Here is a 144,179-nt window from a genome sequence, read left to right as displayed (position 1 = left end):
TACACCAGCATAACAGGAATTTTGTTTGGGCTGAAAATAAACTACATGTAAGAAAAGTAAACTTTGTGAGGATACTGCTTTAAGACCCCAAATAAACTTATGGCCTGTAGTACCCCCCTGGGTTGGCTGCAGAGCACCCCCTGCTGCCACCTCCACGGAGCATTCGTCGCTCACTCGCCTCCGTAAGAGTAACTCCACTGTCCCCCCTGTAGGACACACCCTGACACCAGCAGTCAAAACAGCTGAGCTCATCTGGTGAGCACATCCAAAGTCAAGCTTCCCAGTCCAGAATGAGGACAGCAGACTGAAGCCTTCTCCAGGTGTCCTGGCCTCCGCGGCCCGAGAGTCGCGAGATCCAAAGGTGAGGGCAGGCCGATGGGACCGATGACGTGTACAACGGCAAGTCACTCACCGACACTCAGCACCTCTGTAAATTTCCATCGGATCATCCAAGTCAATGACGGGGCCTTACTCGCCTGCGGCATCCTCAATGAGAGGGAGTTCATGGGGGGATGGATGGATGGATGGATGGATGGATGGATGGATGGATGGATGAATGAATGATTAGCACGTTTATCGGGGAAGAGGTGGATGATTCTTGTGGATACTTCCACTTGTGATAAAGGCTGAGGAATGACAGTCACACCTAAACGTCAGATGAGGCTGTGATCCAAGACGTAAAACTGAGGCCATCATTACAAGTTCTACGTTCAATCGTCAAAGTGGGATATAGGAGCCGGGATTAAGGATTCATACTAATACCACCCTGTGAGTTTACCAATTAAAGTCTCTGAAATGGGGACTAACATGTTGGACGCGAATGGCAGGGTTACTTCAATGTCATTTTCCCCAATTCCTGAGACTTTCATTCAAATCCCCATTACCTCACAGGGAGACACCAGCCACAATCCTCAATGCCGGCCATGGTGTCTAGAATTACAGACTCTTAACCACAGGGCTTCCCTGATTCTGGGAATTTAAATTTAATCCCATAAAATTAAAAGGGCGATACTGACCAGAATCATTCATTCTTGCCCTGGTTTTTTGAATAACCAAATTTACCACAGGTTTTCCTCCAATTCCGGAAATCTTTAATGCGGAGATTTGCCTCCTGTTCTGAGCATGAGGGGCAGTTCTGGTCAGGGAGGGTTGTGCGGGTTTTGGGAAAGGGCCGTTGCAGGGTGCAAAGTCTTCAGAAACCCTGAGGAAGCATTGGATGCCCCAGTGACATAACACGGTGCGGTGGGTCCCGAGCTCCAGGGGCCCCCTCCGGCACCTTGGACGAGCAGCAGGTCCCTGGCCTGAGAGTTCTTGACTGGGTCCGGAGCATGGGGGATTACTATGTACTTTGCATGGGGGCCCTTATAATTCGTTACGCCACTAGGCTGCCCCCTGTGGCGATAGAGTGAGTGTGGAACCGCGTTGACCCGCGATCCAGGGGCCCTGTCCTTCTGCATCTGTGGCTTTACAGGTGTGAATCTGAAACCTGTAACCCAGATCTGGTGTTTCCATACCTGATAACTTTGGTCTGGAATGAGCGGTCAATTGCTGTCTCTCCCTCTGCTCCTCTACATATGCATGTATGTATAAATAACTATATCTCCCCCTCTCTGTCTCTCTCTTTCTCTCTCTCCCTCTCCCTCCCTCACCTCTCCCACTGTTGTTCCCCTCTACTGTCTCTGACCCCTGGTGCTGCTGCTCTTTGACCCTTTGCTGACCCTACCTCTCTAATACATGAACCTGCGCACATATTACTTCAAGAGATGAGGTGAAGCTATTGGTGCAGCAGGTACAGTTACACCAGGTCCCAGTAGCAACCGGTGCCTCAATAGAGCAGTAGGCAGGGGGTGAAGGGGTGGAGGGGGGGGTGGGGGGGGGACGGACGGATGGCGAAACAAACAAAACAAAAAAAACGTACCTGCCGCATCTCCGCATTGCATCCTCTCCACTGCAGGCACAGGCTCCAAGAGTCCACTGCAGCCAATCTTGACGCTGGTTTCATGCTACTGGCAGCATTCGAGCTGCACCAGGATTGACCCGAGTTCCCTCGATTTGCACCCTGCAAGGCAGCTGCGATTGGAGACCGCGTCAGTGCGCATGACGGTTTGGCCGCCCTGAGACGGACGGTCAAACGATCCTGCACACTGATAAGTGCAAAACACTCCCCCTAGTGCCTGTCACCCCCCTAGCCCTACTCCCTAGCCTTGGCTCCGAGAGCAAAAATAAAACTATAAAAACCGAGGGGCCCATTAGGATGTAGGGCGGATCGCCACTGCCCGAATGGCGGTGGGGATCCGCCCTACATCTTAGCCCGCCCGCCACCCATGTCCCCCCGCCACATTAGTATGGCGGGGGGACCGCGGCGGAGAGGAAGACCGTACGCTGCTTTTCCGCCCAGTCAATGAGTTGACTGGGCGGAAAAGGGTTTCATATGGTGGCGGTGTCTGCTAGACACCGCCATCCATATCCGGATGCAGGCGGGAGGGAGCCTGCCACGGAAAGGCATGCAGTATTTGGGGGCCCGTTGCGGGCCCCCAGGATGTTGGGCGGTGACACAACCACAAACAAACAGCTACTCATGTTCTGTTGTTCCCGTGCATTTGTGGTAAATTTGTAGAGCAAATTATGCATTTATGGTAAATTTTTTCTATGACTGGCACGTACAAACAAGGGCAATTGTGTAGTTACAGGAATTTTGCGTAACAAAAATAACGCGAAACCCCTGAAATTATGTGAATCATGCCTGCGTAATTAAAACTTTGCACATGTTTAGTATCTATGTGGCGTAATAGCATAATTTGGGGATTTTCTTGTGACAACTGTAATGCAAAATTACGCAAGATTATACCAGCGTAACATAAATTTCTCCTGGGCTTAGCACAGCGGAAAAGAATTGAAAGAGGTGAGAGAATTGCTTTCCGAAGCTTTCAGACTTCGCCAGACCATGGCGCAGAATTAGCGAATGCGCGTGTGGTCCCCGCTCCTGACTGGCGGGATGATGACATCTGGCACCACTGCACACCCTCATAAATCCGCCATCTTTTTTTAACTAGATATTGTGGTTTAGCTTCATCCAGCTTATTCTGTCCACTTACTGTCTTCTGGTGTATAAAACCGTCTCTGCGGCTCAAGAACAAAAACACCGCCAGAAATAATGGCTGAGTCTTGAGGTTACAACCACATGTTCCAAACATCTGCAAAAGTAGTAGACAGCTGAGATGGAGCGTGTAATTTCCCCTTTTCATATAATTTTCAGTGATTTACATGCCTCGAGCTTCCATTTTCACAATACACTAGGCTGTGTTTCCCATTCGCCCACCTCGAACATTCCGTTCTCTTTCATCGCTTTCTTCCTTTCATCCATTTTTAGGTCTAGCTTCGCAGCACATCTGCTTGAGACGTAATGTTACCAATTCTTTACACTATACATTGAGCTGTATTTGGCTCTCTACAGAAAAATATAACTCTCTCACCTCAAACAATTGGCTATTTGTTGTATCATTCCATCTACCAGGAAGTGCTTCCATTTGAATGCATGGGGGACTATTTTACATCTGAAAAACACAAACAGTATGCTGTTTGTTACATTCAAATAACTGTTTCATATGTAAATTCTATTTTAAAAAAACAATCCTTTTTGTTGCTTCTTTTTATTCAAGTTTTGTAGCAACTAAAACAGGCTTTAATGTAGTAAACCACATTTGTACGGACAGGGCTTGCAAATGACACTGGTTTTGGTGAGTTGGCATATTAAAGACAGACCTATTTTTTTTCCAGTTCTTTTCTGGCTGTTGGGTGCGGATGTGTCCACCAGCTCACCTACTGACTGGTTTGCCGGGAAAATTGAGGAAAGATCATTGACTATGAAAGAATGGTTAGCAACTCAAATTAGTTGCAATGTCATGATGAAGTTTGTGGCTTTATTTTTGCCTATGCTGAGATTTTTGTTTTTTATATACTTTTCTTTGATATCTTACTTCTTCTGTTCACATTCATTTTAATATCCCAGACAAGGTAAATTAACATTACTCTTTAAAGAAACAAGGTATAGAAAAGACCAGAAATTACACACATTCAAAACATAAGCACAATTATACCCGAAACTCCAAAACATATTCTCACCTTAAATAAAAATATAGCCTCAAGCCAAACAAAATTGAAATCGTGACATATAAAATCCCAAAACCAAAGGTAGAAACATAGAAAACCACACATCATTGGCGAGAGATCCAAACCCCGATCTAAATGAATGCAAACAAAAGACATGCCCTTAAGGTAAAGAATAGCAAATTCTAGATGTAAAGGAAATCGTAGTTTGACCAAAAGCAGTCATAAAAAACATGCCCTAAGTTAACCAAACTATAAACAAAGTATTCAAACTTTACCTGTCACTTAAAGAAATTATTCAACCTAAAGGTACATTTATACCATAAGTATATCTTGAACATAAAAAAGTAAGATTGCAACATTGATTTACCTATAACGTAGAGAAAATAGGCAAAACCAAACCAGAACATATATAAAAACAAGCTCTATTAATACAACTAAACTGCAAACGAGACATATCCATAGCAAACATACTTAGTACAAACCAAAACAAGCCGCTGCTCATAAATGCAACTAATGAGGAGGGAGCAATAGACAGGAGCCCATCAAGAGCCCATGGGATGAGACAAGGGCAATTCCTGGGGGAAATGAGGGCAGGCCCACTGAGGCCTGGCACTAAATAGCTCCTTGGGGAGGAGCTTAGGGTTTCTAACCCCCCCCCCCCCCCCCTCCCCAAGGGAAGGAGAGTGGGCAATCTGAGTATAAAAACTAAGAGTCCTCTAAAGGCCCCCAAAAATCTGTTCAGGATGGTGGGCCGAAAACAATACACAAACCAAAGGTGGGTATGACTGGAGACCCTATGTGTCCCAAAAAGGCTACTTCTAGTGCCCCGAACGGTTAACACTGGAGTGGTGAGTCTCCAGATGGGAGCCTTGGGGTGCCCTGAGCAGGTCCACAAGCGCGCTGAAGCCACTTTAGTCTCAGAGGGTGGGGTGGATGTAGCTGCCCTGACTGCTTGGCCCAGTCTTATGGAGACGCACAAACATCAGCCTCATATTAATGGGATCACAGAGGAAGCGCCGAGAGATACAGGTGCAAGTGTCACCATGGTGACTGAAAAACTGGTATCTCCAGAACAGTATCTGACAGGACAAATGTATCCAGTCCCTAATGCTGATAATGTGGCCAAGGTTCATTCCATGGCTATGGTGTCCTTGGAGTGGGGAGGGGTTACTGGCCAAAAGACAGGCTGCACATCGCCACTACACGGAGTACAGTACTCCTTGCAGCAAACAGATTGTCGAGACTGGTGCAGGCAGGGTTTGGTGCCAAAAGTCCACAGCAGGGCTTGAATTCTTACTTTTCTTTTTGCTCTTCTTTGTCCTCTTCTCCTGGGTCCATTGAATCGGATTTTCTGGCTTCAGTGGTGCCCATAAATACTAAATTTAGGGACATTAAGGGGAGTGACAGATAGTAGCCAATATGCTGCTTCCCTTTAGGGTGTCTACACCCTCGATAACACCACTTCCTGTGGGGAGTGGGCATAAGCCTGACCCAGTGAGCCTAATTGTGCCAAAAACAAGATGGCAGAATTCTCCGTTTTGTGTTCACCTCGGGTACCCCACCTTAGGGGTCCAACCAGCCTGTGGAGTGAACACACGCCCTGACCAGCTAATTTGTCCGCCTGTCCTGGTACCAAATTGGCCTAGGCCAGGGGGTGGCATTTCCTCTGTCTGGAGAAACCTTTGGTCACTTATCAAAGGTGGCAGAGGCCTTAGAAACCTTTTGCCTTGATATGCAGATTACTTAGCCTTCCTGTATGGAGGAGATTACAATACCTCCTGGCTGGAGCAGGCAGAGAGTACAGGCTTTCACCTGCAGGGAGTCAGAAACCTGCCTGCAGTGGCAGGCAGTCTGCACAAGCCAGCCAGTACACAGGTAGTCAGTAGGTTTTCAGGGGCACCTCTAAAATGCCCTTTGGGTGCATGCATTAATAAACCCATCACTGAAATCAGTGAGGGTTTATTAATACAAGATGTTTGATACAAACATCTATAGTTTCAGTGAAGCTATCATATAGCTGGGGAATTCGTAAATATCAGTTTCCAACACATGTTCTCAAAATGGCTTCCTGTTCACTTCTAATATCTAAGAATCAACTTCGGTATCACAGGGGCATATCTGCTTGTGCCGATATGTCCATACATGTAGTATTGTGCACCCTGCCTCAGGGCTATAAGGGCTGCTGTAGGGGTGACTTACCTATACAGCATGCAGTGTCTGCACACATGGAACACAGGGGGTGTGTCTTGTCATGTCTCCACTTTTCTCTGCACCATGGCACGCAGTCTGCAGTGGCAGTTTGCATGATTTTCCTGAGGGGTCTCTTAGGTTAGAAAATGCATGCTCATGCCCATAGGGACCCTCTTTAGCCTCCCTGTCCTAGGTACCAGGGCTAAAGGTATTGCCAATTGGTGGAAGAGTTTCACAGTTTCAGGGAGAGAGATCTGGCACTGGGGACCTGGATAGCAGGAACCCACTATACTTCTGTCAATATTGCATCCAATACCAGGGAAAAAGTGGGGGTGACCATGTCCGAAAGGGGCTCTTTCCTACACTCCTTCGGGAGGAGCTTAGGCAAGTGGAAATGTCTTGGAGGGAGGGCCCAGGCAGGCAAAAGTGTCTCTGGAAGCGGCCCATCTGATGGGCTTGGTGAGCTGGGGAGGCAGAGAAGGAGGCCATTGGGAGCTTGTGGGTGCTTATGGGGGGGGGGGAGTGCTGTACTTCCTGTTGGTAGAAGAACCACTGGTAGAGCTGGCAGTTTTCCCTCCAACAGAGTGAGTCCTCTTTTTCTTTCTATTCCTCTTTTTGGAAAGGCCAGCGGGGGGACTCCTTTTTGCCTTTTGCTCTTCTGGTTGAAGGTTTCTCTCACCGTCGTAGCAATACAATACACTGAGCCTTGTTTTGAATTTGGCGGATGGGGTACCACATTACAAATGCGACGGATGTCCTGTCTGCCATGTTAGAAGTGGATAATATTAGACGTGTGCGAAATGTGCGCAATTTGTTTTTGCATATTTGGGAAAATTGCATAAAACTAAACGTAATTACACAAAATGCAAAGCCATCATTCCGCACTATATTTTAGTTTGGAATGCATCTTTAGGCCAATATTTAAAACAACAACATATTTTGCGCTAAAATTAAATAGTGCAAAATACACACTTGAAGTGTACAATAGCGACCTGTGTTCTGCTGGTTCGCATTGTTACCGCGCTCTGGGTTACATGCTGCAAAGTATGTGATGGGATTTAATGGTGTCATTCTGGGAATTTCACGTAGCAAACTGAACTCAAAATTCCTGAAACTATGCAAAATACAAGGGTGTAATCCATTTTTTGCACAAGACTTACATTATAGGGTATGGCACTGGCAATACAGCAGATGGGATATTCCCATGTTCCGACAGAGTATCCCGTCCGACAAACTCTAAGTGAGGCTCTTTGGATTCCATGGTGACGTGTCACAGGTTGTTACTTTCTGCAACAATAGCATGGTACTTTGCCTCAGGAATCTGGGGGTTCTGAAAAGGAAAGCATGCACTTGATATATAACCATATTTAAAAATATCCCCGTGTAAAATAACCCAGGATAAAGGTTTAACGGTGCATAGTTCAGGATTAACCTTGCTCGGTAGGGATTTAATTTAAGAATTAAATCCTTGTATTTAGTTTCTACCATAAATATAGCTCCATCGTTAACATTTCGATTGAGGATTGGAGGCACAAAAGTGGGAACTGAGAAAGCGGCACAACACACATGGTCTTAGTTGGATTTGGGACAGGGATTTAAATGTGGTTAAGAATCTGGCCTTGGATTTGTTTAAGAGAAGGTGTCTTCAATTTCAGGTCAAGGGTAGCCATGTCTGCAAGAACAATATTTTCTGCATCCCCTGCACTTGAAAATCTGCCAGGAAAGATGAATTTCATCCTTAAATTGGACAGTAATTCGCCTCATATTTAAAATGGTTTAAATGCGCTCTAAATGATCCAGAATGGATTTAAATCTTGGCTCCCACCCTTAGCGTTTCCGGCTTATTGAAGGTTCTGCTGTTTATGTACAGTCTTTGAGAAGTCAGTGACAAAAAGTGGAAAAGCTTCTCCTGGAGAGAAAACTAAAACAAAAATATAAGCCAGTTATTTAAAATGTTAAAGGGAAACACGCTTCTTTAGGAAATAAATTAATTTTAATCTCTTGCCTTTAAACAAATTGGCTTTCTAACCTTGAGACTAAGTTCTTAATTTACTCCAGACCCTAGCTGGAGTCTAATATGAGCCAGTTGTACAGTGCACGGCAAATAATGGATTTATTCCATCTGCGTAACAGGATCCTTCGTTATTGGGGGGTGAAGGCTTCTGGATTCATTGAAATTTATGGTGGGCAAAGGGACATTCACCCTCCAGAGCCACAGCAAGGCGTCCATGGGAAAGTATCTGGGATCCCCAGAGATTTTAACTTTTGTCGGGTGAGGATTGAGCAGCTCATAAATTCCTGTTTTTAAATAGGTCTGGCCTTGAGAAAGGTTTATGTGTCTCGGCTGCCTCATGTTACGCCGGGTCTGGTGGCTCAGAGGACTAATGCGTCCATTGCAGGGGCCTGTGTTCGACCTCATGGTCACAGGCTCAAACCCCGGCGGGTCCACTCAGCCTTTCATCCATCTGAGGCCGATAAAATGAGAACCATTGAGTTGGTTAACAATGAACATCTGTTATTCAGCGCCAAGAGACCTCTGGGTGAACGTGCGATTTACAAATACACATGTTATGTTTTATATATATAATATATATATATATATACTTAGATATATACATATGTAAATATGCAGGAGATTCATCCATGTCTGTTCTGGGTCATCCACTGGCTGTCTTCACTGTGAGTGATGGCATTTTTCTTGTGCACAGGTACACGTCCCCCTAAAATGTAGTCCACACTTCACTGCAAAGGCTGATGCAGAAATCTCTGCTTTCTTGCGTACTTTGATTTGATGTATTTTTTTATTCAATTTAGCGATGGGTCATATGTTACTTCGTTCTTAACTACCATATGCAAGCCATCTTTAGAAGGTGGCATTTTGACTTTTAATACATTGTGTAATGCATATTGCATGTTTGCAATAAAAAAATATTTGTAGGCTTGTGAAGACCAGACCAATTGCCTTTGCCAATGCTTGCCATTACATGCTGAGACTTTAAGGTCTGGCTGTACGGCGCATTTGTGTGCCCGACTTATTGTTATCATTGTTTTAAAAAGTGTAAGCTTTGGATGGCTCCCAGAGGAATGTTTCCCTTTCACTGCATGCTATTGGCTGCTTGGTGTATCATTCTGCCTTCTTTAGAACACTTGCATTGCGATGCACGAGGAACTATTTTACATTACAAAAGTACAAGAAATCGTTTTTATCCTGATGACGCATTGTACGCAGAAAGTCATCGTTTTTTGTTTTATTTTTCATTGCAGCAGACTTTTTAATGGTTTGGTCAGCAATCAAAACCCAGGCCAGGCCTATTGGCTTGAAAAGAAGTTGCTTATGTTGAAAGCAGATGCACAAGGACCAGAATGCAGAACTCAAAGTTACATCTGGTTGAGCTCTTTCCACCTCATGTGTAGGACCAGATCTATCGCGTGGCGCTTCCAGATGTTAGCCCGAGTCTGATAAGTGAGGCGAGGGCTAGGCCTGGCTTTTAGCCCCCACTGGAGGGCACCTCCTTGACACCTGGGGCTTCTTCTCTTCCTACAAGTCGAAGCACAAGGGAAACACGTGCCCCCCAACTCTCCATCTTCAACAGTGCAATCACAGGCAACTTTCACGGAGCAGCTCTCTTAAGGCTCTACAATAAACATTGCAAAAAGGCTGAAACATGTAGACGCCATTATTTGGCAACACCTAAAAGTTTGGTTTAACTTCATTTCCCTATGTACTTGCATTGGAGTGGGGGAAGTTTTAAGTGGGCAAAGCTGTAACAACATTATTTTTAACTCAGAAAATCAGGAGTTTCCCACCTACATCGGAAGTGCTGGCCTGACTGAAGACAGTCTCCTGCCCACCAGGGCCCTCTCTGGTCCACCTTTGGGGCTGTAGAGTAGTGTAACATGATTTCTGACTCTAGTCAGTGCCTGACTCCTCTCACCTTTCACCCTTGAATGTTTAGTGTTTCCTTCTGCCCTCTTCTGATCTCCGCTGCTCCCTCCCTCTCACCTGGCCGACCAGATGTAGGGGCTGATTAGAGTTTCAAGGATGGATTGACCTGTCCCCCATACCCGTCTCCCTTCTATCGGGGTGGGAGGCGGCCAGCTGTCCCCTGCTGGAGTCCCTATTGCCTTTGTCAACGGAAATCATCCTCAGACAGCCTAATGGAGTAGGGGCAATCGGAGGAAGGGCATTACGCTGCCTTTTCACGCATTTTTAAAAAAATCAATAACAAACGTCCACTTTGGGAGTCTCTTCTTGGAAAAAAAACGTTTGGGAACGTTTGGTGGATGGCCATGCCCAGTGGTTAATTTGTGAAAAAATAGGTGCCGGGACTCTCGTTAGGAGTCAGCTTGCAACAGCCAATTGTTCCTATTAGCACCGCCTATAACAGAACTAACCACAAACCCTACAAGTGGGCAGAAGATGTGGCATAATGGCCAGAGCTGCCGACTTTGGCGCTGGGGAACCAGATTCGAGTCTCAGCATAGGCTCAATATCCTGTAATTCTGGGCTAATCAGTTACTATTCCCGTGCCTACAAAAATAAATGTGTAATTAACCGGTGCTCATGAAAAGCGCTCCAATACCTTTGGATCGTGTCTGCGCTATAAGCACCGGTGTTGACGATTAAGAGAGGGTCTCTGGCTCAAATTAATCACTGGGCATGATGGAGGCTCCTGTCAAGATACAGAGATCATTGGTGGCCCAGTGGTGACCTCTGAATTTGGGGAACGGTAGGTGGTAGTCCACATAATGTACTCCAACACTGATGGACGGAGTACCGTCTGCCAAGCTCTAGATCAAAAGACACACAAATCATGAACGGAATGCGGAATAAATTAACCATTCACCATGCCACCCCATTTCAGACCCAGTCATATGCAAATCAGTCTTGACCATGCTACTCATGGGAACAGTCCAGCCCGAACTGCCAGGCCAGGTCCTCCCTGTACCAGAAACAAGCATCCTGGACCGGTTTCGGGGCATCATCCCTCATCAGCCAGGCTAGCTTGAATCCAGTGGCACAGTGAGCACGGGAGCCACGTCTGGGCATACCCTGCGCACTTACGGCGAACAAGCAAATGACACAAATTATGGAAGGAATGCAAAAGAACTCAAACATTCACCCCCAGTCAAGAGATCTAGGTTAAATCTAATGATGGATTACACCCAGATCTGTAACTGGGGCGAATGTTTGATTCGTGCAGCATTCCATCCATCAGCTGTTCTTTTTGCTTTTCTTTTTGCTTTAAGCTCTATATCAGGGCCATAATATCTTGGTTACACTCATCATGCTGTCTCTCTGGAGAGAGGCCCCAGCTCCATCCTCCCCTCCAGGCTCCCTCAGCAGTCTCTCTTCCATCCCTCCCCTTACCTGTCTCTTGGCGCTTGCATTCCATCTCACCTGCCACATCAGCGCTTTGAAACGACCATAAGGTGATCTAATAAACCAACATATTTTATTCCATACATCAAACCCCCTGACCTGCTCAGTAGCCTCAGAAACAGTGGCTCACCGATGACCTGCTTGGAACGCACTTATCCATGCCCGCGGCGCGGCCCCCGCCTCTGGTGGGCGCCCTGAGACAGTGCGCAGGCGCGGCAGCGACCCAGATGTAATGGTAGACAGGACCCCTGCTGTTATTATTCTAAGCCTGCTTGGTAAAGCCATCAGCAGCGTAAACCCCGCTGTGCCTGACGTAAGGGTCTCGGATTACGACAAAGGGTGGCTATTCGAGCGCGGGAGGAAACCACGACCGGGCACTGGCGCAGGCCGCATGCCTGGACCCTGTGATCATGGTGACTTACACCGCAAGGTATGGGCAGCTTATGGGGCCTAGAGGTCCCCCAGGCAATGCCAGGGCATGAGGAGGTCTGTGGTGAGGTACAGAGATGTTTTAAGGCATGGACAATATGAGCAGTTTCCCAGGGCCCCCACCTTCAGGAGACCTACCCCTCCCTCTCTGTCTCTCCCCTCTTTTTCCACCTCTGTCTGACAATCCCTAACTCACCACTCAATATCTTTTACCTGCCTCTCTCTCTGTACCTCATTCACCTCTTTCATCTATCCTTTCCCCCCTGTCATCTCTCTTACTCTCTTAACGCCTACTTCTCTCCTTCTCAGTAAATGAATCCTACCTCCTACTGTTTTCCTTGCTTCTCTCTCTTTCTTTTTATACCTCTCCTTTTCTACTTCAGCTTCCTCTACATTGTTTGATCTCATCGCACTCTACCTCCTGAATCAATCAACCACCACCTCTCTCTCGGTTTTACTTCAACTTTCTCAAGATCACCTCTCAAGAGTGCTCGATTTAGCTGAAAACAAGTCATACTTTTGAGGTCGTTCTGAACCAGGGCTGGATTGGCCGTAGTGGGCACCAAGCGTTTCCCGGGTGGGCTGCTAGGGTGGGGGCCGGTTTTGAGCCCCTGGGGGCTGTTTTTGTTACTGGCGGTCGGAAATATCGGCCCCCTGTAACAAAATCGGCCAAAAAAGACCCTCGTAAACTGCTCGGCTGCACCCCCTCACCCAGGGGGTGCAAGACGAGCAGTTTGCCAGAGCCGGTTTCGGTTCCCAGTCCGGCCCTGTGCTGAACAGTAATCTCCAGAATACTTCCAGGCGGGGCCTCCAAGCCACCATCATACCTGGTGCCAGTGCTTAATTTGAGTTGGTGGTTTCCAGTGCTCGGCACTAGGCAATTAATTATCAACACCAACACTTGAGACAGTCTGCCACATGGTGGCGCTGTTTGTGCAATTTGAGAAATTGGCACGACAACAGTTGTTTATGAATTCAATGTACATTAAAAAAATGACTAATAAATGCAGCGCAAGCCCTTCTTATAGCTGAACGGGCCTTGAATAGTCCGAATTGTAGGAGTGCAATGGTTAGTGGTTGTGCTGGTCCTGTCATGGGCAGCATGTCAGGGGCACTGCCTGGTGTAGAGGCCAGAGATGAGCCAGCATTTGGGAGAGCGCTACAGCCAAGATACAAACACAACACAAAACACTGAAAAACATTTTAACTTGTTTTCTTTTTGTCATTGCTTATGCCCGCAAGCTCCTCCCGCCACTGACTCCGAGGAGCCTTGGCGCAGAACAACCAACGTAAAGCCCGAAGCCATGTAGCGAATGAGAAATATAATAATGAGCCTGCACTCATTTGATGCCCTTAGCTGTAATTACATTTTGTTATATGTGCTTCTATACAGGGCTTTAGGTGGGGTGAAAAAAGCTGAGCGGTCTCTCAAAGGGGCGTGGCCAATGTAATTAAGCGTGTGGCTTAAAACATGTAAGCTGAAAATCTGTGCTTGGCATAGTGTGCCGCCCGGCTTGTATTTTGCTGTTTCTGTCATTGCGTCTAGATATATGATACAACAAGTAACATCATACCTACAACAAGTCAGGACTATTGGCTTTGTCAATGGTTGTTAGTTGCATAAGATACATAAGCAGCAACCATGGCTTGTATATAATATTGAAAAAGCTTCCACCTAAAGCCCTGGTGACACCACCACAATGTTGCTGCTTCTGAGTTTCAAAAAGAGAAGGGAAATCCAGAGAGGAAAGGACTTTCTTTGAAGGATTTCCCTCCCCTACAACGCTCACCTGGCATGACGTCATGGCGTAACTTCTCCACTAGTGAGAAGTGAGCAGCGTGGGCAGCGCACATCCATGTGCCTGTGTCACTGCAGGTCCTTTGCCAGGGCACAAAACAGGGTTCGATAGAGGCCCGTTTTGAGCCCCCCCTTTAAAAAACTGCCGGTGCTCAGACCCGGTGAGACCCGGCCCACTTAAAGCTCTGCTTCCAAATAGCGCTGCAAACCCTGCCCAGCTGCGGTGGGAGCACGTTACTTGATGGTACCGTAGAGCTCAGGATGGAAGAGATTGCTGGTGGGCGCTTTGACGTCGTGCGCGAGAGTTGTGCTCTTCCCGTGTTTTTGTTGCACTGCCTTGGACTATAGATAAGTGAGGTAGCAGGGCGCTTTAGTTTTCAAAGCGCTAGTGTATGGACTAATCGGGGACTATTTTGTGTCGCGTAGGTCGCGTTTGGTTGGAGTGGAGCAAGGTTGAATGATAGCTGCACTTGTGCCCCCCCCCCCCCCCCCCACCACCCTTGGGGTTGAACTTCCACTCCCAGGCTGCTGATAAATATATACATTATTCAGTAGCATGTCTACTGCAGTCCTCCTGTGACCCTTGGGCCTGCAAAGGGCTCTGACAGCCCTCCGGCTGATGCAAGCATGTGACCGACCCTGCCCCAGCCCTGCTGCCTTGCACCAGTCCTGGTCTCTGGCATCTCTCATCTCCCTTGAAGGAAGCCTCCCTTTTGATTCTCCCCGGGGGGAGCCGCGGAGACCACTGAACACCCTGAAACATGCATTCTTTTTGTTTACCAAAGTTGTGATAAAAGATGCTATTGGTTCAGAATGTGAGCGGGGAGGAGGGGTGATTTGGGGGTGGATTTCGAAATGTCCTCGGCCCCTCTCGGTTCACTCCAGCATTCCTCCGTGCTCCCTCGCGCCCCGAAAGACACCAAGGGGAACAGACACTGAAACACAAAACACAGGTTGAGTAACGGGAGCGCGCGCCCCGCTCGGCTGAATGTGGGTTGAATTTATTGGGACAACAAAGGCTTATTGTTGAAACGCATTCCTTGGGCATTACAGGCCCCGATCATGGGGGAAAGCTCTAAATCCTAAGAAAACAAAGGAGCGGCTTTTGGGTTTTTCTTACAAAAATAAGGCTGCGGTAGCAGATATTTTATGGTGTTCGGTGAGATCCGCGCGCCTGCTTTAGTCATCAGGGCACCGCTCCTTACAGGCCTCGGAGAGACGTCTGGAGCCGGGCCCTGCGGCAGCTCACTGCACCCTCCCGAAGGGGCTCACTGCACCTCACAGCCCTGCATGCACGAGCTCACTGCCCCTCACAGCCCTGCATACAGGAGCTCACTGCACCTCACAGCCCTCCCTGTAGAGGTCACTGCACCTCACATCCCTGCATGCAGGACCTCCCTGCACATCTAGCCCTCCCTACAGAAGCTCACTGCACCTCACAGCCCTCACTGCACCTCACAGACCTCCCTACAGGAGCTCACTGCACCTCACAACCCTCACTGCACCCACAGCCCTCACTGCACATCACAGACCTCCCTGCACCTCAGAGCCCTCACTGCACCCCACAGCCCTCACTGCACACCACAGCCCTCACTGCACCTCACAGACCTCCCTGCACCTCACAGCCCTCACTGCACCCCACAGCCCTCACTGCACCCCACAGTCCTCACTACACCCCACAGCCCTCACTGCACCTCACAGACCTCCCTGCACCTCACAGCCCTCACTGCACCTCACAGACCTCCCTACAGGAGCTCACTGCACCTCACAAACCTCACTGCACCCACAGTCCTCACTGCACCTCACAGCCCTCCCTTCACCTCACATCCCTCCCTGCATGCCACAGCCATCACTGCACCTCACAGCCATCACTGCACCTCACAGCCCTCACTGCACCCCACAGCCCTCACTGCACCTCACAGCCCTCACTGCACCTCACAGCCCTCCCTAAAGGAGCTCACTGTACCTCACAACCCTCACTGCACCTCACAGCCCTCACTGCACCCCACAGGCCTCACTGCACACCACAGCCCTCACTGCACGTCACAGCCATCACTGCACTTCACATCCCTCCCTGCACGCCACAGCCATCACTGCACCTCACAGCCCTCACTGCACCCCACAGGCCTCACTGCACCCCACAGCCCTCACTGCACACCACAGCCCTCACTGCACCTCACAGCCCTCCCTAAAGGAGCTCACTGCACCTCACAACCCTCACTGCACCTCACAGCCCTCACTGCACCCCACAGCCCTCACTGCACCCCACAGCCCTCACTGCACCTCACAGACCTCCCTGCACCTCAGAGCCCTCACTGCACCCCACAGCCCTCACTGCACCCCACAGCCCTCACTGCACCCCACAGCCCTCACTGCACCCCACAGACCTCCCTGCACATCACAGACCTCCCTGCACCTCACAGACCTCCCTGCACCCCACAGCCCTCACTGCACCCCACAGCCCTCACTGCACCTCACAGACCTCCCTGCACCTCAGAGCCCTCACTGCACCCCACAGCCCTCACTGCACACCACAGCCCTCACTGCACCTCACAGACCCCCCTGCACCTCACAGCCCTCACTGCACCCCACAGCCCTCACTGCACCCCACAGCCCTCACTGCACCTCACAGACCTCCCTGCACCTCACAGCCCTCACGGCACCTCACAGACCTCCCTACAGGAGCTCACTGCACCTCACAACCCTCACTGCACCCACAGTCCTCACTGCACCTCACAGCCCTCCCTTCACCTCACATCCCTCCCTGCACGCCACAGCCATCACTGCACCTCACAGCCATCACTGCACCTCACAGCCCTCACTGCACCCCACAGCCCTCACTGCACCTCACAGCCCTCACTGCACCTCACAGCCCTCCCTAAAGGAGCTCACTGTACCTCACAACCCTCACTGCACCTCACAGCCCTCACTGCACCCCTCAGGCCTCACTGCACCCCACAGCCCTCACTGCACACCACAGCCCTCACTGCACGTCACAGCCATCACTGCACCTCACATCCCTCCCTGCATGCCACAGCCATCACTGCACCTCACAGCCCTCACTGCACCCCACAGGCCTCACTGCACCCCACAGCCCTCACTGCACACCACAGCCCTCACTGCACCTCACAGCCCTCCCTAAAAGAGCTCACTGCACCTCACAACCCTCACTGCACCTCACAGCCCTCACTGCACCCCACAGGCCTCACTGCACCCCACAGCCCTCACTGCACCTCACATCCCTCCCTGCACGCCACAGCCATCACTGCACCTCACATCCCTCCCTGCACGCCACAGCCATCACTGCACCTCACAGCCCTCACTGCACCCCACAGGCCTCACTGCACCCCACAGCCCTCACTGCACACCACAGCCCTCACTGCACCTCACAGCCCTCACTGCACCCCACAGCCCTCACTGCACCTCACAGCCTCCCTTCACCTCACTGCCCTCCCTACAGGAGATCACTGCACCTCTCAGCCCTCCCTGCACGCTCACCACACTTCATCCCATCCCCCTGCACGAGCTCACTGCACCTCACAGTCCTAATTGCAGGAGCACACTGCACCTCACAGCCCTAATTGCAGGAGCACACTGCACCTCACAGCTCCTCCCTACAGGAGCTCACTGCACCTCACAGCCCTCCCTGCACCTCACAGCCCTCCCTGCACCTCTCAGCCCTCCCTACAAGAGCTCACTGCACCTCACAGCCCTCCCTGCACCTCACAGCCCTCACTGCACCTCTCAGCCCTCCCTGCACGCCCACCACACTTCACCCCCCCCCCCCCCCTGCTCGAGCTCCCTGCACCCTCAGAGCCCTCGTGCACAAGGCATGGATATGTGTGGGTGGTGTGAACCCCAGGGCATTCTATTCAGAGATCATGGGGGTGAGGGGCGGAGGCCAGCAGGGGGCAGTAGACTCGGGTATGTGGGACCGGTGTACACAATACAATGATAGGGGCGGGGCTTGTATTTATTGGTGCAGTGCACTGATAACGAGCACCGTCATTGCTGTAACTGATCACACGTGTGTCTGGGGTCCGAAGCCTGACAGGGGCCGTGTAGAGGGCTCTTACATATCATTACCTCCTCGTCCTGTCTTCCTCGCCACAGTAATCACATATGAGCCTCCGGCTCCACACAGAACTCCAAGTACAAAATCAGCGCTCTAGTCTCCCTCTCCCTCCTCCAAGATGGCCCCCAGTGGCTCCAGCCAATCCCATAAAGGGACACAGAAGCACCAACACGACCTGTTCTTTTTTTCTGCACTACTCGGAGTGCTATGTTCCCTGCTGGTCAGGTGAGTGGGGCTGGGGTCCTGCTTGAGCAGTCCCCTTGTGTCCTTGGTATCTAGTTTGGGGAAGTAGACTTTAATGTTTTTGTTCATGTTTTTTACATGGTTGTTGGTTGTGGTTTTTCATAGGTTGTTTTCCCCTTTCTTCTGCCTTTCGCGCTTTTTTGACCAGCCTTAGCGGACTTTGCTGGCGTTTCTTTCCGGCTGTGCTTGTTTACTGTGTGCGTTGGGTGGAGCGCCTGGAGCCCTGCTCTGCCGGTTGTTTTATTTCCCTTTCCCGGCCGCGCGTCCTGCTGAGCGGGCGCATCGCAGCCGGGTACACTTGCACTGGGAGCCGGAGGCTTCCGTTTTGCATTTCTTCCCCCTTTGTTACCGGGTGCTCTTGATGTGGGGGCCGGAGGCTCCCGATAGCGTTATTACCTGGTGATGGTTCTGGGCTTGCGAGGGGGGCGCCTTCGGGTCTCCATTCTCCTGCCTTCGGCATCGGTGTGGGGCTGTCTTTTGCGCATGCGAACGGCACTTCCCGGTCCATGTCTATGTTATTGACCAAGTGGGGATTGGTTTATGTGGTTGCCTAGCAACCTCGGGTCCTTTTACTCCCGGGCATGTTGTCTTGTTCATTGCCTGTGTTTTTCCACTCGTTTCCTCGTGTGTGGCTATGATGGAAATTGGTTCTCCGGATCTCCCTGCTCCTGGTTCCTTGGATGGGGCTTGCAGTTCAGGGGTGACAGTTCCTTCTATGGAATTGTTGCAGCAGATGATAAATTCTGCTGTGGCTGCTGCATTACATGGGCAGGTACCTGTCCCTCCTGATAAGAAGGCGAGGGTTGATAATACTGCCGCTACTGGTTCTGATAATGAGGAGGACATTGATGTCAGGGGTCTCTTTGTGCAAGGTGCCGACCTGAAGGAGGTGCTGGGTCACATTCGCGAGAACTTGGTGTTTCCTGCATCAGTTGTGCCTCTGGAGGACGATCTGTTTTCTCAATATCAGCGACCTGAGCCTGATTCGTTGCCTCTCCAGTCTTCGGTTTTGAAGGTCATGGACAATGAATGGAAGGATGTGGACAAGGGTTCTTTTCTGCGTTTTTTGAGTAAGAGATACCCACTGCAGGATTTTGTGGTGAAATACCCTGCCTCTGTGAAGGTTGACTCCTTGTTGGCCAGCATGTCTTCGCATGGGACTGTTGTCTCGGAGGATTCTTCTCCTGCTGACCCGGTTGACCGTAAGGTGGATGGTGCCGTGAAACGCACTTTTGCGGCTGCTAATTTTTCTATCAGGGCTGCGTCCTATTCGTCTTACGCTATCCAGTCCTTGCTCAAGGATTTTCAGTCTCTGGCGGAGTTGTTGGACCAGGGGGAGGATGTTTCTTCTACCCTGGCGATGATGGAGCAGCAGGTTCGTCTGCTGTCTGATATATCCTTTGATTTATTGGGGGCTGCGGCTTCGGCGGCTGGGTCTTCTGTGGCTGCTAGGCGACAGTTGTGGCTCAGTTCGTGGAAGGCTGATGCTGCGCAGAAAAACTTGCTTATGAAGATACCCCTTTTCTGGGGTTAAGCTTTTTGGTTCGCCTCTGGACGAGATGGTGAAGAAGACGGCGGAGGACCGTAAACTACTGGCTCCTGAACGTCCAGGCCGTTTCCGTGCCATTGGTTCACAGAGGTCTTTTGGTCCTTCTAGGAGGGGTCGGGCTGGTCAGCCCTTTCGTGGTAGGGGGCGTGGCCGGGGTGCTCCTTCCTTTGATAAGTCCCGGTTCTCCAGTGCATCTACCTCCTCCACTCCTGCTTCCAAATCCTGACTGGATCGCTCCTGGTGTGGGTCCGGTTGGGGGTCGCCTCGCTTGCTTCATGGACTCTGGGCGAGAGACTGTATCGGACCGATGGGTGCTTCAAGTAATTTGGAGGGTTTGCGCATTGGATTTGCCCAGACGCCCCCAGACTGTTTCAGGGCCACTCCTTGTCCCAGAGATCCTGTGAAAAAGTTGGCGCTTTTGGAGGCATAGATTCCCTGGTGGTCAAAAAGGCGGTTATTCCTGTACCCGGCGATCAGTTGGGAAAGGGGGTGTATTCCATACTGTTGGACAGGCCGCGTGGAAGGCCCGCTCCCTCCCCACATGGCGGGGCCCCTGCAATGGCTGATGCAGATGCGGGGAGAGAACCCAAAACTGTTGCGCTGGTCCATCTCCCTGCAGGGGATGGACTTCACAAAGTCAAAGTCAAAAGAATTTTTATTTGTTTTGGTACTCAATTGAGGACCACAATTTTTTTTAAAAATTGCACACAGTTTTTTATACAATTCAATACATTTTCAATAAACTTTTAAAAATTTATAAATTTGATAGCAAACAAATTCATTCGGCGGCCTTTTGCATATTAATAGCAGATCTTTAGCAGTGACAATCCTACATGTCCGATAGATGGGATCGAGACATGTTAACCGTGCCTTTACAACTTTGGCATTTGGGCATATAAATAAGAGATGCTCAAGATTCTGGTTACCCCCCTGGCAGAGAGAACATAGCGGAGAACTGTCTGGTCTCCAAGTTGAGGTAAAGGTTAACACGGGTAGTATACCCAAACGCAACATCGTAATTGACCGCCTTGCACCGTGTGTGAGAGAAGTAAGTAAGGCTGTTCGTGCTTATATTCCAGAGACTTAGCATAAGATTTATACACAGATAAATTAGTACAGTGTAAGTGGTCAAGCTCAAAACTCAATTTGGGGGTAAAGTTTTTTAGAAAAAGTTTGAGTTGTGCAGGTGTCCAGGATAACAAAATTTCTGAGCTGATTTTTGCTAATTGAAATGCCGCTGTCATATTTCTGAAAAAGATAAGATGATGAGAGGTATCTTTATCAAATGTCTCGATCTTTAACAGGCATCGTAAAGTACCTTCTTTAGAGTGGAGAAGGTTGTAGGCCCACCTGATGATATTTGCTACGGCTGTAGCGTATGCACTGGTGATTGAAGATTCGAGTCTTAGTGCCTGCACTGGTGTACATGTGGAGACTTTCAGTATTTTCTTTAGTGTTTTACCTTCTTTTAAATCCATGTAGGACCATTGTTTTAAGGGAATGTGTTCAGAGGCATACGACAGAACCGGAGGAATCTTTGTTCTGTAGACTTTTATAAGTGCAGAAAAATGCCTGTTTCCAGTAGCCGAGTACAGTCGCGACATGGCCCCAGCGTGTAAGTCACATTTCCTTTTTAGATGATTAATTTGTTTGATGTTGTTCATGTTGTGTGAAAAAATCCTGCCTAGGTAGGTATATTCCTCTACCTGCTCTAACCTCTCTCCACCCAGCTTCCAGCAGTACTTAACGCCTTTTTTCTTTCTTGAGAATGCGACCACTTTAGTTTTATTTATATTGGGGGTTAGAAAATTTTCTTTAGAGTAGTTATGTAAAATATCTAAAAGGCGTTGAAGTCCAAAAGGCGTTAAATCAAACATGACAATGTCGTCCGCATATAACAGAGCGTGTATGCGTTGAGTGGCGATCTTCGGAGGCGTACATAAGCCTTGTTGCCGTTGAGATGGTAGGTCGCTTAGGTACAAAGAAAATAAAATCGGAGCTAAAAGACACCCTTGTTTAAGGCCATTAGACGTACGTATTATCTTAGACAAGCCCTTGTCGCTCCCCATTTGCACACGGCACCATGTGTTACTGTGGAGATTCACAATTACTTGTAGTAGTGGTTCAGGGATTCCCATCCTCCTTAGTTTATTCCACAGGGTCGGTCTATCCACTCGATCGAAGGCGTGCCACAGGGTCGGTCTATCCACTCGATCGAAGGCGTATGGACTTCACTGTGGAGCATCGTCCAGGCCAGGACCACGCCCACGCAGACGGCCTGTCACGCTTCTTCCGCCTCGGCGAGGAGAGTACCCAAGAGGATGGGTGACTCTCCCTGCCTTCAGCTGGGGGGGACGTATGTTGGACAGGCCGCGTGGAAGGCCGTCACCCTCCCCGCATGGCGGGGCCCGGACCCCTGCTCTCCCTGTATCCAAGACAAGAACCATCCCGGCAACCCACCGGGGCAACCCACGGCCCATCCACAACGGAACTACAGCTCCTGAACACCCCAGTATCGGCTGGCCCGGGCCCCCGTCAGTACCACTGCCCCAGCCCAGCCGCCATCTTTGGATACTACCCGACAAGTCCGCGTGGCCTCGGCTCGACCCCAACCCTGGGCCTGGCCAGGCCCCGACATCGAGGTACCACCCTACACCCAGGAGGTGAAGAGACCACTTGGCAGGTCAATGGGAGAAGGAGTGTCAATGGCTCCCCTCCGCCAGGTGTCGATCACCCCCGGCCTCCCCGAGCGCTGGCTCCACCCCCCTGCTGGGTGTCTGGACTGCCTCATCCTGGACCTCCCGACCTCCAAGTGCGAGGGTCCGGACATCAAAGGAGGCCAGACCTATAACTGGGGCAGCTCCAGAGCAGGAAGGCAGTTGTATCCTGCAGTCGAGAGACACCGAGACGAATGCATCCTTGGAGGCCTGCTGGTGCTGCCGCGGCCCTTTCTTGTGAACCATCTTCGAAGCCTGCTGGCGCTGCCGCGGCCCTCTTCAACGTGAACCATCGTCGTGGCCTGCTGGCGCTGCCGCAGCCTTCCTTGTCGTGAACCATCTTCCTAGCCTGCTGGCGCTGCCGCGGCCCTCATCACCTCGAACCATCTTCGTAGCCTGCTGGCGCTGCCGCGGCCCTCATCACCTCGAACCATCTTCGTAGCCTGCTGGCGCTGCCGCGGCCCATCTTTGCGGATCCCCCAAGCTCGAGGATTGTGAGCTTCACCTCTTGCTGCTCCCGTACCGGACCGGTACTAAGACTGTCCCGCTACCCCTTTTCCCTACAGAGACTAGAATTGGCAGGATCCTCGTGTCCTGGTCCCCCTGTATCGTTTATCACCTTGCCTCAAGATTCTTATATAAAGTGTGCAGAACTTATCCTTGTGTGGTGTCCATCTGTGAGGGGGGGGGGGGAATTACTTGTCTGTACGATCACCGGAGACGGCCCTCACCGGAGGCCTCTCCCCCTGTACTCGGCCGACCCTCCGGGTCTCCGTCTAACACATACTTTTTCTGGTGTCCAAGCGCACCGGGGATCTTCGGCCTGTAATGGACCTGAAGTGGGTCAACACTTTCATCCCTCACTAGAAGTTCAAAATGGTTTCACTTCAATTGCTCCTTCCTCTGGTGTTTCAGGACGATTTCCTTGCATCAATAGACTTGAGGGGTGCTTACCTGCATATTCCTATTCATCCGGACTTTCAGAAGTTTCTCCGGTTTTGCATAATGGGGCATCATTACCAGTTCCAGGTATTACCTTTTGGGCTCTGCTCTGCTCCCAGGATCTTTACTAAGATTCTGGCTCCTCTTATTGGACATTTACATGGGGGGGGGGCATTTGTGTTTTTCCGTATCTGGACGACATTTTAATTTCTGCTTCTTCTCTTCCAAAGGCGGAGTTACATGTCCAGAGGGTGTGCCACGTCCTGGAGCATCATGGGTTCCTCGTGAATGTACCAAAGTCCTCCCTGGTTCCTGCGCAGGAATTGACTTTCATTGGAGCTCTGTTCAAGACTCAGTTGGGGTTGGTGTTCCTGCCCCCTCCCAGAATTCTGTCCCTGATGTCTGCGGTCCGTGCCCTGTTGGTGGGGCATTTTCATCCAGTGAGCCTGTGGTTGAGGGTTCAGGGTCTGATGTCGGCGTCATTATTGACGGCGCCGTGGGCTCGCCTCCACATGTACCCGGTGGTGTCCCACATTTTGTCGCTTTGGGACCCAAGTTCCCTCTATATGGGTGTTCTGGTTCCTATGTCGGAGGCTGTTCGGGTGGTCCTTAGTTGGTGGTTGGTCAACGGGAATCTATCCAGGGGCCGCCCCTTTCTGATTATTCCCACCCGGGTGGTCACTACCGATGCCAGCCTGCTGGGGTGGGGTGCTACTCTGGGGGGTTCGACGACTCAGGGGATATGGCCTCAGTCGATGTTGTCATGTTCCTCCAACTACAAGGAGTTGAAGGCTGTCCTTCTGGGTCTGTTGGATTTCTCGGATCTTGTTCGGGGTCACCACGTGCAGATCCGAACGGATAATCAGGTTGTCATGTCTTATGTGAACCATCAAGGGGGGTGCAAGGTTCGCTCCCTCAGTTGCCTCAGCCGTCAAATTTGTTGTTGGGCGGAGTTGTATCTGGAGTCCCTGTCTGCCATTTACTTGCCTGGCACGGAGAATACTGTGGCGGATTGTCTGAGCCGGGTTTTTCCTTCCATGGGGTCCTTGTCCCTCACACGATGGATGTTCAGGAGGTTGCAGGTGATGTTTGGCTGTCCGATTGTGGTCCTGTTTGCCTCCCAGGACAATGCCCAGATCCGATGCTTTTGCACGATTATGCCTTGCCGGGATGCCTGGAGAGTGGACGTGCTTTCGTTCCTCTGGCCGAAGGGTCTGTTGTATGCGTTTCCCCCTGTTCCCCTGATTCCTGCTGTGTTACGGAAGATCAAGAGGGAGGGGTCCTTTGTGCTTCTGGTTGCTCCTTGTTGGAGGTGTCGCCCTTGGTTTCCCCTTCTGTTGGAATTGGCTGTGTCTCCGGGGTGGGCCTTGCCTTTCGTTCCTTATCCTCTGCTGGGTCCTCTTCTTCCTCTACCTGTGTTCCGTTCCCTGGGTCTGCGGGCCTGGCTCTTGAGAGGGATTCTCTGATTCGTGAGGGTTGTTCTGTGACTGTGGCTGGGGTCATTCAACAGTCCCGGCGGCCTTCTACGCTTAAGTCCTACGCAAAGCACTGGGATAATTTTGCTTCTTGGTGTGTTGATCGTGGGCTGTCCTTGGATTCTTTTTTTTTTGTTTTTTTTGTTGAAAACCTTTATTTAACATTTGTAATCAAATACAGACACAAGCCTACAACCCCCAGGGCTGGCCGCTAAGCATTTCAGTACGTTATTACAATCCAACTTCAGACCCAGCCTCCCTGGGGAGCATAGGAACTCCATCCACAAAGCACATCGGCAGTTCAATTCGGAAACAGGATAAGAGGTTTTCATTTTACATATAACTAGCAGCCCGTCCCGACCTTGTCCGGGAGCAATCAGGCTTCAGGGCCCCCGCCCGCCCCGTGAGCGCACCCGTGGCTGCTTCACTTACCTCCGCCTGTCCGCCGGTCCTCACCGCCTGTACTCCGCTGCTCCTCACCGCTCCTCCCCGCCTGTCCGCCGCTCCTCACCGCCTGCCCGCTGCTCCTCACCGCCTGTCCGCTGCTCCTCACCGCCTGTCCTCCGCTGCTCCTCACCACTCCTGTCCGCCGCTCCTCACCGCCTGTCCGCTGCTCCTCACCACCTGTCCGCCACTCCTCACCGCCTGTCTGCTGCTCCTCACCGCCTGTCCTCTGCTGCTCCTCACCACTCCTGTCCGCCGCTCCTCACTGCCTGTCCGCTGCTCCTCACCACCTGTCCACCGCTCCTCACCGCCTGTCCACCGCTCCTCACCGCCTGTCCGCTGCTCTTCAACGCCTGTCCGCTGCTCTTCACCGCCTGTCCGCTGCTCCTCACCGCCTATCCTCCGCTGCTCCTCCCCGCCTATACGCCGCTCCTCCTGTCGCTCCTCCTCCTGGTTGTCTGCAGAGTGTACCTCTGGTTGTGTGTGCCTGCCTGGTTCTCTGCAGTGAGTACCTCTAGCTGTGTGTGCCTGCCTGCCTGCCTGCCTGGTTGTCTGCAGTGTGTACCTCTGGCTGTGTGTGCCTGCCTGTCTAGTTGTCTGCAGTGTGTACCTCTGGCTGTGTGTGCCTGCCTGGTTGTCTGCAGTGTGTACCTCTGGCTGTGTGTGCCTGCCTGCCTGGTTGTCTGCAGTGTGTACCTTTGGCTGTGTGTGTCTGCCTGGTTGTCTGCAGTGTGTACCTCTGGCTGTGTTTGCCTGCCTGCCTGTCTGCAGTGTTTACCTCTGGCTGTGTGTGCCTGCCTGGTTCTCTGCAGTGTGTACCTCTGGCTGTGTGTGCCTGCCTGGTTGTCTGCTGTGTGTACCTCTGGTTGTGTGTGCCTGCCTGGTCGTCTGCAGTGTGTACCTCTGGCTGTGTGTGCCTGCCTGTCTGGTTGTCTGCAGTGTGTACCTCTGGCTGTGTGTGCCTGCCTGGTTCTCTGCAGTGTGTACCTCTGGCTGTGTGTGCCTGCCTGCCTGGTTGTCTGCAGTGTGTACCTCTGGCTGTGTGTGTCTGCCTGGTTGTCTGCAGTGTGTACCTCTGGCTGTGTGTGCCTGCCTGCAGTGTGTACCTCTGGCTGTGTGTGCCTGCCTGCCTGTCTGCAGTGTGTACCTCTGGCTGTGTGTGCCTGCCTGGTTCTCTGCAGTGAGTACCTCTGGCTGTGTGTGTCTGCCTGGTTGTCTGCAGTGTGTACCTTTGGCTGTGTGTGCCTGCCTGTCTGGTTGTCTGCAGTGTGTACCTCTGGCTGTGTGTGTCTGCCTGGTTGTCTGCAGTGTGTACCCCTGGCTGTGTGTGCCTGCCTGTCTGCAGTGTGTACATCTGGCTGTGTGTGCCTGCCTGCCTGTCTGCAGTGTGTACCTCTGGCTGTGTGTGCCTGCCTGGTTCTCTGCAGTGAGTACCTCTGGCTGCGTGTGCCTGCCTGGTTGTCTGCAGTGTGTACCTCTGGCTGTGTGTGCATGCCTGTCTGGTTGTCTGCAGTGTGTACCTCTGGCTGTATGTGCCTGGCTGTGTGTGCCTGCCTGTCCGGTTGTCTGCAGTTTGTACCTCTGGCTGTGTGTGCCTGCCTGGTTGTCTGCAGTGTGTACCTCTGGTTGTGTGTGCCTGCCTGGTTGTCTGCAGTGTGTACCTCTGGCTGTGTGTGCCTGCATGTCTGGTTGTCTGCAGTGTGTACCTCTGGCTGTGTGTGCCTGCCTGGTTCTCTGCAGTGTGTACCTCTGGCTGTGTGTGCCTGCTGTCTGGTTGTCTGCAGTGTGTACCTCTGGCTGTGTGTGCCTACCTGTCTGGTTGTCTGCAGTGTGTACCTCTGGTTGTGTGTGCCTGCCTGTCTGGTTGCCGGCAGTGTGTACCTCTTCTCTGGCTGTGTGCGTCTGCCTGGCTGGCCTGTAGCATGTACCTCTGGTTGTGTGTACTTTCTTAGGGCCGCCCTGGCACTCGCCCCACGGGGAGCTCTCCGGGTATTGGTCATGAGTTTCCCTCCCTCGGTTGTCACCCGAGCCAGTCTGACTGACTGGGCATTCATCCTGCCAGCAGGCTGTGTATCCAGCCCCGAACCACCGAGCTCCAGCAGGTGCATGAGAGGAGGGGGTGCCGGGCGTGGGGAGGGAAGGGGGGCCACGGGGGGAGCCCCTCGCCTCCATTTATTTATTTACGAGGTGCCTGCCATCTGAGCCACATGCCCCCTGGCCTTGCTACTGGCGAGGGGGGCATGAATCAGGTTTAAATCAGGTACTTTATATGTTTGTTGCAGCTTTACATAGCGCTAACCCCACCCGAAGGGATTGCAGCGCTTTACGTGAGCACCAGTCACATTACAGAAGGTCACCCCACGTCCTCCACTTCCGTCCTCCTCAGCGAGCCTTCATCCTCAAGGTCATGACCTCGGAGACGGGCCACCCCTCGGCTTCAGGTGGGTGGGCATCTCTTGCACTATGGTTGTGCAATGAAACCCCTTAAGAATGCTGGAACCCCTCGTTAGCGTGGTGCACACACTGGTTCATTTACATGTTCATGTGTGTCCATTAACACATTCATTCACGCAGGCAATTATTTCAATCATTAGCGCACAGACTGATACATGCAGTTACTCGCATGTTGCTTCATTCATTCATATGTATTCATTCAGATGTTCATTAAAAAATTCCTTCACACACTCGTTGCTCCATCCGTTCACTTCTCCACGGGCTCCTTCATCCACCCACCCTGGGTGTTTCTAGTAATAGTTATGTTCTGCAATAGCGCTACAATTGGTGCCGATAGCTGCACTGACTCGTCATCCACACATCGAGAGAAATGATAAGTGCAGCTATCGCCCGGCCCTTTCCCCGCCTGCCCCGACCCCTGCCCTCTGCCCCCTGCTGCCTTACCTTTGCCTCCGCTCCTCAGTCCAACGCTCCTAGCCGCTCCTCCCCTGGCTCCTGACGTGACCACGCACGTCGTGGTCGGCGCTACTTTGGGGGACTACTTTTTTAAAAAATATATCTTTTTAAATAACGTTTATTTTGAAAATGTTTATAGCCTATAACCATCTACACACCCTGACGTTTTCTACGATGTATCGGGTGTGTAGATTGGCGCTGTGGTTCCCGAGTTTACCTGGCCAAAAGGTGCAAGTTCTCTCTTTATAATAGTAGTATAGATAAGTTGAAAGGATCAGGTGTCGTACAGTGTCTCGGATCACAAAAGGGGGCGAGCAAAAAAACAACGTGTCCAAAATAAGTCCGCTATCATGTAGGTCAGCGGCGTTAAGACATACGAAATCAGGATAAGTAGCACATTATTATTTGTCTACGCCATCATTATTGTCCGCCCCACAGCACCAAAACCTCAGAAAAGTCAAGGTACAGATGTGGAAATAAGGATGTAAGGTGAGCCGAACCCACTACACTAACCCGGAAAAGGAAAAGGAAGAAAAGGCGAGGAAGGAGAAGGAAGAAAAGAGGCCATAGAACAAAAATAAAAACGAAACACCCACCCCCACACCCCCCCCACCCTGCACCCCTGCTGATGACTACGGCCACCCCCCTCGCAGCGTGCTTGTCGCCCAGTAACCAGAACCCGAAATATAGTAGAAAGGGAAAGAAAGGAAAAGGCAAAGAACCCCACACAATGAGGGAAATCGGAGGAGGGCATAGTTCTACGGGCTCCCGGTCTCATTCCCCCGTCGTAGCCAGCCCCGCCCCGGACTCCGTTAGATCAATAAAAACAGTCCCGTTAAACATAGTGCCACAATGAGAGACTGGGAGAAGAATCTCAACCCTGGCACCGTCGATCAAATGCACTGAAGTCATCAATTAAGGAAAGCACTTCCCACAAAGTACTGCCAAAGTCTAACGAACAGGAGTACACAGATGAGAAAAAAACGGCAGGTCCCGATGCAGATGGCTGGTACCAATGTTGATCCTCCCTGCCTCCGAAGCCAAGCTTTACCCCATCTGCCATCTTGAAAGACCGACAGGGGAGGGGAGTCGACACGGTCTGAAACAACAAAGGATAGAAAGTAGAAGGCTCCAAAATGGGGATGACATGTAAATGTTCCGGGGGATACACAATCGGGGGTTCCAACGGTTCCGTGGGGTGACCAGGCACAGTACAGTCAGGTAGATCCACTACAATAGGGGCAAACACTACTTCCAGCGCCGGGTCAAAATACACCTCCGAGACATCTATTGAAAAGCGGGCTGGCTGCCGGGTCGCGGGCGTCGAGTCAGGATCCGGTCTTATGCCTATGAGTCCATCCGTCGCAGACAACAAACTGCAAGTCTGGACTTCAATAGTTCCCTTAAGTGCCATGAGTGCCTCCAGCACTGTACTCAGTGACGGGTCATTTCGAGCCTGCACCGCTAGATTCCTTCCGTCCTCCAACATGGTGGTCCCCACGGAGAGGCGCCTTCTCCGGGGCAAAATTAGGCTGAGCAGGAGTAAGCCATGAGGGACTGACGGTTAGCAAGTAGTAGTACGCAGCGAGGCACCGACCCGGGGGAACGATGATGTGAATACCGGACCCCCGGTCAGGGACCCCCGCGACACAGCACCGTGCGTCACCCGTCACCTCACCTTCTGTAGGGCACCAGGCAGCTGATGGCAACAAAACAATCAAAAAAGTCCGAGTGTTCCAGAGACCGGACCCAAACACCTTCAGCAGTCTGTTGATATTCAACTCGGACCCGGCAGAGCCAGCACTCGAGTCCCCGGCTTCTCTGCTGGGTTAGGCCTCAATGCGACCATCGACATAGCTCCGCTTCACAACAGCGGAGAAACTCCGGGATTGCACCACTGGAGTGCGGGTCGGATCACACACACAGATCCGGTGCAGGTAATCAGGATGAGCAACAGGATGATAGAGCGAAGGACGGAGGTCAGCGGAGCCGGGAGACTATGCGGCCATCTTGGTTGGTGTCGTAGCTCCTCCCTGTCCTTGGATTCTTTGGATCCGGCACGCATTCTCGATTTTCTGAATGATGGGTTTGTGTTGGGTTTGGCCATTTCGACTCTTCGAGCTAAATGGGCCACCATTCGGGCTTTTCATGTCCTCCCTTTGGTTTCTGTTTCTCCATTGGTTGCTAGACTGTTTAAGTCTCTTTCATTCCAACGCCCCGTCCTATCATGTGTCCTCCTCCTTGGGACCTTCCTTTGGTTTTGCGTTCCTTGCAGTTGGCTCCTTTCGAACCTTTGGAGTCGGTGGACTTGAAATTTTTGACACTCAAGGCGGTGTTTCTTGTGGCAATTGCTTCTGCCAGGCGTATGGGTGAGTTGAGTGCTTTCCTTCGTTCTGCCCCATTTTTGTTGGTTTTGTCGGACCGTGTGGTCTTGCGCCCTCATCCTACCTTTGTTCCAAAAGTGGATTCTTATTTTCACCGATCTGCTGAGGTGGTTCTTCCGGTTCTTTGTCCTGATCCGTCCTCGGCTGAGGAATCCTTTTTGCACCTCTTGGATGTTCGTCGTGCCTTATTGATTTATTTGTCGCGCACGTCTTCCTTTTGTAAAGTGGACAACTTGTTTGTCAATTTTGGTTAGTTGCGTCAAGGCCTGAAACCCTCCCTCTCCACGATCAGTCGTTGGATTAAGGAGGCCATTATGTTGGCATATGCTTCAGTTTCTGAGGTCCCCTCCCTTCCTGTTCAGGGTCGTTCCACCAGGTCGGTTGCTGTGTCCTGGGCCTCTTTCAAAGGGGTGTCCATGGAAGATGTTTGCAGGGCTGCTACGTGGTCTTCCCCACATACCTTCATGTCCCATTACCGCCTCCAGGTTGGGGGTGGGGGTTCTGTTTCTTTTGACTCTTCTGTTTTGTCAGCGGGGGTTCCTTGAGAGGTTTTCCTTTTTGTTGCTATGCCTCTGTATATTAAAATCTGTTTTCACTACACTACTGGTGTGGTCTGTTTCCTTACATGAAGCTGATTGCTTTGGTATCGGCTCATATGTGATTACTGTGGCGAGGAAGACAGGACGAGGAGGTAATGCCCTGGTTACTTACCGGTTATCTTCATTACTCCGAGTCCATGTCTTCCTCGCCACAGTATAGTTTCCCTTCCCTCCCGGCCCTGGTGGTGGCTTCATGTCTGTGGCTTGGTTCTTCAGGTCGTGTTGGTGCTTCTGTGTCCCTTTATGGGATTGGCTGGAGCCACTGGGGGCCATCTTGGAGGAGGGAGAGGGAGACTAGAGCGCTATTTTTGTACTTGGAGTTCTGTGTGGAGCCGGAGGCTCATATGTGATTACTGTGGCGAGGAAGACAGGACGGGGCAATAGACCTGTCCTCAAAACTCCTCGTTGCCAGATTGAACGGTAGCGTCTGCTTCTGGGTTCAAAGCAGCCTAGCTAGCATTGGTGCAGCAGGTGCAGTGGTACCGGTGTCCGTGGCACCCAACTGTGAGTTTTACTCTCCGACATCGGGAGAGGGACCCTTTCATCATTCTCGCATTAGGGCCCCTGGCAGCCCTGCTACGTCACTCCTCTGCACATTAACATGCAGACACACTGAGGCATGGCTTAGGGAAGGGACAAGGCATTGGGTGGAAGTTACCTCAACTTTAGAGTTTGGCTTGGAAAGGGCTAAATCAGGCATATTGTACATGGACGGCATAAGGGTGGGTGCATGGTTAGGACTACAGTGAGAAATTGGAATCCGGTTAGGGATTGGGTTAGGTTAAATGTAGGGTTGGGGTTGTAATAAAGATGATGCAAGGGAAGGTGTAAGGGAAGGTGTTGTGGCAGGGTTAGGATTGGAGTGAGAGATAGGATTAAAGTAGGGCATTTGGTTTGAATTAGGTTAACTTTAGGGTTCTGGGTTTGAACTAGGTTTATAATAAGGATGGTTTAATGGAAGGTGTAAGGGAAGCTGTGTATTTGTTTCCTACTGGTTGCTGATGGCAGCCATGGTTCGGAGCTGGCTCGTAGAATCAGGTTCTTTAAGCATTGCCAGTGAAATGTAACAATGTGACTCCTTTTTCCTCTGTTCCCCTGTTGTCTGGAATTAATACCTCATTCCTCAACCCCTTAGCTCGAGCATGCCGTAATAGGGCGCTTCATGCGCCACTACTCGTAAAACATCAAAGAAGTCAGATTTAAAAAAATGTTTTTCCCTTTGTCATCATGTTTTTTCAGCCATGTCTATGGAAGGTGTTCCTGGCCTTATACTGAGTGATCCAAGCAGCTGCGCTAATGAAGGGCCAACATGTGCTGTGACATACCAAAACCTCCGAAGAGAAGTTCCTTCTTATTACTTTTATGGAAAAGATATTTGAAGGTTGCACCATAACACTTAATAAAAAATTGGCAGAGAGTTAAAAAAAAACAGGTGATTAAATCAAAGGTTGTTTCTGGGGTTGGGCCTTTTATGTCTTCTTTTCTACTGCAATAAGTTTTACACAAGTCTGTGCCCTCGCACAGATATTTTCGTTGTCGGCTGCGAATTTCTCAAAGTTAAAACTATGTATTTTTTGTTTTAGTTTAGAAAACACGCTTAACGCTACACCGTAAAAATATTGGTATGTTGTAAGTGCAGGTGTTTCTCATGTGTTTTAGGACGCCAGGCTGCCTTGCCTGGCTTCAAGATGGCCACCCCAATGTCCCCTTCCTTCCTGTCTGGGTGATGGCAGCAGAAGCATCTTTAAAAATAAAACCTAATATTTATGTAGCGTTTTCCTTAGCTACTCAGGTGTCAAAATTAGGAGTGGGCGGAATTTGCGTAGTTGCGCTACGCAAAGCTCTGGGAAACAGTAACAAATCTCCATGAGCACGCAGAGTTCCACGAACCTGCGGATTGCTTGTTCCGCCCGTTCGCGATGCTTTTTTCCTATTCGCGTGCTCGGGGGGAAATATCTTCGAACACGCATTTTGAAAGCACGAACAAGCAAAATATTCTGCGAAGCCGTAGATCACGGAATTTTTGGCAATTCCCCGTTCTCTGCGGAACGCGAAATTATCCAAATTCTGCAAATTCCTCGAGCGGAACAGAATTTACCGCCCAGGCCTAGTCAAGATATGCGTGATACTCTGTATGTTCTTTCTTCCAAATGTAGTACTAAAAAGTTGTGATTGCCTTATCTCCGTCTTCCGTTGTAGTAAACTGTAAAAGGCTTCATGTTGCAATTAACCTGCAGAAGCATCCGGGTTATTGTCATGTCTTTCATTTTCGTTTTTTAATCTGTTATCTTTTCCTTTTTCTGTGATATTGTGGTCTTCCACCCCTTCTAAAAATCCGTAACCAGGGTGATTATGGGTCCGACTTATAACTTAGCCTGTACGGATACTACTACGTTGCAATGTCGACAAAGTTATCCGTACAGCCAAAACTGTGGTTCACCTACTAAATGTAGATGCAAGCAGAGTTTACGTTTAGTAATTGAGGAAAGGGCTACATCTCCACCATGATTCAACCCCTCCGATGGCCCTGCGGAATAAGGGCCACCTACCTAATTTAGATGGGCAGAATTAGAGGTCAGTTTTCACTGCCGGTCACCACCAGTAAAACAGCATTCACAGGAAGTGCCATGGTGGCGGTTCCTGCCAATGCTTAAGAAATGACCGTTCATTTCTAAATTTGGTGGGTTGAGTAGTTTCGGCCAGTCGAACGTAAAGTTCTCTACCAGGCCAGCAGAAATGACTCCACCCGCCAAATTATAAATCAACCCTACGTGTTTTTTTAAATAAATGTGTAGACACAGATTGCTTTATGCCTGTTCCTTTTCTGCATCATTCACGCTAAGACTTTTGAACATAAATCCATGTGTAAATATTTACAAGTCAGCATCGTGTGACTAATACTGAGGCTTGTTTATCCTGATTCATCCTTCTCTGTCTGATGATTTATGCAGCATCATGTCCTCAGGAGCCTTGCAAAGGCAGAGCAGCTCTTCTTCCTCACAGCTCAGAGAGAAAACAGATTACTGGGTCAGCCTATGGGTTACACGCTTCCAGAAATTGAGAAGGGTGGGGTGTTGGAATCTCATTGACATGCATGGTGTAATACTCCCAGCATGCCCTGCTGCATTCTACAGATTTGCAAATTCATAGTCTTCCAGAGTGCTTCCCAGGAGTGCACATTTCTAGGAAGGCGATTCAGAAAAGGGGGTGGTGATGGACAGAGTATCTGAATTAAACAGAACACTCATACCCAGTCAACAGATCAGGGCTTGATCCATCACCGTTTTTTAGCTCACTGCACCATCCCAGCTCAGAGCCTGGCTACATGCAAATTAGTCTGTCCCTGGCCCAGTGCATCATGGGGCCAGGGACAGACTGATTTGCATATAGCCAGGTTCTGAGCTGGCATGGTACAGTGAGATAAATAACGGTGATGGATCAAGCCCTGATCTTTGGACTGGGTAAGAGTGGTCTGCTTAATTCAGACACTCTGTTCATCACCACCCCCTTTTCTGAATCGTTTTTGGCCACTATAGGTGTGGCAGGGTATACTCAGACATGAGTCCCTTTCTCACTGCACCATCAGGATTCAAGCAAGCCGGGCCGAAGACGGCTGAAATGCCAGAAACCGGTCCCCGGTAGCTTGTCTCCTTTCTGGTGAAGAATTGGCTTGTTAGTTTAGTCTGCCCTGTTCCCATGATGCACTGGGCCAGGGACAGACTGATTTGCATATAGCCAGGTTCTGAGCTGGGATGGTGCAGTGAGATAAATAACGGTGATGGATCAAGCCCTGATCTTTGGACTGGGTAAGAGTGGTCTGCTTAATTCAGACACTCTGTTCATCACCACCCCCTTTTCTGAATCGTTTTTGGCCACTATAGGTGTGGCAGGGTATACTCAGACATGAGTCCCTTTCTCACTGCACCATCAGGATTCAAGCAAGCCGGGCCGAAGACGGCTGAAATGCCAGAAACCGGTCCCCGGTAGCTTGTCTCCTTTCTGGTGAAGAATTGGCTTGGTAGTTTAGTCTGCCCTGTTCCCATGATGCACTGGGCCCGGGACAGACTGATTTGCATATAGCCAGGTTCTGAGCTGGGATGGTGCAGTGAGATAAATAACGGTGATGGATCAAGCCCTGATCTTTGAACTTGGTAAGAGTGGTCTGCTTAATTCAGACACTCTGTTCATCACCACCCCCTTTTCTGAATCGTTTTTGGCCACTATAGGTGTGACAGGGTATACTCAGACATGAGTCCCTTTCTCACTGCACCATCAGGATTCAAGCAAGCCGGGCCGAAGACGGCTGAAATGCCAGAAACCGGTCCCCGGTAGCTTGTCTCCTTTCTGGTGAAGAATTGGCTTGGTAGTTTAGTCTGCCCTGTTCCCATGGTGCACTGGGCCAGGGACAGACTGATTTGCATATAGCCAGGTTCTGAGCTGGGATGGTGCAGTGAGATAAATAACGGTGATGGATCAAGCCCTGATCTTTGGACTGGGTAAGAGTGGTCTGCTTAATTCAGACACTCTGTTCATCACCACCCCCTTTTCTGAATCGTTTTTGGCCACTATAGGTGTGGCAGGGTATACTCAGACATGAGTCCCTTTCTCACTGCACCATCGGGATTCAAGCAAGCCGGGCCGAAGACGGCTGAAATGCCAGAAACCGGTCCCCGGTAGCTTGTCTCCTTTCTGGTGAAGAATTGGCTTGGTAGTTTAGTCTGCCCTGTTCCCATGATGCACTGGGCCACGGACAGACTGATTTGCATATAGCCAGGTTCTGAGCTGGGATGGTGCAGTGAGATAAATAACGGTGATGGATCAAGCCCTGATCTTTGGACTGGGTAAGAGTGGTCTGCTTAATTCAGACACTCCGTTCATCACCACCCCCTTTTCTGAATCGTTTTTGGCCACTATAGGTGTGGCAGGGTATACTCAGACATGAGTCCCTTTCTCACTGCACCATCAGGATTCAAGCAAGCCGGGCCGAAGACGGCTGAAATGCCAGAAACCGGTCCCCGGTAGCTTGTCTCCTTTCTGGTGAAGAATTGGCTTGTTAGTTTAGTCTGCCCTGTTCCCATGATGCACTGGGCCAGGGACAGACTGATTTGCATATAGCCAGGTTCTGAGCTGGGATGGTGCAGTGAGATAAATAACGGTGATGGATCAAGCCCTGATCTTTGGACTGGGTAAGAGTGGTCTGCTTAATTCAGACACTCTGTTCATCACCACCCCCTTTTCTGAATCGTTTTTGGCCACTATAGGTGTGGCAGGGTATACTCAGACATGAGTCCCTTTCTCACTGCACCATCAGGATTCAAGCAAGCCGGGCCGAAGACGGCTGAAATGCCAGAAACCGGTCCCCGGTAGCTTGTCTCCTTTCTGGTGAAGAATTGGCTTGGTAGTTTAGTCTGCCCTGTTCCCATGATGCACTGGGTCAGGGACAGACTGATTTGCATATAGCCAGGTTCTGAGCTGGGATGGTGCAGTGAGATAAATAACGGTGATGGATCAAGCCCTGATCTTTGGACTGGGTAAGAGTGGTCTGCTTAATTCAGACACTCTGTTCATCACCACCCCCTTTTCTGAATAATTTCTAGGAAGGCGGCCGCTGGCAGATCAACGAGGAGCTTGTTACTCCTCACAGCCTCACCCTGAGTTTGAGAAGGGTGCAACTCCTGATTGAAGCCTGTAGAAGTCTCCAGCGAGCTCGCGGATTGGTTAAGTTCAGACAGATAGCTTGTAGAAAGCCAGGAGATATGTGGGCTGTGAGAAAGACTGGGTTAGAAGTGCCTTTGCTGGGTGTGTGAGAAGATTCTCAAGGTATGGTGGCTGATGCATCTGTCAGAGATGGCTTGAAGTGCAGTGGAGAGAGAGGCACGTGCAGGGTTAGAAGTGCCTGTGCTGGGTGTGTGAGAAGATTCTCAAGGTATGGTGGCTGATGCATCTGTCAGAGGTGGCTTGAAGTGTTGTGGAGAGAGAGGCAAGTGCAGGGTTAGAAGTGCCTGTGCTGGGTGTGTGAGAAGATTCTCAATGTATGGTGGCTGATGCATCTGTCAGAGGTGGCTTGAAGTGCAGTGGAGAGAGAGGCAAGTGCAGGGTTAGAAGTGCCAGTGCTGGGTGTGTGAGAAGAACCTCAAGGTATGGTGGGTGATGCATCTGTCAGGGGTGGCTTGAAGTGCTGTGGAGAGAGAGGCAAGTGCAGGGTTAGAAGGGCCTGTGCTGGGTGTGTGAGAAGATTCTCAAGGTATGGTGGCTGATGCATCTGTCAGAGGTGGCTTGAAGTGCTGTGGAGAGAGAGGCAAGTGCAGGGTTAGAAGTGCCTGTGGTGGGTGTGTGAGAAGATTCTCAAGGTATGGTGGCTGATGCATCTGTCAGAGGTGGCTTGAAGTGCTGTGGAGAGAGAGGCAAGTGCAGGGTTAGAAGTGCCTGTGCTGGGTGTGTGAGAAGATTATCAAGGTATGGTGGGTGATGCATCTGTCAGGGGTGGCTTGAAGTGCAGTGGAGAGAGAGGCAAGTGCAGGGTTAGAAGTGCCTGTGCTGGGCGTGTGAGAAGATTATCAATGTATGGTGGGTGATGCATCTGTCAGAGTTGGCTTGAAGTGCTGTGGAGAGAGAGAGGCAAGTGCAGGGTTAGAAGTGCCTGTGCTGGGTGTGTGAGAAGATTATCAAGGTATGGTGGGTGATGCATCTGTCAGGGGTGGCTTGAAGTGCAGTGGAGAGAGAGGCACGTGCAGGGTTAGAAGTGCCTGTGGTGGGTGTGTGAGAAGAACCTCAAGGTATGGTGGGTGATGCATCTGTCAGAGGTGGCTTGAAGTGCAGTGGAGAGAGAGGCAAGTGCAGGGTTAGAAGTGCCTGTGCTGGGTGTGTGAGAAGATTCTCAAGGTATGGTGGGTGATGCATCTGTCAGAGGTGGCTTGAAGTGCTGTGGAGAGAGAGGCAAGTGCAGGGTTAGAAGTGCCTGTGCTGGGTGTGTGAGAAGATTCTCAATGTATGGTGGCTGATGCATCTGTCAGAGGTGGCTTGAAGTGCTGTGGAGAGAGAGGCAAGTGCAGGGTTAGAAGTGCCTGTGCTGGGTGTGTGAGAAGAACCTCAAGGTATGGTGGGTGATGCATCTGTCAGGGGTGGCTTGAAGTGCAGTGGAGAGAGAGGCAAGTGCAGGGTTAGAAGTGCCTGTGCTGGGTGTGTGAGAAGAACCTCAAGGTATGGTGGGTGATGCATCTGTCAGGGGTGGCTTGAAGTGCTGTGGAGAGAGAGAGGCAAGTGCAGGATTAGAAGTGCCTGTGCTGGGTGTGTGAGAAGAACCTCAAGGTATGGTGGGTGATGCATCTGTCAGGGGTGGCTTGAAGGGCAGTGGAGAGAGAGGCAAGTGCAGGGTTAGAAGTGCCTGTGCTGGGCGTGTGAGAAGATTATCAATGTATGGTGGGTGATGCATCTGTCAGAGGTGGCTTGAAGTGCTGTGGAGAGAGAGGCAAGTGCAGGGTTAGAAGGGCCTGTGCTCGGTGTGTGAGAAGAGTCTCAAGGTATGGTGGCTGATGCATCTGTCAGAGTTGGCTTGAAAAGCAGTGGAGAGAGAGGCAAGTGCAGGGATAGAAGTGCCTGTGCTGGGTGTGTGAGAAGATTCTCAATGTATGGTGGCTGATGCATCTGTCAGGGGTGGCTTGAAGTGCAGTGGAGAGAGAGGCAAGTGCAGGGTTAGAAGTGCCTGTGCTGGGTGTGTGAGAAGATTCTCAATGTATGGTGGCTGATGCATCTGTCAGGGGTGGCTTGAAGTGCAGTGGAGAGAGAGGCACGTGCAGGGTTAGAAGTGCCTGTGCTGGGTGTGTGAGAAGATTCTCAATGTATGGTGGGTGATGCATCTGTCAGAGGTGGCTTGAAGTGCTGTGGAGAGAGAGGCAAGTGCATGGTTAGAAGGGCCTGTGCTGGGTGTGTGAGAAGATTCTCAAGGTATGGTGGGTGATGCATCTGTCAGAGGTGGCTTGAAGTGCTGTGGAGAGAGAGGCAAGTGCAGGGGTAGAAGTGCCTGTGCTGGGCGTGTGAGAAGATTCTCAATGTATGGTGGGTGATGCATCTGTCAGAGGTGGCTTGAAGTGCTGTGGAGAGAGAGGCAAGTGCAGGGTTAGAAGTGCCTGTGCTGGGTGTGTGAGAAGATTTTTAAGGTATGGTGGTGGATACATCTGTCAGGGGTGGCTTGAAGTGCTGTGGAGAGAGAGGCAAGTGCAGGGTTAGAAGTTCCTGTGGTGGGTGTGTGAGAAGATTCTCATGGTATGGTGGCTGATGCATCTGTCAGAGGTGGCTTGAAGTGCAGTGGAGAGAGAGGCAAGTGCAGGGTTAGAAGTGCCTGTGCTGGGTGTGTGAGAAGATTCTCATGGTATGGTGGCTGATGCATCTGTCAGAGGTGGCTTGAAGTGCAGTGGAGAGAGAGGCAAGTGCAGGGTTAGAAGTGCCTGTGGGTGGGTGTGTGAGAAGATTCTCATGGTATGGTGGCTGATGCATCTGTCAGAGGTGGCTTGAAGTGCAGTGGAGAGAGAGGCAAGTGCAGGGTTAGAAGTGCCTGTGCTCGGTGTGTGAGAAGATTCTCATGGGATGGTGGGTGATGCATCTGTCAGGGGTGGCTTGAAGTGCAGTTGAGAGACAGGCAAGTGCAGGGATAGAAGTGCCTGTGCTGGGTGTGTGAGAAGATTATCAAGGTATGGTGGGTGATGCATCTGTCAGGGGTGGCTTGAAGTGCTGTGGAGAGAGAGGCAAGTGCAGGGTTAGAAGTGCCTGTGCTGTGTGTGTTTGAAGATTCTCAAGGTATGGTGGGTGATGCATCTGTCAGGGGTGTCTTGAAGTGCAGTGGAGAGAGAGGCAATAGATGTATCCGGGATAGATCTTGAAGCTTGAAAATAATCTGAAATGAATTCAGTACTCTCAATTGATTGATTAATGTTGCATTTGTTTGGCTTTATATCTCTTATTTCTAAGCCACTTTTCTTTCGTGTTTTTAGTTAACTGTCTACTTATTTGTTTGAAGTGCTTCCCTTCTTGTCATATTGCTTGCTTTTGTGTACAGGGCTCTGATACGCAGATGGGTCATGTTACCCCTTTATAAAACCTTTCAAATAAATATGGAGAAGAAAATATTTTTACCACCGGAGGTGAATTCGTTTACTAGGAGAGCGGGTGTGAGGTATCAGCCAAAGGGCAAAAAGTGTACCGGAAAAGAGCCTCATAAATGTACTGGAGAGTCCAGGACACTGGAAGAGGGTGCTATGTGGACTGGGAGAAGGAACCAATGTTTGTATCTGGGGAGATGTGTGTACTGTTTCTAAAGATTATCCGTATCAGGGAGTACAATCCGTTTACTTGAAAAGAGAAAGACCAGACCTGGGAATATTTAACTGGGAGAAGTAGATCATGGTATCAGGTAAGGGTGGTGAGTGTACTGGGGTGTCAGTGAGTGTATTTGGAGAGGTCCAAGGTGCACTGGGAGATGGCTACAGAGCTGTGGGCAATAAGCAGAATTGTAAATATTTAATCACAAGGCAATAATTACACTGTGCAGAGAAATAGGTTAACTGGGAGAGGGCTCCAAAAAGAAGGCAATATGTTTACTGGAAGTTGGACATTTATTTACTCGAAGCTAGTAATTAGAGCATTGTGAGAGAGCAATGGAAGCTAAGAAGCAATTGGTGTACTGGGAGAGGACGCCAAGGAGAGGGCAATACGTTTACTGGGAGATGGAGTAATTAGTGCATTGTGAGAGAGCCATAGAAGGAATGAGGCAATCGGTTTACTAGAAGAGAATGTCTAGGAGAGGGCAATATGTTTACTGGGAGATGGAGTCAATAGTGCATTGTGAGAGAGCCATAGAAGGAATGAGGCAATCGGTTTACTAGAAGAGAATGTCTAGGAGAGGGCAATATGTTTACTGGGAGATGGAGTCAATAGTGCATTGTGAGAGAGCCATAGAAGGAATGAGGCAATCGGTTTACTAGAAGAGAATGTCTAGGAGAGGGCAATATGTTTACTGGGAGATGGAGTCAATAGTGCCTTGTGAGAGAGCCATAGAAGTAATGAGGCAATAGGTTTACTAGAAGAGAATGTCTAGGAGAGGGCAATACGTTTACTGGGAGATGGAGTCAATAGTGCATTGTGAGAGAGCCATAGAAGTAATGAGGCAATAGGTTTGCTAGAAGAGAATGTCTAGGAGAGGGCAATACGTTTACTGGGAGCTGGCCAGACATGCACTGGGAAGGGGTGATTAGCAAACCAGAGAATGCGATAGCAGTGTCATGGAGATGGCAACGCCTCTATCTAGGGGCATTAAGAAGACCGTATACTGGTGCAGTGTCCTAGGAGGAGCAGGGACGCGGTAAAAAGCTGTGAAGGTGTTCATGGGAAAGGACTATAGGTGTATCACTCAATCGGATGCAAAACAAAAAGATCTACCCTCAGATAGATGTAAAATCCATGTCCTCCCACATTAGCTGTGTTTCCTACAGTGGTAGAGAAACACATAGTTTGTTTAAATACCCCTCACACACCAAAAGTGCCCTTGGTGTCATGCTTCATCATCGGTGTCTTCCTGCCCCGCTATAGGACGGAGCGTGCTGCGACCAACGACTATGCGGGAGCAATGTTGTTGTAAGACAACTATGTGTCGTGTAGGAGTGTGAGTGGAAGGGTCGGGAGTGAATGAGAAAGTGAAGTTAAAAAATACCTGGCTCGTTGGACTAACACACTTTAATATTCCTTTGAGCTGGTATTGTTAAAAAATGGGGCAGGAGGTTTGTTGCCTCAATGAGCAGTGCCTCCTATGTCTGTCAACATGTTTCGAAGCCCTCCCCTGGCTTCTTCTTAAGGCCCAAAAGGATCCCTTCTACACTCACTTCCTAATGTGGTGCGCAGTTGCTTGATTTATCTAAGACATGTGTATGTACAAATAATAACTATGTGAAGCGCATACACAGTATACAATACCTAAATAGGTATCTGACTTTGTGATTTGCTTGTCAATGAGGTAATGCCCCGTGAGCCTTTTAGCGGGTGGGAGGGGTGCCTGTAGTTGCAACTACTCCTGGAGCACTGCCCGCCGTGTCCAGCCTCCCAGCGGCTCCGCTGAACACTGGAGCTGAATGCACGTGACCACCTCGTGTCGAGCAGTCCCTCTTCACTCTCCCTTTTTGTTTTTTTGGTATCAATCAACCAGGACTTATAAAGCGCTGCTAATCCCCTGTCTGGGTATCCAGGCACTGCATTTGGAAGATGGGCACTGGCCTCTGTGAGGGAGCCTGGACTAGTTGATCTTTTCACGTGGAAGGCGGTCACAGTACAGAGAGAGCCATACGCGTGCTGGGAGAGCCACGTAAGCCTCCTGGTAGACGACCATAGGTGTCCTGGGATGGGGCACTAGGGGTATTGGAAGAGGGCTACTGGGCACAGGATATGGGAAACAGGCCTGCATGGAAAAGTAACCCAGCACACCCTCTGGTGCTGGGATATGGAAATTACAAGTGTCGGCCACAGGCAGAGATGGAAGATGAGGGTAGGTAGTAGAAGGCACTTAGCAGAGGATGGCAGAACCACGGACATCTTGTTGAGGGCCACCATTTCGCAAAGCCGCAGGCCCTCTTATCCAGGACCAGTATTGCAGCCGAGGAGCTAGGGACAAAGGGTGTGGGATGCAGTCAGTCAGTGAGCACCCCCAGGCAGAACCCAAACACCCCGTGCGCAGTCCGCTCCCTGCAAATGTTCATGAGGGTGATTGGAACACCATGTACAGAAACCACAAAACCACTGCAGAGGCGTCTCAGCCACCGTTGAGGTACCAGAGAACTCCAGACGACTCATCACCGTGGCCAAGGATAATATGTTTACCAGACAACCAGCTGACAGGCCAGACACCAGCTGGGACCTCTGTACACATGCATGTCTTCCTCATTAAAAGTCAGTCCTTGAAAACACCAGCAGAAGCCAGGAGTGTCACATGAGGCGTCTGGGCCTGACCAAGAATGTGCAGGTGGGCGGCCATTTTGGAAAACTCTGAGATTTCCCAACAGGCCTTTGCTGCTGAAAGCCCTGCCTCAGCAGCGAGCCTGGTCTTTGACAGAACTGCCCAAGCCCTACATACCTTCCAGAGGCAAAACCTTAACCGTGAGTCTCCTAAACTCTGGTAGCTGAAGCAGGAGAGAGGTCGCAACTTCTAAAATATGAGGTGCTTTTCTGCAGGTGGCAACGGCAGCACCTGCATCCGGTACCCCAGCATCGAAAGGCATTGCCTACCGAACAAGCAACGTTTGATTGCAATGTCAGTCAGTTGCCACCTTAGAAGGATGAACTGAAGTTCAGATGTTAATGTACACTTGGCCCAAATTGTGTCCTGAGCAACCATTCAGACCCATTTGACACTAGACCCTCACCTTCTCTGCTCACCTCCCCTTTTATTGGAAATACTGGCGCTCTCGTGGCGGCCATATTGAATTTTCAGATAGTACATGCTGATGCTGAAAGCTTTCCATGAATATTAATTAGTGTTCTGCTACACAGTGCAGGTGGTAAACCGGGACGTCTCTTAGGGTGACAGACTGTTGTGCTATGGTCTAGATCCACAACACTCGGCTGCCTGGCTTTAGAAGGGTGGAACGTGGACCTTCAGAAGACACGCGGGTGTCTGCAACAGGTGAGCAGACACACTGAGCTGTCTTTGTTGATTAAACTTGGGCAAAAGCTAGGTTGTTGCAAGAAACTTTGCTGCCTGAGGCTACTGAAATTCCACCGCCCAGACCAGTTGCATATGCTGCTTGCAGGAGTGATGTACCAGTCCCCCTCCCCACAGGAAGGTGTGGTGTAGAAACTGTTTTTTACAAAAAATTAAATCTGAATCAATGAGTCTTTACTGTGGCCATGCAAACACCACCCAGAGTGAAGTTGGTGATGACAAGGACTCTTTAACCTGCACAATGTCTCAGGACTAACATCCACTCTTTAGAAGCAGGACCACCTGGTGTCATGGTGACATCATGTAACGCTACTGTTCCTATTGTGAAGCCCTCTGACACCTTCGGGTACATTCCGTGCTATATAAAAACGCATAAAATAAAATAAATAAATAAATAATGAAATTTCTAATCAAAAATGGGGGGATGTAGAGGTAACAGTTAGGTTCACCCTGCAAGGTACATATAGTTCACAAGGAATCTGTGAATGTCAGATCCAAAAACCTAACCAAGGAAGTGGGGATTCTGCCACATGTGCAAAAAAAGACCCCTGTCATAAGAAAATAAAAATTCTTCTCTTGAGAAACCCTCACTCACCCGGGGTTGCCCCTAGGTGACATGCTTCATCATTGGGGCCATCCCAAACAGCTGCTGTTTGGGGCGTGCTGCGACTTGCAGAACTACGTAGGAGCACTTTTTTGTGAAAAAAACTGTACTGCAGTGTTAGGGGATTGGTGCAAGTGATGTTAAAAATACCTAGCTAGTGAGCTAATATTTTATTCGAGCTCCTAGTTGGTATGGATAAAAAGTGTGTGTACACTCTGTAATATTCGGTCGACATGTTTCGAGGTATCCTCTAAACCTCTTCTTCAGGACCACATGGGGACCAGCTCCATGCATGCCACTCTTTGTGAAAACCTATGATAAAGAAAGCACACCTAATGTGTGAACACCAAAGTTAAAAATGCATACGGTTTAATATCGGACTCGTAGTATTTATGTTTAGGCAATACTGTCCCTCTTGGTCCGCCCGGGTACCAGTAGGTGTGATTGGACGGATGTATGCTTTGACTAAGGTGTGACGACAAGCCCCTCCAGCGGGCAGATCATGAGGCGTTTTTAACATCACTTGCACCAGGGGCAAACCTGGGTGAGTGAGGGGGTGTTCACGAAAATATTTTTTCTTTTCTTATGACAGGGGTCTTTTTTTGGACATGCAGCAGAATCCCCACTCCCTTGGTTAGGTTTTTGGATCTGACATTCACAGATTCCTTGTGAACGACATGACATTTCCATCATGGATTATACCAACACAACTCCCAATGTGTTGTGACAATGTTTACATCAGCTCCAGGTTGACAGAGTAAAGATGCTGACATGTCTAATCCAGTCTTTACAAGACATTCCCCTGGTGTCAGCAATGCAGTTACCGCTGCTCTCGGAGACGCCGTATTTACCGTCCAGTTGAAGATTGTTCATTTTGTTGTTCGGAAAAAGTCACATGGTGACAAATATGTGCACCACACACCCTACTGTGTGAGCCTCTGTGAAGAGTGGAGGACCTAACCAGAGAAACAGAGAGAATGCTGCACCTGGCTCAGGGGCCAAGTGCATTGTAGACCCTTATCCTCTTTGTAAGGCGCACACAATAGACTTCATCGACTGAAGGCACAATTTGTTGCATCAACCCCTACCAGAGAAGCGCCGAAACGTTAATCAAAGTAACAAGAGAGGAACTCAAGAAGGTCTCAAGTATTGAAGACAAACACTTTTTTAAAGTCCTTTATTGCTGTCAATAATCAGTTATATTTACATTGACAAAAACTGTAAAAAAAAACTGTGTATCTCATCAAGAAATAATCCTATGGACATTCCAGGTATCCCTCAGGCCACTGTTGTCTGTATCTTGGGACCTGTAAGGAATTTACATGGAAATCAAACTGATAGGAATGGGTGAAGACTGACGCCTCAAGGATAACCTCAGGGGATGTAGCACCAATATCACATACATGGGTAGACGGCAACATTCTAATGGCGGGCATTACAAGCGAAGACAGACTGCTCCTTTAGATGACTACTCGATAGGTTTCTGGTTCTTAGAGGCACGCCATCTGGGTTCGATGTGGATCCCGGGTAACAAACTCAGAATATCGTGGGACGCTAATATCGAGAACAAAACATCAATGGACAAAGTATTGAAAGGTAAGTATAGGTTTTCTATATCTAACTCCACATATGGATGTACCTTGACAATATATATATCTTCAAGGGTGTGCTCCCTTAACATCGAAAGCAGAATATCGACAGCACCGAGTATCGAAGACAAAATATTGAATCTGAAATATCGACAAGTGTGTATACCTAAATCTATATATCTACCTAAATGGTACATATAGCTTTAAGATCAGTAGATGTGGAGTTGACAATAGTAAATCTATACTTCTCTCTGTGCACTTATCTTTCGTTATTTTCTGCCACCATATTGTGGCTTCGATATTAGTGTGCCACGATATTCTTGTACTTATGTTCCAGAGTACAATCCTGGGTCAGAGTTGGTCACATGCCCGGCTCTTCCTCACTGACGCTGCCCAGGAGTTGTAGAGGGGATCAGTTGCGTTGAGGGTACCTATGTAGATTAGTGTGAGGTGCCACCTTGCTAGAGGCAGCAGACAGTCAAGATTTCTCACTTCTCAGGCACACCTGACATCAGTACGTTTCAGAAGCGTGGCACGCACCCGGTACTCTTATTTTAATCAACCCTAACCTCACCTTAAATCCAGGGGCCACAATGAAGTCTGAGGCGAAAGCACTAAGGAAATTTTGTTAGAATGTCGTATTACCACAAATCACTATAGACGAAAACTATGGGAGTTGGTGCCTCAGGGAAAGATTCTGACTATGACAAGAATCAAAAGCACCACACGATAGTTGTTTTCATTTTAGAATCACACATCTTATATCAAGACGGAACCTGGCCATGGGCATGTGTTGCAGTGAGTGTGTTAGTTGTGGCACTCCTGAAGGGGAGGTTAGTAGTCATATGGGATCTATGGTGGTCATTGGTTGCATTTTTGTCTTTTGCCCAGAATCGTTCGTGAGGCTCCAAACAGCGGTGGCCGCTTGGCTAATTGTTAGCCCACTGACCTGGGTGAGGAGTGTTTCTGTTGGGAGGAATTTTTGCTTTATTTACTGGACTACACTCCGAACCAAACTGCCCAAAATCTCCCCCATTCCCAGTGGGAATGTACAGTCGGTTACTGTGAGGGGTGAAGGTGAGGCCGGGCTAGGAGGTGTCTGCAGGAAGGATTTGGGATCTCACTGCGCCGAGCGGGCAGACTTTAAGAATCCCAGAAGTCCTCCTTGTGGTCCCCTCCTAATCTAGCAGCACTTTCACCCCTCACAGTGACCACAGATACATCCTGTAACACATCACGTGTATATATATATATATATATATATATATATATATATATATATATATATATATATATATATATATACACACACATATATATATATATATATATATATATATATATATATATATATATATATACACACACAACAACCACATGTAATAATGTGAATAAATCATCACTCTGCAAGTGACTTTGCTGCTCACCTTCCATCTGGTCGCCACTTAAAAATAATAATGTGATTCTGAGCAAATCTCTCTTTCTCTATAGCCTCAAATTACCAATGGCTACTGCTCATTTCGTCCCCAAAGTGGCAAATCTATATTTAGGCGAATTACCAAATTGTGAAAATTATTTTTGCTTTATTATCTGAAAATGTTCAGAAAAAGATGTGCTGGATATGAATTAAATCCTGTGCTAAGTCATCAAAAGTGTTTTACAACATTTAAATAGCTGGAAATTGGAAGTATATTATGTTTTCGGAGGAAAGGGTCGCAGACAGAAGGTTCTGGGTGTGAGTTTTCCCCCCAAAAATGAGAAACTACAGTCTGTTTTCTATGTCTTTCACAGCCACACAGGAACAGGAAGCAAGGAAGGCAACAATCAAAGGAGCTCGAAGACCGTATAGAGGAGAAATAAACAGGTGAGGGGTATTGGGAGCCGAGGCTTATAGGAAGTGGTGTGGCAGAGATTAAAAATGAAATAAACGAAGGTGTGGGAAGAAAGGTGAAAAAGGCAGGCAAACAAATTACTTGTACCTTATTTTTTAAAAAAATGGGAGTGCAGACTTTTTTAATGCTATTCACTAATATGCAATCGCCAAATTGATAATTGAATATGAATATGAAAGGTTTAATATAAAGTAAATTGTTTACACACCACCATTTGTCTTTTTGTAAAATCCCACTCTGATAATGTTTCAATTTCCCACCTTGGTTGAAATGCAGAGCACTTCTGTTGCAAATGCTTCCTTTATATATTAAAAACAAAATAATGACAACACTTGTGAATCCATGGTGACTTGGTGAATGCGCCATGCAGTGCTTTTCTTCTACAAACCATTTTAATCTAATGTTTCAGGGTAGTTGTTTATTCTGAAGTGAACCAAAACTACAACTCCCAGAATGCACTCTTTGTTAAATGAAAGACCAGGCGTGGAATCATGGCCTCAGCAATAAATGGAACAAACTGGAAAGCCTAGGCGCACCCCCTGCGAAATAAACTCTCCTATTATTCTTATTCTATTTGTATGAATGTCTAAGATAAACGCAAAATGAAAACAAACTGCAATAAACGTTTGTAGCTGCTGAGTGCCACATCAAACTTGAAGGGTTTTGGGAAGAATCGTCTATTAATTTGATTAGTAACAGATGCATTTTCTAGATGGCAATGAGAGACAGGAACCAACCTCCCTCTAACCCTGCTCAGCCAAAAATAAAACATCCGGTATGCAAGTGGCTTCACTTATAGAGATGACAAGGGGTTTACCATTGATGTATGCGAATTAATTGAAAAACAAAAAGTAAGAGTCTGCTCTGGAGGGAGCCACATCTTGGAACACCAATTTTAAGAAAACGCACTTTTAAGGAAATACAAATACATCCAAAATGAATGGAAATATTTCAAAAAAAGATAATTGTAAGGAAAAATCCAAAATTACATGAAACTTTTGTGGAGTTTATGAATAGTGAGGGGTTTCTGGATTCTGGGATGCGAAGAGTTTAGGGCTGACGAGGGGGTGTTTTGGGTGAAGTTGAGGCGTAGGAAGGGGTTTTTAAGTGTTCTGGTATGGGTGGACTTTAGAGGTAGTAAAGGTTGTTTAGGGATCCGGAATGGATTGAGTTTTGGGTAGTGAGGGATATTTAGGGTTCAGGGATGAGTAGAGTGGTGTTGGGGTGGGTCTTAGGGGGTGTTGTTTGGAGTGACGAGGGATATTAAGGTCAGGTGATGGGTAGATTGTAGGGGTTGTGAGAGGTTTGGGAGTCAGGGATGGGTGAAGTTGATGGGCAGGAAGAGTTCTAGGGTTAAAGAATGGGTTGAGATGAGGCTGGTGAGGGTTTTACAGGTTCAGGAACAGGTGGAGTTTAGATATAGATAGTTGCTTTTAGGGTTCAGGGATGGGTAGAGTTTTGAGGGTGAGGGATTTTTAGGGTTAAGGGATGGGTGATGTCTAGGTGTTGTGAGGATTTTGGGGTTCAAGGATGGTTGGGGATTAGGATTAGAAAAGAGTTTCTAGGGTTCAGAAATGTATGGAGTTTAGGGGTAGTGAGATGTTATAGGGTCAGGGACAGGTGGATTTTAAGGGTATGCAAATGAGTCTAGTGAGGATTTTTAGGGTTCAGGAATAGGTGGGGTTTAGGGGTGAGGCGTGGTTGTAGTTTAGGCATAGTGAGGGGCTTTCAGAGGGCAGGGATAGTTTGTGTTTTGGGGATGCGAGGGGGTCAGGAATCTATAGTGTTTAGGGTCCGTGAATTTAAAGAATCCAAAGGAATTCTTTAACAATGAAACATATTGTCTCCTGAAGTTAAGCACTGAAATAAATTCCTGTGACAAAAATGTTTGTAGAAGTAAGACCTGCAACTCCTGCATTCACACCATAAATAGGCGGGCACGCGCCAATTTAAAATAAAATGCTCTCTATGAATTGATTTCTGTGAAATGGTAAATGCCCTTCATCCTGCAAATTTCCATGAAACTGTTTAGGTGAAATGGTTTCTTGGTAATAGTATTCCATGAAAGTGTTTTGATATGAAATCACATAGGAACGTTCACTCATGAGCGCGAGATTCCAATCTCCAGTGCTTTATTTGTAAAAGGATGAGTTCTGAAGACAGTGGCTGCTGCAAATAAATGCGTTGCGCCAAAGACCAAGGCTGCATAGTCTTTAAGCCACTTCATGCCTCTTTAATCCACTCCCACACACTCCGTGTCCTGCTTCCTCCCTTTGTGACAGTTTTCCATCTATCTCTTCCTCTGTCTTTTTGCTTTGTGTGTTTTTCCCTCTCTTGCTTTTGGTACATGTCTACGTGCTGGTCCCCAATATGATTGCAGGTGGCCCCATCTCAAATTAGATGAGCCTTCACAACCACTTAGTTTGAACAATTATTTTGAATGGAAATAAACGCAAATTAATCCGTTATTCCTAGCCTTTGACTTAGGCTACTTTAGTATTTAATTATTCAACATTTTTGTAAAGAGAAGGACATGTAATCAACTCAACAGAGAATACATTTGTTTATGCTGTCGAACTTCATGATTAAGTACGCCTCTTTGCGTAGTAAGGCACTGTCCACGCACACTGATCCATGTTTAGAGTCAATTGTGGCCAGAACAGTCCACTTGAACTGATTTTCGTTATGATTTTGGCTCACAAAGTGTTCCACCAACGCTGAACTTGAGACGCATAACTCTCGCTGGTCACTGACCAGGTATGAAGTATTCTTTTACGTTTAAATAACTGCTTTGTGTTATAGACTGTCTGGGAAGAATAGTTCCAATTAGTTTTTTTGTTTTTTCTTGTAAACAGTTGGCTTACTCCCTAAAGACTCATCCAGCCCTGATGAGAGTCCGGTAATTCCAAAAACCGAGACTTGAAACGCGTCGGCCACTATATTAAGTACAGCTTGAATCTCGAATGACAAGAAATCTTTGCATCAATTTGTAATTGTACTCATAACAGTTGCATTTTTTTGTGTTATGAATTGTGTAAACACGCAAGAATGGTTTCATCATGTTTCAACTGTTTTCGTCAGGTAGTTGATTAGATCACTACACGCTATAGTTGCTGTTATGGATAAGATTTGTGATTTTTGTGTATATTTTTTTCTGTAAATGGTATAATTGATTTGTTATCTGTTTAGTTGCTTTGTGTTTTTCTAGCAGGATATCATCAAAATGTATTCTCTGTTGAGTTGATTACATGTCCTTCTCTTTACAAAAATGTTGAATAATTAAATACTAAAGTAGCCTAAGTCAAAGGCTAGGAATAACGGATTAATTTGCGTTTATTTCCATTCAAAATAATTGTTCAAACTAAGTGGTTGTGAAGGCTCATCTTCTTTGTTTAGCAATAATCGGCCCTGCCTTCCTTCCCCAACCTTGCTGGGCCAATCCCCTCCTTTGAATACCCATCTCAAATTAAGCACTACTAATATTCCTGTTTTAAGTACATGTGCATTGCTGTTGGCTCGGATAGATAGGTTATACTATTTCAATTTCAGTCTCTGTGAAACATTGAGTTTTTTTTTTACTATCAATGAAACAATTACATGTTTTGTACCTGTATGTGTGGTGAACACAGAATTTTCTGCAAAGCCAATATTAGGATTTCATATTAATGGCTCCATCTATTAGGTGGTGCGGTTCATCCCTGCACCCCTCAAAGCGCCTGTCACAAGGTGCAGGGATCAACAGGTGGGCACCATAGGTGCCCCCTCAGCCTCCAACCGGAGGCCATGCATCAAAGGGGGCCCAGCTGGGGCCCTCCAAACACGCTTTCCGGCATGGTATCCATGTCGGACAGGCCGCAATGGAAACCATGTCGGAAACCGTGATCGTAATTCCAAGGGCAGAAAGACCCGCCCTAGAGATTACTTGCCGGCTTCCGACGGGCAGATGGGCTTCTCGAGCCCATCGGAAGATAGCCGGAATGGCCAGCCAGTTTCCTTTCTGACCGCCTCCAACATAGTGAGGTGGTCGAAAATGAAATTGAGCGGCCCATTACTATGCGGCCCTAATGATCAGACCACAGGTTGGAGCCTTTGCAGGCCATATCGTTATCAGTCCCTTAATGTTTACCAAATTAACTGCAAACATCCGGGCCTAACACTAGGTGGCCATCTATGCACAGTGTGTAATCTGCAGCTCATATGCCTCGAACATATTGAAATTCAGCATTAAAACTAGAATCATGTCTAAACCCCACTCATAAAAATCCACTAAAAGATCTACTAATGAAGACATTGCAGACCCATTGCTAACATTTACCGGAAAGTTTATTGAGCTGAATGGATCCGTTCTATGTGTCCGCAGTGTAGGCAAAGTGCAAACCATATATGTGGGATGCATAACATACATAGAGTCATTATCCTCATCTGCCCAGGCCACCAACACACAGAAGATCATGAATTGCCCCAACTCAAATTAAACGCACAGACGGCCTTCAACCTCATCAACTGGAGATACCTCAAATTAGGGATTAAAACATCATGAATTAAGGGAAGATAGTCCTTCTTCTATTTCCTTCTTACCATAGACCTACGTCAAAAATTCATGCTTGCCAAAGCTTATTTTATAATGGGTCATGCCTCTTTGTTACCTCTTTTCACGTGACATTTCAAGAACAGAAACTTAACTCAAAACAACGGTCAAAACACAAACTTTCAGTTGTTGGGTCTTGCTCGGAGTGAACAATCTAGCCATATTTACAGACATCGCCTGCGTGATACAAGACTCACTTTCCCTGTGACAGTACTGGTTATGGCATAAGTTCAAACTTTGCACTTTGTGCTAGTTGGCAACAAGTCCATCGATGATGCTACGGAGAAGGTTTTCTATACAACAAGGCGGCAATGTTATGGAAAAGAGGTTTTTGCTGACTCTTGGGAAGCTATTGGGCAGATGTGCTGATTCATTGCTTCATGTCTCACGTTCTGCATTGCCTACAAACATGGAGGGATATATCTAGGTTGGGGCACATTTTTAATTAAGCATGCGAAATCTACAAAATTCCTGAAATTTGTATTATGAAATTCTTGGAATTTAAAAAATATTTTCATTATACAATTTGGTGTTGGCTGCTGGCGACTAGCGTGTGCTGAAAATGTCTCTTTCAGAGATTTTTGGGGGGTAAACCAGTCTCTTACCGATAGATCACAAGACTTTTTTTTTTTAACTAAAAGTGTGTGCTCACATAAAAAAAGTCACACAAGATATTGGCAAAATATTTTTTTTTCTAAAAGCATAATTTCATGAAATTTTAATTGACTTTTGTGAAAATGGGAAGATAAAAATTCTCAAACTCTTGGATATATTCTACCATGCATTTGCTCTGTGTCTCCAATAATACTTCACTCCTCAGAATACACTGCTGTAGATATGGGACAGAAGATATATACAATGGTACCTCACTCCTCACCAAAGATAAACCCTAAAGTCTGCTTCTGTTGTGAAAAAGCAAAGCCAATGATGACCATGGTAGACTGTTGAATGGCACTGTCCGAGTCGCCAGGTCATGGCATTTCACTGGTTAATAATATTTCCATTTCGGATCTTAGAACAGCCCCATGATTCGGCACCGCCTGGTTCAAAATCTGGAATGCTGCTGTAACAGAAAAAATCCACAGCATGTCCCTAAATTACAAAGCCAAATATCTGTAGTTCCCAGGCCCCTCCCTCTGGCTGGCCATATTGAGAAGAAAGAGGAAATGACAAGAAGGTGCTGTGTCACGGAATCGCGCTCACATGTTTCTGGGCACTATGACAAGTCTGGCGCCTCTTCTTGGTTCTTGGCACATCCGCAGCCCGGACACTATCAGACTGCATACCAAGAAGTGTAAAAAAGAAAAACCCAAGACAGCAGGCCTTTTCCATCTATGCACCCGTGATCTGGAACTACTTCCCATATCCATCAAGGCTGCTCCAACGCTGCTCCAGTTTCGAAAAGAATATCTATCTATCTATCTATCTATCTATCTATCTATCTATCTATCTATCTATCTATCTATCTATCTATCTATCTATCTATCTATCTATCTATCTATCTATCTATCTATCTATCTATCTATCTATCTATCTATCTATCTATCTATCTATTTATCTATCCATCTACCAAGAAAGCACCCAATTTCTTCTAAAAAAGAGACAGGTGGCACATTTGTCTCTCTTCAACTCTGAAGACGGAAAGTATTCTCTAAAACAATTTTTGGAGCAACTTATTTTTCAGTCATTTACTTTAGAAAACATATTTGGTTTAAAAAGAAACTGAACTTTGTTTTCACCTGGTGTTGTGGTGTTTGCGTGTAACAAAAAAGCCACTTCACATACCTTACACTCTCCAAACCCCTGAATCACAAGACATCATCCTCAAGTAGATGTGTGGCTAAAGTCCTGATTTTCCAGAAATGTGGCATGTTTTCTAAAAACATATGAACCGGTCCTTACAAACCGGAGGGCCTCTAAGCAAGGCCTCTTAAAAGTGACCGGTGAGCATGTGGAGCACAATAAAAGAGAATTCATTGAGAGTCCATGGAAGAGACAAGATGAAATGATCATAAGCAGAAATTATTCTAAAAGCCAATAAATCTTGTTTAGAGCAAAAGGAGGTGGAAGAGATAAGAGTGGGTCAAAAAGAAGGAAATCAAGGATGGAAATAAAACATTAATCAGAGGGTACATTGAAAGAGAAATCATTGAGTAACAATGACAAAGAAATCAAAGGGAACCCAAGAAAGGGAAATCACTGCACCCCTTGGAATGCAAATCAGGGCAATGAAATGAAAGAAACATAAATGAAGATGACACCGAAATCAGGAGGCGACCGTGGCTGCAAAACATGTGCTGAGGTTGAATTTGAAGAACAATCAAGAGGTTATAATTTGACAGACAGCAAGGTTCACAATGAAAGTGAAATTAGCCAAAAGCAGAGACGGTGAAAGAGAAATCAGGGAGTTGTAGCAGAAATCAGAAGTGATGAAGAAAGAGAAATCAAGGAGTTAACCACACAGATAAAGGAAGGGTGAAGTCTTGAAAGATAAATTAAACCATGACCATAAGATAGAAGTTGGATATGACCATGATGGAGAAATTAGAGAATAACAAAGAAAAGGAAATCTGGGGGAGGCAATTAATAACAAATCAGCAAGTGATCATGGAAGAGAAATCATTGGGTGACCATAAAAGAGAAATCATTGGGTGACCATAGGAGGGGAAAAAAGGGGGTAACAATGAGAGGAAAACCAGGGGTGACCATGAAGAAAAAATCAGAGTGGTGTCATTAAAGTTAAAATCGAGTATGGATCAAAACAGAAAATCAGTTTGGTCAAAATGGAAGAGAAATCTTGGCGTGACCAAGACACAGAAATCAGATTAGCATGAACGATAAGTCCAGGATTGGAGCTGAAAGAGAAAATAGGTGACAATAAAAGAAAAATCAATGGATGACATTGAAAGTGAAATCAGAAGGCGACCATGAAAGAGAATACGAGTGAAAGCCAGAAGCAAATTGGTGTTTGGAAGAGGAACTGCAAAGAATGTGAGATTTGCGGGTGTCAATGAAAATTAAAACAATAGATGATAATAAAAGAGAAATCAGTGGATGGCCATGAAAGATAAATTAAGAAAGTAGTCGAGAATAATATATGAGGAGTAACCTTAAAGCTAAATCAGGGTAGCGGTCATGAATTCATAGCATGAAAATGGGAGACAATTAGATGGAGAGTTTAAGGTGAAGTCAGAAGATGAGAATGAAAGAAAAACCTGTGCAAGGCTGTCAATTATGGGAGTGATCATGAAAAGTAAATCACGGGTGACCATGATGTAGAAAATATGTGGAGTGACCACTGAAGAGAAACCAAAAGATGATCACGAAATAGCTACCAGTAGAGGGAAATGAAAGACATTTATTGAGTCTTTTTTACTAAAAATAAGGAATCAGGTAGAACATGATAGAGAAAAACGGGGTGATCATGGGATTCAAATCCGTGAGCGACTACTGAAGAGAAGAAAACAGTGCGGAACTGAAAGAGAAATCGGAGGTAGCCACAGCAGAGAAATCTGATGGAGAATTAGAAAGAACTTAGAAGATGACAATGAATGAAAAAAATGTGGGTGTCAGCGATTCATGAGAGTGATCATGAAAGGTAAATTATGAGTGACCATAAAATCAAAATTAGGAATCTCATTAAAGAGACAGCAGAAAGGGTACCACAAAAGAGAAATCGGGGACGTGGACACAAATTAAATCAGAATATATTCCTGAAATATAAATCAGCGAATGACCCTAATATTGAAATCAGTGAAAGAAAATGAAATCACTGGGTATTGATAGAAGACATCATCAAGAGGCTAGGCACATTTTGTAGTTTTGGGTTTTTCAATTATAAATATTTGTTTACAAGTCAATAATTCCAAGGATTGTTGGCTACGCATCTGGGCTTGGCTATCAGTGCTCCGCGTGACACTAGGAATTTGCGTAAGAAATTGCATGGGAAATTTACCTGAATTAAAATGAATTAAAAATATCAACCAAACCCAACAGATTTAATAAAACACTGATAAACATTTAATGACATTTCCAACTTTTTCAAGATGCAAAAATACATTTCTACTAAGGATTGTTTAAAAAAAAAAGTAAATGCACCATAAAAAAATAGGAAGGGAAATGGTTAATTTGTAATTGAAAATGTCAGTCTGCATTGCCTGCACAGGATTCGGCAGGGCTTCCACCAGGGCAATGAACAGGGGGCCCTTGTCTCCTTGCACTGAAACAGCTTAAATGAGCTCTGATGTGCAAAGCAGCCCTTGGACAGAGTTATGGCATTACATCCTTCTGGGGTCTTAGGACCCATCTCAGCTGCTGCTGGGATTTTTCACACCTCCTGGCCTCAATAAGACATGGGATAAACCTCAGGTCTGACGTAACCAGGTCAACTTCTCACGAGTACCAAAGACAAACTGAGACTGGCCTTTAATAAAGCCTGCTTTCAACCTCTCCAAAGTCAAAACTAACATATTTTGTGTATATCACTTTGCATGCTGGTAGCTGTAGTCCTGTATATATGATGAAAGCACCAACCCTGTGAACACCAAAAAGCAAAAAACCACCAGTGTGGGTTGATTTAATCAGACCAGACCTGCAACAAATGGAGACTGCTGTGTAAAACATTCCCACATACTTAGAAAAGAGACATCACAGAAAAATACTGACATTTTATAGAGCACAGATCTGGGACAGTTAAGGTGATTACCTCACTCCAAGCGAGAATGGATGCTAACTCCACACTGAGTTTTAGTGTCATGACCTAATGCATTCTGGGTATTGTAGTCTTGGTTGGTATTCATTGACCAAAGGCCTTATTTAGACTTCTTCTGCCCAATAATATGTCAAATGTGATGGATATCCCGTCTGCCATTTTACAAGTGCTGTAGGATATAATGGACTTATAATACAACTGACCGGACGTCCGCCTCGTTTGTGTCGGAGTGTCCCATCCGCCAAACTCTCGATCAGACCCCTATTTGTTTATTTCACACCTGATATCAGTTATTTGCTGATGAAAAGTCAAGCACCGGAAACAGTGTCGGGATGACATTTTGGGAGGTGGTCACCCTTGTTGAACACCCCCCTCAGAGTGCAAACAGTCTATGACGCAGAAAAGGCCTGACGCCCGAGCTATTCAGGAAAGCGTCCAACCACAGCACCCGCTGCAGGACCCCCATGCTATCCCCAAGGGAGATGGGCAAACAAATGACCAGATGATGGGCCAACCGCAGGCACCTGAACAGCAGATGCATTATCCTGCCAAGCTATGTTCAGAGACAGAACAATACTGATGCTGCATTATGTAATATTACATGTTATTGATATTTGTACAGTGCCTTCCATGCTCAGTGTGAAGCCTATTATTTTCCCATGTTCAGATGTGAGTGCCTTAACCAATCATATGTTTCCTACCTTCCCGGCCCCTTGTAGTCCTGTATTTTTTTTGATTAAAGTAATGACCGGGTGATCTTCTGACATGTGACAATGCAGGATTAACTATCTACTTGTTTATTTTGTTGTTTTGCAAAATGGCGCTTCATCTTCTGGGTACTTGAGAGAGTTGACTTGTAAAGCAGAGTACAGGTTCTTGAGCGGTTCCATGGTTTGGCCAAATTTCTGACTGTATCTGGAAATGTATTCTTTTAGTGCAGAGTCGATAAGTTTGCAATAATCTAGCTGCTCCTTCACGAGGACCTTAAAGGTCCAAGCCCTTGGCTGCTCGGATGAAGGGGCGATTATCCTGAGCAAGGACTTTTCTACCATATAATACTCAGGTTTAAAGCACCCTGTGATTAAGTGGTTGGGGAGTATCAAATCTTGTGAGCAACTCAAACATAAAATTGTCCAGGCTGCCCTTCCCAGAACCAGGCCGTCGGGCTTAGGACTTTTCCCCTATCAACTGGTTTGTGTTGTAGACATCTGGTGGTGTTTCGCCTAGAGTGCTAGTTTGCTGTCCAATCAGATGTGACCGTTTGGGCCATTGTCATATATCTCCATCGTCTTTATCAGTTTAAGTATATGAACATTGGAACCATCTTCGCATAGTCGCTTCAGGATGTTGATCCCTCGGAAGCAGCGACTGTGATTTGAGTGGATACACTCTCAGGTCATACAAGACCAAGCTGTCCAATCATAATGTCTGTTCAACAGGACCTCGTGGTCCCTGATTCGGCTGGCAGCTGAGAAATCGAGGAGTGTTCCCTCTGTTATCTTGCCTACTTCTGGTACAATAAAACGCTCCTCGATGGCGTCATCCAGCACAGTGATGGTTCCCGTATCCACCCGTAGTTCGGGTCTTGTAGAAGATGGCTTGTCCACATATTACAATACCTTACTCAAGGGATCAGCAAGAACTAGGTTGCCTGTTGTTGTTTAATTCAAGAAGGGTGTTGTGATCATATCTATGGACAACTTTAGTTTTTTTTTATTCTAAGCGCTAGACTCCAGCTCAGTCGGCACAATTTAATTTTAATTCGATGAAGCTGGATCAGTCGCCCGTGGGGCCTTCATCTCTGCAGAGTCTGGCGCATCAGATCACGGTAGTCTCCCCAGAAATGATCAGCTCATATAGTATATTTTTTATTGATGGCAGAGAAGACATGTTCTGTGAACACCAATAACATTTATAAGTATACCTGAGGCTAGGAAGTGTGAATATTGGCCCGTTAAATGTGTTGATTAACTCTCTTGCTCACACACCAATAAGAGCCCTCTGTTTTTCAATGTCCTTCTCTTTTCTAACTTCCATCCATTGCTTTAAGACATTTTCTTGATTTTGAAGATGCACAATAATTTTATGTTTTCCAAAAACTGTGGAAAAAGTCATGTCAATAATATCATTTAAAGGAAAAACGTGTCACCATTTGCATGTAATTAGTCAGGGGGAATATTATTAAAGATTAACTACACCACTTCCTTCTTTTTTTTAATTACCTTTGGGAATGAGAGGGTTGTAATTGTAAGGGGAGAAATGGTGATTATATGGGCCTTGAGGAAGCTCAGCCAAGGGCGAAACGTGAGGAAATCTAGTTGTTTTTATTCCATATACAAGAGACAAAAATAGCCATCTGTTTATTAAAAGTAAATAGATATTGACCATGTGAGCAATAACAGAATGAAGCTGCTTTCTTTCTGACTTAAACAAGATGGAATGCCTCTCAGCACTTTACAAAAAGTGTTCTAATTACCTGGTTCAATGGTGCTCCTTTTAAAGAACTCTGACAGGTGTCGGCTGGAGCCGCCTTCCCTAATCGGAGATGGTGCTGACCAGGTTACAGGTCCTTCGGTGGTAAGCCCACTGTGTGTCTCATCACTTTATCTTTCTTTATACAGCCCAGTACCCAAAATAAGCGGAAATAGTAAAGTCCATTTGTTGTCTTCTTAGTTGGGATAGCTGCGGCTCACTAGCCACAAATGTGACCGAGTGTGCGAAACTCTAAGGAGGCCTATTGAGTCTACTGCTTCAAATGTACCCCAAGGTCCCGAGTACATATATAGATATACTTACATATAAGTCTCGGAGGCAGCGAGTGTGGCCAGCACACTCTAGAGACGTACAGTACATGAGTTCAAAGTATGAACAATATACACATAAGAGTGTTTTCAGATGAAAGGGCCTTCGTGGAGGCGATCTATACGGCAAGCACAAAAGAGGGTTAGATGGTGAAAAATGGCAGGATTTCTGGGAAGCGGGCGGATTTAGGTGATGGGGATAGGTTATGTGCAAGCTTTCCAAGCCAGAGCATCCCAACTAGGGAAACGTCTGCTAAGTACCTACGAAATGACGTCTAAGTGGCCAACTTCTGACATATCCAGTTTGGACGTAGTATAATGCAGTGCCTAGTTGGCCCAGAGTGTGAGATTGCCTAACCATATTCTGCCCTAAAATAACAGACTTGAATTAGGCTTAAGGAATTCCCAGTGGCTGAGATTAGTTCAAGCATTTCACTTTTTTTTTTTCCCAAGTGAAACAGCCTAAGTGTGGCTCTTAAGATCAGACTTCGCTTCGGTGCTCACTGTGCCATTTGGTTCAGGCTGCCCCAAGTCACATTTGCATATGGCTGGCCTCTAGAGTAGCGTTGCAGGCCCAAAAATCCAAGTGATTACATACTATACAGATGAATCATGACTTCTTAGACAACACACTTTGCCTGTTGGGAATTCTAGGCCCACACATTAATTGTAAACCACAAAATAACATGTACAGGTTGCTCTTGGCTAAAACATTACTGCTCACCCCTGGTACTGCATATGGGTAAGCTTCGCTTGGCATGTGTGCTGGCTATCTGTCGTCATAGCCACCACCCTACAGTATTAGTCAAAATGTGGACATTGTGTGCTGTTTGAGCGGTAGTATGTCACAATGTCGCAGTAGAAATATTGACCGACACAAAATATTGCATCCACAATATTGATTCCCACTATATCATCATGGTTTGTTTATTTAGGGGTGTCTAGGTTTACTATTCTTAACTCAACATCCGGTTCCCTTGATGATGCATAGGTTGGGGATGTTGGGCACATCTGGTTCCCCTGATGATGCATAGGTAGGGGATGTTGTGTACATGATACGGTGGCAGGTCAATATTTCGACCACAATATTGTGAACTATCTCCTCCCTCTCCCCCATGGAAGAGGCCCTCCAAAACGAAATGAAGATTAAAATCACTATCCAGCCAAACATGGACAAAATCACAGAACTGCAAACTTACAAACAATTTGACCAGAAAGCAGAGAAAGATGGATACATGAAGGCAGCAAGAAAGGTTTTCAAGCAAGGTTCGGTCCCTATCTCCTCTATGGCATCTGAAGTGTCTGTACAAATGTTGCTTTCTTCTGAATGAGTCTTTTTTTCCCAGAAAATTCACATTTAAGGGCACCCTTTCAATGGGAACCCTTACTAAAGCAGTTCTGCCCTCCCAAAACTCCATGTCCATGAAAAACAATTTTCCGGATGCTTGGGCAAAGGTCAAGTCTTGCATGGAAATTGGGATTTTTTTTCTGGCATGGTTTCGGCTCTGACCCAGTCCTACTTTTAGCTGTTAAAGATAATAGCTTAGTTTGCAAATCCTTTTCAACCAATTCGCCCTATCGGATTCACCACTTGTTCATGGCCCCTGCTGCGATGGTGACGCATACGGTGAAGAACTGCATTCAAGTGACCCAAGGATTTGACTCCTGTCCCACTTGGAGGTCTGGGGAGAGTCTGTGAGCCAGGAGAATGATAGCAAAACTGTCATCTTCAAGTTGAGATGCATGGGAATATTAATTCCTCTGTGCGGGGAGTATTTATTTCTGGCCCTGGTTGCTGCCCAGTCGCACTCTCCTCCGTACGGCACCGGAGGTCCTCCTCACCGGACTTGAGAACATGCCGCGCACCCCTGCTGGATAGGGCACTACTTGAGAGGGACCTTGTCGCTGCTCGTTCTCCATCATGCCTTGCCGGATTTCGGACAGTGTTTGCCCCGGGGAGGTAAGTAGTCGTTGGAAGAAGCTTTGCCTGGTGATTGGTTTCTCTTGACAGTAGAAGGACAAGGCGGAGCCCTGATCAGATTTCATTTCTCGAGAGAAGCCGTCGGATGTGCCGTCAAAGCACCTGCCAATAGCGATCTCCTTGGCCAGCCTGGGGTTCTGGTCTGTGACCGTATAGATGCCGTAGTTGTGGCCGAGAGGATCCACTGGTGCAAGCATGGTGAAGGCTGCAGTGTCATTGCTTTCTGCCAGTGGTGGGTGCCTGGCTAGGTACTCGCGTAGGAGATGGTTCATGCCCGTCCTTCTACAGCTGCCCTGAGGATGGATGGTCACCAGCGTGCGGTCCACAAAGTTTTGGTCAAACAGCATCCCACTGCACTTGAATTCTACACATGCTGCAGAGGTGTTGTAAAAATTCACGTCACGCACACTGCGTACATCCCTTATGCCATAAAGCCGTCCCCGAGTGAGGTAGTGAGTCCCGCCTACGTTCTGGGACCTCACCATGTACTCCTGAGGGCCACTGATCCTCACTTTAATGTAGCAGGCTCTGAACTCCTGAGGGTTCGGCCACCAGGAGAGATAGTCCCCTGTCCATGAGGTCAGGTCACCCTCTTGGAAGGGCACGGTGTTGTATTCGTACTTATCCACTTCTACTCGATAGAAGCGGAAGTGGCTAGAGGAATATCTGGCAGATTCGCAGCCCTGGAGGTTCCGGTAGGCGTAAATTGGCCCATCGGTCTCGTCAATGTTGTTTGGGTTCGGTTTGGCTAAATTGATCTTAAAGGCCGTTCTTTTGAGGCTGGAGTCTTCATGGTCAGTCCTTGTGTAGCCCAATTTGTTTAGGTAGGGCTGTGAGACCCCTACCACATTAGGGTTTAGTTTGGGGCTAGATGGGGCAGCCTCTAGTTCCTCTCCACCAAGAGTGGCAGTGACGTATGCGGTGTAAGCATCTGACCTTTGGCCATCACAAAAAGCTGGAAGGCAAGCACCGTTGGGCCCAGTAATGACGCTATCGAACCGCCCCCAGGCTCGCGGGTTAGAAGAGTAGCCGGCCATTGGCTCTAGGTTGATCAAGCTGATGACCGCCCCTTCCAGCTGCTCATTGGGTGCAAACTTCTCATTCATGTATGCCCGGATTTTGACAAAGCACCGGCGGTATTCCGGCACATCAAGGTTGAACATGCGCCTCTCTCGGATCTCCATGTTCCCAATCAAGAATGTCCTCTCCTCTCGCTTCCGTCGCTTGTTCTTCTGGAAGTGGAACTCACTCTCTTCCTCCCAGAGGCCTGTGTCTGGGTTTAAAGACCATAGCTTCATCTGCTCAAGGTGCTCTGGCATTTTGATCTGCTCCGCGTCCATGTGAACCTCCACCTGGCCAGTCTGCAGGACCTCATTGGAATCCTCCTCTCTGAAATCCACTGAAAACATGCCGTAAGTCCTGAGTGGGAAAATATCACCATCACTGTTGACAAAATTTAGGTCACTGGGCGCAGCCGAGACAGTGGAGATATTCCTCGGGTCGATGAAGGTAACACTGGCTTTGACGGTGCCGTTGTAGACCTCCCCGTTGGCTTTGCGAAAAGAACTCGGTGGTATGACGATCTCTCCAATGGAGTCTTGGCCTTCAACCTCTCCTAATTGAATGACGTTGTGCTCTTTCGCGTCCAGTTCGACTGGCTCTTTCCTCCTCATCACTTTGATGTCATGATACACAGAACCTCCTCTTTGATCAAACGGGAGGACCTTGATGGTGTCCACAAATTTCTGCAACCGGTCAACGAATGTGACAACCAGTCTGTCTGTCTCTGGGGGCACCTCGAGGGTGAAGGTGCCCTTGTAGCTGGTGAAGCCAACATTCTCCTTCCCGATGAAGATCTGGCCAAAACGTAGCGGCTCTCCATTGTCTGAAGCAACCACCCGGCCTCGCACCAAGACCTTGGGCTGTGTGCACACCTCGCACCCACACTTGGTCACAACCTTGACTGGCAGAGTGTACCCCATGCACTGCACCTCACGCGTTTCCATCTTCTGCACTCCGCAGCAGAAATTCAACTTGTCCTTGCACTGTAGGTCCGAGCCAAGTTTGCCGCTGCATCTGGTATTGGCACACTTGCCCACGTTGTAGTAGGTGGTTCCCGTGGCTGTTTGAAGGCATTCCTGCGGCAATCTGATCGAATGATCTTGAGGTTTACTGTCGCAGGTAGGTTGTCCTTTCCCTACGGAGATATATATTTAAATCTATTAGATACGAGCAAGGAAAAAGAGAGATTTAAGCAAATAGAAAATGATTGCTTAAAGCAAAACACTTATTTTTAAAGACTAGAACAACAATATTGGGAACTTCTGTCAGGTGGCTTCCCACCTAAGATCAATAATAATCATGTTGGTGTAAATTTCTTCTTGTTTTTTACAGAACAAGAATTCTATACCCAAGCCCCTTGGCTCTCAATCTAACCATATGTTTCTTTTACAAACTGTTTACACCTGGTTCATTGCATCTAACGTCACATATTTCTAATGGGTCTCTTGAGTCTAGGCAGGCTTGCTCAGCACCAGGACCTCCTCTGGGGTAACTGTGCACTCAATAAATTTATAAGTCAATGAATCAATTATTGAAGACTCACCGGCTACTGTCAGATGGGCCACAGAGGACTTAATAGTGCCAGCTGAGTTGCTGGTTTTGCAGTAGTAAGACCCGGTCTGCGACGGTTCGAGCTTCCGGAGGACCAGATTCTCATTGTACTTGTAGACTTGTCGGTCGAGGAGCGTTCCATTGTGAAACCTGCAGAGGGCGGAAGTCGAAAGTAACAAATCTGCTCAACAAGAACCCTTGAGAGAGATTCAAGAACCACAATGAAAGATCTAACAGGGAGTGCTTCAAACAGGGGGGAACAGATTCATTGAAATTAACAAGAGGGTTGGGCTGACGCTACTTCTGGGGCAGATTTACTCAAATCTTAGAGATCACTTCTCCCAAGGGGGACTGCTCTTTCAGGAAACAGAGATTTCCACCAAGCCGCAGATTTTGAAAGGCCAGTAGGGCTGAGATCAGACATGTCTAGCTCAGCAAGCCCCCTGCACAAGGTTACACCTTTGCTACTAACTAGCACCTCTTCCGCTCACCCACATTTCACTGTTAGGCCATGTTTCAATGTTGGAGCACACCGCCAAGACTAGGCCGCCTCTTCCTGGCTAGCCCACTTCTTGACTCAAATACACACATCTGCTTTGTACACTGCTCCAATACTGGACTACCACATCACCCAGAACTGAAAATGTCATCCATCGCTCGACCACACCGTCGTTCTTGGCTCAAACCTGCTGTAGTGGTCCAAACTTCCTCCTGTAGACAACAACTTCTCTAATGTTACCACCTCGCCTCTATTTTACGCCATCTCCTCCTTTTAACCACACCCCCTCAACTTAACCTTGCCTCCTCATGTGACCAAACCTCCTCTGCTGGACCAGGCTTCCTCTTTTGGTTCACATCCCCTCCTGTAGGCGCTGACACTGCTCTTACAGGAACACACCTCCTCCTCTTGCCAGCACTTCCTCTGCCGGACCACCGCTCTGTCTCTAGCCCCATGCTGTCCTCTTAGTTACACTTCCTCGGTGTCTTTACACCCCTCTCTAGACCACTACTTGACCTATTATGTACACTACCTCTGCTTGACTCGACCCATGTCGCTAGATCACACCTCACCTCTTAGCTACACTTCCCCTGCAAGACCATACCTCGGTCTCCAGACCGCTACTCCGCCACTTCACCTCACGTCCTCTTCTTGACCACACCTCTGTTTTTAGACCACAACTCCTCCTCTTATCTACACACCCTCTGCTTGACTACACCTCTGTGTGTGGGTGACAACTCCTCCTCTTATCTATAGTTCCCTTGCTTGAGTACACCTCTGTCTCGAGACCACACCTTCTCCTCTTAACTCCGCTTTCACTCCCAAACCGTACGTCTGTCTTTAGACCAGTACTCCGCCTCTTATCTACGCATTGCCTGCTCGTCGACACCTCTGCCTCTAGACCACACTGCCTCTTCTCTTCTATAATTCCTCTGCTGGATCAGGGGTCCTCCCGAGGGCCACACCTGCTCTGATAGGGAAGACCCACTCTCTGAGACAACGGCTCCTCCTGTAAACTATACGTACTCTGTTCGGCCATGTTTGTCTTTAGGCCACACCTCCTCTGCTAAACCACTCCCCTTCTTCCTCTAAACCACGCCTGTCTTTAGCCCACACCTTTTATGCTGCATCTTACCTCTCGACCACACCTCCTCGGCTAAACCACTCCCCTTTTTCCTCTAGACCACACCTCCTCAACTAAACCACTCCCCTTCTTCCTCTAAACCACGCCTGTCTTTAGCCTACACTTTCTATGCTGCATCTTACCTCTCAACCACACCTCCTCAGCTAAACCACTCCCCTTTTCCCTCTAAACCACACCTCCTCAGCTAAACCACTCCCCTTCTTCCTCCAAACCACACCTCCTCGGCTAAACCACCCCCTTCTTCCTCGAAACCACCCCCTTCCTACTTGAAACCACTCCGCTTCTTCCTCTAAACCACTCCTCTGTTACCTCTACACCACATCATCTCTGCTAAACCACCTCTTCTTCCTCTAAATCACTCCTCTTTAGCCCACTTATGATATGCTGCATCCCACCTCTCCCCTCGACCACACCTCCTGTGCTAGACCCCACCCACTTTAACAGGCCACACCCCCACTTCCACACCATACCCACTTTAAAAGACCACACCCCCGCTTCTACACCACGCCCACTTTAACAGACCACACCTCTACAGTACGCCCACTTTAATAAAGCAGTCCTCTTTCTCTAGCACACAACTATTCTAGAAGACTGCACCCCTCACTTGTCCGCCCTTACTCTCTAAACACATTGATTTATTTTCAAATAGCCTTTGAAGTTCGATACAGATAAACGGATCAAATAATTTTGTGGTTCGTAACCGACAGATTTAAATGTTAACACATGCTAAATCTGGTTATATTTTGCCTTTCTGAAAGATTAAATATCGTCTTATTCCACCTGCAAGGCATTTTTGTGTTGAAAACCGTTAAGTTGTGGTTGTATTTCAGAAGTCCTATTGTTTGCTTCCAAAAAGGATCTCGAAAAGAAACAATATTCCACAATAACAATTATTTTCTTCGTGTTTGCGTAAGATTTTCATGTTTACTATTAAATTATAAAAGGGATAAGTAGAATAAATTACATCCAGCATTGTGCCACGTGAGCTGGACCCATGCCATCATCCCATAACCACTGATTATGTACATGCGATTCGTGTATGTACAATCATTCCTAGTGGCTACCCTGCAAAGCTGGCCTGGATCCGACCACTGGAGTCTAAACTTTAGCTTCTATGGGTACCTCGTTCGCTTTGAAAAATGCGTTTCTTGTCACATGAAGACTGACCGTAAGTTTCGACCTGAGGAATAGCACGTCTGACCCTTGGTGACTTGATTTTGAATGACTGACTCTCCTTTCAAAAACACTTGTGTGATCCTCGGCAGAACGTGTCACCTCCCAGTGCCTTAATTCCAATATGTGGGTAACTAGGGAGTGCTTAGAAACCGGTTAGTGTTGTGGCCACCACAGGGGCTTGATCAAGCATTGAACCTGTGATGTCACTTTGGACGTATAAATGTGCGGACCAGGAATGCAGATAGTTGGGGAAGTCCTTCCAGCTGCCTCGTCCTTGGTGGAGGAACCTGAGCTACAAATGTGTTATTAAAGAAATATATATATTGGGGATCCTTCCACCACCTGTGGAACTAACTTAATCATAGAGTGTGCAATGGCGCTGCAAAAAACCTATCTTTCCTAGACCACAAAAATGTAGTGGCAAAAATACGTCATTCCTGGACAGTGATAAATTCTTATGTAAAACTAAAACCGCAAGACTATCTAGCAGCTCACTTCAGATTGTTTCTAAAAAATAAGTATATGCTGTATCGGTTTGGAGTAAACGAAACCAAAGATCTGCAACCAAGTTGGAAAGGGAATTATCACAACGCAAGTTGCAGACTGTGTGGATATCATAAGGAGTCCCTATGCCACGTTATGTGGTTTGTCCTACAGTCAGTGAAGCGAGAAGAACGCTTTTAAAACCAATTGTAAAAGAGCTTAATATTCGTACCTGCAGGCAGATCATCACCCGCTGGGCGGGGCGATCATCAACCATTTTAATTTGTTGAGGTGTAAAGTTACTAACCTTGATTGATACACTCTTAATAAAAAGCGGACATTGAACCTGTGAATATGTTTACTAATGAGTTGGAAAACCCTGTATAGATCTAGACTTAATGATGCACTCTACCGTGAACTTGTGAACATGGTTGTTAATCTGTAGGAATCTATTTTGCACATATCCAGATATAATGATGTATTTTATTGTAAAATGTGTTATTAACTTATATTGTAATATATTTTACGTTTTATTTTTTATGGTTGTAAAAAAACAAATAAAGAATTCTTCTACTTCTAACTTAAAACTGAATTTTTTGGACATATTTTTGTAGGACAATATTTCAGGGCTAAAATTCTGATTTACAACTGGTTCGCCAACGGTGTGTCAAGGCATCGAACGGAGATTGTTAACATATCCCACCAGCACAATGTTGTTACATCAATAGCATCCATCCATTAAACGGATATAAGAGAAATATTTATGTTTGACATGTCATCCACATTCGTCTGTCATTCTGGCATGCCCTTTATATGTGTCACTAAGAACAAAAGGGGATAGGTCCATAAACACGTGGTGGGGGCTAGACCCTTTTTAGAATATATAACACAAATTGCCCGAACCACAAATTCTCTACAAGCTTATTAGGAGGGAAAAGATCAATTTATTGTGATCCCCCTCGACATCCTACTTAGTGTCAATGTTTATTATCTAATGATAATAAACATTGACACTAAGTAGGATGTCGAGGGGGATCACAATAAATTGATCTTTTCCCTCCTAATAAGCTTGTAGAGATTTTGTGGTTCGGGCAATTTGTGTTATATACTTTATATGTGTCACAGCATGACTCTGTGAGGACTCGTGAGGGTAAATTGGCCCTTTAATCATCAGAATAATGACTGGACCAGAATTTTCTTTTATATTTGGCACTGACATTTAGAGTTGTTTTAAGACATGGGCAAAGTGGGAAATTGCCCGAGGCCCCCCCCCCCCTTCCCAAGAGGCCCCCCTGGGAGAGTGAACTTTCCCTCCAGATCACTTTTTTTGAATTTCTTGATATCAACCCTTAACATAAAATTCAATATTGTTTTGCATCACAGCCCTTGAATTAGTGATAAAATGGCTAATACGATTCAAATTTGTTCCAGACAGTGGCCCCTAACATATTTCTTGCCCGTGGCCCCCAGTTTTCTTAAGATGACCCTGCCGACACTTAGTTTTACCATGAACAGCTCCTCTTTTTTTCCAGGTTATGGAGACCATGTGACCTGTGGCTTTTCACTGGAACCCCTAAAAGCAACTTTGAAAATGAAGTGATCGCCCTGGTCCCCGAATGTATGGATCATTCTATTTTAAGAGTTGACATTAAAATGTAAGTAGAGTGTTCTTGCGGGGAGTCCTGCGAGCTCACCAGTGGTACTTGGTTGGCAGCGGGGTGCCCACGGCGTGGCAGCAGAGGTTGACGCGCTGCCCTTCCATCCGGACCTTGGAGTCGGGGTGCAGAACCATGTAGGGCTTCTCTGAGCAAAGAACGAGAAACAGAAAGCACGGGTTATTCGCACCTCAAGACGTTTTGTGTTGTTGTTGTTGTTATTATTATTATTATTATTGTTGTTGTTGTTGTTGTTATTCTTGGTAACACTATTATGGTGCTCAGGCACCCCTCCACACACAGCATGGCAGGGTAACTGGCCAGCTAAACGAAGGAGCAGGCGAGGTCTGAGGCTTGGATGGAGCCCGGCGCAGTCTGCAGCCGCCAGGCTGTGAGTCAAGGGGAAGGTGGAAAGAATCCGCTTTCACAAGGTAGAAATGTCAGCGTTGTTTTTGCAAACCGAGCAGGGGAAGTGTGCTTGTGCGCAGAGGAGGAAACTGGGCACGGTGGGTCAGTCTGTGGCATTAACCAGGCAGCGGCTGAGTCAGGGGAAGCCTCTGCCCCTGGCAGCCAAAGGGCTCAGGTGAAGACAAGGGGTGGAGGGCAGTGAGGAGAAACAGAGGGACTCTAGGGGTGTGTAAGAGACAAAGAGTCAGGAAGAGATGGGTGGGATGTGAAGGATGAAGGGTGGAGGACTCCGAGAAGAAAGTAGGCAGGAGCCCCTGGAGAGAGATAGGGAGGGAGGAGGAGGAGGAGGAGGAGGGAGAGAGAGGGGAGGAGAGAGCTGATATAGAAGACGAGAGAGAGAGGAGGGAGAGTGAGAAAAAGAGACTTCCACCTCCGCCTTACCCCATCATGCCTCATCCATCGTCCATCACTGCTACACCATCATTCTTCATCCGTCATCGGTCTTTTATCAACCAACATCCTACTCCATTGTCTACCACTCCTACACCATCGTCCATCCTACCTCATCCATCATCCCTACCTCATCATTTATCATCCGTCATGCCTCAGCCGTCGATCCTCATCCTACATGCATCATTCATCATCAGTCTTTTATCAACCAACATCCCCCATCCTCCATCCATCGCTCCTACACCATCCTTATTCATCCCTTATGCACCATCCTTCGTCAATCATTTAAATATCTAAATATCGTCTCACAAAAATACTGTTTCCTAAACATGGTCTTCATCCATCACTCCGCATCCAACATCCTTCATTCCCAATCTATGTCTCCCTCTTAGGAGTTTGGCCCCTTGAATATCTGATACGGAATATCGAGGTACAGGAATATTGAAGCCAAAATATGCAAAGATGAGTAAATACAGACTTACAGACTTTCCTGTGCTCAACTACACCTATATGTACCTTGACTATATATATATATATATATATATATATCTATCTCACCTCAAATGTCTGCTTTTCTATCAAAGTTTTAGGCATAGGATTAGAACAGTGCTATCCACGCCGAGTTAGAAATGGACAAAAAGACTTTGCTGTACAAATAGCAAAAGACTAAGCATAGGCTTAGCACAGTGCTATCCACACCGAGCTGTAAAATGACAAAAGCCATTTACCACTCCAAGCACAATATTACAGCTTTGGATTGGTAAAAATCCAAAGCTGTAATATTGTGCCTGGAGTGGTAAATGGCTTTTGTCATTTTACAGCTCGGCGTGGATAGCACTGTGCTAATCTTATGCTTAAAGACTTTGCTGTACAAATGGCAAAAGACTTTGTCCATTTCTATCTCGGCGTGGATAGCACTGTGCTAATCTTATGCTTAAAGACTTTGCTGTACAAATGGCAAAAGACTTTGTCCATTTCTATCTCGGCGTGGATAGCACTGTGCTAGTCCTATGCTTAAAAACTTTGATAGAAAAGCGGACATTTGAGGTGAGCAAATTTAGAGTGTCGCTGGTGTTGAGGGTGCTCTATTCAGGAGCTGCCTTCCACCTAAACTTGGGAACTACCCAGAGTTCCCTCCTACTTTTTTGCATATATATATATATATATCAAACTGCACCCTGACGCGTTTCGAGACTTGCTCTTTTTCACGGACCCACGATAGGAGGGATTAAATGAAGGTGTGGCCGTGACCGTGCCTGTAACTGCAAGTCTCCCTTTGAAAAAGAGCAAGTCTCGAAACGCGTCAGGGTGCAGTTGCTGCTTAACTTCACGGACCAGCGCGATTGTTTGTACCTGATTAAAGCTTCTGGGGAAAAGCTGCTCTGTGTGCGTGTGCTGCCTACTGTTGGACATCCCCGTGGAGCTTGATGTATTTGCGGCCGTCCTGCCGCAGGGCTGGCACCACCTCGACAAACAACAGGAGAGGACCACGGAGCTCCCAAGTCGGTGGGGCTCCGAATGTGGGGCACGGAGAAGGATTTAAAACAACGCGCAGCCCGGTGCTGGGGCTGAGCCCCTAAATAACAATGTGTGCGAGGCGCCATCATCAAGGGCATGGAAGCGGACTACACCTCCCATAGTGCTACGTGTAAAGGCTCATTCAGAGCGGACCTATATGGACCCACGATAGGAGGGATTAAATGAAGGTGTGGCCGTGACCGTGCCTGTAACTGCAAGTCTCCCTTTGAAAAAGAGCAAGTCTCGAAACTCGTCAGGGTGCAGTTGCTGCTTAACTTCACGGACCAGCGCGATTGTTTGTACCTGATTAAAGCTTCTGGGGAAAAGCTGCTCTGTGTGCGTGTGCTGCCTACTGTTGGACATCCCCGTGGAGCTTGATGTATTTGCGGCCGTCCTGCCGCAGGGCTGGCACCACCTCGACAAACAACAGGAGAGGGCCACGGAGCTCCCGAGTCGGTGGGGCTCCGAATGTGGGGCACGGAGAAGGATTTAAAACAACGCGCAGCCCGGTGCTGGGGCTGAGCCCCTAAATAACAATGTGTGCGAGGCGCCATCATCAAGGGCATGGAAGCGGACTACACCTCCCATAGTGCTACGTGTAAAGGCTCATTCAGAGCGGACCTATATGGACCCACGATAGGAGGGATTAAATGAAGGTGTGGCCGTGACCGTGCCTGTAACTGCAAGTCTCCCTTTGAAAAAGAGCAAGTCTCGAAACGCGTCAGGGTGCAGTTGCTGCTTAACTTCACGGACCAGCGCGATTGTTTGTACCTGATTAATGCTTCTGGGGAAAAGCTGCTCTGTGTGCGTGTGCTGCCTACTGTTGGACATCCCCGTGGAGCTTGATATATATATATATATATATATATATATATATATATATATATATATATATATATATATATATATACTTCGATGAGAAATTAGGTACAGTAAATCTATATTTCCTCAATATGCGCTCACCTTTCGATATTTTGTCCATGATACTCTTATGTCACAACATTCTTAGTCTCGATATTCAGTAGTACACTCCGTTTTAGGAGTAATATTTGTCTGCTATTTTCAGGATCCCACATCAGGTAGGATTCTTGGTTGCCTCAATATCTCACTCGAGACCCCTCTCCTCCACTCAGCATGGGGAATCCGGCCATTCATGGATGCCTTTGTTGTAGCATGTTACACATATCAACCATACCTTGAGGGTGCAGTGTGATTGGACATGGAAGAAATGGTAGGGGACGTCAACAAAGAATAAATGCCAACTCTCACCTGCTCTTGTGAGGACCGCCTGCACATGGGAGCTCTCTGACCCGTTCAGGACCGGCTGGACTGTGACGGGGACGTAGTTCTCGAGTGTGATGGTAACGTTGGATGTGGCATCAGCACAGATTCCTGGCACCGCGAATCGCCCTCGCCGGTCCGATGTGGCCAGAATGGCCAATGGGCTCTCCGCCAGGGCAATCTTTGCATTGGCCAGCGCGGACCCCTCTGTGTTCAGCACGTGACCCGTGAGGACATGGTCATCGCAGATACACCTGCTGCAATCCGGGGAGGCGCGTCCCACAGTGCAGTTCAGCTGGCATACTAAAAACAAAATAAGTTGAAATGAGATTCAGTTTTGTAAAATGTGTTCCCCACAATGGTGCAAACTGTGCCCATTACATCTTGAGATCACCTAGTTTAAAAGTCATTACAGCACCTTGTTCATGGACACAATTAAATACTATACCATTGTTTTTTTTAGCAAACTTGAATAAAGTACCACAAAGTGATTTCAAGTTGTCATTGCAAGTACAACATGGCATTTTCTTTTTTCTTTTTTCTTTTTTCATTTTCTTTTTTCCTAATCGTAACACAAATTTCCTTCGAGAAGATTAAAGATCTGCCTGCATATGCCAGAATAAATATACTATGCCATTGTTAATGGATTTCAAATATGTAGGAAAATATCTACTGCCTTTACTGTTCATGAGAAGTAAATGTTTTAGAAACCCTCCTTTTTTGGAAAATTAAAACCATAATCATGATTGGAAATGCTTTTAATATCTGCTCAAATTTCCTTAAGTTGCCCATATTTCTTCAAACCAGCAGAATTATTTGGGGGTACAAAGGCCTTTCTTACCCATACATCAGAAGGAGGAGTTCACCGTCTATCAGGGCAGCAGATGACATTACCGCCACCCTGATGGTACTCAGTGCTCCACATTTCCCACTGCCCCAGTGTTCGTCTCTGTCATTGCAAGGATCCGCTGTCATGGACACTGTCAGTATTGACGGCCGTGCACCAAACTTTCCCTAAGTTTTTTTTTCTCCCCAAAAGCAACCGCCAAGAGTTTGTTTCTGACAAACAAAAAACAAATGGCCCCACACCCTGGTGGTTTTCTCCAGAACACCTGAAAGGCCAGTCCAGCTCTGCTCATTTGCATGGATCCATTCCTCAATGCAAATGAGGGAACACCTCCTGAAGATAGCAGTGAAGGTGTATCTTACACAAGATGCTGCACAAGAAGTGTCTGCGGCCTCCTCTGTAATACTAAAGTGCCCCGTTGGTGCAAGAAGCGGGCACACACGCCCGTTGGCTCTTTACATAACACGGCCCCAGGCCTGAGCTGGGTTCATCACTGGAGGTCTGCCGGAGTCTTGTGCGTCAGATGCCAATCAGAGGCTGCTCCGGGACTTAGAGGCCTGGCTCAGATGACTGACAGCTGTCAGTCAGCTGCCTCCTTTGCTGACAAGCCCACAGTATCAAGTCCTCTCCCTAAAGCCATGAGGCCAGTGTGGTGATAACAAATAATTGTGTCTGGTGGTGTGTATTCTGCTGAACTCGGGTACTGACTGTTTCTTTTTGTATCGTTGCAGGGAGAGGATACCTTACGTGAGAGTTGAGTGTCCGACCACCCAGCGCAGTACCTCAGTATTACAGTACCTGTTCAGCGGAGAGACCTGCTCAAGGTAGGCTGTTATCCGCCACCCTCTGTGTTACTCCAGCCTCGGAGACCAGCCTCCTATCTAGTTTTACACTTCACTTACTCAGCTGTGTCTGGTGAAAACCTTTTCAAGTAAAAACCTGGAGCTTCTGCCTTAACCAGTTCCATGCGTCGGACAGCCCCCGGCCGTCTGAACCCCGCCCACTCATTATTTCACCCGCACCGTGTCGGAATTCGTGCCGTGGTTAATGGGTTAAAGACAAGTTTATAGGGCATCAAAGGGTGTTCCTAATGCTCCCTTATGTCATACATAGGTCATGGTTAAGGGTCCTAGACATGTATGCTGAAGGTCATTGCAGGCAGGGGAGGGGCTGGCATACATGCCAACATTGGGACAGCAGAAAGAGGGAGATTTTAAGAAAATGCACAAGGGAATGTCTTTTTCTCATTAACTTGTATTGCAATGGGGACTATTTCAGGTGAGAGAAAGCTAAATGTATGTAATTTTTGGCTTTAAAAAACGGGAGTCTCCTTCCTGAACCTAGTCTATTGGCTCGTATACCTCTGGCACAAAGGTGTGCCAACACTACAGTATACCTGCCACCTTACGAAATAAGTGTACTGTTTGAGGAGGGGACATTCCGTGGAGGGAGCAGGGCCTGGCCCCTCACCAAGCCCCCCATCCCCTCCCAAAAAATCCAAAACAAATGGTTATTGAGGCCCCTTTTAATGGACATCGGCTGCTTACTGCCTCCGAAAAGGAGCTGGAAATCCCCTGTTTGCAGTGGTTTCAGCTGGTTTTCCTGCCACCGTGTGATTTCAGCTCCTCATCGGGTGACTGTGTGAAGGGAGCCGAAATCGTGTGACACACAGTGACAGCGTCTTAGTTGGTAGCTCTGCTCCAGGAATGAAGGGGTTAATATGTCTCTGTGATGGACAAGGGCGGGTCCCACTGTGACACAACCAGCCTTTTGCTGCCTTGACCTCAATGCACGGGGGTTACAAGCGGCCTTTTAGCGATGAAAACGTCACCCACCTTTGCACGGAGTCACTGCGCACTTCTGAGCCTCGAGGCTTCGTCCGACGCACGGCGACGTCGTGGGTGACCTGGCGCACCTCCTCTTCCGGGTCCTGCGGCCGCCACCACAGGTCTTGGTGCAGGGTGTCCAGGCACTCCACGGGCTCCACTTGGCCTCTGTGTGGGGAAGGAAGTTGGAAGTGTTAGAGTTGGGGTCAGCGGTGATCAGTTACTGGCATGGTCCTATGTAGACCTGGCATATAGCATCCCTCTTCTGCGCTGAGGTGGCATGAGGTGGGACCTTCTATAATAAACTAAAGCTCTCTTGGCCGAGAGGGAGGTTCCGCTCTACTCACATTTAGGGTGGCATTGTTTACTTACTCGCATCAGTGCTGAGGTCAAGCGCCTTATGCACTAACGGGCACATGCATCAATCTCGGCATTTGCGATTCCTTAATTGCGATTTTTAAGGAATCGCAATTAAGGAATCGCAAATGCCTATGCATTAAGAAATCTCTAAATAAATTGCGATTTCTAACAATTCCTTAATTGCGATTAGCATTTTGCGAATCGCAATTAAGGAATCCCTTCCCATTCCTTCCTATGGGCCTAGAGGCCCATAGGAATGAATGGGAAGACAATCTCAATTTGCGATTCGCAATTAGCTAATCGCAAATTGAGATTGCGATTTAAAGGGTGCAGGGGTGTCCAAAGGACACCCTGTTGCACCCCTGAAATCAAACAATGCACATATGTTGTGTACACACATGCCCTAAGGGCATGTGTGTGCACAACATGAAAGTTAAGAAAATGCACAAAATTGAATATTTCTAACATTTCGCAAAATTACCATGAGGTCCAACCTCATGGTAATTTTTTCTCTCTAATTGCGAAATCGCAATTTTTTTCAGTTTCATGCATTGCTTTTAAGGAATCGCAAAATTGCGATTCCTTAAAAGCAATCGCACTTTAAAAAATCGCAAAAATAGCGATTTCTTCACTTTTAGGATAATGCATCCCAAATAGTGATTTAGGAATCGCAAACGGCCGATTTTTGCGATTCGCACCGTTTGCGATTCCTAAATCGCTTGATGCATGTGCCTGTTAAGCTTTTAGCATTTGCAAAACCTATGATTTGGTAAATCAGGGGGTTTGCAAGAGCGATCACCCTTTTTTAAAATTAAACCATTTAATGATTTGGAAAAAGTTTTCTGAATCGTTAAATAGGTTTAGGAAACCATTACGAATCAGTATTTGGAAGGGGCGAATTAAGAATGTCCCTTCCAAATACAGATTTTTTATGGTACGTACTACTGTTTCGCAACTGAAAACCGATTGCAAAACATCAATATTTTACCACCACCTCAAAAGAGACGGTAACCCATTCACCCGTGAGAAGGGGTCCCAAAGGGACTCCTACAACATTGTGAAAGTTTGAAAAAAAACATTTTCAGGCATAGGCAGGGGACTACTACTTAATAAAAAAGGTTTGCAAAACATTTCATTTTTCTTTTAAAACTCATCCCATTTTCCATTTTGGAAAGCAGGCTCCACTTTAAAAACCACAAAAAGATGGCCTTTTTGAAAAGCAATTCTAGCCGTGGTGATCTGCTGACCCTAGAAGGCCACCATTCCTGTGATTGTAGCCAATCAAAGTGGGTCTAAATTTGCTACCTATCCAATTAATATTTTATGACGTAGGTTGAATTGCGACCATTCACGATTCTGCATTTCGTTAACCGCCCCATAGTTCATTTTGCAAATTACAAATGTATTCCATAAAAGTCGGTGCACAAATTGCACCCAAGTTTATGGAATGCATTTTCAGTACATGAGACCCCAGGACCCCCTCTGATGCTTTGCTCTTGTTAATTGCTCTCTGTAGTGTGCTGCACTACCCCCTCGCCAGCCCCCGCTGGGTTTTGCCAAAATTTCTTGGAACATCACTCAATTCAAGAGGATGAGATATTCACGCGAGAGAGAGAGAGAGAGAGAGAGAGAGAGAGACGGAGAGACGGCCGGGCTGCTGCTGACTATGCAAGGTCCCTTCTATGTCTGAGGGATCCCTTAAATGCTAATATAACTGCTCTTTTGTGTGTCGGGGAAGCTTGTTCATGTTGAGGTACTCTGTGTACTTGTTCTGTGTGTGTCAGGGAATACTTCTCCCTATGTTATATCTGTTCTGCGTGTATGACGGAAGCTTACTCTGCAGATGACATGTAGAACTTGTGTGTGGGTGTTTCGGAAGCTTTAATTACTATTATACCATTCTGCGTGTATGATGGAAGCTTGCACTGCTGATGCCACGCAGCACCTCTCCTTGGTGTGTGGGTATCTGAGAAGCTTCAAGGACTGCTATATCATTCTGTATGTATGAGAAAAGCTTGCACTTCAGATGTCATACAGTACCTGCTCCTGGTGTGTGGGTGTTTCGGAAGGTTGGATTACTGCACCAGAGCTCTGGACCGGAAAACAGGTTCCCCGCGGGCCCGGAGACATGCGCAAGTGCAACCAGTCCCGTCCCCTGGCAGAGGCCCGTGGAGCATTGTCCACTGTACATATGTGTACAGTCTGAGAGGAAACCCCTCTTACATATATATTCACCTTAGCGTGTACGTCACACACAGGGCACTGACAACCACTTAGATCCCTGTAACACCCACACGTACAATTGGTCCCGGAGAAAGGCAGTAGAAGAAAAGGCCTGGCTGAAACTAGTCGACCGCACTGGACGTTGGAGACCATAAGTCTACCATGCACGACCCAAGCCTTTGTTTTTAGTTACTGCCGGAGCCCACCAATAAAGTAACCTTTGGGACTCCAAGGACAGTATTTGAAAACCCCACGCAGCGCACACGCATAGCACACTCACAAACTCAACAAACCCGCTCCGCAGTAATCTGGCATCGCTGCACACCTAAGGCACACTCGTTGCCTTGGGTGGGGCCCGATGATGAAGCATGCCACTGTGAGAAGTTGGCCTGATATATGATGCTCACTAGTTCTACTGATCACCTTGTATCAGTCCAAACAACCCTTATGGTGATTGGTTGTAAGTCAACCTTATAGACCGGCTATCCTAATGGTAGCATGGACAAAGCAGTCTTAGGCTAAACTCTTTTGGCACGTGAAGCCAGCTGTTTTACCACATATAACCCCTTGAATACCAAGTGAAAGGACACCACACAGGTTGTTATGAAAATAAACAATATATTTATTAATAACAAACACCTCTGAACTCTTTATGAGATCAGAGGGCTAAGCACATGACAAGACTCTTAGGAAAAATACGTTTAAGTTGCACGAATTACAATGGTGCCCTAGGGGCACATCAAACCATATACTAAATAAGTGGTATAAGGAAGTCGATAGAAGGAATGGAGCTGTCCAGAGGCTTTAGGATCGCTGGGACTACACTATCCTAACTTTAGGTAAGTAATAGGAGGCCCACGGAACGCGTGTGCAGAGTGTGAACTCACACGTGAGATGCGTAACAACGTCTATGGACAGTACAGTTTACGAAAAAGGTGAGTACGGACAGTTCTGACTAGTTAGGACTAAAACGACTGGAAATCTGGACACTAGGAGAGTGAATCTACCCTTGAGCACCGAAATGCTCTTGTTACCTCACCCACGGGCTGCGGGTGCATAGGTGTCATAGTGTGTCGGGTTTCCGCGTTGAAGTCTATGGATCCTTGAAGAAAGATGCTGCAGGCGACCAGGAGGAAGCTGTCCGGAGTGATCCAAGAGTGGATCAAGGAAGATGAAGACCTGAAAGCAGAGGGGACAATGTTCAAAGTCACTAGCCAGTGACTGGAGTGGAACCAGGAAGGAACCAGATGCTGTCGTCGCGATCAGGTGAAGAGTGGACGCTTGACTCTGCAGCCACGTGGACCAGGAGGTGTCTTCGATGAACGAGCTGTCCCATGCAGGCTATCGCTGTCGGCGGCGTTGGTTCCGGATTCGGCGTCAACAGGCCTTGGCAAAGGCAACCCACGCGGTGAGTGCAAAAAGGCGTCTGGTGCGGACCAGGAGGGTCCGGGGTGCTTCTCCTTTGCAGGGAAGCAAGAGCCAGTCTGGAGCAACCAGACCAGTGGTGAAGTTTTCACGGATCATCGTCTGGGAGACCACTAGCCAGCCGGCAAGTGACCAGACAACGCGTCGAGCAGCAATCAAGCAAAAGGGCCCCACGCAGATCTTGTGGATGCTGGAGGGCTGATCTTCTGTGCAGGAGCTGCTCGGGGCTGGGGCTACTCAATCCCCAAAGCACTTTGTCGAGGATACCTCAGAAGTTGTGCTGGAAGCGAAGTACAGTTTCTTCAAGAGGGCCGGTCCCACGTGTCTCGTCGCACCCACGGATCTCAGCTGTGCTGCAGATGTAGGTAGAGGTCGGAGAGGTCTGGAAGTCCAGGTCTCGTCGGGCTCTGAAGTCTGGATCCACTCGGGAAGACGACAAAGTGAACCGCTGGAACGCTTGATGGTGCCTGCTTGTGCAGGGTGGACACTCCTTGCCCACAAGGGAGATTTCTTCAGTCTTCTGTGGAGCAGAACGTCGAAGTACAGTTTCTTCTTGTAAAATCAATTCAGGATAATCTAATTTGGAATGGGACCAGCTCCTACCTTTATTCTCCTAAAGGGGGCTGTACTATCACTAGGTCCCCCCAATCGGTGGGACCAGGAATGGCGGTGGTTACACCCCCTATCCTTTGTTCGGTTTCGCGCCAGAGCTGGGGCTGGAGTGCCCCAGCAACTGGTTTGAGCCAGTGTATGTACAGGGCACCTTGTGTGCCCCAGGCATGTCTCATTCCTTTCAGGCCTGTCCTACCCAATACACAAAATCCTGTCTGGGGTGGTGCTAGCACCTCTCAAGGCAGGAAACCCTTTGTCCAAGCCTCCCTCGCTGGAAGGACTCCCAGCAGCAGGAGGTCAGACTTGTGTCTGTGGTGGCAGCATCCATTTTGTGATGCTGAGGCTCGAGTTAACTTTAACCAGGGTTCACAGTTACATACATGTCGTGTCCCTCTAGAAGGGTGGAATGCTACCCCCGTTGCCAGAACTGGCGAGGGGGTAGTATTCCAATTCGTATGACACCTTACTCGACATGTTTTGATAATGCTATGCCAAAGTTAGCAATAACCGCGAGGATTATAATGCACTTAAGAGTATATGGTATAGCGTTATCATGGAAACAGCTAAAGGACTTGGTTCCGAAAGCTGCAGACAGGCTCAGATCATGCTAGAGCACCATCTCACATAATTCCAAGCACTCTGCCTCCAGGATTGTTAAGGCCTGCCATAGGAGTGACTTATAGGAGTATACGTGTCCATTTTAGGTTTAGATATAGGTATACTATATCTAAAGCAAAGGGTGATTACACCACCTTGCCCCAGCTGATTGATCAGCCAGTTGTGTCAGATTTGGATGGCCAGCCAGGGGTGGCGTAATACATGCTGCAGCCCCTGGTAGGCCTTGGGTTCACTTATGCCTTGGGTACCTATGTTACACTGAACAAGGACTTACAAGAGTGACCAATTAGATATGTACCTAAGGTACATGGAGTCCATTTTAACAGAGAGAGCAGGAAGCCTGGGGTCCTGGATAGCAGGGTCCCAAGTCAACTAAGTCAAAAACCAGCAAAACACTAGGCAAAAAGTTGGGGGTAACCATAGTTCGATATCCACCTTCCTACAGCCACCAACTAGGTTGGTGGGTGAGGGCCTTCATAAAACCCAAATGGGTTTCCCACACAGACACACAGCAAACACCAAACAGAACTAGTTCCTGTTGATTGATCACTGGATTACTGCTATACCATTCTGTGTATACCATAATTCCTTGGTGTGTGGGTGTTTCGGAAGCTTTCTCTCCTTCAGAAAACAACTAAAAACTTGGATATTTGATAATTAAAGTACCACCCTCCCTCAAGCGCCTTGAGACCCTCTGGGTGAGTAGTGCGCTATACAAATGCCAAAGTTGAACTTGAACTTGAAGCTTTGATTACTGCTATATCGTTCTGCGTGTACGAGGGAAGCTTGAGAAACCAAGATCCTGATATTGGGAAATGATCTTTGGTGTTGACCCTCTGACTCGTGGCCCTATCAGTTCAGTTCTGTTCCCACTCTAGAAGGTAAAGGTAAGAAATTGGGGGTCCTGTTTAATCAGGAACTGTCTTTTAGGCCACAAATCCAGAAAGTCTAGTCAACAGTGTTCATCATACTGAACGTAGGGAGAGATCCTTCGCTTTCTCCCTCTGAAGAAGCATGGACAAGCGTCCGGGCCTGTGTTATGGCCCATGGGGACCAGTCTAATGCCCCAAGTCAGTCTCCCAGAGTTCTCCATCTCTGCGTTGCATCTCCTCGATGATACTTGCTCGTGTTATGGCCCATGGGGACCGGTCCAGCGACCTAAGTCAGTCTCCCATAGCTATCCCTTTATGGCATACAGCGTGTACAAAAAACACAAATATTGTTTCTTTATTTTAGGCACAAGCTAAACCTTTTTCAGACTTGTTGTTCAAAGTTCTGTCTGCTGTGCAAGAGTGCACGTGGGAAATGATGATTATAAACAAATACGTTGAAGTTTTAGTTTGACTTTGGGTGAATGAAAAGCTTCACCTTGAACCAGGAGCTGGCAATGTTGTTGTAGTAGAGGCCATTTACATTTTTTTTGTGTCTAATTTCTTCATTGAAATTTGAAGATTGTTCCATATGCAGTTGTCCTCCTTGTGTCCTCCAAATATAGTCCGAATATGTCCCTCCGCTCTGCTGAGGAGCTGTGCCCGACATTTAAGGTAGCAGAGAGAAGCTGCTGCATACATTAAATGCGGCTGTAATGAGGGCATGTACCAGGGGGCACCGTGCTTGATGGCAGCATGCCCGGATGTGGGCTCCAACCTCACGAGCCCGCGGTCTTAACCTGAGACGATGCCAGTGAGACCAAATAAGGTAGGAAATTCTCTAGGATGACATGTGATTCTGGGCAGAGGGGATGTGGGTGGAATGTCAGGCAGACTGGTTTGCATAAGGTGTGGCCAAGGCTGATTGGCATATGCTTGATCCATTTCTAAACAAACATTGGCAAAGCCAATAGGTCTAGCTTTTTAAAGACATTAGCCCACCTTACGGCTTGCAAGCTCTTGTTCATTTGCAAAAAGAAAAACTAGAAGCTTGTTGCCAACGTTGACCACCATCGGTGAAAAAAATAAAAAGTTTAAAATGTAGCTCCTGCGTGAATGTGTATGCGCATAGTCAATTTGAGTTTTAGCCCAGGCGTGATGATCAGGGTGCACACATGTCAGGGTCACGCGTCAATCAATCAGGTGACTTGTAAAGCACGACTATTCACCCATAAGGGTCTCAAGGCGCTGGGGGAGAAGGGGAACTGCTGTTCCATCGGAGGCGCTGTGATTCAGTCAAAGAGCCAGATCTGGAGGTCCTTCCTGAATTGCGGCAGCGATGGTGATTGCCTGAGCTGGAGAGGCGGGGTGTTCCAGGTCTCTGATGCGAGGTAGGGGAAGGATCTTCCTCCGGCCTTTATGTTGAGGATACGTGGGACGGTAGCCAGGGCCAGTTTGGTGGAGCGGAGGTCTCTGGTGGGTACGTGGAATGTGCAGCAGTAGTTAAGGTACGCAGATCCTGCATCGTGGAGGGCTTTGTAGGCGTGTGAGGAGCTTGAAGGTGAGTCTTTTGTTGAGTGGGAGCCAGTGGAGGTCTCTCAGGTGGCCAGTGATGTGGTGGGGGGTGTTGAGGATGAGTCTGGGGGAGGCTTTCAAAAAGTTCAGTTTCTTGAGGAATTTCTGGGTGATGCATTGCCGTAGCCAATTCTGCTTCTGATGAGTGCGTGGGTGACCGTCTTTCTGGGCTCAGTGGGGATCCACTTGAAGATCTTTCGAAGCAGTCGAAGCGTGTGGATACAGGATGATGACACAGAGTTGATGCATCGGCTCAGGGTGAGTGATGAGCCCAGGAGGATGGAGAGGTTTTGTGCATAGTCTGTGGGTGTGGGGGGTTCCAAATGCTGCTGCGGGCCACCAGGAGTCGTCCCAGGTGGAGGGGGTGGTACTCATGAAGAGGACTTCGGTCCTCTCTGAGTTTAAATTGAGGCAGCTGTCCTACATCCAGGTGGCGACAGCCTTCATCCCGTTGTGGAATTTGTTATTGGCGACTGTGCGTTCACATCATGACCCGGCTGTGTTTCTTTTTACTGTGAGTTATAGTGGGGTGGGAGCTTCTTGCCCTTTTATTTACTTGCTACGTCACGGAGGCTGTTTATTTCAAGATTTTAAAACCGTGCAATGCATCACTGTACATTCACTTAACATGTCTTACCGACAACCACAGAAATGTCTTCACTTTCAAGTTCTGATGAAAAGCTTCCCGGGACTGCAACCTTTGTGTGGACACACTAATTATAGCTTCTGCACTCCAATGCAGCAAGAAAGGGGTGGACTCAATCAAAACCTAGGTTTAAGTGAAGCTTTAGGAAAACAGTGTAACCCATGAACCAGCTGGTACACTAGATTCACTCTTTGTGAAAGGTGGCTGCAACTCTGCAAGCAATACAGTTCAATGGGCTGAATGTTCGCCCAGAGACATACATGTTTAGGTTTCCTGTTTTTCTAAGGTCATAAACTCACAAAGGAACCAGCAGACTAATGTTTAACACCACTAATCTACAGCTGATGTGGAGCCACATGCCAGCCCCTCACCCAAACCCCAATGTGAAAAGCACAAGTTGCAGCTTCAAATAATAGCTCAACGTCACATATAGCAACCCCTCAGCCGAAGCACCCCCGCACACACGCCTATTCAGCATGTGAACTAAAACTCGTCTGCTAAGTTTGGCCATCGGCCAGCAAGCTTTGTTTCAGCCAACAAAAATAAGCTGAATTTAATAAGCAGTAACAATGCACAAGCTCTCTGGTGTGTGGCAGTTCTGGTTGGTTGGTTAATCCTGCTTCCTTTTTCTGCTTGAGTTCAGTAACAGCCAGGAGGCAAAAAGGGAACACTGTCTGCATTTCGATCAGACTGCTAACTGGGAGTAACTCTAAACACCCTTCTGGCAAGGCATGATAAGGCTTCTGACCGGCCACTGTTGAAACAAAATGGTTAGAGCAGACAGTCGGCGTACAAACCAGGATTAACTCTCCGCTTCATTTGTAAAAAAAAATAAGTGCCAGGGCCCTCGTCAGGAGGCCACCGCAGCTTCCACCACACATTGCCGGCACTGCCAATGACCCTGCTAACCATCACACTGAACTAGTGTGGCAATTCAGACTGTTGAAGGCATAAGAATGGCATGGGTGGCAGGTATTAATTGATTTATATACATTGCATTAATAAACTATTTTTGATCTGCTCATCTTAAAATTATACAAACAGCGCCATCATGTGGCACCTGTTATAAGTGCCAGAGTTGGCAAATAAGTGCCAGTGCCGAGCTCCGGAAACCACCGGCTCAAATTAAGCACTGGATTAACTGCATGAGAATGGGAGGATGATATTATTATTATATTGGAAAGCTGACCTAATGCGGTAAAGCACATCACCAAAATCCTTGGTAATCATAAGAAATATACTTGAGATCCATCAGGGTCCTTTGCCTGCTTCTCCAGCTGGCTCAGAGCCCACATCAGTACTACCCAGGGTGGCATCGAGAGCTGTGAAGATGCACCAAGTCAAGATGGCATTCAACACACAAAGCTGACAAACTCCAAGAAGGACCACAACTCTTCTCCCATAAACTGTCCAATCACCTCACCTAAGACTAGTTAGAAGATTTAATGCCAAAAGCTTCTTTGGTGATCATCTGAATTAAGATTTTCCTGACTTGACTTGAAGACAAAGGGGTCATACCAAAAGACTTGGAGGTGCCTTGAAGTGGCCAAATGGAGAAAAAACTGTGTGTTTTTCTGTGTTTTTTTTCTCTTTTTAACCAAAGTATATTCTTGACACTGACTTCAGACTCCAAAGGAACCCACCATTCTAGCTCTCTTGACGACTGGCATTGTTGAAGTCACAGCCACTGACCACAAAAGAAGCTGCAGGTGTTCTGTTTGTGGAAGGCATTAAGAAGTTGTCATTCAAATAGTTGCTGTTAGGGCCCGATTTAGATCTCGGCAGACGGGTTATTCTATCACAACGGTGACGGATATCCCTTCCATGAAATATAAATCCCATTTTATCCTATGGGTTCATATTTCGGCGGAGGGTCCATCAGTCACTGTTTTGACAGAGGTAGAAAGAACATTTGGAAGCTGGCTTCCAACTCTTAATACAAAAAACGTATCAAGCATTGATCAAAGGTTGAGTAAAATCACGACGCAGGCAATGTTTAATTTAGTCACCAGTACACACACTGTAGCAATATATATGCCAAACCGAAGTCCTCACATTCACATGATATGATTATTAGGAATGAATTAAAACCTGGTACAAGAGCGGCACTTCGAGCATGAAATTGATGAATCGAAAACAACCAACTGGAATGAAATATAATAGGTCAAAGAGCGGCAAATGAACAAATAATTTCATTCTTCACAAAAATAAGGAGGTAAAAAGGCTGATTTGTGTTTTAAGTGTTGGAAAAAATGCATTTAATCGCCCGTCCTGTTTTACCTAGCCCACGCCAGTGCGTTCCGATGCTATATTTTGAACAATTATTATCATTTAACTCCATTTACAGTGGGTAGATCCCAAAATTAGTTGTTGTGCGAGGAATTTTCAATTCCACTCGGAACGTGAAATCGCAATGCCCAGTTCCAATTTCAGTGTGGTGAGCCCATTCTTTATTTAAAAAAATAATAAATGGAGGTGTAAATGGACGGGAAGTGAGCCAACCAGCTTGGCGGGAGGGGGGCGGCGCAGAGGCAATCACTCAAATAACCAGATACAATGAGGTCACCCACAAGGCCAGCTCTCACCGGAGCTGTGCTTGAGGCAATAGGGTATTATAAATTGTGAACCAAGTCCGAGTGCAGGGCATTAACCACAATGCCATCAAATAACTATTAGCAACTTGGGGTAAATTAGTTTACCAATTCTAATGAAATAAGCTGGGCGAGTCGCGTAGCATGATGTGAGAATACATTTTTGATTAAGAAATCTGTATACTCAGTGACTGAAGCTGAGCTATCTGTCCCAACCCCTGATACCTCCTACAGCCAAGGGGAGCCGTACTAACACTTTAAATGAGCTCTCCTCCACAGCCACCAACTTCAACATATCTCTTCTGATCGCTTTACAGAGCCATATTGATCTGTGCGTTTTGTTAAGCCCTGACTTTGCACCATCAATATAATTTCAGCATAAAAAGTGGCCGCTCAGCATAAAAACCCTCGGGCCGCCTCCCGGCAAGCAGAGTTTGGCTCGGCTTACAGAGTTGGCACAAAGACCAGCTGGCACCAGAGACAGGGCAACACTGTAGGAAAACAACATTTTTAAGAGGATGTGGCCTGCCGCAAAGGGATGAACAAAAGAAAGTCACATGACCTCCCGAAGTGGCCACCATGATTGAAGATGAAATGTGGTGACCGTGAAGCAGGCACCACGCTGATCGGAAGCAAAAAAGTAACAAGCAGGCACGTGCAGAAAATAAGAAAAACATGCGCCCCTCGAAGCCACTGTCATGCTTAACTAGGGGCAGTGGGAGAGGCTGCAATGTCTCATGAACTCCACGGAAACCTGGCAGAACAGCTTTGCAAAGAAAATTTGAAAAAACAAAAAGCAAGGTGGGATTAGGTAGGGGCAGGCATGCAGCGACATTGGGGGAGGCGGGAGGGACAAATGCTGCATTAAAATGCAAGCAGCTACAAGTGCCGAAGCTGAACACATGCAAACAGTAACATGAGCAGGAAAGAAGGAAAAAAAATTAAAAAAACAAACAGCTAAACAACCAAAGCGTAAAGATACAGTACTTGGTCGCTGCTTCTTGAGAGGAAACAAAAGACAAAAAGGAGGGACAAAGAGGAAGGATTCACCAGTAGTAAGTAAGCAGTTTGGTAGGACAATCCAAGTAACAAATAAAAAGCAATAGGTGGGATGTAAGCCCACAAAGTGTACACAACAAGTCTCCAGATAGCAGAAGCGCTGTCGAGGCTTGACCTAAAAAGGCATGAGCATATAGCATTTGATGCATTAGAGAGCTGCTCATGTGAATTATTAGTGGATTCCAGAGGTAAGCTAAATATTTTCCATCTATCACTTTTTTTAATTGGTCAAGGTGATATGGGGTACCGGTTTTGTTCATTCATCCCTACCCTATGAAGCAAGAATTCAGCTAAAGATTGCCTGTCTGTCTCACAAAGCCCTCCATTTCAAAACCCCCAGTTATCTAGCGCAAAAGCTGGAATTATCCGGAGGGGGTAGACCTTCTCGGAGTGCTAACTCTCTCATCCTGAAACCACAGATCTTTCGCAAAAAGAGAACGTGTCACGAGCCTTCTCTGGCTCTGCGCCGAAGATCTGGAACTCTCTCCCACTGCAAATACGCAGAATCTCCTCCAAGACTACCTTCAAATTGGAAGCCAAAAGATTCCTCATGAACAAGTTCCTACTTTAAAAGTTTTTAGATGGTCTGCTCTTATGCTTTGGACCTTCACCCTAAGGCCTGCGATTGTTATTATTCTGCTCTACTATTCGTTTGCTCCCCTCCCAGTTCGCTATGTTCCAATCATTATCTTTCCCTTGTTGTCCCTTCGATTGTAACCTTCATGCTTGATGTGCATATTTGATTTGTTTGAGTTGTTATCTCTTTGATGATTGTACTGCAACTTTTACCTCCCACGCCCTTAAATTGTAAAGCGCTCTGATATCCTTCGGGATCATGTTCGCGCTATATTAAACTTTATAAATAAAATAAAATAAATAAAATTAATTTCCTGTTTTCTTACCACTAACAAGAACAGCAAATAGTCTCCAACTTTACATGCCCCTGCCCTTTTTTGTCCAGAGCATTTTTGTATTAATTTACTATTTTTATTTGTCTTTTGCTGGGAAGTTGCTCATTAAGTGCATTACCCTCTATGTGAAAACCATATGTTCTGAGGTTTCTTCTGGCAGACCACCCTGTACCCTCCAGCCTCAGTCTCATGCCACGGTCTCCCACTTTAAGAGTACACAGGGCCTATTGAGGCTGGAAATAGACCGGTTAACTAATACCGGAGGTAGGGTTCTTGCTTCCGGGATGAAACCAAGAGAGTTATGGAAAATACCTTTTGAAGAAGTAACCGCAGGATGAATTTACATTAAAAAACAGAACAGAACCAGATGCATTTTTATAAGTTGAAAAGGAATTTCATTGGCAGACTTGGAAATGTGTGTATTTAGTAGCCAGCTTAGGTCAATAGTTGTTCTTTTGTGGCTTTGGCTTCTTTGACAGGCAGTTGTGCTTGCTTTCAGACCTGCCTTGTATCACTTCTAACAGGAAATGACATGGGTGGTATGGCATTCTGGGAAGTGAGCGACCAGTACTAGCCTGAATATTATTTAGTGTTGCATTTGTTTAGTGCATTGACGCTACAAGTATGACCGTGTACCTCCTGTGTTTTGTGTGCGAAATTAAACTGAACCTTCTTTTATATTAACTAAATTATCTTGCATGAAAAAAACCCAGGGGTGGGTGAAATTCATGAAGTTTCACAATTGCATAATTCCGCAGAGTTAGGTAAGAACTCCGGTAAATTCCACAGAATTCTGCCAACGGGTGGATAATATGCAGCTTGCTCTGCAATTTAGCTCCGGTAGCTCAAGTAGCCCAAAAATCAGTGCGAATGGAACTACGCATTAAGCAAAAGAGCGCCCGGCCATTCGAGTTGATTTTACTGCCACCTGAGTAGAAAATCTAACTTAGCTGCTTCAAATCTGTTTGAGCCGCAGCCCTCTGATCCGTGTTAGAAAATCGTACTACGGGACGTTAAATCTCGCTTGCGCTCTTCAGCTCACATATTAGGGACCATTCCGCCATGCAGCGATTGGTGGAATCTGGCCAGATTTCTGCACTAAAAAGTAATGGGTAGTGGTCAAAATTCCACCAATTCTGAAGCGGAACAGAACATTCCTCCCACCGCTAAACAAAACGCAAAATATGATGCAGAAATGCTGCTCTCCATGTGCCTTATTAGTGGTAATAGGTGGTATGTAAATGCAATTAAAATACAATATAATTTATTGAATAAAAAAAATCCTAAAACAAACATTTATTTCATTTAATTTAAAAATCATATAGTTCTGTTGTGTTAGGTGTCTGCAAGAGGCTGCTATTTCCATTGTAAGTGCAGACTGGGAAAAGTTGCTTTGGAACTCAGAAGAGTGTGTAGGAGTGTTTCACATTTTTCGTGCAAATATTCACTTCTGTCCATAGTTTTTTAATTCAAAACGACTTTTGAGAGGAACAACATTTGTTTTACAGGTCAGTGGGGACGTGTAGAGTGTTTGGCCTTCTGTTTATCACCTGCTTCCATTGCCTTAATACATTAAACTATGCCCCGCATGTTCGTAACCCGCAAATCTCACATAAGTTCCTGCTTTCCGCTTGTGAGAAATTCCCTACATTACACCATAATGCCCGGTCACGTCATTAAAGACCATTCACTCAAAAATCCTATTATTGGAGCTCAGGAACAATCCAAAGGATGAGAACCTGAGCGGCTGTTCTTGCAGCACTTGGTGCCTTTTTTAAGCACAAAATGTTAAAAAAATAAGTGCGAGGGTTCTCGTCAGGAGGCCACTGTAGCTTGCACCACCCATTGCCTCTACCAGCTCTGCCAGTGACAGTACCAACACAGTTACTAACCATCCTACCCCTACAAGTGTGACATTTCAGCCTATTTCAAGCCCCCAAAGCTATAAAAATGGATTTGGGGGCAATCTGTAGTCATTTTGAATGTTTATTGAATTAATAAACAACTGTTGTTGTGCTCATCTTTAAATTAGACAAACAGCGTCACCACGTGGCAGCTGTCATAAGTGTCGGTGTTGACAATTAAGTGTTGGTGTCTAGCACTGGAAATCACTGGGTCAAATTAAGCACTTGATGTGGTACACACCGTGAGACTCCCCTGTGATACATGCATACAGCGCTGTGGTACACTACCCTCGCGTCATACATCCGCTGCACACACATGCACACGTTGTTCTGCAGTCCGCAAGCCTGTGATGCACAGTCAAAACATGCATATTTGCCACGGTGCCACCACGTGTATTACCTGCGCATGGCGCAGACTGGCAGGGCCTGCGTTCCGTGGCTTGGCCCTCGCACCTGGGCAGGTGTGGCAGCAACGGGGGCTGGTTGTTCAGGCAGGTGCGCTGTCGGATCTGGATGCCAGGCATGCCACAGGCAGCGCGCGAGCAGGAACTCCACGTCGACCATTGAGACCAGTAGAGCTGATCTGAAAAATATTAAAGGAAATATATATATATACTTTACAGCATGTTGCAGCATTTGAAATGACACCCTCGTCTAGCCTTGCGCCTACACGACTGACTCAGCCAATTCCTACTAGACTTTCAGCTCCCAAATTATGGGGTATTGTTATCACCTCCCCGGGGATGTCCTCTTTTATGTGGCAGAGAATAAATGTATTCAGGATGGTGGTAAATGCTGAAGTAGCTCCCATTGGTGGCTGTGCTGGGATATTTCCATACTGATATCAGAAGTGGGATGTTTTCAGTATGATAGAAGCAGTACAGCCCTGTTAAATTAGTGTTTGTATGATGCTGGCCCAGATAAACGTCCGGCATGTGGTAATCTGGCTGCTGCTCAGGTTAAAGGATGTTTTGCAACCTATGATAATTGGTGTCAGAAGTGGGATATTCTGACAGTGGTGGGAGTGGTCCAGTCCTTTCAGATTAGTGCTTGTACAAAACACCCCCAGATGAATGCCTTACATGTAGATGCTCTCACCGCCACCTGAGTGGAGATAGGTGTGTGTTGACAGCTGAGGTGAACCTGAGAAGGTTCAGACAGGAGGCGCGCGTCTCCTTCTCTGGTGCCCCGATCTGCAATGCTCTGTACTTACCATACGGGCACTGGAACCTGACATGATAGTTTGAGCACATCCCGTCATCTGGCTGCTCCCGGTTGATGCACCAGAACCCCTTCTCTGGGCTGTAATGCACCACCTCCCCGGTCTCCTCAGGCAGCACCCATTCGGTGGTCCGGGCCTCAAGGGCGATGGGTCGCGCACACAGCCGCTCACGGTAGTAGAACCGGATAGCGTCCAGGGTCTCGTAGTCGCCATCTCCTCCTGGGTGGTCAACGTTGAACCATGAAGTCCACTCCGTGGCACCTGAAATCCAAAGAGACGAAAATAAGGTTTGAGATCTGCTGTGGAGCAAACTTTTGGCAGATTGAGAAATGCAAAAGGCTTGTATGGTTGGCGTGGAGTCACTCCAGGGCAGGCCTGCTTATGATGATGATTTAGGGAAGAAAAAGATCCCTACCACAGCTACCACTGGAGAGTCAAGGAAACTGTTGATTTCTGTCCTACACAGGGCACAAGTCCTAAAAAAAGAAGTGGGGGGACTAACCTGGTTAATCAGTAAGCAAGTGGCATCACAGCGCATGACATCATGGCGCATGACATCACAGCGCTTGACATCACAGCGCGTGACATCACAGGAAGTGACATCCGGTCTTAAGCCCTCACATATATGTTTAGCAGGTGTCTCATGAGTACATTTGAGCACATTTCGAGCATACTTGCAAACCCTCATGATTTAAGCAGAAAATTCCCATTTTTATACGCTACACATAAAACAATGTTGTCTTTTGTCAGCGTAAAGCTTCCTCTAGCCATAGTGCTTTAAAAAAAAATTGTAATATTTAAATTAATTACAACGCTTCCTCAGGGGTAGTAAGCGCTATATATAAATGCTATTTATTTTGTGCAAGTACTGGGAAAGATCAACACATCTGACATTCTTGCAGTGCATGCATATCTCCTAAACAGAGCCCAAACAAAGTGAACAGCTGCCCTCTTAAGTATGTGTGAAGTGCTAACAAGGTGTGAGTCTTTGTTTCCACTCCGCTGCATTTGCTTCTAGGTGTGAGGCTCCCTACTGCTGCCAGCCAGGAGACTCCAAAAGGAGGCCTGATGAACATCAGATTCGGCCTTTGTTATGGGCCCAGCAGGACTCAGAAATAAGAGAGCCCGTCCCCGCCTGCACGTTGTTGTGGATCGAAAGCAGATAACAACATGCAGGCGCTGCTGAAAGTGTCCTGGTGTGCGCAAATTACACCGGGACGAATTCAGCATCTTTTTTGGTGCCCAAATTCTTGGCAGGGTGGACAGAGTCCACGCTGTGAAAAAAGTGGGTGGACGCCGTCCACCATCGTGTACCCCGACTCGTGCCCTGGTCCTACAACTTCATACTGGACCAGGACGGACAACATGAACCCCTTTAAAACTATTAGGGGTTCCCTACAATTCGAAGGGCGTGGAGGACTAGCTTGCAAAGCACTTGGTTGAAATTACACAGCCAGGAAGGCTTATTTGGAAATATCTTTTCCTTTACACTTTCCAGAGCAGCCATAAAGTAGCAAATGGTGCAGTAAAAGTCCTCTAAAGGCAGCCGACCAACCCAGACTCGGCTGCAACGTGTCCAAAGGCACCTTTCACTGCACTCAGACTGTAAACATATCATGTGTTTAATATGGGCCCTAAATTAGTTCGCCTCCTTGCCAGCCTGCTGCTGGGCCCAGGGCCAGCCTGTTTAACAGCCTCAGGAGCACAACTTCCAGGTCTCCTCAATGACATATTTCCTTCCTGTCAGCTGCCAATCACCGTCGGCTTTCCAAAAGGTTCCGCTGGCAGAAAGGGCAGGGAAGTGAGTGTGTATTAAAAAAAAACAACACCATTCATGGAGTCTCCTTGGCAGAACACAATGTTATCGAGACTGACATCCTGCCTTGGAAAGGTAGCACCACGGCCTACCATCATGGCGAAAGACTAATCGAACCATCTAGTAGCTTGTTTCCCTCAGGATAGCTGGCTCTCGGAGCCCCCAGTTTTATCTGGTAAAGCGAATGATTAATGGTCTTGGGGCCGAAACGACATACACTAGTATGATACAGACATCTGGTTGACAGAGTACTGTCAGCCTAGGGTTCCCGGTGTTCCCCCTCCACCCCCTTGTTACTGGCCAGCATGAACTCCCAGAGCAGGTGTAAGCCAACTCGCAAAGGCCTCGGCCAACTCCTAGCTGCACTACTTACACACGCGTGTAGATTACAGATGTGCAGCTGAGGCACAAACCTTTCTGGCATAGTTGTTCATTAATAACTCAGAGTATATATTACACCTGTCACTCACAATATTTCAGATTATATGAATGGCCTAATTCTGCCAACCTAGCCCAAAGCAAGAAAAAGGAGAAATCTTCTTGAACAGGATGCACGGGAAGTGCATTTATCAAGAAATTCATTAGTTTATTTGATAAATATCAAAGAATCAAGATTAGTACAAGAAGTTACAAGGACTTAGACACTGCAGTCTGGATAAAACAGTCAAACATCTCTACATTGATGAGACAGTGGTCCAGTCCTTGTTGCAAAGAACATGAAACAGCCTACATGCGTTTCGTCACCACCGCGACTTTCTCAAGGTGCAAAAATATAACGACTAGTCTAACAAAAGGAATTAACTGTGACACAAAATAAAAGTAAGCCCAATACCGACAATCATGTAAAGAAGAAAAGAAAGGCCATATTGCGATGTGTTCCAGTCCATTTAGTGCATAAGACGATACACGATTGTCTTGTTTCACATCGGTGGTCTCATGGTCAATCTTTCTTCACATTCACTTTTCTGCTTGTCTTATGCACCAAATGGATTGGAAAACATCACAATACGTCCTTGGCTAGCATGGAAACTTAAAACTGATTTAGTCAGAAACAAAGTGAGAAGTATAACTCAGGATGATCAAACAGGGCAAAGCTCTGATGAAAACATCATCAGGCAAAAATTCTGGAAATTCTTCAAAGAGCTTTATACGGAAGACACAAGCCCGCAAGACAAGCTGATTAAAACCTACTTAGAAGATGTTCCGCTCCTAAAACTTACAGATGAAGAAAGGGAAGACCTGAACAAAGAAATTTCAGAAGGCGAAGTGGCTGACGCCATCAAGAGTTTAAAAAAAGGAAAAGCAGCGGGGCCTGATGCTTTACCGAATGAATTCTACCTGACATTAAGAGATACTCTACTTCCACACATAACTGAACTAGCCAACATAATTCTTAAACAGCATGAAGCTATACCAGATTCTTGGAACGATGCCATAATCACAATCATCCTAAAACCAGGAAAAGACCCTGCCAGATGCGAATCATATCGTCCGATTTCACTGCTGAATGCAGATTATAAAATTTTCACCAAAATCATGGCAGCACGGTTAGGGAAAGTACTACTGAATCTGCTGCACCAGGATCAAAAAGGTTTCACCAAAGGGAGGCAATTACATGAGGTTACACAAGAACTTTTAACTGCAATAGACATTGCTACATATGAGAAAACTCCTCTTACCATACTTACTGTTGACGCCGCAAAGGCCTTCGACAGGGTCAATTGGGCCTTCTTAGAAAAAGTAATGGCCAAAAACAACATTGGACAAACCTTTATCCACATGGTAAATCAAATATACAAAGCCCCAAGATCCAAGGTCCTAATAAATGGAAATCTTACGAAAAACATAAAAATAAGTAGAGGAACGAGGCAGGGTTGCCCCCTTTCACCCTTGCTCTTTAATATATACATCGAACCGCTAGCGAACAAGTTAAGAAACAGTAAAGAAATCTCTCCTTTTAAACATCATACATGGGAAAAGAAAATCGTACTATATAAGGATGACTTAATTATCTTTACAGACGATTACCCGAGAGCCAAGGATATAATCGAAGAAACTATAGAAGCATTTGGGTATGTCTCAGGGTACCTGGTAAACAAAACGAAAACAGAGATCATGACATGGAATACTCGCTTTAAAAGCCACAATATAAAGAAAGAAATTAGATACCTAGGAATCCTAGTGAATCATGATATAGGAAAGATTCCGCAATGCAACTTGACCAAGGTAGCCGGAGACGTAAGGAAACTGCTCAAGGCCTGGGCCTCCTTACCATTAAGTCTGATTGGGAGATCAAACATAGTCAAGATGACTATCATACCAAAGTTCACTTTCCTATTTAACGCAATACCTTTAGAGTTTGGGAAAACTGTATTAACTCGAGCACAGAGAGACATCACAAGTTTCATATGGGCTGCGAAAAGCACTAGGATTGCTTGGAAAAAAATAAGGAGGGGGAAGAAAGATGGAGGCCTGGCTAGCCCGGACTTGGCAGAATACCATAGACCCTTTCTGCTAAAGAGTCATGACAACTACCCGAGGTACCTACAAGTGATCACAAAATCAGACGGCCATGTCTTGTATAAATTCGGCCATCCCAAGTACTTCAAAAAAATAAAACTAAAGACCTTAAGAGACGCAGTAAAGATGTGGGCACAAATCAGAGGAATCCTGAAAATTCCGTACTATAGCAAACTGGCTCCCATCTGGAACTCGCCAGGAACCCCTGAATGCTTCAAAGACACCCTAGCACTCCCACTAAAAAGAGCTAACGTAAAGTATTGGGGGCAAATACTAAACGGATCCATTTTGAAAACATGGTCAGAACTTCAAGAGTTGACAAATAACACACTATCTAAATTTAAATATTATCAAATCCTAAGCTGGTCAAAGACACTACCCACTAACAACTGTGAAAACGAAAGCCTGGAAAAAGAAATGGTCAAAACAACACCACCACTAAAAGAAGTGGCTAAATGGTATTGGGCTCTGATTAAGGCCAACGACATAAACCTCAACATAGAGGTACAAATCTGGGGGAAAGACCTACTAATACCAGATTTAGATCTAATCTGGGAAAAATCTGTAGGAAAATGTTGGTCCACTTTGAAATCCGCTGCTTTGAAAAGGAACCATTTATATACCATTCATCGGGCTTACTGGACACCAAGAAAGCTTTCCAAGTTTAAGAACGCAGGAATAAAGAAATGCCCAAAATGTGGAGAAGAAAAAGCAGATGACATCCACATGTTTAAAAACTGCCCCCAATTGAGAGACTTCTGGGACGAAGTTGGTAAGACCATGAGCACTATCCTGACCAAGCAACTAACTGTAAGTACCACCCTTACTCTTTTTGGGATCGAAGATACAGCAAATAAAGGGGGGCTCACAAAAGGGCAAGAAAATCTGCTTTATGTTTTGATAGTACTTACAAGGAGGGAAATCTGCATTACATGGATAGAGTCCTCCAGCCCAACCCATGCAGATTGGTTGAATTCGGCCATAAAAACTAACAAACTGGATAGAAAGGGTAAAATAAGTAAGAGATTTAATTTCTGGGAAAGCTTCAAAAATTACTTAAACCCCAAGTAAGATCACAACATAAGTCCAATGATTAACGCGATTCATCCTCTGGTGGACAAGTATGGTACTTGTTGAGTGGTCAATGTGACTAGCTCCCCTCGCTCCAAAGTCAGAGGTTTTGGTATGCAATGGAAACAGGAATCTCCTCCAAAGGTCATCAGGAGAATGACAAAAACTCCCCAGACAAGAGAGATCGAGGGGCAGCACGGAAAGAAATTAGAGGCAGATAACTGACACTCCACATCATACAGTTATCGCAAAATGAGGACAAAAAAAAAAATACGTCCTTTCTTTTCTTTTCTTTTATTTTGTGTCACAGTTAATTCCTTTTGTTAGACTAGTTGTTATATTTTTGCACCTTCTTTTCTCGCTTTATCCTGCCTATACATTGGAGGGGATTAATAAATGTGTATATGTGTTTTTACAATTGTTTCCACAGCCTTGAGAAAGTCACGGTGGTGACGAAACGCGTGTTGGCTGTTAAATGTTCTTTGCAACAAGGACTGGATCACTATGCCCATTATTGTAGAGATGTTTGTCTGCATTATCCAGACTGCAGTGTCTGAGTCCTTGTAACTTTTTGTACTAATCTTGATACTTTGGTATTGATCAAATAAACGAATGAATGTCTTTATAAATGCACTTCCCGTGTATCCTGTGTCAAGAATATTTCTCCTTTTTCTTGCTTTAGGCTAGGTTGACAGAATTAAGCCATTAAAATAATCTGAAATATTGTGAGTGCCAGGGTTTCTTTTGTTGTAAGCTATTTCACAAGTCACAGTTGTTACTTGTGTTTCCTACACCTCAGGTAGTGAGTGGGGTGTTTCTTACCCTGAGTGGCCCCAATTCTACTCTTTCATGTCAGGTTACTACTTTAACTTACTTTGTAGCTCGTAGATAGTTATTTTGAGGTGCGACCCTTGTATCCACCACTACCTATTCCTGTTTTGTATAAATCACGCCTATGTTGGCACAGTATTTACAAACTTGGGAAACATACTCCTCTTTAATTAACACTGTGTGTGCAGTCTAAACACTGGGTAGTGTGCTCATGACTGTTCACAGGGAAATAAGAGGTTCCTCCTCCCTTAGACATGCCTGGCGTTGTGAACCCTTTGTGTGTAAATATTCTAAAAGGCCTACGTCACACATATGCCTGTGACCATGTTTTGAGAATCAATGCCTTGGTGTCTATCAAATGAAACCTCTGGGGGGTTCAGCCACGCTCAACAAGCTCTGCTTGACTGATCGATTGAACATTTCACTCCATGTGGGGTTCAAATGAGCCCCTGTTGTCAGGGTAAAGGTTTTCTGCCAGGTGGTCCGTCGGCTAGACTGCCGACTTTGGGGCTGGAAACCAGGGTTCGAGCCTCGGGGTCGCGTCCACATCCTGTGATTCTGGGCAAATCACTTAACACCTTAGCTGCTTTGGAACGTCCAGCTCCAGTGCTGAACGTTCCATTGCGCAGGTGCAGTTGGAACGTCCAACGGCCGACGGCAGCACTCCCGAGGTAGTGGTGCCGTCGGCCGCTGGACGGGCGCAGTGCTTAAGGGGTTAATCTCCCTGTGCCTGAATGTGTAATGTAAATACGGTGCTCATGTAAAGCGCTCCAGTACCTTCGGGTCGAGTTCGCACTACATAAATATGCAATAAATATATAAATAAACACCCCAAAGACGCCTCTCGAGCCACAGCTACTCGTTGGGGGTCTTACCTGAAGTGTCGATGTTCAGAAACGAGGGCCTCCCCTTCTTCCTGTTACTGGGCACGTGCTTCCGGTTCCGGGACTTGGAGTCTCGCACCTCGGTTGCTGCAGGAAGAGCAATAATGTCAATAAACAAGCATTGTCAAAAACAACAGCTCTGGCCTCAGCAAGATAATGCGATGGTCACATTTTCCTTTTTCTAGTGTAAGCATATGCTACAAAAAGAAAAAGAAATGTAAATAAATGAAAGTATATAGCCGTTGATTTTAATTTTAATCGAATAACACAGGTGCTTCCTAACCAGCATTCTTACAATAGGTAAAGAAAATCTTTTTTAATTTTAATGATCACATGAAAATAAGATTCTTACTGGTGCTAAGAAAGGGTACTACTGACTTTGAGCAACTATAAGCCGAAGACTTAGTTTAAACACACAAGAAGGGCTAAAAAATAAACAGTTAAAGAATGGAATGAAACAAGCATTGGCAAACTATCAACAAATAAGCCCTTACCCTGAATGTGTTCATGTAATCAGGCAAAATGCCATCATTCATGGCAAGAGAGCCAATGGCAGAAATGGGCTGACCCACTGCCTCATGCTACAGTGGGTGAAGGAAAATGTGAGTGACAGTTGACCAGACCACAGGATCACCAGGGATGTTCCAAATACCATATATATGTATGGATATGTATATTTATTTTGGATTTTTAAATAAAGACTTGAGTGGAAAGGAGCAGTACAACCTTCTGCCGAATGTACAGAAGAGGCCCAGCTGCAATGCAAGCTTCACTCACACAGAGCATCAACAGCAGCAATGCAAGATTCCCTCACACAGAGCATCAACAGCAGCAATGCAAGCTTCACTCACACAGAGCATCAACAGCAGCAATGCAAGATTCCCTCACACAGAGCATCAACAGCAGCAATGCAAGCTTCACTCACACAGAGCATCAACAGCAGCAATGCAAGATTCCCTCACACAGAGCATCAACAGCAGCAATGCAAGATTCCCTCACACAGAGCATCAACAGCAGCAATGCAAGCTTCACTCACACAGAGCATCAACAGCAGCAATGCAAGATTCCCTCACACATAATACAGGCACAACACCAGAAGCAGTGTACACTTCACTCAGACATGGAACAGTGGCTGCAACAGTGCAAGCTTCCCTTACACTGGACAGGAACAGGAGCAATATAGCCCCCCCTTCACAGAGCAGGACAGCAGAAGCAGTGCTTAATATGAGCCGGTTTGTCTGTAAGATCTTCAAGTGGCTCCCCGTCCACACCAGAGCATGCGAAGAGTGAGGAAGCAGGCAGAGACTGCGCCGATCCCGTTTTTCATGGTGAGATTGCTGTCCAGGATGATGCCACGGTTGTGGTCATGGTCTGTCGGAGTGAGGGCCACCAGGAGCCGTTCCATGGGGAGTCATTGTTCCTGAAGATCAGGATCAGGGCTTGATCCTGGGCTAGTCACTCTGTATGCCTGGGCTCTGCCCTCCGGCTTGCCTAATTACTAGCAAATGCGAATGTGCTTTCCTCAATGTACTATGATAAGCAATATGCTGCATGGTTGCATTTTTATTGCAAGGGAAATGATTTATGGACCTAGGTGTCATGCAGGCATTGCAAGCAGTTGAATTATATATATGTATATGCATTAACATGCAAATCACCTTTCAAACACATACTCTCCGGTCCCGTAAATTGACATGAGGAGAAGTCTGCTGCGGTTGTCTAGCGCTGCATGGAACTCTGGAACAGTGTATCAATGCTCCGTGCTCACATTAATGTGCACTGAGGCACGCCTGCACTCTTTAACATGCAGGAAGAAAGGAAAGTTTCACGTGCATCATCGTGTGCATTCTGCAGAGTGAAGAGTGCCTCTGGTGACGTCCATCTGCCACTGAAAAGAAAACGAAAAAGGACCATACTTACCAGTTTCACACAATGCTGCAAGCCACTTAGCTGCGCTGCGTGAAAGGGCAGGGTTGCGCTGTATTTACCATTATACAGCGCATTCCTGTCCTTTCCTAGCCCTGGCACACTTTTGGCTGCCTAGCACCAATGCAGGCGCCCTTGCGTCCTGTAGCAAGGGCAGACAGTATTTTATTTGTGAGGCAAAAACGGTCTGCGTAGGCATTTTCCTCTTTCTGCGTGAGCTGCAGATGTAGCGCACTTAGAAAGAGGAAACAACGAGGAGAAATACAGATAGTTATACTCGTCGCCCTCCGGTGGGCCGGTGTGTAATTCGGCCTCACTCCTGGGTCTGCCGATGTTGGTAAATCTGGGAATGTGTCAGAATCCATGAGTGGATGCGTGAGAACACGCCTGTTCCATCGATGGCGCGCCTCCTTGCGGCAGAATACCACAAGGCAGTGATTAGTGCTGCTTTCATTTACTCTAAATGGATCAAACAACTCGGGGCACGCAAGGTGGCCTTGCGTGGCTTGGTAAATCTCATATGGTTTTGTGGTGTTCTTGCGTCCCATTGCCTGGGCTCCTTGGAAGCTGCCAGCGTAAGGTATCGAAGTACCTTGATCCGGTACAGCCTGAGCAGCAGAGGTACAAGCTTTACTCGCAAAGAACAGGTACAGCATAAGAAGCTGCCAAGGAAGCTTTCCCTGCATCTATAACCGGCACAACCTGAGCAGCTGCAGCACAAGCTTCCATAGCACACAGATTTAATATGGCATAGTATTGCAGGTACAGCATAGGCAGCTACAGTATCAAAAAGTACAGCATAGGCAGCTTCAGTGCAAGCTTCCATAGCACACAGATTTAATATGGCAATTTTTGCAGGTACAACATAGGCCGCTTCAGTGCAAGCTTCCGTATCGCACAGATTTTAAATGGCACAGTATCGCAGGTACAACATAGGCCGCTTCAGTGCGAGCTTCCGTATCGCACAGATTTCATATGGCACAGTATCGCAGATACAGTATAGGCAGATTCAGTGCAAGCTTCCATAGCGCATAGATTTAATATGGCACAGTATCGCAGGTACAGCATAGGCAGCTTCAGTGCAAGCTTCCATAGCGCATAGATTTAATATGGCACAGTATTGCATGTACAGCATAGGCAGCTTCAGTGCAAGCTTCCATAGCGCATAGATTTATTTGGCACAGTATCACAGGTACAGCATAGGCAGCTACAGTATTGCAGGTACAGCATAGGCAGATTCAGTGCAAGCTTCCATAGCACACAGATTTAATATGGCACAGTATCGCAGGTACAGCATAGGCAGCTTCAGTGCAAGCTTCCATAGCGCATAGATTTAATATGGCACAGTATTGCATGTACAGCATAGGCAGCTTCAGTGCAAGCTTCCATAGCGCATAGATTTATTTGGCACAGTATCACAGGTACAGCATAGGCAGCTACAGTATTGCAGGTACAGCATAGGCAGATTCAGTGCAAGCTTCCGTAGCGCACAGGTTTAATATGGCCAGTATCGCAGGTACAGCATAGGCTGCTTCAGTGCAAGCTTCCATAGCGCATAGATTTAATATGGCACAGTATTGCAGGTACTGCATAGGCAGCTGCAGTGCAAGATTCCATAGCGCACAGATTTAATATAGCGCAGTATCGCAGTTACAGTACAGGCAGCAGTGGAAGCTTTTGTCTCAACTAAGAACAGTTACAGTGCAACCTACAGCAGTGCAAGCTTCCCTCACACACACGGTATGGACACCGAATGTGACAGCAGGTCGAGCATCCCACAAATCAGACCAAGTGCATCACAGGAAGCAACTTCAGTGCAAGCTTCATCCTTACCCGCAAGGCAACCAAATACCGGAACTTACACCGGGCAAAGATCACCTGGGATTCAGGGAAATGGTAATGACCTAGCTCTTCTCTAAGTGACAACTCTTATACCCCTAAACACTGCAAAGCAGAGCCAGACTTTATTCTCACCCTTCTTTCATTCACTTTGCATGTAAACTCAGTTACAAGTTTTTCGCAACGCAAAACCTTCGCTTCTCAAGCATGACACCAAATGTCTTCCATCATAAGCAACACTACAAACCCACACTCTACCAACCAAGCACAATGAACGGAGCAGCACCATACCTGCCAAACCCCCAGAAGCGCTGGTAAAGATCAACGCGTTGTATTACATGCGTGGTAAAGGCATGCGTGGTAAACACAGGTGGGTTAACGTCTGATAATCCAGACTCGGGCCTTAAAAACCGAGAAGGCGCCATCTCTGATGAGGGTTTTTCTGACTGCCAGAAACCTGCCGAAGAAACTCTGAGCTGGAGGGAAGTACTCCGATCGGGGTATAATGAGCAGAGAGTGACTTTGTCAAATTCTCTGAAGAGTGGAGAGCTCTGTGGCAAAGCCAGTGTTTGGCAGTGAAGGCCGGTGCTGGGACCCAAGACGAGAGAAGGATCTTGAACGTTTATTCAGACCTAGCATGGTCAGAGGGGCAGCCTTTGGAATGCCTTGAAGCCCGGCCAGGAGGTAAGCCGACAGCCCTGCCGACGAGGATTACTGTAATCAAGCGTTGGCATAATCGGGGCTTGAACAACAGTTGTTTTGTTGACTGAGGTATCAAAGGAATTATTATGCTTTACATGCTTTATTAGAAACAACAGGTGGAAGTAAGTTGGTTAATATGGGAGTCCAAAGTAAGTGTGTTTTCCAAGATGTGTGTGGTGGTGGCTGGAGTTGGGTGAGCCCAAGCGCCTTCGGCCATCTTGCCGCGGTTTTTCAGACAGTAAGGCCGCTGGTTGGTCATTGTGTGGATGGAGGGAGTTTGTACTCCATCTACTTGGGAACTGGACACAAACGTCTCTTGAATTGAGCCTACGAGATCGAGGGATCCCTTTCTAATCTTACAATGAGGTGAGTGTCATTGGCATAAGTCCAGAGTCTCAGGCTGAGTAACTGGACGAGGTCTGAAAGGGAGGAAAGCTAGATGTTGAATAAGGTAGGGCTGAGGGCAGACCCTTGAGGGACGCCATGTTGGACATCCTTCGAGGAGGTGCCACAGATGCAACAGGAGGAGGAGTAATCCAAAGTGGAGGCTGTAACACCAATGCGTGACAGTCGGTTGGGGAGGGTGCTGCGTGACACCTGGTCAGCGGCAGCCGAGAGGTCTAAAAGAACCAAGGCTCCTTCACCTCCAGCTTCCTTCTTATTGGCGACAGCAGTGCAAGCTTCATGCACATAACTGGAACAGCACTTGAAGAAACAGTGCATGATTCCCCAACTGACCCCGTTCACGTACAGCACTGACCGTAGAGGAGCAAGCCTCGCTAACACGCACAATATCGGTACAACACCTGCAGCAACAGTCAAGAGTCCATCACTTACAGAGCGGACGCAGCACCGCAGCAGCGCAAGCTTCACTCGCAAAGAGAATGGATATAGCTGAACAAGCCAGGCCACAAAGACAAGATCCTGCCTGTGATTGCATACCTGTGTGCTAAGTGTGCACAACTTGTGCATATACAAAGAGGTTAGTTGGCATGGTGTCATTGGCTACTGCCGCTGTAAAGAAAGCTGGCAAACTGTATGAACCATGGCAAAAACGAATTGAGGACCGATGCCTGGTCACCAGCCAACGAGAGATTGAAAAAAGACATTCATTGGAAGATTGAAGAAACCATGGACAGTGACCATAAAAAGACTAGAGGCGTCATGGCCAACATCCATCCAAAAACAAAGAGCTGGGAACAACAACCGTTTGACCACTGATCGAACCATGGACAAGCGCCACTGGAAGACTGGAGGAGACGTAAACAGCAGTCGCCAAACACTAAAAGAGCTCTCGACAACAACCATAAAAGAACCAAAGACAACAATGGTCGAAAGACTGAAGGAGTCACATTCCAATACAGATGAAAAAAAAAGAGTTCCATCAAGTAGTACTAAACACTGATGCATGCCAAAAAACACACCAATATGTATTGTGTGCCACATAATTGGCTGTGATTACTTTAATTACACTCTTTCTTGATGGCTGTATGTCAGAATATAATCGGCAAAAGAATCATCTAACTTACATATTGTGTCCTAAATTCCCATTGGGTGTAGATTTCTTATTATTAACTCCAATAAACAATATTTTTGTAAATGACATTTAGGACACAATGTTTGTGTCTGACAATATTCAATATGTGTTCATTTGGCACCATACCTTAAATGACATTACAACAGAACCTACATAGGCCTACATATCTGGCAGAAATATTATAGAAATGAAGTCAAAAATAGTTTCAGATACTACTTTATCTCTTAGCCTTGTGAAGTGACATGCTAAGTGGATTTTTTCTCCAGCTCCTGATGTGCCAAGTTTGATGATACAGTGGTGAAAACAGTGCTTAATTTGAACCAGTGGTTTCTGATGCTCGGCACCACATGGTGGTGCTGTTCGTCTAATTTCGAAATGAGCACAACAACAGTTTTTTAATATTTATTAACAATTAGTAATACCTGCCACCCAAGCCTTATAGCATTGGGTGGTCTGGAATAGTCTGAACTGTCATACTTTTAGGAGTGTGAGGGTTAGTAGTTGTGTTGGGACTGTCATTGGCAGCGATGACAAGGCAATGTGTGGTGCAAGCTACAGGGGCCTCCTGACGAGGGCCCTGGCACTTATTTACAAATTAAGCACTGGGTGATGAGGTGTGTATGATCAGGTCAGATCTGTTTCACCAAATACCCCGGTGATGGGAGGAACACTTGCAAATAGTTTAACCAGTGGCAATCACTTGGGGTTGCATTCCAACCTATGTTGATCTTTTTTTCGCCCACTAGGCCACTTTAGTTTAGACCCAGCCATATGCAAATCAGCCATGGCGCTGCTCCAATAGGAATAGTATACCAAAGTGATTGCACTCCAGGTGCACAGCCTGAGTTGAACAATATTAATTAGAAATCGTGACATTCACAATCTTAGGTGCTCCTTTGGTAGCGTCTCCCGACCTGTGACGCCTCTTACATATGAACCTTATCCGTGCTTCCAATGAATCATTAGTCGCATCCCAAAAGGCACACTTTCAATCTCCTCCTATGTCAAAAGAGGATTTCACTCCTAAGTTTATTGATGATTCAACTTCTTTTATTCTTGTAATTTTCATAAATTTAAATATATATTTTCTTCATTTTTCTTATCTCATCAGAAAATTCATTTTCATTAGATTATCATTGCATCAATCACTCCTATGCATTTCGGGCACTAGGACGCCCTTCTTCAGGGAGTAGCCCTGTAAATTCAGAAAACATATGTACTTTGAATCAATACAACGTATAAACCATGTTAATGCTCATAATGTATGCAATGTGCAGCACAATGTAAACGATAGTGAAGTGAAAGGTAAAAAACGAATAAAAACCGAGTGAATTCATGCTAGAGCGCGCTATGTACAAAGACCAAAGGATAACCCCAGTGTTCAAGAGAAACACTTACATGAAATCCCTGTTCGCTCTGCGAACGTCAAAACCTAAAGAAAGCCACAATAGTTCATTAGCCTCTGAGGTTTTTATTTACACCTCGATATTCATGAAGCTTATCAGCCGCTCTTCCAAACTACTGACCTTATGTTAAACGCCAGTTGTCGAATGTCCTGTTTCTCCACGTTTCACCAATTTCGAAAAACGGGCGCTCTCCGCGCTTCCGTGTTTCATCTGAACTCTGCCCTCCAAGTCCGGTATAGCTTGGTTGCAGTGGCACAGTGTGCACGAACCCATGTCTGGGCATACCTGGCGCACTTAGGACCTTACATCTAACACACAAAAGTTGATGGGAGGATGCTTGTAAATAGGCTAAATGCTGGCATTTGCTCAGCTAAGGATTCTAACCCATAGATATTTTTTACCCATGATGTCACCTCAGATTAAACCTAGCGACAAACCTGCTCCCAGTCATGTGAGAAAAGAAATTACTGAATAACCGTGAAAATATGCATGTTGCAGCTGAGCCACAGTGGAGAGGAAAGTTACTCCCCTGTGCCTCAGCCTTACAGACTGCTGATCCCACAGGCACACCGAAAGTGTGCTGGCCCCGTTGCATGAGGCTGGAGTTAGCACACTGCACAGGGACACAAAGGGAGCAATTAGACCGGGACCAGGTGAAGGATAGCTGCTATAACCCGAATCAAGCCGACACGTTTGTAGCGTTCTAGTTGTTTTACGTCACGTTGACGTAACGTAGGGCGGCCATGTTGGCGCCGGGGTGCGCGCGCATCATTAGCGCGCCGAGCAATCAACAGAGCAGAGCGCCGGCCGGCGCTCCTCGGACAAACCTAGATAAATATCAAATAAATAAGTATAGCGCATCAACCACTGCCTACGAGTCGTTATTACTTAACGTTACAGTGGCGACGAGGTCGGGAGAGACGACCAGACCGACGCTAGGAGCACAGAAGGGAGCAGCACTCCACGTGGCTCCCACTAGGCACAGGAAGACTCAGGCACAAGGTCACCTGGCCCATCCAGACACCAGGAAGGTCTACCTGGATCAGCACAGTCGGGGAAACGTCACAGACAGCCATAATTGAACGAACTGAGGTATTGTGGAACCCGAGGAGCGTGGCAGTGCCACAGCACAGCACAGGAGCGGCATATAGGCCAGAGAGGCAGCACGACCACGGTGTAGCCAAGAGCACACGTGCCATTTTCCTGCACACCCACGCACAGGGAGCGCTGCGCTGGCTACCAAAGAGGAGGAAGTGGGGTCTAGCAACAAGAGCCCCCAGAGGAACAAGCACACAGGGAACGAAAACAGTACCCCAGGCAGCCCCCCAGGAAAAACCACCGACTGGACAGGCGCCAAGGAAGTGAAGATGAGTACCCCGGCGGGGTATGCAATTGCACCTGTACAATTCCTACCGAAGCCCGGAGAGCCTCTGATGAAGTGGGAGGACTGGAAGGAGTATATAGACAATTTCATAGGGGTTCTAGAAGATGAAAATGAAGAAAAATTCACTCCTCAGAGGAAGAAACGCATCCTGCTACTAAATCTAGGACCAGAAGGACTAAGAATATACAAGAGTCTAGTACCGAAGAAGAGAGAAGACACAGACGACGATGTGTATGCACATGCAGTGGAGGACCTAGATGAACGGTATCGCCCCACCATCTGCGTGTCAGTGGATAGATATAACTTCCAGCAAAGGAAACAAAAGGTGGGAGAAACCATCGAAGAGTACGTAGCAGCATTGAGAAAACTGGCAGCCACGTGTAAGTACGCGCTGTGGGAAGATGAATTCATAAAAGACCAGGTGGTCATGCACACCACGAGCGCAAATGTACAAGACAAACTGTGGGCGAGCGGTGACACCACGCTCAAAGAAGTGTTGGTCATAGTGAAGAGGGCAGAACTCGCAAAGAGGTGTGCAAATGCAACCAAGAAAGAGGTGGCCACCCCAACCATGGTGAACAGGATACAGGAAGAAGATCACCGCAAAGACCAAAGGAACAAGCAACCAGGAACCAAAGGAACCAGCAGATGGCAAGGGAAACAGGCGAGCAGTGAGAACAAGAAAACGTGCTACAGGTGCGGAAGCTAGTCCCACGAAGCCCACGGCAGAAGATGTCCGGCATTCCGGGCCAAATGCCTACACTGCGGCATCGTAGGTCACTACGAGAAGGTATGTCGAAAGAAACAGCAGAAGGGAATGGTGAAATATGTTGACCAAAGCGAAGAAGACCTAGAGGAAGTCACGGAGGAAGAAGTGGTCACCGTCTTATGCATATACGACCAAGTGTTGAGCGTGGACGGCAAGAGATCAACCAAACCAGTCCTAGACATGTCCATGGGCGGCATCACCATCACGGTAGTGGCAGACACTGGATCTCCTTTTACCATCGTGCAGAGAGCAGTGTGGGAAGAAGAGTTCCAACCCAAGTTGGGCCCAGAACTGGAGAAACTAGACATACGGCCAGTCACCTACAACGGGGATCGCATTCCCATGTTAGGCTTCCGACACCTATTGTTTGAGTTCAGAGGCCGATCAGCGTGGTGCAAACTATATGTCGCAGAGAAAGGACCCTCCGTCCTAGGATGGCTAGACCAGGGCGATCTTGGTATAAAACTCGACCCAGGAGGGAAGGAACAAATTCTCCTCACAGAACAGGAGGAATGGCCGGACATGAACAGATGGAAGAAGAACTACCCGAAGGTGTTCGGGGGTACTGTAGGAAAAATGGAGAAATTTCAACATAAGATAGTGCTTAAGGAAGGAGCCATTCCAGTGGCACACAAGGTGAGAAACGTGCCCATCGCAGTGAGGGAAGCGGTCCAGACGGAACTCCAAGACCTGGAAAGGAAGGGCATCATAGAGCCAATCACATGCGCCGAATGGCTGGCGCCCTTGGTGGTCGTAATGAAACCCAACGGAAAGGTCAGGCTCTGTGTGGACCTGAGAGAACTTAATAAAAACATAGTGGTGGAGAAATTTCCCCTTCCCAGGATAGAGGAGATGTTGGCCAAAACCAGAGGAGTTAAGTGGTACTCCACCATTGACCTTACATCGGCCTACCACCAGATAGCACTGCACCCGGACAGCAAAAGCCTAACGTCGTTCATTACCCCGTTTGGGTGCTACCGATTTTGTCGCATGCCGTTCGGGCTGGCCTCGGCAGCAGCAGTCTTTCAGAGAATGATGCACCAACTATTCAGAGACTGTGAAGACGTCCAGTATTTCCAGGATGACATTCTGGTGATGGGGAGAGACAGGAGAGATCATGACCGGAAGCTAGATAAAGTACTGCAAACACTGGAAGTCAAAGGCCTCACGGCAGAATGGTCGAAATGTCGGTTGGGACTGCAATCGGTGACATACTTAGGCCATGAAATTGGACAACAGGGGATCACACCAAAGGCAGAGAACGTGAAAGCCATCGCTGAAGCACCGCCCCCCAAGAACAAGGAAGAAGTCAGGTCGTTCCTGGGAATGGCGGAGTACTATAGCAAGTTTGTGGTACACTTCGCTTCCAAGACCTACAACATGAGGTTGCTGACCAGAGAGAGCACGGTGTTTCAGTGGACACCGGAAGCCCAAGCAGAATTTGAAGTTATCAAAAAGGAGATCTCGGGAGCCATACCGCTCAAGGGGTACGACCCACAAGGCACCACCGTGCTCATCACCGACGCCAGCGACAAGGGGCTAGGCGCGGTACTTATGCAAGACCGAGGCAGAGGGGACATGGAGACAATCAGCTTCGCCTCCAGGGCATTGACGGAGACCGAAGGCAAGTACAGCGTCATCGAAAAGGAGATGCTAGCGGTAGTGTGGGCCACGACGAGGTTCCGGCAATTCTTATGGGGCACCCGATTCCTGCTCAAGACGGACCACAAGCCGTTGGTGAAAGTACTAACATCGTGTGGACACGCCAGCGCCACACCCAGGATATCAAAAATGTCCTTAAAACTGTTGGAATTCAGATATGATGTAGAGTACATCCCCGGGAACAAGAATCGAGTGGCAGACTACTTGGAGCCTGGAGAAGAAGACCCAGCAGACAGAGGGGAGATGGTGGCTCTCATAGAAGACCAAGAGAAGATAATTAGCATACAAGAATGGACCGAAGCGTATGAAGAAGATACCGACATCAAGGATGTAAGGGCGCACATCATACAAGGTTGGCCAGATAAGAGAAAGGTGAAGACGATCCTTAAACCATTTTACGAAGTAAAGGAGGAACTGTCAGTTGGAGACAAGGGTATATTCATCTACAGGGGAGACAAGGTGATTCCCCCAAGGAATCTCATCAACAAGTTGCTGGACCTATTACATGAAGGCCATCTTGGCATAGGGAAACTCAAGGCCAGATCGAAACAAAATTACTGGTGGCCAGGTATGGACGTGAGAGCAGAGAGGCATGTCAGAGAGTGTCCCCAATGCCAAGGGGCTGACAAAACATTGAGGCCACTACGCCCAGCTCTTGGAAAGTTCGACAATCCTTCAAATCCATGGGAAGAGTTGTCTATAGAAATTTTAGGACAGGTGCTTGATGATCAGAGCACACAGAGGTATGTGTGTGTCCTCATAGACCGCTACTCCAAATGGCCAGAGATTAAAGTGAGCGAATCCATGGACACTGAGAACATCTTAGAGTTTCTATCCGAAACGTTCACCAGAGAAGGAATTCCCAAGTCCATCTTAAGTGACAATGGGCCACAGTTCACGTCGGAAAGATGGAAACAATTTATGGAGAGAAATGGCATCTCCACAAAGCACACGGCCATTTACCATCCCGCGGGAAACGGCCTAGTTGAACGATTTAACAGAGTAGTGATGGGAGCCATACAAGCGGCCATCTCTAACAATAAAGACTGGAAGAGAGCGCTGGAGAACATGGTGTGGGCCTACAGAATAACCCCCACAGGCACGGGGTACAGCCCGTTCCAAATATTGAGAGGACGTGAACCCTTCACGCATGACAACAGGATCTGGAAGGAGAAGGTGGTAACTAGTGAGTGGTCTCCTGCCGTAGTAAGGGCCAATCTGGAAAGAGCACAAGCCATCTACACCAATAACTACAACAAACGGAGGAATGTGAAGGACACTCACCTAGAAAGAGGAGAGTGGGTAAGAGTAAGGCTAGCCACCTTACAAAGGAAAGGAGACAGCAAGTATAGCAAGCCGATGCAAGTCAAGGAAGTATACGATCGAGCGGCTCTGCTCAGCGATGGAAACGTGTGGTCGCAGGACCGCATGGCCAGGTGCAACAAGATATTGAGATGGGGACGGCGGTCCTCGGAAGGTGAAGACATGGATGACGTGAATGTGGAAGATAGGTTCAGCGGAAGTGAGCAAGGGGAAGGAGCAAGTGCAGTGGAAGTGCAAGAAGGTGAAGAAGGGAGCGAGACTCCGAGAGCGGAGATGGACGTGCCGGGAGGAAATATGAACGATGAGGGAGCGATGAGCGGAGGAGCAGAAGATACGGAAACGCAGGGTCAAGGGGCTCGAGAGAACATTGGCAAGGTGACCAGGAGTGGAAGACAAATTGTAAGGCCTGCCCGATTTCGAGACTTTGAACTAGACGGCGAACTGTAAGTGACTGATCTTGGGTTTGATAAAAGGGGGAGATATGTAGCGTTCTAGTTGTTTTACGTCACGTTGACGTAACGTAAGGCGGCCATGTTGGCGCCGGGGTGCGCGCGCATCATTAGCGCGCCGAGCAATCAACAGAGCAGAGCGCCGGCCGGCGCTCCTCGGACAAACCTAGATAAATATCAAATAAATAAGTATAGCGCATCAACCACTGCCTACAAGTCGTTATTACTTAACGTTACAACGTTATACACCCTTTCACTTTAGAAACTTTATTCGATCTTTGTACTTAAGATTAAAAAAGTACATAAAACAACAAGAAACTGTAGAAGGCTACAGCGATCGGCACACAGTGACAATTCTTACATTTAAGAAAAACCCAGTTAAAAAAATCCTTATAAAATAAATTCCCTGTATACACAGACAGATGCCAGCTTAAAACATAAGCTAAAAAACAAATTATCTGGCATTAAGTTATGGCAAGATAAAATAGAAAACCCCATATCCAATTATGAGCCCCATGAACTTCCTTTTTTTCATGCAGGCCCACAGAAACGTTGCTACTGAAAAGCAGACTTAAGGTTCAGGCCGTGATTTTAAAAAATACAATGCAACCCTACATTGTTTGAAATTATACTGCTTTAAAATCGGAGCAATAGATTCTTTTTTTGTCTTCTGATAAAAGCCACAGAAAAATAATAGGTGAAGATCAGTTTGGGGAGAATGCATATCACAGGGGCCAAGGGTCAATTCCGAGTGGTTAACCCCTTGCCTGCGGGGCTAATTCCCCCGCTGTGCTGGGGGGCGGGGGCACGCACACCGCCCGGTGCTCGTGACGAGCTCAGCTCGTCACGGAGCACGGTGGCGCTGTGCTCATGACGAGCTGAGCTCGTCGCGGCCACACCCGTTTCCTCAGAACGCTCAGCATAGCGGGGGAATTAGCCCCGCGTGCGAGAGTTCTAGCCGTTATGATGAGCTCAGCTCGTCATGAGCACATGGCCACCGTGGCTCGTGATGAGCTGAGCTCGTCGTGAGCATGGATGAGGTTAGACCTTTTCGCTGGCAACCCCACATCAATGGTATCGGGTTCAGGCGGAATCTCAGTCTTATGAATTTGTGTTGTGGTGATGAAATATCCACTCGGTGAAAGTATCCTCCCTCTTACGTTGGTGGAGTTAATTGGTAAGCAAGGACCGACTTTTTCTTGTAGTTCTTCTCCCTTCGAATGTGTTCGGCCTTAAGCATAAATATATCCACCAACCTTTGCCTTGACGTCTTTCTACAGGCAGTTGGGTCCTTAAAGAATTCTTTCACCCCTATAGCAGTCATCTCTAGTTCTCCATAGTTCAACCATCTGACCCTGCTGTAGTTCTCCAATCTTAGGCAGTCTCTTATTATATTTTGGGTTAGGGTCACTGTATCCTGGCGCCATATGGAGAGCCAGAGTAAGATCGGGGCTGGTCTAATTACGTCTATGATATAGGATAAGCCCAATTCTGTGTGTAATATACAGTTTGAGTGGGATTGCGGGAGGGACACCAAGGACCTAAAAATCTATTCTCAATGGTTTGGAATCGGTCAGTGGGTGCCATACCCCAGATGCCTGCCCCATAAGTTGCTGCAGACTTTGTTTTGGCGTGGTAAATATGTTTAATAGCGGCTCGTGGTTTTGCACCCATCCTATTCGTAAAGGTTTTTATCACTGTTAGGCTCCTCTCCACTCTCATAGCCCTTCCGTCAACCAACCGTGACCATGTTTGTTCTTTGTCAAAGAGTACCCCTAAGTAAGGGAAGGATCAACCACCTCAATTTCCCATGAGTCTATATGGAGGTATGGGATTTTATCTCAGTCCCCACCCCCAGCTACAATTGCAAATGACTTCGTCTGGTTGACTTTGGGGTCCAAAGAGTCCATAAAAGCCGCGTAGGCTGTTATAAGACGTTGGAGCCCTATCCCCGTTCTGGCGACCAGGACAGCATCGTCAGCGTAGGCCAGAATTGACAACTGAAGGGAATCGGACACAGGGAGATCCGGGGTTGCGCCCACAAGAGCTTTTTCAACACCAATCATGTAGATGGAAAAGAGGAACGGGGTGAGGAGGCAACCCTGCCTTACCACCTTTAGGATCTTAAAAGGGCGGGAACATTCCCCAGTTTTCCCATATAGGACAGATGCAGAAGCATCTATGTATAGTTGCCGGATGAAATCGATCATGGGCAGATCAATCCCCATCCCTTATAGACCAGAGCTTAGAGTGGGAGACGCAGTCAAATGCTGATGAAAGATCCATAAAGGCGAGATGGATTTTCCCACCCTTTGCTCTAGTATATTTGTCCATAATCAGTGAAAAGTTCAGGCACCGATCTACCGGCCTTTTCCCCGCTGGAACCCTTACTGAGGCTGCATTAGTATTTTCCAGTCTGGTGCGCCGGCCTCCAGCCTGGATAGGGGAAGTCGACCCATGAGTTTCGCTGTTGTGTCTAAAAGTAAAATAGGCCTGTAATTCTTAGGACCTCCCCATATACCTTTTTGTGAATCGGGACAATTACGCTGGTTTTCCAGGAGGGAGGGGGGCCTACGATGGCTATATTATTAACCCCTTAACCGCGGGGCAAATTCTCCCGCATTGTGGGAGAAATAAAGACTGGGGGGACTGCGTTGGCCAACAGACGTGTGCAGCATCAGCGAGGTAGTGCTTGTGTCGGCCGTTGGCCAACGCAAGGACGGAACGGGTTAAATACATTGGTCAGTAGAGCAACCCAGAGATATACATTGTCCTGAAAAAAGTCTATTGGGCCGGGGGGACCTTTCCTGTACTGCAACCGCTAGCCCATACCTCACTTCTATAAGTGAGAAGGATAAGTTGTCCTGGGTACTGGAGGGTGGAGTTGTGGGTGGTTGGACAAAAGAAGAGGTGGGAGAAAAGATGTTTGCGAAGTGTTCCACCCATTCCTCTTCACCTACATTAGTATCTCGGGTCGGGTCCCTATGAGTCTTAAAGTTGGGTGAGTTCATTATTTCCCAGAAGTCTCTGCTGTAACCAGACGATGTTGCTCAAGCTTGGCCCAAATCTCCTCCCTCGGGACCCTCACACTTTTCCTTCTTGCTAGTTTGTATTGAGTGCGAAGTGAGGCAACTCTCAAGGCTTTAACCCCTAAGCTGCGGCGGCTATTCCGCCGCAGCGATAGGGGGAGGGGGGCCGCGCGGCGCTACCGCACTCGTGACGGAACCGCTCCGTCACGAGCCTCGGGTGGGCTGTGCTTGTGACGGAGCGGTTCTGTCACGGCCCCGCCCGCACAATAGAACGCGCCGCGCAGGTGCAAAACCAGCGCCGTGCAGGCGCGGCGAGCTGGCAGTGACAGAACCGCTCCATCACCAGCACAGCCCACCCGAGGCTTGTGACGGAGCGGTTCTATCACGAGCACGGAACAGGTTAATAAGGGCCTTCCTGGTTTTTGAGCAGGGTTATACACTAAAAAACAAAGCACCAGCTAGGCCAGTCACTGCAGCCAAAGGTGACAGAGTTTGGGATTTAATTGTGAGCAGTCAGTGACACAATCTGACCTGGTTGCTTTTGTATACTGATTGCACACAAAGAAGACATATTTTACTTTATTTAGATTTTTACTCAAAATGACACATCGCCTCATCTTCAGGGAGCTTGAGATTAGTAAATAAAAAGATGGAGATTGAAGGAGGGTAACAGACTGATCAAAGAAAAGATCGCCCGGAAGAGTCAGTGGGCAGCAGCAGGGTGGAGGGTGGCGGGTGGTTGTGTGTATGTGTGGCGGGTGGTTGTCTGTATGTGTGGCGGGTGGTTGTGTGTTTGTGTGGAGGGTGGTTGTGTTTATGTGTGGAGGGTGGTTGTGTGTATGTGTGGAGGGTGGTTGTGTGTATGTGTGGAGGGTGGCTGTGTGTGGCGGGTTGTTGTGTGTATGTGTGGCGGGTGGCGGTGTGTATGTGTGGCGGGTGGCGGTGTGCATTTGTGGCGGGTGGCGGTGTGCATGTGTGGTGGGTGGCGGTGTGCATGTGTGGTGGGTGGCAGTGTGCATGTGTGGAGGGTGGCGGTGTGCATGTGTGGGGGGTGGCTGTGTGTATGTGTGGCGGGTGGCTGTGTGTATGTGTGGGGGGTGGCGGTGGGCATGTGTGGTGGGTGGTTAGGTGTATGTGTGGCGGGTGGCTGTGTGTATGTGTGGAGGTTGGCTGTGTGTGTGGCGGGTTGTTGTGTGTATGTGTAGCGGGTGGCGGTGTGCATGTGTGGGGGGGGCTGTGTGTATGTGTGGCGGTGGCTGTGTGTATGTGTGGGGGGTGGAGGTGTGGAGGGTGGCGCTGTGCATGTGTGGAGGGTGGCTGTGTGCATGTGTGGCGGGTGGCTGTGTGTATGTGTGGGGGGTGGAGGTGTGGAGGGTGGCGCTGTGCATGTGGGGCGGGTGGCTGTGTGCATGTGTGGCGGGTGGCTGTGTGCATGTGTGGCTGGTGGCTGTGTGCATGTGTGGCGGGTGGCTGTGTGTATGTGTGGAGGGTGGCAGTGTGCATGTGTGGGGGGTGGCTGTGTGTATGTGTGGGGGTGGCTGTGTGTATGTGTGGAGGGTGGTTGTGTGTATGTGTGGAGGGTGGCGGTGTGTATGTGTGGTGGGTGGCGGTGTGCATGTGTGGTGGGTGGCAGTGTACATGTGTAGAGGGTGGCTGTGTGTATGTGTGGGGGGTGTCTGTGTGTATGTGGGGAGGGTGGTTGTGTGTATGTGTGACGGTGGCTGTGTGTATGTGTGGGGGGTGGCGGTGGGCATGTGTGGTGGGTGGTTAGGTGTATGTGTGGCGGGTGGCTGTGTGTATGTGTGGAGGGTGGCTGTGTGTGTGGCGGGTTGTTGTGTGTATGTGTAGCGGGTGGCGGTGTGCATGTGTGGGGGGTGGCTGTGTGTATGTGTGGCGGGTGGCTGTGTGTATGTGTGGGGGGTGGAGGTGTGGAGGGTGGCGCTGTGCATGTGTGGAGGGTGGCTGTGTGCATGTGTGGCGGGTGGCTGTGTGTATGTGTGGGGGGTGGAGGTGTGGAGGGTGGCGCTGTGCATGTGTGGCGGGTGGCTGTGTGCATGTGTGGCGGGTGGCTGTGTGCATGTGTGGCGGGTGGCTGTGTGCATGTGTGGCGGGTGGCTATGTGTATGTTTGGAGGGTGGCGGTGTGCATGTGTGGGGGGTGGCTGTGTGTATGTGTGGGGGGTGGCTGTGTGTATGTGTGGAGGGTGGTTGTGTGTATGTGTGGAGGGTGGCGGTGTGTATGTGTGGTGGGTGGCGGTGTGCATGTGTGGTGGGTGGCAGTGTGCATGTGTGGAGGGTGGCTGTGTGTATGTGTGGGGGGTGGCTGTGTGTATGTGGGGAGGGTGGTTGTGTGAATGTGTGGAGGGTGGCTGTGTGTGTGGCGGGTTGTTGTGTGTATGTGTGGCGGGTGGCGGTGTGCATGTGTGGCGGGTGGCTGTGTGTATGTGTGGCGGGTGGCGGTGTGCATGTGTGGCGGGTGGCGGTGTGCATGTGTGGTGCGTGGCGGTGTGCATGTGTGGAGGGTGGCAGTGTGCATGTGTGGAGGGTGGCGGTGTGCATGTGTGGGGGGTGGCTGTGTATATGTGTGGCGGGTGGCTGTGTGTATGTGTGGGGGTGGCGGTGTGCATGTGTGGTGGGTGGTTATGTGTATGTGTATGTGTGGCGGGTGGCTGTGTGTGTGTGGAGGGCGGGTGGCTGTGTGTGTGTGGAGGGTGGCTGTCTGTGTGGCGGGTTGTTGTGTGTATGTGTAGCGGGTGGTGGTGTGCATGTGTGGGGGGTGGCTGTGTGTATGTGTGGCGGGTGGCTGTGTGTATGTGTGGGGGGTGGAGGTGTGGCGGGTGGCTCTGTGCATGTGTGGCGGTGGCTGTGGGCATGTGTGGCGGGTGGCTGTGTGCATGTGTGGCAGGTGGCTGTGTTTATGTGTGGAGGGTGGCGGTGTGCATGTGTGGGGGGTGGTTGTGTGTGTGGAGGGTGGCTGTGTGTATGTGTGGGGGGTGGCGGTGTGCATGTGTGGTGGGTGGTTGTGTGCATGTGTGGATGAACAATCTCTAAGTCTTGGAGTAGACGAGCCACAGACTTGGTACTTGACCGGATATAACACAATTTGGTGCCAAACGAGGCTTGTGGAGTGAACCCTGCTATCTTTGAGTCCTCTTGGCTTACAAATGTGCAAATGCTCCCCAAACCCCAAGAAATTCGTTTTAAAAAGCAAGTGAAATTCATTCTCCCTGTGAAGGCGCTATATGTCCTAGACAAGCGCCTTAGCATAGCATTCACACATGCACTCTTGTAGGTAGAGCTGCACACGTCCAGGTACACACGGACTGGCACACTCATAGGCGCCCATGTATGCAGCAGCAACCACCTGCTGAAGAAACCCTGGCCTCGCCTTATGGCCAGAAGGATGAAAGGAGGGACGGATGAAAGGTGGGCGAACAGATGGATGAGAACATACTTGAATTGCTGCCAGGGATGGGGATTGCATCTGCAAATAATCTTAAGCACCTGTTTGGGAGAAATCCCATTTAAATTGGAGAAATTAGTAAAGTATGTGTGCCCATCCGGTCCATGGCCTCTTCTTCATGTTAAAACCTAGGGTGAATCTTGTTGACAAATAGTGCTATTTTCCAGTAAGATTCATGATAGGGCTTATTTGCAATAAACTTGTGGGCAAAGGACATAGAGTACTATTTATCAGCCAGCAATTGTGAGGGCTGTACCTCAGCGGCTGCTAGTGAGGGCTGTACCTCAACGGCTGCTAGTGAGGGCCGTACCTCAACGGCTGCTAGTGAGGGCTGTACTTCTATGGCTGCTAGTGAGGGCTGTACCTCAGTGGCTGCCAGTGAGGGCTGTACCTCAGTTGCTGCTAGTGAGGGCTGTACCTCAGCGGCTGCTAGTGAGGGCTGTACCTCAACAGGTGCTTATGAGGGCTGTACCTCAGAGGCTGCTAGTGAGGGCTGTACCTCGATGGCTGCTAGTGAGGGCTGTACCTCAGTGGCTGCTAGTGAGAGTTGTACCTCAACGGGTGGGTGCTAGTGAGGGTTGTACCTCAGCGGCTGCTAGTGAGGACTGTACCTCAGCGGCTGCTAGTGAGAGTTGTACCTCAGCAGGTGCTAGTGAGGGCTGTACCTCAGTTGCTGCTAGTGAGGGCTGTACCTCAGCGGCTGCTAGTGAGGGCTGTACCTCAACAGGTGCTTATGAGGGTTGTACCTCAGAGGCTGCTAGTGAGGGCTGTACCTCGATGGCTGCTAGTGAGGGCTGTACCTCAGTGGCTGCTAGTGAGAGTTGTACCTCAGCAGGTGGGTGCTAGTGAGGGCTGTACCTCAGCGGCTGCTAGTGAGGACTGTACCTCAGCGGCTGCTAGTGAGGGTTGTACCTCAGTGGCTGCTAGTGAGGGCTGTACCTCGATGGCTGCTAGTGAGGGCTGTACCTCAGCAGGTGCTAGTGAGGGTTGTACCTCAGCAGGTGCTAGTGAGGGCTGTACCTAAGCGGCTGCTAGTGAGGGCTGTACCTCAGCAGGTGCTAGTGAGGGCTGTACCTCAACAGCTGCTCATGAGGGCTGTACCTCAGAGGCTGCTAGTGAGGGCTGTACTTCGATGGCTGCTAGTGAGGGCTGTACCTCAGTGGCTGCTAGTGAGAGTTGTACCTCAGCAGGTGGGTGCTAGTGAAGGCTGTACCTCAGCGGCTGCTAGTGAGGACTGTACCTCAGCGGCTGCTAGTGAGGGTTGTACCTCAGCGGCTGCTAGTGAGGGCTGTACCTCGATGGCTGCTAGTGAGGGCTGTACCTCAGCAGGTGCTAGTGAGGGTTGTACCTCAGCAGGTGCTAGTGAGGGCTGTACCTCAGCGGCTGCTAGTGAGGGCTGTACCTCAGCAGGTGCTAGTGAGGGCTGTACCTCAACAGGTGCTCATGAGGGCTGTACCTCAGAGGCTGCTAGTGAGGGCTGTACCTCGATGGCTGCTATTGAGGGATGTACCTCAGTGGCTGCTAGTGAGAGTTGTACCTCAGCAGGTGGGTGCTAGTGAGGGCTGTACCTCAGCAGGTGCTAGTGAGGGCTGTACCTCAGTGGCTGCTAGTGAGGGCTGTACCTAGATGGCTGCTAGTGAGCGCTGTACCTCAGTGGCTGCTAGTGAGGGTTGTACCTCAGCAGGTGGGTACTAGTGAGGGCTGTACCTCAGCGGCTGCTAGTGAGGGCTGTACCTCGATGGCTGCTAGTGAGGGCTGTACCTCAACGGCTGCTAGTGAGGGCTGTACCTCAGCGGCTGCTAGTGAGGGTTGTACCTCAGCGGCTGCTAGTGAGGGTTGTACCTCAGCGGCTGCTAGTGAGGGTTGTACCTCAGCGGCTGCTAGTGAGGGCTGTACCTCAGCCAGCACATGTGCAGCACCTCAGGTAGTAAGCGTTGATGGTACCTGGGATGGTGTCTGTTTTAGATGTACGGTGCCTCAACAGGTAACTGTTCTAGCGCTGCCTCAGCAACTACTCACTGTCTTGAGATGGAGAGTCGTGAAAGTGAATCACACAAGCCGACTCTAGGGGCATATCAGCAAGGCTAGCCGATAATTATCGCTAAGCGCACTTAGCGCTAGGATAATTATCGCCGGCGAACGCTGGTTCCTATCGCGGAGATAGCGTGCTATCAGCAACGCATATCTCCAATGCGATAGGAATCCAAGCGGAAGCTGGAAAACAGTGTGATTATCGTTGGAAATCCAGCGATAATCACACTGCGACCGGCGATACCTTGCTGATAGGGCAGGGTGGTCTTAGCCATGTAATCCACCTCCCATTGGATTACATGGCTAAATCAGATTACAAGCAGGGGTAAGGAAAGTAGCGCTAACTGCGGTTAGCACTACTTTTCTTGTCGCTCTGCCTGTTAGCGTGCAGCTTAATAATTGGTGATATGTCGGTTAGCGACATTTCTCCAGTTATTTCGGGGAGGAACGCCCACTTTGCATCTCATTAGAGATGTAAAGCTGGGCGTTGTTGTAACTGGCGCTAAGTCAGCAAAACGTGCGATAGTGTGTCTTTGCTGATAAGGCGATGCAATTATCACCGCTTTTCGCCCGAAAACGGACTCAAAAGCAGCAATAATTTCATAGCGCCGCCTTGATGATATGCCCCCCTAGTGCTGTAATCAACAGTTGAAACTCTTTCCACTATCCCACTCGTGTTATAGCTCTCGAAAGATGAAAGGCTGATTCAGCCCCACTGTAATGTATATTTCTACATCCCCCTCCTGTCCCTCACTAATAAGTCGTGCAGCCGACTGTAGTTCAAACAACTGCATAATAACCCTTTATACTGCTCGAGTCTCGTGCACTGGCATAAGACAGGACCGTGGCAGGGCGTGCCCATCACCCAGGACTGGACCAGTCCCCAGCACCGACTGGAGAGGCGTGGGATAGCTGACGAGGTCCGCCATGTACCACTGGCCAACGGGGGCGCTAATGTAATCACCACTGTCCATCCCGCACAAGCGCCTCGTGACATCTCACAATGACGTCATATAAGGGCGGACGGTACCTGCGTCCGTCCCAGACGAAGCCCGGGCATCTCTCCCTCGAACCCGTGCCCGCTCAGGACCATAAACTTTAAACTACGTATCTCAGACTGTGCTACTCTGTGCAGGAAACTGCTAAAGAGACCTGTGGAGCTGCTCGAAGCTGCCAGCTCACTGAAAACCACCAACTGTGCGCCTCTCATACTTGTTTATCCATCACACTGTGAAGTGCTACGTCCCACAACTGCATCTCGGTGGACTCCACTCACCACATGGAAACACTTCCCACACAGGATCAGAACAAAGACCGCATCCTTCCAACCACACACCCTTCGGCGTGTGCTTCATACCTATGCAACAAGTGCTTCAACGCCCCTATGTAGGGGTAGTGAGCACTACACAACATGTTTCTCTACAATACACAGCTCTCTGCAGCTCACACATTAACCCACTAAGCTTCCTCTTGTGCTCTTTTCATTTACAATAAATTGTTAGCTCATATCTTAACAAATGAGTATTTCATGCATTTGGGACCAAAAGCTGTAGCATTCCACATAATTCCATAAAGGGTGGGAACAAGTCGAGACCGTGGCATATTTCTGTAGAACTTGCCCTGTCAGGCGTAGATCTGTTTATGAATGATTCAAAGAGAACAGGTACTTACTCCACCCCCACGAAAGTGCTCTCTGCCTCGGAAGGAGTAGGAAAGTTCTGTACCAATGCCAGTCCAGTGTTTCCTTTTACTACCACCTTCCTTGATTCTCTTCAGACTTTCTGTAGCGCTCTGAAGTTGCACTGCAGCCAGAAGCACTGTGCAAATGAATTATACAAATACATGCATGCATAGTAATATATATATAAATGACAGGGAGTTCTTTTGACTTTCTGCAGTAGTTTACACCCTAAGGAGCGATAGGTCAGTGGGTTAACGCACATGCAGTAGAGCTCTGCGTGCACTCTGCAGGTCACGAAAGTCAACCTTTGAATCTCTGTAGGTTCATCTTCCAGAGTCAATACATTGAAACACTGAGTACAACCAGGGTCACCGCAATTAAGCAATTCAGCAGCCAAAGTGTTTTCTCTATAATTGTGCATTTGTCATACTTATCACATAACTAGGGGTGGGGCTAAATTCCTCTCCACCGACTAAGTTCATTGACTTTCGTCCACTCCATGTTACACTTGTAATGCGAAGTTCTGGCAAAACTCCGCCAACCATCGCGTGCTGGAGTTTTTCCCTCCGCGTGGCTCGCCAATGTTGGCGAGTGCGAGCGAGAATTTGCATCCTCTAGCGCAATTTTCAGGCGCTAGGATGCTACCCAGAGAGACTTTCTCGACGTGGGCGGTCTCAGGCAGTTTGCAACCGTTCACAGTGAGAAAGCGGTCACTCGACTAGAAAATCTACTCCAGCAGCAGAAAGAAGCTGCGCGCGGTGCCGTGTGCGCTGATTTTTGTAGTGCGCAGCTTCCCAGTGCTAAAAATCAGTGCGACGTGATGATTCCGCCGCGTACGGAACTCCGCTGAATCTCGCAGAGTTTTAATATAACTCCGCTTGGAACTCCGGGAGTTCCGGACATAAACCGTCATCCGGTGCATAATGTGCAGATTTTGTTGAAAAATCTATTTATTTCTAGCTCAACCAGATCTAAAGTTATTAAGAAACTCCGCCCATGTGTTACTGCACCGTAGAAAGCGCTCTGAAAAGGTTAACTGGTCACCCTTTAGTTGCTGATTGCGGTTAGGTGTTCAACTGGTACTGAAGAGGTGAAACGTTCGTGAAAGAAAAAGACAAATTCGACAGTTCATACTGTCACAAAATGTGCCGCATAATGAGTCATCTCTTGCCGCATAATTTAGCAACCTGTGCAGTGCAGCATAACGTGGTCAATGGCAGACTATTTGCTTTGCTACGAAGCTGCAAGACGGTTGCACTAGCTCTGGTGTAAATAGCTATTTTATATTACAAGATAGACACACATTAACAGGAAGAGGCGTGTGCTCACTGCTTCTAGGCGCTGTGCCTTGAGCGGTCAATACTCGCCTACGCACGTGTGGGGACTAACTCACAAGCACCTGTTCTTGTCTAGTGGGACTCTATAAATCTGTTTTCTGCATCATTTCAGCCTTTACGTTTCTCACCTTAAATCTGCGGAGTCCACGGGAGTCTTACGTGTAGACACGCACAGAGCACACTCACGCGCAGCGAGCGCACACTCGGCGCCTGGAGAGAGTGCGCCTGCAGTAGGCGCTGTAAAACCGCGCCTAGCCTCTCGCTCGTTCCTGGCGAAGGGCGCTTCTGGGCACCTCACTCTATGCAGCTCTACTTCACTGAGAGAAAGAGTAGATTTCTGGGGTAAGTGTGAACACGGAGCCCGGAGGGCTGTCTTTCACTTAGAGCTTGCACACCTTGTGTGATCTTGGACAGCTTGTGTTTGTTCCTCTCCACACACCTGGGAATTTAGCTTCGAAGTTCGGGCATTCTCTGAGATAAGCTAAATTCCGAAGTTAAGTGTTATCAAGTACCCCGAAGCCGCCGTGCATGGAGCTATATAAACAAGCACTTTTTAAAAAGTTGAAATTCCGTGTAGGGGTCTAATCTTACCTTGGGAGACGACCACTGCCGCTGCACAGAGGACCAGCAGTAGCCCCTCGATGGAAGGCATCCTTTCCGGGGTGTGATGCACCCGCGTGCCGCGCCCCTCTGCCTGACCCTGGGTACCAGGAGTGAGGATGCTCCGGTGTGAAGGCTGAGGCGGGGATGCTGCTGTCTGTCCCCTCTGCTCCACCTCCCTCTGTGCCCAGCCGAGGGGGGCGCTCCGTTAAAAGGGAAATACGAGCCCGGGAGGGCGGGGGCGGAGACAGGTAGTGGGGCCGCCAGATTTACTGAGCTGGAACCGGATCACAACAGAAGCGGGGGTGGAGCGGGAGGGGGCCGCTTCATTCCTCGCCCACTTCATTTCTGCAGCTGTGTGCTGAACTCACGTGCCTGCTGGGCACAGGGGCGGCGGGGCAGTGACTGGCACCGGGCGGGCATTCCTCTGTGCATAGTCCACCTTCAGGGATCGGATAACTCCCCATAATTCAAGGATAACATTTATATAGCGCTTACTACCACGATGTAGGGCGCTGAGGCGCTTCCTATATGGGCAGCAAACTGTGTACTGTATTGCAATTGTATTTATATAGCGCTTACTACCCCTGACGAGGAGTCGAAGCGCGTTTTTGGTAAGTAGCACGCTACTCCGGAACCCATAAAGGATTAATGGTGAATTAGTATAGTGAAATATGAAAGTAATTTGAGTGGCGGATATGTTAGTTAATTATTTGGATTTTAGGTGTGTGTATAGCACAACAGCGTCTTTGTTTTGAGAAGTGTCTCTGTTCGGTGCGTGATGACCCCCACCGTGCGGTTATCGAGTTACGGGATGCAGCGCCTAGAAGTGTGATGGATGAACACGTGTGAGAGAGGCGCGCAGTGTATGGTTTTCTGTAAGCTGGGAGCTTCGAGCAGCTGTGCGGGTTCCTTTAGGGGATTTCTGATATTACTTAGCTGGTTACGGCACTGGGTTGTCCATTCGGAGATATTTTGCTTAAAGTTTATACGCCATGAATGAATGACGTCTGCGATCGGACAACATTCCACATTCCACCCAGACAGCCCAAGATCCATCCATAACATTACCTGCTACATCGACAACATCCGACTGCCCATTGGTGACGTTTCGCAATCAATCAATAATATTTCACAATTGGATAATGTTGTGTGGTTGCAGCATGTATGTTATGTTATGTTATAACTATTTTTATAGCGCACTAATACCCTTAGGTGGCTAACTATATATTTTTAAAGTGAAATGTTATCTGATTGAGGAATATTAGTTTTTTATAGTGGAATGTTATTTTATTGTAGCATGTTACATTTTTATGGTGGAATGTTATTTGATTGAGGAATGTTATATTTTATAGCAGAACGTTATCTAATTGTAGAATTTATACCTATCTAGTGGAATTTTATCTGATTGTAGCATGTAGTGTCTTGTGTATTACGGAGTGTGGGACCCCTATGGTCCCTCACGCACTCCGTAAGTGATTGGATCTGGTAGATAACATTTTCGATGGAGCACATGCTGTTAACACTCTGAGAAATATAGATTTGTAATATCAAGCTCCTTTTGTGGCATCATTCATTTACATACCACCAAGCTGGTGAGGACACTGCCGCTGGCGACGAGGTAGGGGATGCGTAACCCCAGCCAACCCGAAGAGTCGAGATTGCTCGCCCAGAGAGCGAGAGTTTCCTGAGGTCCAGTAAATTGTTCAACACTTGGTGTATTTGGAGTCAAAGTGCAACTCTAGCCAATACGAGACCTTTGAAGACCTTCGAAGAAAGTGAAGGCCATACGGAAAGTTTCATTTATCATCATCAAAAAAGTGCTAATACATCCGAGATAAGAAGTGTGACGCCACGACTTAACAGAGAGCCATCAGTCATAGAGTATGGTAACGCTAAAGGCAGTGACCACCAGGTAGAGAAAGTGCAAAAGCTTCAATAGCCAAGTGCAATAGAACGCTGCGAGAGGAAGCAGATAAGACCTAGAAGGCAGAGATCAACCAAGTCTAAGATAGCATGAAGAAACCCCAAGGGCGGCACACCTCAGATTCAAGAAACAAGCATCTAGTTTCCCAACATCTAGAGTAAAGAGAGTCATCTGATCTCAGCACCAGGCACAGCAACCAAAGCATAATCACATGGTCTGCGCTTACAAGTCTGTCGAATCCTGCTGTACCGACAAGGCCCGAGCAGCGGTTGGAATAGTCCAATTTTTCAGCTGCTCCATGGCTGCCGAAGAGAGCGCCTGATACAGCGCTGCTGCCTTCCTAAAATCTCTATCCATTTTCAATGTTGCAAGAAGCAGAATATTGGCGCTAGACAAACCGCCTGGATCGAAGCTTTTGATAATTTAATGGATGCGCTGGAAGAATCAGATGAAAAAAAGGTAATCAAATATCTCAAAAACTTGGTGGGTGAAACAAGTGATAAAGAAAATACCTTGAGGCGAAAAAACGTAATACCTTCAAATTAAAGAAGTGCTAAACACCAAATTCAATCTGATGCAGAATATTGATTTTGAAAGGTACAGCTTCAGTCAGGAGAGACAGAGAGATGGTAAAACAATGGACACATTAGTTGAAAGACTTGAAATGCTCATCAAACACAGTGAGTTGAGAAAATTCAGTGATGAAGAAGCCATTCATCTCCCAGTCATAGATGGTTGCCTGTCCGATTCCTTTAGATGCCGAATGCTGAGAGAGATGCTCAGTCTGGAGCATGTACTCATGGCGGTCAGAGCTGAAGAACGTACCGAAAAACAAGCCACTGACATGAAGGCCGGCGGAGCCCAGAGTGAATCGACACTGAGTATGAAAAGTAAGACAAAACACATGGTAGAAGGCCGCAATGTGATGTCTCAGAAGAAAAGAAGCTGTGTTTTCAATGTGAATTTTCTTTTGCACCTGAAGGTAAATGTCCCGCTATTGGACAGATCTGTAAAGGCTGCGGGAAAGAAAACTATTTTGTAACAGTTTGCAAAAAGAGTGCATCATGTCCAGAAGACAAAATGACTGCCAGTGCATTACGTCTTAAAGACAAAATGGCTACCAGAAAGTTCCAGAAACATTCCAGTCATGCCCACTGAAATAAACGGCAAAATCATTTGAGGCTGTTACAAATTTAAAAAGGCTGATTGTCATCTAATTCTTCATCAAGAGGTTCTTCGCCGTCGCTGTCGGGTGACAGTGAAGAAGGTGGGTGTACAATGTCAATGCTGACTACTGAAAGATGTGCACATGTAGATTTAGCTTCCTGCATGGAAGCATACAAATTGAAAAAGGATTTACAAGTGAAATCACTAAATTCTTTTGGACGTTGTCCCAAAATCAAACTGAAGGACTATGGGTGCTATGTAGCATTCATTATGGGCAGTGGTGGGTCAATAAATATCATGCCAGCTGAAAAGTTCAATGAACTGTCTCTAGTGCCCCATCTCACATTATCGAAATCTAAAGTATACACATGTGCAAGGTTCATTCAAGGCAACTGTGAAACACAAAAGGACAAAGGTAGAAGCCCCAATTCATGTCCTTCAGGGCACTGCGCCAAGTGCCTGTCTACTCAGTTTTATCATAGTTGCTGACATGGAACTAATTTCTGTGAATTACAACATCAATGCTCATCACAGCATAGTGAATCAATTTCCGTTCTTGTTTCATGAATTGGGAAAACGTAGGACAATGAAAGTGCAGCTCCATATTAATGAGGGCATTTGTACTGTTGCTCAATGGCATTGTCGAATTGCCTTTCATCTACAAGAGGGTGATGAAAAAGGAATTAAGTCTTTGTTTAAACATGATATCAGTGAGTGCACTACTGAGCCATGAGTGTCGCTGATAGTTGAGGTACCTAAAAAGAGTAGTGGAGGGTCTGTGCGAGTATGTGTTGACATGCGTCAAGCAAACAAGGCAATCGAAAGAGAATGACATTCAAGTCCACACATTGCCGATAAGATTGCCCAGTTGAGTGGTGCTTAGGTCTTTTCACACCTTGATCTAAACAAAGGATATCATCAGCTCAACGTCAAAGAAAATTGAAGGTACATTATTACCTTTTCGACTTATGTTGGTTTGTTCAGATAAAAATGATTGAGTTTTGGAGTATCTTCAGCAGCCAAAAACTTCCAAGATTACATTTGTTGTATTATACAGCCTGTTACGCATGCTGTCAATTACAAGTGATAATATACTGGTATTTGGGGCCACACAAAAGGAACGTGATAGAGTCCTTACCCAAGTGTGCCGCCTACTTGCTGATGCAGGTCTCATGTTGAATGCTGAAAAGTGCGAGTTTCACAAAACAAAACTAAATTTCTTTGGGCACATTTTCTCTGGGGGAGGAATGAATCCTGATCCAGCCAAGGTTCAAGCTTTTTCATCAACTTCCCCTCCACAAGATGTACTCATGCCATGTACTTTTCGTGCTATGGCGGCTAATGTTCCAGGTACCACCATGCCTCTTTCTTCTACCCCCTTACACTTCCTATCTCTTTATCTCATTAACACAGAGGCTGCCTAGTCTTGATTCCCCCTCTTGCCTCTTTCTTCCTCCACCCTACACTTCATGTCTCTTTAACTCATGAACACCATGGCTGCCTGGTCTTGATTCCACCTCATGCCTCTTTCTTCCACCCCTACTCTTCCTGTCTCTTAATCTCACTCTCACCAGTCACTGCTTTCTCCCTTCGCCACATTTTTTCCATCTTTCTCTTCCTCCTTCTTTGCTCTTTTTGTGTTTTTCTCTCTCTTGTTCTAGGTCAAAGTCTGATGATAAAAAGTACGTGTCGGTCCTCAAAAATGAGTGTTGGTGGCCCCACCGGCAACTACTATCACAAATTAAGCCCGGACCAGGGTAACTGTCTTTTTGCTGCATTAGTTTACACAGTGTTGATTTATCGAGTCGCTAATGTGTGATGGAAATTTAAAGAGAGGGACATGCATGAATTGCTGCCTGCCATGCCTCACCTGCTACATGTGTTTTAAGGGTTTGTTCCGTTTCTAGTTCGGATGTATGCACGAGGAACTGTGCACTGTTGCGTTCCTGCTTCTGCTGTGAGAAACTTGAACGGCACCTGCTGTGCGTGTTGTTTACGTGATAGAAGCTTGTGCCCTTGAATGCACGCTCCTCCGTTCACACTTGCTGCCCTTCAAGGATCTGGTCGCCATTTAAAGATTTTGCTGCTCCCAATACTTATTTTACAATTGTTAATTTAAAGTGGATTAGAAAATGGGACTAACAAAGCTAGTGAAGCAAACATGGTGCAGAGATGTACCCTGGACTCACAGATTGATGGGGTTCTGAGAGACGTCTTCGGGTCCAGGCCTCCTCAGAAGGGCACCCTAGAAAGGTAGGTTCTTCTAACCTATGACCTCTGGTTCTCTCCTCACACAGGCGGACACGATGACCAGCACTCCGGCCTCCAAGTCCAGTATTCCTCACTCTGCAGAGCCTCGTCCACCCCTGGGCCCAGCTTGGCCTCTCGTCTACGGCTCCTCTCCGCCAGACTGGCCTCCACCACCGAGCCCGTCAGTGAGTACGGGGCACCTCTGCTGCCTGCTCGTGTCCTGGAGGAGATACTGGCGGGGCTATCCGTGAGTATGGGGCACCTCTGCTGTCTGCTTGTGCCCTGGAGGAGATACTGGCGGGGCTATCCGTGAGTATGGGGCACCTCTGCTGTCTGCTCGTGCCCTGGAGGAGATACTGGCGGGGCTATCCGTGAGTATGGGGTACCTCTGCTGTCTGCTCGTGCCCTGGAGGAGATACTGGGGGGCTATCCGTGAGTATGGGGCACCTCTGCTGTCTGCTCGTGCCCTGGAGGAGATACTGGCGGGGCTATCCGTGAGTATGGGGCACCTCTGCTGTCTGCTCATGCCCTGGAGGAGATACTGGCGGGGCTATCCGTGAGTATGGGGCACCTCTGCTGTCTGCTCGTGCCCTGGAGGAGATACTGGGGGGCTATCCGTGAGTATGGGGCACCTCTACTGTCTGCTCGTGACCCTGGAGGAGGTACTGGGGGGGCTATCCGTGAGTATGGGGTACCTCTGCTGTCTGCTCGTGCCCTGGAGGAGATACTGGGGGGGGGGCTATCCGAGAGTATGGGGCACCTCTACTGTCTGCTCGTGACCCTGGAGGAGGTACTGGGGGGGGCTATCCGTGAGTATGGGGTACCTCTGCTGTCTGCTCGTGCCCTGGAGGAGGTACTGGCGGGCTATCCGTGAGTATGGGGCACCTCTGCTGTCTGTTCGTGCCCTGGAGGAGGTACTGGCGGGCTATCCGTGAGTATGGGGCTCCTCTGCTGTCTGTTCGTGCCCTGGAGGAGGTACTGGGGGGGCTATCCGTGAGTATGGGGCACCTCTGCTGTCTGCTCGTGCCCTGGAGGAGATACTGGCGGGGCTATCCGTGAGTATGGGGCACCTCTGCTGTCTGCTCGTGCCCTGGAGGAGATACTGGGGGGCTATCCGTGAGAATGGGGCACCTCTGTTGTCTGCTCGTGCCCTGGAGGAGATACTGGGGGGCTATCTGTGAGTATGGGGCACCTCTGCTGTCTGCTCGTGCCCTGGAGGAGGTACTGGGGGGGCTATCCGTGAGTATGGGGCACCTCTGCTGTCTGCTCGTGCCCTGGAGGAGGTACTGGGGGGGGGCTATCCGTGAGAAGGGGGCACCTCTGCTGTATGCTCGTGCCCTGGAGGAGGTACTGGGGGGGGGCTATCCATGAGTATGGGGCACCTCTACTGTCTGCTCGTGCCCTGGAGGAGGTACTGGGGGTGTTGTCTGTGAGTATGAGGCACCTCTGCTGTCTGCTCGTGCCCTGGAGGAGGTACTGGGGGGGCTATCCGTGAGTATGGGGCACCTGTACTGTCTGCTCGTGCCCTGGAGGAGGTACTGGGGGGCTGTTGGTGAGTATGAGGCACCTCTACTGTCTGCTCGTGCCCATGAGGAGGAGGTACTGGGGGTGTTGTCTGTGAGTATGAGGCACCTCTGCTGTCTGCTCGTGCCCTGGAGGAGGTACTGGCGGGGCTATCCATGAGTATGGGGCACCTCTGCTGTCTGCTCGTGCCCTGGAGGAGGTACTGGGGGGCTGTTGGTGAGTATGAGGCACCTCTACTGTCTGCTCGTGCCCATGAGGAGGAGGTACTGGGGGTGTTGTCTGTGAGTATGAGGCACCTCTGCTGTCTGCTCGTGCCCTGGAGGAGGTACTGGCGGGGCTATCCATGAGTATGGGGCACCTCTGCTGTCTGCTCGTGCCCTGGAGGAGGTACTGGGGGGGCTATCCGTGAGTATGGGGCACCTCTGCTGTCTGCTCGTGCCCTGGAGGAGGTACTGGGGGGGGGGCTATCCGTGAGAAGGGGGCACCTCTGCTGTATGCTCGTGCCCTGGAGGAGGTACTGGGGGGGGGGCTATCCATGAGTATGGGGCACCTCTACTGTCTGCTCGTGCCCTGGAGGAGGTACTGGGGGTGTTGTCTGTGAGTATGAGGCACCTCTGCTGTCTGCTCGTGCCCTGGAGGAGGTACTGGGGGGGCTATCCGTGAGTATGGGGCACCTGTACTGTCTGCTCGTGCCCTGGAGGAGGTACTGGGGGGCTGTTGGTGAGTATGAGGCACCTCTACTGTCTGCTCGTGCCCATGAGGAGGAGGTACTGGGGGTGTTGTCTGTGAGTATGAGGCACCTCTGCTGTCTGCTCGTGCCCTGGAGGAGGTACTGGCGGGGCTATCCATGAGTATGGGGCACCTCTGCTGTCTGCTCGTGCCCTGGAGGAGGTACTGGGGGGCTGTTGGTGAGTATGAGGCACCTCTACTGTCTGCTCGTGCCCTGGAGGAGGTACTGGGGTGTTGTCTGTGAGTATGAGGCACCTCTGCTGTCTGCTCGTGCCCTGGAGGAGGTACTGGGGGAGCTATCCGTGAGTACGTGGCACCTTTACTGTCTGCTCGTGCCCTGGAGGAGGTACTGGGGGTTATGTCTGTGAGTATGAGGCACCTATCGTGATCTGCCTAACGGAGGTCCTGGGGGGGCTTGTCGGTGAGTACGGGGCATCTCTCATGGTCTCCATGTTCAGGTACTGAGGGGGAAGCATATTCGAATAACAACCCATACGAGTAAATATCTGATATTTGATCTGTGTTTATCAAAGAGTAGTCCTGCTTTACTACCTAGCACCACCACTGCATTGACTTTTCCAGGCCTTAGGAGTCCCTTGCCTGTGTCCAGCAGCTATCCTTCGTCCTTTGGGTTGGCTCCAAACGGGGCCCCCAGTGTTGACCCCTGTGTGCCTGGTGGAAGCAACAGGAGCCTCCATTTATCCCCTCAAGTGATCTACGCAGGACCCCCTATGGTGAGTACACCTGTCCGCTGTTTGTGCCTGTTATATCCCATGGCGAGTACTCCTCTGCGCTGTATAAACCTATGATATCCCATTGCGAGGACTTATGTGCACCGTTTGTACCTGCGCTCTCCCATCGTGAGTACTCATATACACTGTTTGTACCTTTAATATCAGTCAATGTACATATTTAAGGCAACCTTCTAACAATAAGGTTTGATAATGAGACAATGATAAACAGAAAGAACCAAGGCAACGAAAATATGTAACAAAAAGTACCCAACATTTTTTTATTTAATTATTTTTACCAAAAAACGACCTAAAATGTTCATACTCTCACATTAATGTCCATCAATCTCACTCTCATTCAGGCAAAAAGATTTTAAAAATTACAATATGTGTAATAATGAATTAGCACAAGGATGTTGTAAAAGCTCAAAACAGTAACAATGTGGCACAAATTCAAATGGCTGGTGGGAAACTGATTTGCATATGGCCATGTCTGAACTTGGGTGGCAGAGTGGGCTAAAAACCGGTGAAGGATTAAACCCAGATCTGTTGACTGGGGGTGAGTGTTTGATTGGTTCAGATGCTCCGTCCATCACCACCCCCTTTTGTACCATTTTGTTCGCCTTAAGTTGGCAGGGTATGCTCAGACGTGAGTCCCTTGCTCACTTTGCCACTGGATTCAAGAAAGCCGGGCTGAAGACGGCTGGAATGCCAGAAACCGGTCCTCGGAAGCTTGTTTGTGGTCCAGGGAAGGCATGGCTTGGCATTTCGGGCTGGACTGTTCCCATGAGGCACAGGGTCAGACTGATTTGCATATGGCCATGTCCGAACTGGGGTGGCAGAGTGGGCTAAAGAACGGTGATGGATTAAACCCAGATCTTTTGACTGGGTGTGAGTGTTTGATTGATTCCAGATGCTCCGTCCATCACCACCCCCGTTTGTACCTCTGATATCCCATGGTAAATAATCCTGTGCATTGCTTGTACCTCTGATACCCCATGGTGAATACTCCTGTGCAGTGTTTGCATCCTAGCATACCGCCCTCCTGGCCCCCTCAATAACTTTATCACCAGGATAATAGACCTGGTCGCAAGTGTCGTCTTGACCTCTCCCAATCTCACTTTGCTTGGTGATATTAATCTGCATTTAGACGACCCCTATAACTCATCCGCTAACAATCTCTGTTCCAACTTGCAAGCCATGGATTTATGCCAGAAGGGCTTTCATGCTACACACAATAAAGGTCATCTTCTTGACCACATTTACAGTAACATAGATAACCTCTTGGTGGAGACCCCGATTCCCCTACCCTGGACCGACCATTTTTTAATTCCCTTCACGTGGTGCACTAACCCCCCCCCTTCCTCTCAGAACCTGATCAAGCATTGAGGTAGGAAATGGCCCTCTCTTCCCTTGCCTGATTGGGAAGTGGCCCTCACCAAAAATCCACCTGCAAGGTCTACCAATCCTAGTAAGGCAACTAATAATTTTAATCATTGGATTTCCAGTACCCTCGACCAGGTCCTTCCCATACATGCCTGCAACACTATAAGAAGACCTAAAGTTGCCCCATGGTATACACCCGCCCTCAGACTCAGGAAATCAGCCTGCCGAAAACTCGAGAGAGCCTGGAGGCAGGACTATTCTCAACCTAGGAAAGCCGAGTATAGGGCTGCCATAAAAATCTATAAAATGGAAATAAAGACAGCACAAGCTCTTTTTTATGAAGGGAAAATCAATGCGGCGGCGAATGCCCCCAGGGAAATCTTCAAAATCGCTAAATCCCTTATCTCGCCTCCTGCTGAGCGTCCCTCTGTTGAAGGCGCTCAAAACCGTTGTAATGATCTGGCCGTCTTTTTTTCTCAAAAGATTCAGGCCATATACTCCTCATTTAACATCATCACGGATGATCCAAAATCTCCCATCACCTCTGATCCCTCTGTTCCTTGTAAGCTTGAGGAAATCCCACTTCTCGACTCCCCTGGACTAGACAAACTGATCCCTAAGATTACTTCCGGCTCCCCCAACGACCCAGCACCTCCTCAGACCCTCATCAAGGTCTTGGACGTTGTTCGTCCAGTCATCTTAGACGTTCTCAACGCGTCCATCTCTTCCAAATCTGTTCCACCATCTTGGAAATGTGCGATGGTGAAGGCTTTGTTAAAAAAACCCAACCTCGACCAGAGTAACTGGTCAAACTATCGCCCCATCTCTCTTCTTCCGTGGCTGAGTAAATTGCTTGAAAGGCACGTGAATAACATCCTAATGGACTATTTAGAGTCCAATAGCCTATTGCGTGCCTCTCAGACAGGTTTCCGCCCTCAGCACGGAACCGAGACCGCCCTCCTTGCGGTAACGGAAGAAGCAAGAGCGGTGCTGGATCGGGGAGGAAAAGTCGCCATCATTCTACTTGACCTTAGCGCCGCGTTCGACACGGTTAACCATGCCACGCTATTACATCGCTTGGCGGGCATGGGCGTGTTGGGCGCGGCCCTAGAATGGCTGACATCCTTCCTGGATGAGCGATTTTTTCAAGTCTTTGAGGGTGAAGCGGTGTCTCCCAAACACCCACTTAGGTGCGGGGTCCCCCAGGGCTCTTCCCTAAGTCCTACCCTCTTTAATGCCTACATGGAACCTCTGGACAGGATAGTCCATCCCTTTGGTGTGCGTATTGTCACCTACGCGGACGATACCCAATTGGTGGTCTCTCTAGACCACTCTGAGGGATCGTCCCCCACCGTAGGCCCCTGTCTAGAGGCTGTCGCCAGATGGATGCAATCTTCCTGCTTAAAGCTTAATGGGGAGAAGACAGACATCATCTTACTGGGCAACCCTTCTCCCTCTGCCCTTGCATCCATCTGGCCACCATGTTTAGGCCCGTCCCCCGTCCCTAAGTCTCAGATAAAGAGCCTTGGGATCTGGCTCGATAGAGCACTTGACTTTTCGGTCCAGGCCACTAAGACGGCCGCCACCTGTTTTGGGCTAATGAGGATGCTGCGGAAGGTGCTCCCTTTGCTCCCATTCCAGGCGAGGAGGATCATGGTCCAGGCCCTGATACTCTCCCGCCTGGACTATGGGAACGCTCTTTATATGGGAGCCCGACCTCCGTTACTCAGAAGCTCCAAGTCACACAGAACAGTGCGGCGCGCCTACTCTACAACATCCCCCGCTGGCAGTCAGCTAAGAACGCCCTAAGGGAGCTCCATTGGCTCCCTGTGGCGGCAAGAGTGCAATTTAAAGCCATGTGTATTGTACACAAATCGTTCCATCGAACGGGCCCTGTAATTCTACACCCTATGGTTACGCCATATGTCCCGTCCCGTTCCCTTCGCTCTTGCACCCTTCAGCTGGCAACGTCCGCCAAAATCAAGAAAGCTCGCTGGGGAGGCCGCTCTTTCTCTCATACGGCGGCGAGACTCTGGAACTCCCTCCCACTCTCTCTTCGGGAACACAACAACCATATGTCTTTCAGGAAGGCCTTGAAAACGCACCTGTTTGCTAACACCTGCTAATCTACCCCAAGTCCGCACTAAGTAATCATTCACAAGCGCTGCGAGGCCTCCGGGTAGCTACGCGCTATACAAGTGCAATTTCCATTCCATTCCATTCCATTCCATTCCATTGTACCTCTTATATCCCATGGCAAGTACTCCTTTGCACTGTTCTAACTGCGATATCCCATGGTGAGTACTCGGGTGCACTTCTTTCTTGTACCTGTGATATCCCGCGGCAAGTACTCCTGTGGGCTGTTTGTACCTTCAATAGCCCATCACAAGTACTCTTGTGCGCTTTTTGTACCTGTGATATCCCCTGGTGAGTACTACTCTGTGCTCTTTGTACCTCTATTAGCCCACGGTGAGTACTCTGCGCGGTTTGTATCTGTGATATCCCATGGCAAATACTCCTGTGCACTGTTTGTACCTCTGCTATGCCATGGTGAGTACTCGCGGTTTGTACCTTCAATAGGCCATCGCAGGTACTCTTGTGCCCTGTTTGTACCTGCGATATCCCATGGTGAGTACCGCTGTGCACTTGTTGTACCTGTGATGGCCAATGACGAGTACTCTGCGCTGTTTGTACCTGTGATATCCCACTGCTAGTACTCCTCTGCACTGTTTGTACCTACGATATTAATTAGTTAGTACTCCTGTGCACTTCTTGTACCGGCCATATCCGATGGCTAGTTCTTCTCTGCACTGTTTGCACCTGTAATAGCACATGGCGAGTACTCTGTGCTGTTTGTACCTGTATTAGCCACGGTGAGTACTCCTGTGCACTGTTTGTACGTCTGATATTCCATGGTGAGTATTGGTCTGCACTGTTTGTATCTGCAGTATCCCATGGCAAATACACCTCTGCACTGTTGTATCTCTGACATCCCACCGTGAATACTCCTGTACACTCTTTGTACTTATGATATCTTATGGCGAGTACTCCTTTGCACTGTTAGTACCTGCGATATCCCATGGTCAGTATCTTGTGTGCTGTTTGTACCTGCAATAGCCCATGGTTAGTACTTCTCTGCACTGTTTTTACCTGGTCTATCCCGCGGTGAGTACTCCTGTGCACTGTTTGTACGCCTGATATACCATGGTGAGTACTCTTCTGTTCTGTTTGCAGCTGCGATATCCTGCGGTGAGAACTCCTGTGCGCTGTTTTTACCTTTGATATCCCACAGTGAGTACTCCTGTACCCTACACCTGTGATATCCTATGGCGAGTACTCCTCTGTCTTGTGTGAACCTGCGATAGCTCATAGTGAGTACCCCACTGTGCTGTTTGTACGCCTGATATACCATGGTGAGTACTCTTCTCTTCTGTTTGCACCTGCAATATTGCATGGCTAGTACTCCTCTGCGCTGTTTTTTCCTCTGATATCCCACCGTGAGTACTCCTGCACACTGTACCTGTGATATCCTATGGTGAGTACTCCTCTGCACTGTTCTACCTGCGATATCCCACTGCGAGTACTTCTGTGCACTGTTTGTACGTCTGATATCTCCTGGTGAGTACTCCTCTGCGCTATTTCTGCCTTAGATATACCGCTCATCTGACAGCTCCGACAGAATGACTCTTCTCTGTGTGCTAGGGAACAATGTTCCCACCTCAAAAGTGCAGATTCAAGCCATGCACACTGTTGTAGGAAGCAGATGTCAGCCACTGACCCACACAAGCTGTGCCCTCGGTGCCCGGGCACCAGCCACGACTCGAAGTTGTTTGACCGGTGCACCCAAAGTGTTAAGAACAGTTTTCTCAGCTGGCTTTCGACAGGCCCAAGTTGCCCAAGTCATCTTCGGCCCCCTAGCAAATTGTGGCCTTCAAGGAGGCCATGCTGCCCATCTTTAGTGTGCTCACAGCTCCCTCTGAGGTGCCTTCGGGCCTCATTGAACTGGAGGGCCGCCCCTACTGCCACCTGACCTCATGGGACCCTTTAACCGGGCTTGTACCGACTCCTGTACAGATGTCCACTCCAGCCCTCAATTCTACAACTATTCTTGTCACCAAGATTCTGATACCGACTAAGCAGGTGCCAATCGACAACCCATGCCAACACCCATGTTGGACATTGAATCAACGCGAGTGGATACTCTAACTGTCGATGGCCCGCTAACCTCCCGCTCTAACTGTCGATGGCCCGCTAACCTCCCACTCTAACTGTCGATGGCCCCCTAACCTCCCACTCTTACTGTAGATGGCCCCGTAACCTCCCACTCTTACTGTAGATGGCCCCCTATCCTCCCCTTCTAACTGTTAATGGCCCGCTGTCCTGCCACTCTAACTGTAGATGGACCGCTATCCTCCCATACAAAATGTAGATGGCCCGCTATCCTCCCACTCTGACTGTAGATGGTCTGCTGTCCTCCCATACTAAATTTAGATGGCCCGCTATCCTCCCACTCTGACTGTAGACGGCCCGCTATCCTCCCACTCTTACTGTAGATGGCCTGCTGTCCTCCCATACTAAATGTAGATGGCCCGCTATCCTCCCACTCTAACTGTAGGTGGCCCGCTATCCTCCCACTCTGACTGTAGATGGCCTGCTGTCCTCCCATACTAAATGTAGATGGCCCGCTGTCCTCCCACTCTGACTGTAGACGGCCCGCTATCCTCCCACTCTTACTGTAGATGGCCTGCTGTCCTCCCATACTAAATGTAGATGGCCTGCTGTCCTCCCACTCTGACTGTAGATGGCCTGCTGTCCTCCCACTCTGACTGTAGATGGCCCGCTATTCTCCCGCTCTAGCTGTAGATGGCCCGCTATCCTCCCACTCTAACTGTAGATGGCCCGCTATCCTCCCGTTCTAACTGTAGATGGCCCGCTATCCTCCCATACTAAATGTAGATGGCCCGCTATCCTCCCACTCTAACTGTAGATGGCCTGCTGTCCTCCCACTCTGACTGTAGATGGCCCGCTATCCTCCCGCTCTAGCTGTAGATGGCCCGCTATCTTCTCACTCTAACTGTAGATGGCCCGCTATCCTCCCGTTCTAACTGTAGATGGCCCGCTATCCTCCCATACTAAATGTAGATGGCCCGCTATCCTCCCACTCTAACTGTAGGTGGCCCGCTATCCTCCCGTTCGAACTGTAGATGGCCCGCTATCCTCCCATACTAAATGTAGATGGCCCCCTAACCTCCCACTCTAACTGTAGATGGCCCACTATCCTCCCGTTCTAACTGTAGATGGCCCGCTATCCTCCCACTCTAACTGTAGATGGCCCGCTATCCTCCCATTCTAACTGTAGATGGCCCGCTATCCTCCCGTTCTAACTGTAGATGGCCCCCTAACCTCCCACTCTAACTGTAGATGGCCCCCTAACATCCTACTTTAACTGTAGATTGCCCGCTATCCTCCCACTCTGACTGTAGATGGCCCGCTAACCTCCCACTCTAACTGTAGATGGCCCCCTAACCTCCTACTTTAACTGTAGATGGCCCGCTTGAGGTTCTGTAAATTCTGAACCTGGGTCATAAATAGGGCTCCCGGTTTTCCGTTTTTACGGATAAATACATATAAATACAGACGGAAATCTATATTTCCTTTGTCTGTATTTATATATAGAAACGGCAAAACACTGGTAAATGTTGCCACGCTGCCTGAATTCATTTTAATCCTTTTAATCCCTTCCAATCAGTCATTTGGCGCCCTCGTGTGGACAAATTGGCAGAGGGTCTTTAAAGGACAGCCGTTCACCTGAGCCAAACTTCGTGGGAATTGTGAACGTGTCCGCTACACAAATATACACAGAGAATGGTCCTGGCCGGAGGCCAGTGCATGCGTAGTAACAACAAGCCTCTCCTTCGCTCTCTCCATGGAGATGTTGTATGTACAGGAGATGCCATCGCCCCAATGTGCTGTCATGCCAATTGATATTGTTATGTGACACAACACTGAAATGATGTTGACTTGTAATCGCGCCATTGCCTGCTCATTCAAAGAAGGGAACCACAGATAGAGCCGCATTTAAAGAATTTTTTTTTATTGGGGGCTGCTGAAGCGATCCCCTGCTCCCCCATGCCCCTGCATCAACAGAGGATCGTCTCCAGTCATCATGTGGGTGAGGGGGAGGTGGGGGCTATTGTTTGTTTTGAAATTGCTGTGTGTGCTCAATGCCACACGGGGCCTTAGTTTATCCCGGTGGTGGAGGGAAAGGGCCCGCCGTCGCGCCATTCCACGATTGATGGCCTACTTAGCACGAGGTTAATGCTAAGTAGGCCATCAATCGTGGAATGGCGCGACGGCGGGCCCTTTCCCTCCACCACCGGGATAAACTAAGGCACCCTGTGGCATTGAGCACACACAGTATTTCCCAAAACGCCATATTTGGGTACATTCTCACTCTCTCTGCATTTCATTACTGTAAGGAGCTGCAAACGATTGTCTCAGTGAGCTCTTATTGAAGAACGTCGTCTCTGGATGTACTGGTTTTTGGGGGATCTCTCATTTGTTTCTTTCTCTAGGTGCTCCGTTGTCTTTATGAACATCTTTCATGTTAGGGCACCATGTTTCAGTTTCACTTAATCTTTGCATGAAGCTCAAATATCCCTTTATGTACTCCTTGTTTTCCCGTCTGTGCCCTTTTCAGCTAGGAGTTCTGATGTCTCTGCATGTCTTTACTTTTTTAACAAAGGCCCCAGGGGGTGAACCTTCTATAGATGCTGTTCGGTCGCACAATGAGTAAAGAAGTCAGCAGGGGGAAATAAAACAGATAGGATCAGGGCACTATTCTGGGAGATTTTATTGTGGATGATCTTTATTGAAGCCCTCTTTCAGAGACCACTCTTAGTTTCATGTATACTTTTGAGCATCTTGCTGGCTTGTCCTCTTCCTGAGACTACTCACTACTGGGACCTGTTACCTCAGTATGTGAATCATGCCGGCGTGTCCTCTTTGTGAGACTACTCAATGCAGGAAGCTGGTGTCTTGATATATGCATCATGCTGGCTTGTCCTGTTTCTGAGATCTCTCTCTCCTGGAAGCTGGTCTCTGTGTATCATGTTGGCATGTCCTCTTCCTGACACCACCTATTACTAGCAGCTTGTGTCAAGGTGTATGCATTATGCATGCATGTCCTGTCTTATTGCTGGTAGCTGGAATCTTGGTATGTGCATAATGCTAATGTGTCCTCTTTCTGAAGCTACTCGGTGCTAGGAACTAATGCCTGTTTGGATCATACTGGCGTGTTCTCTTTCTGACATCACTCTCTGTCCAAAGCTGGTGTCTGAGCATCATACTGGTGTGACCTCTTCCAGGCATCACTCTCTGCTGGCAACTGGTGTCTTATGTACGTGTATAAGAGGATTTCCCCTGCCCCCCCATGCCCCAGCATCAGCAGAGGATCGTCTGCAGTCATCATGTGTGTGCTTGTACTACAATGGCAACGTTTTCAAATGAATGTATTGTGTTGACCAATAACAACCGGGCGCAGGTGTGCATTGTCAATTTAAATAAATGTGGAAAAATACTAGCTGTAGGTCCGTCTTTTGCTTGTGGCAAAAATAAATGTGGATAAATACAGAAAAAATGACCAAAAAAGAAATATGGATAAATACAGACGGAAATGGCAAAAAAATAGATACCATAAAACCGGGAGCCCTAGTCATAAAGGTCGTGGTTCTGTTACGATTTTGGTAACAGCGAACCGTAAACAGTGAGTTAAGCAAGTATGAGTGTTTTCGTTATGTTACACACATGGATTCACTATGTATTTGGAGATTTCATTCTGAACCATGGGTTCCATTTTGTGCATGGCAGCCATTTTGTCACATAGGCCGATGACTTTAGCTGACTCCTGGATGACCTGAGTGAACTGACCCTGTTGCCTGAAGCTGACCTTGTTAGACCAGTTCCTTGCCCAGTAGCTGATCAAGATTAAGGATTAGAGCACAGGAGATTGTAAAGTTTGGTATACTCATACACACCCCTTATCCTACTACTCATCTGTTTCTGTTCCCTCTTTTATGGCTTGTTTACGATATGGGTTGTGGTCTTTTATTATGGGTTTGTCCGGCTTGTGTAAGAAGGAATGTTGGGCTTTTTGCATGCTTGCAAAAGCTAGGACTGCCCCTTACTTTTATGCTGAGTTTTGTAACCCTAAGCATATAAAAGGCCTCTGTTCTCTGTATTCCTCAGACTGCCTCATTCAATTGCTAAGGCAGCTGGGTGACGTAGCCTCACTTATTGAAAGTTTAATAAAGATGTCTTTTCATATTTCAGCTTCTGTGCCAAGTTCTTTATTGATATTAGTAAGACCCCTGAGAATGAAGATTTTTCCATTTCCTCAAATGGCGCAGCCAACGCGGGGCTCATCAGAGAAGTGACTTTCTGTGGGAGTGATCTTGTCAGGAGACTGAAATCTACTGAGGAGGACAGAACAGGATTCTACTAAGAAGGTACTCTGTGCACAGGGATTCTGGAGATTCTTTGTTTCTGCAGCCCAGTATATTTCTGATCTTCCTGATTTTGATCCTCCACATGATGTCACTCCTGGCTGAGAACCTTTTTGGCGTGACTATTCTAAAAAGACCGTTAGGTCATGTAGAACTTGACAGTTAGAATTTGAATAACCTTTTGATTAGTAAAAGTTAAGTATAAGTAGGTCGCTCCCAGTCCTTAGTTTTTGGTCTTTGATTTGGTTATTGTAATTACCATAGCCGAGGGGCTCGTATATTTGCGAGTGTATTGGTAGAGATAACCCCTTGAAGTTTGAAGCTAGATTAGTGAGCTATAAGATGCCTGATCTTAGCAAATTTGGAAATGTAGCTTTGGAACTTTGGAATTTGTGTTGGCCAACTTTTGGTTTGTATAGGTTTGGATATGCAAATTGCAATTTGTGTAGACAGGTAATGAGGAGAATTTTCTCTTATTTGGTCCTTAGGAACGGTGCACGTACGAAAAGTACCTTAAGCACTACTTTGATTATAATACTTGCGTATTCCGCAGTATTTTTGGCATGCCTGTTTTAAGCTCACATGAAAAATGTGTTGCTTTTTTTGAAAGGTACCACAGTATGATTTGAAGTAAATTAGCTGGCTTCCCCTAAAGGGAATATATAAATAGGTTAGATTTAAAAACATAGTTCTTCCTTGGTGATTTTGTATCCCCAGAGAATTAAAATATGACATAATACAAAACAAGGATCCTTTGTTCTGCGCAGTTTTATGAATGAAGATATGCTGAACGATTTTGTTTAGGTGTTCTGCTAGCCAAAGCTAGTGATTTGAGTGTATTTTCGCTTTTTGGACATACATCAGTCTGTTGGGCTGTTTTTGCAGTCTTTTGGAACACTATTGAGAAGCGTTTCTTGTAAATATGACTTACAACTAGTATTTGCAAATGGTTTGGTTCAAGTACAGTCTGTGGGCTGTTCTTTGTTTTTGTTCTGAGTATTGATTTGTGGGTCAAATGTGTGTTTAAATGTCTATGTGGTTTTCCCATTAGTGCAACTTCTGTACGTGAATAGCGATGGCGCAATTCACGAAACGCGTGGCTAAAGCGCGCTGTATTGTGTGTCCTGAGTGGTTTTTTACCCCTTTTCTGTTTATGTCTGAAACGAGCTCAAATGTGTGTTTGTGGTTTTTTATGTTTTCAGTCTATTAAGCAAAATTTTGTAAGCATATTCTTGGGTCTGTTGCTAATTAAAAATTGTCCTTTTAAAGTGGCGCAAACATTTTGTCATGTTATAAGTTAGGCTTCTGTGCTTAGGCTTATAAATGAATGTGTCTAAAATGATAGGCAAGGGATGCAGCTCGCTTTTATATGTGGAATTATCAAAAATGATTGGGTTTATTAAAAATAATTAATACATTTAGAAAAATAATTATTAAAAATAAGTGCTACAAAATTCGTTTTTTACTATTCATAAAGCTTAATGCTCATACTGTGACCTCCTAGCATTATAATTTAATTTATGTTGTGTTACACTGCATAATAAGAACATTAGCATATGGAATTTCACTTAGCGCAGGCGCACAAAACTCATTTTCTAAGAATTTACATGAGATTTGTCTAATGCCCAATCTCTGCAGTTTGTAAAGAACATTCTGAGGATGATTGATATGTA

General features: G+C 47.7%; 1 protein-coding gene across 1 annotated transcript; it reads right to left on the bottom strand.

Moving 5' to 3' along the window:
- Nucleotides 1-56,618: 56,618 nt before the first annotated feature.
- LOC147659145 (cartilage intermediate layer protein 2-like) lies at nucleotides 56,619-124,435 on the bottom strand. The gene is made up of 9 exons (XM_086951943.1): nucleotides 124,280-124,435; nucleotides 99,143-99,238; nucleotides 92,021-92,290; nucleotides 91,208-91,390; nucleotides 76,024-76,182; nucleotides 73,330-73,644; nucleotides 69,724-69,832; nucleotides 64,720-64,877; nucleotides 56,619-64,311 (listed from the first exon to the last, which is right to left on the bottom strand). Exons 1-9 carry the CDS (start codon nucleotides 124,338-124,340, stop codon nucleotides 61,910-61,912), a joined length of 3,753 nt encoding a protein of 1,250 aa, XP_086808069.1. The 5' UTR covers nucleotides 124,341-124,435; the 3' UTR covers nucleotides 56,619-61,909.
- Between the last annotated feature and the right edge of the window lie 19,744 nt (nucleotides 124,436-144,179).

Source organism: Lissotriton vulgaris, unplaced genomic scaffold, assembly GCF_964263255.1.
Source record: "Lissotriton vulgaris unplaced genomic scaffold, aLisVul1.2 SCAFFOLD_3189, whole genome shotgun sequence".
NCBI lineage: Eukaryota > Metazoa > Chordata > Amphibia > Caudata > Salamandridae > Lissotriton > Lissotriton vulgaris.
This window is presented reverse-complemented; position numbering and strand designations above follow the sequence as displayed.

Bases quoted from the DNA above. Each gene is read 5' to 3' on its own strand.
- LOC147659145 (XM_086951943.1), bottom strand. From the start codon at position 124,340: ATGCCTTCCATCGAGGGGCTACTGCTGGTCCTCTGTGCAGCGGCAGTG. The intron at 91,391-92,020 runs GTAAGTACAGAG...AATATTTTTCAG, and splicing joins CAGGTTCCAGTGCCCGTATG to ATCAGCTCTACTGGTCTCAA. The intron at 76,183-91,207 runs GTAATACACGTG...TTCCCCACACAG, and splicing joins CCAGTCTGCGCCATGCGCAG to AGGCCAAGTGGAGCCCGTGG.